The 144,179-nt window shown below is 36.0% G+C and overlaps 1 protein-coding gene across 2 annotated transcripts; it reads right to left on the minus strand.

Moving 5' to 3' along the window:
• Positions 1–5,811: 5,811 nt before the first annotated feature.
• On the minus strand, positions 5,812–111,253 carry TRIM24 (tripartite motif containing 24). Of its 2 annotated transcripts, none has more exons than XM_073238389.1 (19): positions 110,749–111,253; positions 60,854–60,972; positions 54,610–54,757; positions 51,028–51,160; positions 45,935–46,051; positions 43,036–43,150; positions 40,388–40,534; positions 32,191–32,308; positions 29,500–29,666; positions 24,586–24,759; positions 21,003–21,176; positions 18,725–18,860; positions 17,317–17,389; positions 16,085–16,253; positions 14,012–14,340; positions 13,083–13,215; positions 11,897–11,971; positions 10,331–10,480; positions 5,812–9,520 (listed from the first exon to the last, which is right to left on the minus strand). In XM_073238389.1, exons 1-19 carry the CDS (start codon positions 111,110–111,112, stop codon positions 9,311–9,313), a joined length of 3,051 nt encoding a protein of 1,016 aa, XP_073094490.1. In that variant the 5' UTR covers positions 111,113–111,253; the 3' UTR covers positions 5,812–9,310. The 2 variants fall into 2 exon arrangements, with proteins under 2 accessions (XP_073094490.1, XP_073094488.1); XM_073238387.1 differs by having other exon boundaries at positions 29,398–29,666.
• Positions 111,254–144,179: the final 32,926 nt, after the last annotated feature.

Here is a 144,179-nt window from a genome sequence, read left to right on the forward strand (position 1 = left end):
TAAATGTAAGTCCTGAAACCATAAAACTACTAAAAGAAAGCACACGCAGTAAACTCCTGAACATCTGCCTTACCAATATTTTTCTGGATCTGTTTCCCTAGGCAAGGGAGACTAAAGCAAAAAAACAAAACAAAACAAGAAACAACTGGGCCTGTATCGAACTAAAAAGATTTTGCACAGCAATGGGAACCATCAACATAAGGCAAGGCAACCTACTGAATGGGAGAAGACATTTGCAAACAATGTAACTAATATAGGGGTAATATCCAAAACACAAAAAGAACCCATACACCTCAACATAAACAAAAATAATCCAATTAAAAAATGGGTAGAGGACCTTAATAGGCATTTTCTCAAAGAGGACATACAGTTGGCCAACAGGCACATGAAAAGATGTTCCATCAGTAATCATCAGGGAAATGTAAATCAAAACCACACTGAGGTATCACCTCACACCAGTCAGAATGGCTAGCGTCAAACACAAATTCAACAAATGTTGGTGAGGACATGGAGAAAAAGGAATTGTGTGCTGTTGGTAGAAATGCAAATTTGGTGTGGCACTGTGGAAAATCTTACAAAGGTTTCTCAAAAAATGAAAAATAGAAATATCACACAGTCTAGTAATTCTACTTCTGGGTATTTACCCATAGAAAATGAAAACACCAAATTGAAAAGATATATGCATCCATATGTTTGTTGCAGCATTTACAATAGCCAAGATATGGAAGCAAGCTAAGTGTCCATCAAAAGATGAATAGATAAAAAAGATGTGGTATATATACACAATGAAATATTACTAAGCCACAAAATAGAATGAAATCTGGCCATTTGCAACAACATGGATAGACCTGGAGGATATTATGCTAACTGAAATGCCAGAAAAAGACAAACACTATAAGATCTCACTTGTACCTGGAATCTAATAACAAAACAAAAGAACAAACAAAACCCAGAAAGATACTTATAAAATACAGAGTACAAACTGGTGGTTGCTAAAGGGCCAAAGATGGGGATATAGGTGAACTAGGTGAAAGCAATTTATTTAGAGGTCCAAACTTCCAATCATAAAATAAACAAGTCATGATATGAAAAGTACAGCACAGGGAATATAATCGATGACCTAACAACATTGGTGACAAAGGCTAACTACACTTATTGGGATGAGCATTTTGTGACATATATAATTGTTGAATCACTATGTTGCATATCTGAAACCAATACAATAGTTTGTCAACTATACTTGAATTTTAAAAAAAGTAAATCAATGTGCAGAAGTTGGCCAAATTCCAAGCTTTGAATTCAGAGCCTGCTGGTCACTTTTTAGTCTTCTACCTTTAAGCTGACATGAACTGTGTACCCAGAGTGGGGCAGGGAACTTTCCAAGTCAAACAGCTTTACATCTAGGACACAGGAATCTTGATTTCTATCTTAGTTAAAGCCTTCTTGATATCAAGAATAAAACTGAATATAGTTGGATGGGTGGGTCACCCCTTGATATCAGGATTGTAAACCAATTCTTTGAGAATTATGAACTGTCCTTTTCTTATAAATGGGTCTTTACAGGACACAAAAGGCTCACCCATCCTTTTAACCAAACCCCAAACCTCCCCTATTCATATTAAAAGGCTTTTAGGTACTGTACAAATTCTGGATTTAAGAAACAATCTTCTCTGGAGGAACTTGGCATTCTTTCTACCATTGAGATACAAATGTTCTTATGTCTTTTCTAAGAATAAAGGGTCATCTCTTTGGAATGCAAACTTCAGGGAGGTAATTCTTAAATTAAAGAAAAGGGGTGAGGGAATAGTTACTGGAAACTAGGCAAATGGAAAATCTGAAGTCTCTACAAGTATTAGTAAGAGCAGGTAACCATCGACGACATTCTTGTTTCATCTGCCAGATACACAATTTTGGTCCACCTATTCTTTTGGAAAGAAATGAGTTTTGCATTCATACGCAACTCATAGTTAAAATGTTAAACAGTATCTCTGTCTTCATCTATGTCATTTATGTCTGTGTATGTATATGTGACTTTTTTCTACCTTCAGAGGGTATTGCCACTTAACTTGCCAAAAGCTCTATATCATTGGCTTAAAGACAAAGGTTTATAATAAACCAAGTGTACCCCCAGAAATATAGAAAGTAACTCAAACATCCTCAAATTCGTGTTATCTAGGATAAACTTTGTATAAAAAATCTAGTTTAAATTTGTTTAAAACAGGCGTGTCTTTAGTTATCAGCTTCAATACAATGGAGATATATAACCTTTTTTCTACCTTGGTTTTAGTAAAAGTCAAATAATCTCATTATCTCTACTACAGAATTTATCAGCAAGAAAGGTCAACTTAAGGTTAGCTGTTTAATGTCTCATGAAATTTTCATTATTAGGAATCTAAACATAATTGTCAAGAAAAGTAAATAGATATGAAAGCTTATGAACTTTCCACAATAATTCTGCTTGATGCTATGTTTACTTAAATGGTTTCCAAAATCTTTTTGGTAACTTGAAACCTTAAAGTTAGATGAACTAAAATTATGGTTAGTCATCAACTAGCTAGATCATTTTCAAGATAAAATACTGTAACACTCACTATTGAACATAGGTTTATCCACATTTGGCTTCCTTTTATAGAGGAATTAAAGCTATATGTGTCTATTAATGAATGTTTTGTGCCACATTGAAAAATTTATTGTGAATATACTAGAAATTACAAAATGTGTTTATAAATTTGCCAATGCACAGAACTTCAGTGACAGTCCACAACTGCTTACTTCTTAGAATTCTTCATCCCTCAGAATCCTTAGAATTGCTAAATATATAAAATAAGGGAAATATCTTTAGGCAATGCAAGTAGAATGTGTTTAAGGAAGGTATGAGAATATGGAGATGTGTTTTTGTTAAGGGAAAAAGTTGTCAAGTAAAACAACCAACTGTTCCAGAATAAGTAAGGTAAATTAAAAAAAAGGAAAAAACATAGGGCAAAGACTGGATGGGTATTTAATAAGCTGTATAATGCTTATGGTAAAGGAATTTTATGTGTGGTCAACTGAGCTAAGATTGGAATGGACTTATATAAGTTTTTAAGAAATTACTTTTAATATCAAAAGCACACTGGTGCAAAATTGGAATTTTGGGAGTTATTTGATATGTTAAAATACATAGGAAGCAATGTTAAGTAAATTATGTTTAACCTTCTTAGGTTATATTTGTATATGTTATTAATGCAAGTGTCCCAGAAATTGTATTAATAAAAATCTGATATGTCCTGGTATGTTATCAGTCATAATTGCAATTATCTTAACATGTTATATATCACAGAACTGACCACATTTCCTTGTCAATTCCATTATAATGAACTCTCATCAGATCTTAGACCACAGGCATTTTCAAGTCTTGATATTTATAGACAGTTACTATTTTACTCTGATTCTTTTGCAAAAAATGAGATTCACAGAAAGGACCTTACAAAGTACTCCTAACCACTGACACTGCTGCCAAATTTCAAGGTGTTGAACTTTACATGCTTATTTCACAACTGAAGAAGGATCTACCTGACATCTGGTCCTATGTAAACACGAGACTCAAAATCAAAAACTAGGAAGAGAAATAGCTGACATTAAGGTGGACTGCTTCCTCCCAGGATACCAGATCCACTCTTCCTTTCCCCTCTGATCATCCTTTTCCTAATTCTTATACCATGAAGATCTTTTTCTTTTGTCCATCTTTTGCACTGCCTGGGCCTGGAAAGAGAATGCTGTTGTTCACACATCTCAGGCCCCTACAATCTCCAATGAACTGTTAGTTCCTGTGATGCTGGTGATCCTGTTGTTTTATTCCATTCATCACAAACTTTTCCTTGATTTCCAAAATCTCAGTTTCTATGGAACAAGCTCACTGGATAAACACTTCTGGTGAACTAGAGACACAGTCACACAAAATACATTAACAGGCCAACTGGCTTAAAGAAGTATCCCTCCAATTTGGGATCATTGTTTGACTTACTTGATTCTAGTTGGTTTGGGACATGAGACACTGGCTCAGGAGTGCTCTCCAAACCCTGGGCATTGTTTTCCATGCTAACTGCCTCGCTAACACACTGTTCTCTCAGAAGCCCGAAGCGCATGTGGGCAGCCACTGATCAGCTAACACCATCTGACTGGAATGACAGGAGAACAGGAGTGTAACCAGATCCAAGAATGAGTCAAGTATCTTTTCTGAATACTACACAGACCCAAAGAGGCAAAGTAAACACGAGTATCACTAAGACCAGTATTTCTGATCAAACCTCTTAAATGGTCCAGAGGATGATCAAAAGGGGGACTGGTGAAATCGATTTCTAGGCCTCAGATGGAGCCACTCCTGCCCAGTGTATCCCATCAGCAAACCTCAAGTTAACTTTCATGTTCCTGTAACTGGTCTGCTTGACCAGAAATGCAGTATATCCAGTCAGCCATCTCCAAATACCATACTAACTCTGGGCTCTATACATACTTCCTTGTTTCCTATTATTTATCTTATGAAAGGTTCCTGCCTTCCATCCATTTTGCAGTTCTCTGAACTCTTGGGAATGAAGACTGCCTGATTCGTGAAGTGTCAAATCTGTTCAGACAGATCACCTAAATTGTGTTCTTAATCATTGTTAGGATTGCAGACCCATCGTAGTCTAGTTATTAAGAAAATTTTAGGCCAGAATATTTTTGGTGTGAAGATGTCTTGGTCACACACATAGGGTTAGCCAAACAACCCACCACAAATCATAATGGCAAATCCTGAAGCTGACATTAGTAGCAAATTACACTTAAAACCAAAGGATAGCAGTAATTAAAAACCAGTCAGCCAATGATGCAGCCGATTCTTAAGCATCTTCCCGAGGATTTCAGCAACCCACTACCTGTGGAGGGATCTAGACATAAGCAACTTCACAACGCTGCCCAGCACTGTCTAGTACAAGGCTTCCTAGATGATACTACATGACTCTACAGCAAACTTTACTTACATGATTTAATTGAATACTAAATCTAAGAAACGCTTTATGAACTCGTATGTATTGCTTACCTTGTGTACTAGTAGTAGTCACTAGCAGAAGTGGAAGCCAACAAATTTCAAATCACTTACCTGAACGTTTTAGATTGTTTTCACAGCCCACTGGAAGACTAAATGACTGTACTAGCTGAGGTATTAAAAACAGTAATCAACTGAAATCTATGTACAAGCATATTTTGCTTTAATTAACAGGATAGAGGCTGATTTTGTTTGAACCTCAGAGTTTTATACATAGGGAATTTTGATTTCTTAGGTCTCTTTAAAGCACCACCTATAATAGCAAAAAAGAATCCTCCTGTAATATGAAGGCCAAAACCTTTATTTTGGACTTCCTGTAATGTTGGGCTTTCTTAATGTACAGCCTTACTAACAATCAGGTTAGAGAACTAAGAGAACCAACGTCATTGCCAAAGCTTGTCCCACTCTTTGTCGAACAGGTTTCAAACAAGGAGAATTTTTCATGGTTTCTTTGGTTCTATTTTCATGGGGGTGGGAGTCACTGATTAAAGGTATTTATCACCCTCTTCCTTCCTATTTGCCAAATTACTTCTTTGCTTATCTTCTAAGGCTGGTGGAATACACATTAGAATTTTTAAAAGTTTTCTTAGTATTCACGGACTGGTACCTCATCCCTATATGTATCAGTTTTATAGAGGAACACATAAAGGTAGCAATAAAAATAGACTCAAACAACTTAAAATTTACTGAATAACATACAGTTGGTTCTTCCATTAAAAATTCCTTGTGGTAAAATATTCACAGCAAAATCCATCAAAGCTGATTTTTATTAAAAATCAAAGCACCAGTTGGCCCTCAAAATTAAAACAAATAAAACGCAAAACAACAAAGACTACTGCCTCAGATGTCCTTTACAATAAGCAAAACCTTCACGGGGAAAGAAATCCATGATCTGATTGGCTACCATTATTCTTATTCAGGAACATGAGCCACTACCATGTGAATTACGACTTAGTAAATTCACATCCAAGAGGAAGATGTAAGATGACTAATAATTTACATGAGGTTATAAAATACTTTAAAACATATGTACATGGTTATTTAAAAGGAGGGCCTCTATTTCAGTAAGAAATTAGATGGTTGAACTCATGAAAATGTCCACAATTTTAATGGCTAATCAGATCACTCAATTTCTTTCATCTGTAACAGATACAGGTAAAGAGAAAATAAGTACATCTTCTATTAAAACCTAAAAGCCTTTGCACACATGCAACAACTTACTTTAGGGATTCACATTAATTTGTGGACCAGGCCTCAGCAAGAGCTGGTGATTTCTCCTTTCATTGTCTAACTCATTTCTCCATGGGACCCAGATCTAAAAACTTAGCATAGTAGTATCATAGGAATTTGAAATGCAAATTAAAAAATGGAGCAGTTGGCTGTATATTCACCCTTTTGACTGTGAATTTTTAAAAGCAGTTCAAAGTTATATTACATCTATACTGTGTGGTAGTAAAATGGCGAGTGTATTCTTTAGCTTGGAAAAGAAAGTGTAACTACCAAAAGAGGACATTTTCCTTTTTGCACCCTCCAATTTTCTACCTATTCATTCAGGAAAGAGAAGCAGGGCCTGTTAATTCAAAGCAGAAAAGGACTGCATTGCCAGATGCTGATACACAAATACGTATTTTGAACTTAATGTGGTATTTATCTTAGTCCATTTATACTTCTGCTCTAGTCATAGATGTCACTGTGTACTTGGATTTCCTTATTACTGAAAAGTTCAGATGCTTGGTACCTGGAAAAGCTTTCGTGAGATGGAATTAAGTAAATCTTAACTCCCACATGGTCTGCTGATTCATAAGCCCTGGTCAAAGGTGTGATGTGATCACATTCAACACTGGGGGTGGGGGGTCTTGCAGCTATGACACTGGGCTTTTGGTTCCAAATCCAGAGGGAAATCTGGAGTTTTTGATTAGAGGCAAATTTGGAGTTTTTAAACTTTAGATCAGAGTTGCTTGAATTACACTGAACTTTTGGGAAGATGCTCTCTAAATGAGCACAGGGTATACTTAGGTCCATTTTGTAGCTTACCTCTATTAGACTTTAAGGACTATGTTGCTTGTATCCACTTGGGCATGTAGGTGTTTGTTAATAAGGTTGCAGAACTTTAATGTTAAATACTGCATGAAGAGACTATTTGGAGAGAAAAACAGTTATTTTCAATTTATATTATGTAAGATTATAGGAAATATAGTTCTCGACTCCCTTTCACTCAGCAAAAAATAGTAAAGGTGAAACAAATACTGTTTTAAAAGATTAATATGGCACTGAATGTAACAATGAGAAGTTCTGGTTACATTAGAAATTCTGGCTCAGATTTATTTAGGCAATTTTTTCTCTTGTGTGTGCTACTTCCCCTTGTGATCCTCCTCAAAATTTATCTGCGTTGCCATAGTTTAGCTCAGGAGACAGGTATGGAAGAACAAACTGTCAGAAGAACAGTATACTAAGATACCAACAATAAACTTATTAGCAAAAGCTCCAGCACTGCTGTGCTAAAAATGCTGGAGCAAAGGGACAATTAAATGGTATAGGCAGTTATCAAAATTTGTTCAGTCTTTGAAGAATACATCTCAAATGCATATTCAAAATAATACAACAGTTACCCTGGAACACACATTTGGAAAAGTGATTAAGGCTTTTTAACCATTAGTACATAATTGACAGATTATGGACAAGACCTAAGTCTCCAGTGAGAAACTACTGCCAGTAAGTTATTTTCTCATATTTTATCTTTAGCAGTATCTCAGAGTCCAATGAATTAGCCACAGAATGTTTTCAAATTGTTCATTTTAAGAAGTAATGCCATGTGGATAAAAGCAAGTTTAATTCATGAGATTGATTAGCAGCCAAAAAATAACAGTCTTTCAGCTATATTTTTCTTCTGCGGGACTAAAGAGAAAACTTCCCCAGCTAATTAATGTTTTATAAATAAAAGTTTACTTTGGAAAACTAAAAATATTCATGTGTAAATATTTTGTCGAATGTTAGATTAGGAAATGGCACCGCAATTTTATTCTATCTTAATCTAGTTTTCTTCTGACACTGAACAACCGGTATAAGGAATAAATGACTGTCAGGTCTGACTCATTAAGAATATACTTGCCCTTGGAAGATAGATCTTTGGTGTATCTATCAGGAAAGTGAAAATGAAATTCAGAATTAAGTCAGACCAAAGATTCAACTTAAAGTGCCTGACTTTTTAAAATAGAAAACAGATGCTTTAGAAGAAATTAAATTTTCACTGTAATTACTTCCAACTGTCTTCTCCCAAATTTCACATTTCTTTTCATTCCAAATTATAAAGACAGATGAAAACCACAAAAACTAGCCCCTATGTGGTTAGTTGAAGAATCCTCACATCAATTATGGCATACGCTGGTGTACTTCCTATTTTGGGTAGTTCTACTAAAAGCCATACTGAAACAGTGAGTCTTATTATAAGGATCACCTGCACAGTTAGAACACAAACAAGAAACCACACACAGACACACAGCACACCAAACGTGTACACTCACTTCTTCCATGGAAGAAGTTAGATTTAGAAATGTATGAAAAACGGCTTTAAAAACCTGCTATACCAAACACCTCTATAGACAAAAAGCAAAACAAAACAAAAATCAAACATTTGTTTTCCTGCTTTTCCTTTAATACAGTTGCCATCTTACATGATATACTATTAGGTGCCTTCTTAATAGCATCTAATCTACTTTTTCGTTGCACTGTTCGGCATCCTTGGATGAACTCTTCTTACCACTCATGTTTACGGGTACTGCTTTTAAGTACAGTACACCTACCTCATGGTTGGGAAGCAATAAGTGAGCAGTGGTATTTTCTGAAAGTAGATTAATGCACACATTCAAACCACATCAAATTTTCAACTTAGGAGTTCATACAGAGTCTATTTCCTTTCTCTAACAGCTACTGCTCCAACCTGCAGTTTTGAAATCCAACAAGTGGGAAGAATGTCTTTTTTCAGTGTTGTTGCTTCTTTCTTTCTTCCTTCCTTTCTTTCTCCTTCCTTCCTAACTCCCTTCCTTCTTTCTCTTCCTTTCCTTACTTCCTTTCTCTTAGTAAGAAGGTTAAAAGAAACGAGTTACTAAAGAAATCAGTCTATAAACATCAAAAATGTATTTAGATCAGAGTGGTCACAAACTCTTCTTTGTAATGATGTTAAATTACTCACAAAATGTTTATTAAAAACAAAACAGAAATCTAAAAACCAGCACATGCCAATGGTGCTGCTTATTTAAGCAACTGGCGTTCCTCTATGCTTTTGAGGCGTTTCTTCCGGGGCTGTACAAAGTCATCATCTGAATCATCACTAAATTTATTATCTTCTGATTCATTCCTGAATTCTAGTTTAGGAAACCTTTTTTCTGGATAAAGGTTCTTTAGGAGTTCTTCAAAATAGTTTTCAAGTTTTATGCCAGCGTTGGCTACTTCTGAATCAGGCTGTTGGATAAAAATAAAAATAAGAATTAAAACACAAACATCATTTCAGATGGTTGATAAAAATAGTAAATTTCTCACATTTTGCTCCTTTTTAACTCAATTATCAATTTGAGTGGATTATTCTGGAGAAAGGTTTCACGCATAGTCGTTGATATAAATAACAGTCTGAGGCTAGACAAAATCTAGAGAAGGTCAGGCAAAAAGCAAATAAAAGGCTTTGACTCATCTGGATTATTCTAAGTGGGTGGTAGTGGTAAGACTGGATTATCAAAAAGAAATCAAAGAGATGCTATAATCATAGAATCATGTAACAGGTATTTTTAGAGAAAATTAAATGCAATGTGGAATTCTGGAATGAGTAACCAATACATAGAATAAACCAACAAATGGCTGTCTGACAGATGTTTCGATAAACTGACAGGTAAGAAAATTCTGGAGACAATTTTAATATCAGAGCTATTTAGAACACATCCTTGATATTTCAAGATCAACAGCAAAAAGAGTGAAGTCTGTAAGTGCTGTATTTCAAGAAATAAAGGTGGGAATGACAAAGAATCTTCTAGGTTAGATAAAAATATTTTCTATATTGTTTTCAAGTTATCAGCTGTGATTTGCATTTCCACTCACCATGTACTAAACCTCTTGAGTATAAATGTGGATCAAAGTCTTCCTATCTATCTCTTTCATTCCCTGACAGACTTGAACATTTTGGAAATTTATGCTAGTATAGATGCCTTGATCTCATTTGTTGATAAGGTATTTGGTTTAATATTACTTTCACATTGCTATTGGTATTTTTTTCCCTCTCACCTCATTGAATTCAGCACAATTTTGAAAGATCAATCTAAAGTCAGCTACAAAATCTTCAGGCTTTGTGTACATAGAATAATCTTCTTGTAGTCTTTTCTTGATGGTTGACAAGTCCATTGGATTTTTAATTATTTTGTAATAATCAGGCACCTTTCAAAAGAAATGAGATGTTATAATACAAATAACTAGATTCTACCTGGTCCTAAATAAATTCTGTAAGCAGTATAAAAATCATATTGGTCTTGTTGCTTTCTCTGTACTATTTTGTCATTGATCAGGAACCTACTCAACAACATTCATAAGAGCCTATAGCCTGCCTTTCACACATTGGCAAATACTTTACATCACTTTTTTCAAAATTTTCACCAATTATGTTTAATGAAAAAAGTTACATTTTCCCTTTTAAATCTTCTATTCTCCTTCTTTATTAAACAAAAAACAATCACTAGAAAAATAATTAGTCTAATAGGATTTGACATGTTTTTGCTGCATTATAGCAAGTGGGCTTTGAATCTGGGTTTGAACCCCATATCTCTGCTACTGAACAGAGTGCCCCTGCTTAGTTAATTCACCTCAGTGACCTTAGTTTCTTCAAATTTCAAAACCAGGGATAATCCCTACTAACCTCACAGGATTCTGTAAAGACTGAATGAGATGAGCGATATATGTTAAAAAGGAGGCTATTATGTTGCTCCTGCTGTTATTAACCCCAAATGTAACTGTAAGCCAAGATCATAAAAGCAACCAAATTCTAGGTTAAATTTTTAAGTGGATAAAAGTTTTTATTGCTGTTAAAAGCCTCTTTGACTTTTCTGCCCTGCTTCTTTTGAGTACAAAGGCTCTTCCCCCTAAAAACACGTATTTCCTTTTCCTATCTCAACTTCTTAAAACCTGTTCTCAAGAAAGACGTTCACTGTTCACTAGCTGAATATATTTACTAAGATAGTTTTCTTTTCTAACCTTGCATTAAATTTTTAAAATTTATCAAACTGTAGAACAAATCTATTACATTTTTAAAGGAATTTTGGTCATCAGAAAATAGAAGAACATATTTTAAGCAGTAAGCCCTGTCCAGCATTCTAAAATTATGCATTAAAGTTGTATTAAACTTTGGATATGAACATTTTTAAAGCCAATGGTTCTCCCACACACACACACACACACACACACTATTACAGTCTATCTATTACTTGAAATCTGGACCTATAAATCAAAATATGTACAGAGAATTTTGGGGTCTTTATTTCAAATGGAAAATTTTTTTCTCCTAGCTTAGGATAAAGGACTAAACCTCCTGAGAGGTCATCCTATAAATCATCCCAGGGAACTGTAGATAAAATATATGAGAAGAGAAGAGAGAATATATGAGAAATGAGTTTTGGACTAATTTGTTAACATTAAAATATTTTTAAGATCAAAGCATTTGGTGTATATTACTACACTATGATTTCAATAGTTAGTATTGAAATCATATTGAAAAATGGTACAGAAACTAGATTCTTATGAATCAAATTTTAGAAAACTCATCCCACTATGTAAAATACACAAAATTACATTAATACCTACAGTTAGAGGAACTGGATCTTGAAAAGCCAGGCTCATTTCATGGCAGTAAAGAAATAAAAGTAGGCGCTCACACTTCTATGGAAAATAAATAAATAAAAATAAAAAAATATAATGAAATCATAGCTTATATTTAGTTAACAATGTCATAATTCTCAAAATACCAGACTAAAAATTAGCACCAGATAAATATAAGAAAAATACCGATACTTAGACTTTTGATCTCCTTCCTTATTATTTATTGAACTGTACTGCTGTTTGACAATTTTGGGTGTATGTGATATAAGAAAGCAGTCTTTGTAATTATAGGGACAAAAGCAGTATCACTAGAAAAACATTTGAAGCTCTTTTAAAAAAAATTTCCAGTCATCTCTCAAATCTGTATGTTGACTTATTGAATAGTCAATAAAGGAAGAGAGAGAGCCAGAGCTGGAGCCCTCTCCATGTTGTGTCCAGTCCTAAGGCCGCTCCTTGAATGCAGATGGTCCTACCACGCAGTTCTCTGCTTATGAGTTTGCCCCAGAGAACACTGTACAGAACCAATACTGCATGTCTGGGTCCCCTCATACATGACAACTTTCACACTGATTGTTCTATTTAATAATTTAGCAAAGGAACTTCTTTAGTAATAAAGAAATGTTGGCAGTTTTAAGTGTCAATTACAGTTAAATATATTAGCTGGCTTTGAGGTATAAACCTAGTACCACTTGATGAAAGAATAGATATTTCCAGGAAGAGTAAAGGGAAAAACCCATTTCTTTGGTGCCAATTCTGAACAAATTCTGAGGAAGAAAACTTATCTGTAGTAGAAACAGAACAAAGAAGAAATTTAATAAAGGTAGACTAAATGTAAAAGTCCAGACCACATAAAGGATATAAATTCTAAATTATTTAAGTATAATACTTTAAGTTTCTAGACTATATATAATACTGTCATTTTTTAGAATTAAAAATATTATACTCTGCCTTTAAATATATTAAGAAAATATATTTAAAGGCTATTAATTATTAAGACAATAATATAAATAAATTATATTATCCTATGTTTTCATGTGGGGAAAAACAGAGAAAAAAGTCAGTATAAAATTCGACTGAATAAACACCTCTCTGATGAAAGGTACACCAGCATTACAATAATGCAACTAACCAAAAAAACAATAGTCTAGGTTGGAAATGCTCAAAAACTTACCCTTTTATCTATTGGTGTTAATTTAACAAGGACTTCTGGTTTCTTTTTTTCTGAGTTGTGACTGGGAGCATCACAATCATATTCAACTTCTGGTTTAGATAAGTCTCGGCAGAAAGTGCAGATCCATTCTCCACTGGTGGGGAATAAAGTATTTCTGAGTTCCTAATGCATTATTTTCCACTTCACCACCTCCCTTCTCTACCTCCTCCGTGCCATCTACGATATAGAATTATTTGCTTGGTATGAATTTTAATTACTGAGGATTTACCAAATATCTGTTATACACAGCACCATGCTAAGAGAACTAAGAAAGAAAAACACAATGCAAGGGTCTAATTAAGGAGGCATAAGATACATATACAAAATAAATACCTGAACACATATATTAATCTAGGGCTAATGTGAGGCACAACTGGCATTTTCCCCTAAATGATTCAAGAAAAGGAAATGTTCTTGGTACTATTCTTGCAGTTTGAAATTAATATTAAATTTGAAATAAAAATTTAAGAAGTACAGCCTTTGAAGAACTAAGAGATCAACCCAATAGCTCCTCTTCATAGGACTCTCATAGGGTTTGTTTGACAATTTACTTGAAATATTAAAAATGGTACAGGTCAATGCCCGGCAAATAAGATGTAATACATTATGGCAGTTGCTGTGCATCAGGGTCATCTCTCTTTATGATAGCCCCTTGAAATTTAAAGGGTTGGTTATTTTTTTTTCCTCAAAGCAGACTAGGTTTTTCAGAGAAGCACAAGAAATGGGAGGCAGGGTGTGGGAAACCCTATGTTGAAGGTTTTGGAGTATGTATTTGTGCCAAGCAGACTTTTAAGATTTACAAAGGTTTTATGTTACAGTGTTACCAATACAAGTTAATTGTTACTGTGATAGTGAAGGAATGTTAGAAAGGGAAGCAAGTATTATCTTACCTTGGAAAACTTGCCAATGTGGGTACATGACAAGAAAGATGGAATACTTTGGGACACTTATCACAGCACAGGAGCTCCCCTCCATTCTGACAAACTGCACACCAGTCCTCATTGGGGTCGTCTTCCTTCCTTGTCTCTCCAACATGAAGCGGTGACTTCTGGGAGGCATCCAGCCACTCAGACTTTCCATTTGAGGAATTTTCCTGGTGAAGTCCAGGTTGATCTCCTGTGCTATCAGGGGCATCTGATCTTGGCACAGACTCCTCAGAAGCAGAGCTCTGACTGCTATTTAATAGCAGGGAGGTAAGTATGCTTCTTGGATAGTTGGTCTACAGTGGAAAGAGGTAACAGTATAAGTATTTCTTAAAATAGGCATTCTTTATTATCACTATTCCAGTCTACAGCACTACTGCTCTCTCATGGGCATTGGTTACTTCAGGGACCTCTACTGAGAAATATCAAAGTAGAAGGTCAGCAGAAAGGGGTGTGGGTAATATAAGAAAAATCTTTAAATTTGCTGATGGCTAAATGGGAGAATAGGTGGGTAGTTAGACATCAACCACATTAATTATAAATGCATTCTTTGTTAATTCAAATTATACCTAGACACAAAACAGGCCTAGTGTAGATTTCTTATCATTCATAGAAAGGTATACTACTTTAATTCTTAAGAGGAATTTCACACCTCCAAGAGCCTTAATTAATTTAAGATGAGTCTAAATTTTATGTTGGAGCCTGGGATGATGAAAATTTCAAATCATTTCAAATCTCCTTTAAACATTAAAAAATGATTCAAAGTAATAAACATAGGCTTAGTTAAAAGCATGGGTATATAATCTCATGCTATGGAGGGGATTATTTTCAAAGTACTTAGCTTTTTCTTCTGCTATTTACTATACAAATACTATGCTTATACTGTCATTTCTCTGATTTTCAATTTTAAACCTATTTTCAGTTTTAAATATATATATATTTTCCCCACTATTACGGAACATTATTTTTCCTTCCTGACTGCAATGTATACTTGTTATATCCTAATTATATCTAGTTTTTAGTTAAATTTGTATTTAGTGTTTGTCTACATCATTATGACTATATAAATATTATTCACTGCTTAACTATTCAATGTACTATGACTATACTTTTTGTCTGTTTGTTTTTATTATGAGTCAATGTTTGTTTATTCATTCATTTATTTTTCTAGGTACCTATCTCTAAGTCATTCTCACAATCTCCAAAAGGGTTATAAACTGCTTCCAATACTATCAAGACATTTTGCTTCCCTTAAATACATCCCTATGGAATCTTCTGTTCTCCTACAGGGTGGACTGGAGGAGCTGCTATACTGGGGACTACCCTGTTCTTTGCCTCTTCTGTGTTAGATCCCATCTCTAGGATTTTTTATCTTCTTTTTTGGTTTATTCATTTTTGATGAAGCATATTCTCAACTACCTTCCTGAAAATGAGTGCATGGGAATTACACTTTTTGGGACTTTACATGCATGTCTAAAAATGTTTATTTAATCTTTATGCATGATTAATGATTTGTCTGTGTATAAATTTCTGGCTATGAAATATTTTCCTTTTGGTATTTTTGGTATTTGTGTATTTTTCTATTGTATTTCAGCTTCAAGTGTTCATGTTGAGCACTTGGTGCCATTATGATATCTGACCCTTTATAAAAGGTTTTTATTCCTCTGGAAGCTTTTGGAATCTTTAGAATCCTGGTATTCTGAATTGTTCTGGTACTTGGTGAGCCCTTTCAATTTAGATGCACACATCTTTCAGTTACAGGAAATCTCCTGGTATTATTCCTCTGGCAATTACCTTCCACATGTTATTCTGTTCTTTCTTTCAAATGCCCATCCTACTCAATTGAACCTCTGATTTTTCAAACTCTTCTCCCTGTATTTCACTATCTTTTTAATTTACTGAGAAATTAACTCAAAAATTTCAACCTTTAAGTTGGTATTTCCCTGCTTTAATATAGCATTTTTTAAAGCTTCTATGAGCTATTTAAAAGTTTCTCTATCACCCAAAAAAGAATAGTACTGCAACCATTGATACAATTACATTTTGAGGCCTAGATTCTTCATCTGATTCTTGTTTCACTATAACAACAGGAAAATCATAATTTTCAGGTGGTCCACTGTTTTCTTGTTTTATTCGGATTGGCTCCAACATGACCACTGGGACTTTGTGTGTAGAATCAGCTCCCGTTGGTTTGCTGGAAGAGCCAGAGCTACAAATGTAAGAAAGAAAAGAAAAAACAACCATCTAAGAAAGGTACCTTAAGTGTCTCAAAACGAAGTATAACAATGGCATATTTTAGCTATACTTTCATAGCAATTGTAACTATGTTACATCAGCAATAAATTATATATAACTGAAAATGCAACTGCTATATGGAAAATACTTTCATTTATGTACAAAAATGTTCTGCATATGAATCTATCTAAACAGACATATTATATGGAAAGATATTTAAATAAATTTAAAGAAAACCTGAATTAAAAGAAAACTTACTTCAATGTTTTGAGGCTCTAAAGTTGGGCAGCCAGATTTAGTGCTTAGAACTAGCATCTTGCTTAGGCTTTCCCATTTTCTTCTCTAGTCAGTAAAGGAGAACTCTAAGCTCTCATTTATTGCTACAATGTGTGAAGACATTTAACCAAATACATAATTTACTGGTGTTCTGCTACTTAAAACACACAGTGGGACAACACACCTTTCACAGATAACCACCACGCTCTCACGGGATTAAAGGCAAACTTGCCCCTCATGGAATGCTTCTTCCATGTGATTGGAAAAGGAATGGGTTCATTACTGCGAGCATGACGAGTGGATGAGCAGAGCAGAAAGTTAAAATAGAATTTCTCAACAACTGTAAATTAATTTGTTTTAAAGCAGAATTAATGTTTGGTCATTAGAAAAGTCAGAGAATACTGAAGTTAGTATGAAATTGTTGTTTCTTTCCTGTAACTCCGGACTTCTTTGTGTTCCTGTACAGTGCAGTATATTATACTTCACTTTATTTTCTTCTCGCTAGTATGCTGGTCAAATATATTTTCTTATTTTCAACATATACACAAATATTTTGTATCAATTTAAAGAAAAAAACTACTACATTTACTTAACCCATTAATTAATGTATTAACATACAGTATGTAAATATTAAAATTTTAATTTAAAAGTTAAAAATAAGGGAACTTGTTATGTATTGAGTGCCAAAGCATGTGGAGTACTGGCAAGATAATTTTAATAACAGATTTTACATATTAAAGAATCAGGTTAAGTCAGTTTACCTTCCTCTGCTCCCCACACTGGAGGCACTAGGTGAACGTATTGGTGGGTGTACACTAGTCATAGTAACAGGTCCTGAAAAGGAGGAAATAATACACATTCATGCATGAATTAATACTTATGTATTTAATTCCTATTGAATGTGCTCACTTAATACTACATTGAAACTGGGAACATAACGAAATTATGTAAAATAAAAAGTAGCTGTAGAACTGCCAGCACAGTCTAAGTCCCCTTAGACTAGTAGGGCTGTTCAGCTTCAGAAATACTGCCATTTTGGGCCACATAATTCTTCATTGTGCGGGGCTGGCCATGCACTGTAGAGGTTTAGCAGCATTCCTGGCCTCTACCAGGAACTACTAGATGCCTGGAGCATCCCTCCACACTTTCCACCCAGACATCTGACAATCAATTGTCAAATGTCTCATGTTATAAGGACACTAGTGCCAGTGAAAGCTACAGAAGATGAAAAGAGTGGTAGGGGTTGATATAAAAGTAGTCTGAGAAAGAAAGCCACACAGACACCAACTCATGAAAGACACTGCAACAAATATTCTATGGGGTAGTACATATAAGGTTCTCTGTCCAGTGCTCAGCACAGAGTCAGTACTTAAGTGAATGTTAGTTTTGGTAATATTGCCAAAATGGTTTCCAGAAGGTTTTGTTAAGTCATGTCTATCAGCGTACTTCTCTTATCATATTCTCATAAGTGAGTATTTTCACTGTTAAAATCTTTATTAATTCATTAGTTAGAAATTATATCTTGTTTTAATTTTTTTTAATGACTACAGGGAGATTGAACACACCTGACACACACACTTTACTGGCTATTTGTATTTCCTCTTTAGGGAATTATCTGCTCATGACCTTTGGCAACACTGAGTACTTTCCTTACTTATTTTTATGAACTTGTTACATAATTATGAACAGTTTCTCTGCCACATTTTGTCGACAATTTCCTTCCAGTTTGTGTTTTATGTTTCAATTAAGTGCTTCTCTCAGAGGAAATGAATAGCTGTGTTAAAAACTCTTAAACACAGCTAAACACCAAACAAACCACCAAAAGAGTGATTGTCCTGATTCATTTTGGCCCTAGGCAAATTACTTCCCGGGGCCACATCTCAGGCAACTTATCAAAGACAGAATGTGTAATAATAATTTCCTTCTGGCAAATGCTATTAATGTTTATAAGTTCTTTTGAAATTGAAAAGGTAGAGAGAGATTTAACCTTTGCTTCCCATGGTGAGGATATACTAATTTTTAATAATTTTAATAGACTCATTTTAATCATGCAACAAAACATGGGGCCTGTGCCAGGGGGCTGTGGGGGTTGTTTTTATTATTATTATAAGTAAAGTTAAAAACTGGGAAGATACTCATAAAAAGCAAAGGATGCCCACTCTACCTTACCTGCAAGGCCTGGAGATGGTACTGATGAATTTGGTGACTGGACAGTTCTGTTTGAGGGTGGTCTTGGCTGGCCATGATCTATACTAGGATCTTTCCTCACAATATTGTCCAGCATAATAGTACTTGAACAGTCAATCTTATAACAAAAGAAATTATTTAACAGCATTCTGATTTTGCAAGTTAAAAACTACTTTAAGTTTATAAGAAAACCAATAATTTAATTATTAGCAAATAATAAAACATGTAAATATCATATCTAGTAAGTTCTTATGCATATTTTCCCAAAAAACAATATTGAGGAAAGCTTTTACTCTTTAATGTTCCATTTAGTAAACATACTGAGCACAGACTATTTCAGAAGTCATGAGCCAAGAGAAAGGAGTGTTGTGTGTCATTCATATACCCTTAAAAATTAAAATGAAAAAAAAATGTATTTTCAAAATACATATTTAAAAATAACAAAAGGTAGCTGATTAAAAAACAAAACACTTTGGTGAAAAGGGTAGCACAATTTCACATTTTTGTAGACCTCTTTAGTGTCTGGCTTAATAACAGCCAACTGGATTTTTGTATCTGCTTTCATATTCAATCTGTTGTGATGTGTGATTTTGGTTGAGGAATATAAAGAAAATCTGGCTTCATGCAGGGAGGACTCTGGAGCCTCTGAAAGAGTTGTAGGGACTGTGCCTACACTTTGAGAACTGATTCTCTGTATGCACTACATAGGTAAAACAAGTGCATACATTTACACATTTCCTGAGCACTAACTTCATCTAAGTCCACTATTACATGTGGTAGAAAAAAACTGATCTCTAAAGATTCTTGCTTTAATGTAAAAGGCATGTAAATAACATTTCTTTCTTATTTGATTGCCAGGCTAAACTACTGATAAATTTCTAATGAATAAGAATTTCATGCTTTAGATGCAAATCTCTTCATGCTGAAATACATTATTTATTTCCCAAGAACATTACTAAACTCCAGTTCAATTCTCTAACTTAATTCCAGTTTTTCTCAACCAGATTCTACGAGATGATCCTAGGGCAAAAACTGCATACAATGAATTTACTTCTCGCCTTTGCATCTAGAATAGTGCTTGTTACGAACTACCCTTGGGAAGATTGAGAAAATGGTTATTCAGATCAGTTTCTTTATTCTCTGGGTCAGATGAGAAATTTCAGTTGAGAAAGGCTGGTGGACAATGGGTTGCCTCTATCTTAGGACTTCAGAGGAAAGAGCAGAAGGACGATTTTACTTTCTGTGTTTCTTCTTTCATGTGGCGGCAGGGAAGGGAGTGTGTACACAGGGTCATTTACATTTCATGTTCTCTTGGCAGTACCTTGGCTAATACTTTTCAGAGAGTGCTGGAATGACTGGATCTTAATCTAAGGAAAGCTATTTACATTGTGGAGTAATCCTAAAAGCTAAAATAAAATTTTAGGAATGAGACAAAAGAGGTTTTCCTATGTATTAACTATGCATAAAAAATACATTAACTCTAACCATTCAAAGTATATACAATTATTTAAAAAATGAAATAACTTTGGAAGGTTAATGATAAAACTATTAGGAAAAATATTAGTTGATCATAGAAACTGGGAGGACAAACTAATGAAAATTTAAAAATTCACAATCTTACAAGATATGTTCTAAAAGTTATTAATGTTTGTGTACATGATTACCTAACCTTAAAGGGTAAGAAAAGGTAAAGCAAGTATCAACTTATGCATGGAGATCTTCTATTTTCTGCCTTTGGAAAAGATTATTTTAAAAGTATACTGACAAAGAGTTTAGAGACTAAATATAGTTAATTTAAATATTTAAAAAATCAGAGTAATTCTGTATCTGACAGTATGAATTAGTAGAAAATGTTTTCATTTTTATTATTAAACTTGTCTCCATCTCTTCTCATGTCTTAAATTCTAGCCTCCCTCTCTAACCTTATACTCATATATCACATTCAGCAATTCAACTTTCCAGTGCCTCCTCCCATGTCCTTACTTCCCTCCTTTCCCAGTTTAAATTCCATATTCCATCATTATTCATCATGCATTTACAAACACTGTTAACTCCAGTGTCCTGAAAGACATTCTGCAATATGTTCAAGTGTTTATAATCTTTTTATTTTTCCTGCTGTTATAATCTTTCTAAAAGATAAAACTTTGAAGAACAAATACACAAACAGCCTATAATCCTACAAACCCACGCCTTTTACTAGATCCAAGTTTACTTAAAATTTTTGGAACAGATTCTTAGTGTAACTTTTGTGTATACTTACATCTGGAAGAGAAGGAAGATTGTAAGAACCTCCCACTGGTGAGCTCAAATCAATCATAGGTGAACCAAATCCTTTGCCATCGTGTCCTGCTGCACTAGTAATGGTGGGACTGGAAGGAGTAGAGGATGTGCTGCTGGCAGTTGATGGGGCAGCCTGCCCACTGCTGATCTGCCACTAGAACAGCAAGAAGGGAAGAAGAAAGGTTGTATATCAGCAGGCCTATAACATAAAATGCCCACCTGATCCATTGCCAGACATAAAACAAAGCAGAAGATGTATTGTTATTTGAATTCAACTGTAATTTGAATGGGGGCTGGGGGTGCCGCAGTTACATAAAATTTTCATTAATCTTGTCCAGAAATAAAAAATAAAAAGCATGGCTTTTTACCAGAAGACAATAGTTAGTATACACCAGACAACCATAGTACCCAATTTCAGAAAGCATATACTACTGGAAAAGAAACACAAACTCATATGCTTCAAGGTGAAGATGGAGGGCTGAAAAAGCACATTTTCTTCTGTACCAACCTGACATACCTTCAACTTAAAATAACAGTTAAGGATTACTTTTTTTAAAAAGAGGAACTGACTTATAAAGGCAAAACAGGAGAGACGACAGAAATCACATTATGGAAGCTGGAAAGCAGATGGACAAATAGCAAATCACTTAAGTCAATTTGATAAGGCTAAAATCTAAGCTGTCAGGAGGGAAAACAGATAAGAAAATCAACATATATTGCAGAATCCTTAAAACACTGGGAATTAGAAGCATTACAGGTAGAGTTGGGGCTAAAACAGAATGATCTGTTGAATGTCTGTTTAAGAAGTATTTAATCTCATGGTCCTTTGCTACTCTACTTGTAGCTACCCCAAGATAATAAAGACTTCCTCCACTTCCACAAAAAAAGGCTGGAAGTTTATTCTCCAGAACAGGCAAAACAGTGTCTGCATTGAAGGGTCTCAGGTTCAGATGAAGGCAGAAGTACTGCACTGAAAATTAAGACAAAGAAACCACACACCTAAACACTGAGCTTCCACCTACACTGCTCTACCAGTTTTCTTCCCCCAACAGACAGGGCCTACATTTTTGGCAGAGGACAGAAAAATCCTTTGGGAATTGCACCAGACTAAATGGTAAGACCTAAAGAATAGTGACACACTATTCCCCCAAAAACATGCCGAGTACGCCTAAAACTAGAGTGAAACCTTAATCATCAAACATTTGCCCCAGACCTAGGTTTTCAAATTTTTTTGTCTTTTTCACTCACTTCTTATCTATGAACCGGTAATCAAGAATCAACAAACATCTGAGGACACTGTCATTTATGTTTAGAGGCTGAGATATACACATTAAAATAACACTAGGAATGCTGAAGTATGGAGATGAACTACATTGCTGCCTATAATTTATTTTGAAATCTATTAAAAAATAAGGGTGACTGATAGGTGGATGGATAAGTGGGTTTATGGATAGTAAGTTAGAAGACAAATAGAGCAATTTGTCCCCTGTACAACTCTCTCAACTTGTTATGTTTGAAATTTTTCATAATAAAATTGTGCGGAAAGGAACATCAACCAAGACTAAAAAATTCCCACATATAAGGATCACACTATATGCAGTGATAATGTCTGAAACATTCTGATTTTGAAAAATCTAATTTATATGCTCCACTTACAAAGTATGTAAGAAACCTGTGAATGTTATCTTTAACACTTACCCACCCCTCACATTCCACCCCTTCCCTCTCTCTCCTTCCTCCCTGCCTTTGTCCTTCCATTCTCAGAAAAATCAGTTATAGTTGATCATATCTGCAAATTTTTCCTATGTATATGAGATTTAAAAACAAACAAAAAACACTATAGGTTAAATGGAAGTTCCTATGGCCAGGATCCTCACCTGACCCTAATCTACTTGATGATGTAATTGGCCTACTGCGTAGGCAACATGCTTACACACTGATAGGCAATGAGGCATTATTGTCTGTGTTACTATATAAAACTTCTGCCCAGTGCTCTCCCTGGCTACTGGAGGCAGAGACTAGACAGAATGTGAACTTGCCAGAAGCAGACAAGATTCTAGCACTCAATCTGCCACCCTAACAATAAAGGTTGGTATAAACCCTTTTATCTCCAGTGTTCTGTTGTTGTTCTTTGGTCTCACCGAATCCAGTGACTTGCCTGGAGCTGAAACCCACCGGCAAGACAAATACCCACAAACATGTGATAATACCTCACAAAAATTCAATAACATATTTTTCCCATATAATAATATACTTAGGAGATCATATAAAGATTACTACACTTTTTTGACAGCTGAAAAATATTCCCACCATACCAGTACACTATACTTTGTTAAATTAATCTATCAATTGAAATCAATCCCTCATGTATTTTCTCCGAGTTTGTTCATTTATACATTTATGTTTAGCTCTTTTTTTTGACCTGGACACATTTTTTAAAACATTCCTAAGAGTGTTTGTTCATTAAAAATAATGGAGAAGAGGGAGTGTAAACATCTGTACAAAGAATGTGCTAGGGGCTTTTATATATGTTAGCACTAAACCTCAGCACAACTCTGCAAGGTACCCATTTTATGGTTGGGGCAAATGAGATTTAAATGACTAAACTTGTACAAAGCCACAAAATTATTAGAAAAATTAGCATAACTTAAGGCCAAGCTATAGCTTGAGTTCTTTTCACTTCACCTCCAATGATGAAATGGAGAAAGATGTGCCTTTTATTTAAAATAATTAAAATGTTATTTAAGAAAATTTGGTGAAGCCAAATTTTAGCAATTATAGCAAAGCCAAACTAATTATAAATACACATACACACACACACAAAATGTATGTAGTTGTAGAATAAAATTTTCAAATCATCTGATTAAAATGAATGTCGCAGAATTACGGAAAATAACATCATTTTCTTTACTTTGGTTTTGGCAAAAATTAAGCTGAAATCAATCTACAAGCCTTCAGCTGAAAAGACTTGACACAAGCGCTTCAATAAGACAAAGCCCCAAGAGAACTTTTACTTTTTAAAAAACAATGTAGTATCTAGAAAGTATTTGGACCTGAAGGCATTAATATAAATATTAAACCATATCAGATTTAATATATAACTTTAAATATTAAACTTTATCACATGTATATGTATTCCATATTAAAACTATATCATACTAAATTTGTTTCTGAGATGTCTCCTTGAAACACTCTAAAGATTCCTTTATTATTCTCTTTTCCAGAATATAACCTGTATTTGTTAGAATATTTCTTCTGTTTTAGGAAATTTAATATACTCACATAAAAGCTACACACATCAGTATTGCAAATATTAACACCCACGACTTACTGACTATTCTGGACTTCCACTCCTATATAAGTGGCTTGATTTCTCTTGTTAATTACAAAGTATCAAGACCCTTCTTTTAGCTTTGTCTCTATAGGTCTGTAACAAACTTTGTAATTCACATTTATTAAAAAAAAAAGCTCGCTCTTGTTCTGTGTAACTCTTGCTTTATCTATAAAGTCAATGTGATTTGGAAGTAGTACAACGACTGAGGAGAGAAAGTAAATATACATGCCTGTTTTATGGCTTGTTGAGCCAAGAAAGCCATCTGCAGAGGGTTGGGCTTTATTGCTTGTCGTGGCACATTCTGGTTTGGTGGATATCTCAGCTGTTGAGGATGAGGAGGAAGAACTGGTCCATTAGGTTTGGGGCTGTGATTTTGAAAATTTATCAGACGTGGAGGGGTTTGCTAGAAAAAAGAAATTAAACCAATTTAGTGACAATCAACTCCTGAAAGACAAATTATGGAGAACTCTGTTTTATAACTTTAGAGAAAGACAGAGACTCTTATCACAGATGCATCATTATTAGTATTATAACAAGGGTATAGGGGAAGGGGGTCACCTTCCGGAATGTGTACAAGCAATTTAAAGAAAAGGAATTTTAGTAGGAAAGAGCCTTCGGAGTGGGTTTCCAACTGTAAGTAGGTTATACCAGAATTGGGCCTAGACCATGTTGTTAAGTAGGTAAAATTTATCTTTGGTATCCTTCTAAGTCCTTGATGACTGTCATTTGCAAAGAACTGCCCTCTTCAAACCTCCTAAAATAACACTGTTGTAGATTAGTAATCGCTAACATTTATTGAACAGTTATTACATGCCAGGTATTGCTTTAAGTGGTTTATGTGTATTAACTCTTCTTCACAACAATTCTAGGTAGGGATTAACTCTACTTTATAGAAAATGAAACTAATGTATAGACAGTTTAAGTAACTTGTCCATGATTAACAAAGAAAGTAAGGGAAGGAGTGGGATTTAAACTCAGGTACTCTGGCACCAAGGTCTGCAATCACATTAATGAAAACAGTTGATATTAATAATATTTAGAAATTAATGCATTTTATATCTTATTGAGATCAAATTGTATGCCAGACATTGTGATCAGAATTTTACATGTGTTATCTCATTACCTTCCCGTCATTTTTACAAACTAGGACACTAAGCATTAGAAAGTTTAGATAACTTAAAAAAAAGTCACACAGCCAGTAAAAGGTAGCACTGAGGTGTTAACCCAAATTTAGATCTGCCATGTCATGACCAAAACATGTTCTGATGTTTAGCTGGGGGTTGAAGAAGGACTAATTACAGCTTAAAGAATGAGTTTTCCTAAAAGAATGTAGATTTTGAAAGGAAACCTTTCAAAGAAAATCAGGCAACATTGGCCAATGATTACAGAATAGGGCAAGGGCTGGCAAGGCAAACCTACTTCGCTCATAAATGTTAGCCCTGGAAACTGAGACCAGTGTTCTAGAGAAAGGTAACCTTATATGCCAATTTCAGCTTGACTATCCAATTCTCTATGGTTGGCAACTTACTGCAGAACGAATACTTATTTTTAGGCTACCTCAACTATACATTACTAGAACTCCTCAGAGAGGAAGCTATTATTTCCCATATTCACAAGGGGATAAATAAATGTGGAATATGTAAGGGTGAAATAGCAATGCCTTAAACTTTATAGTTGTGTATCTTCACAGTATTAAAGTATAGCCATGACCTTTTGTTTCTTTTCCTCCCATTTTTGGAATTTCCTCTCCTGGGTAAACTGCTTCTCTTTCCCCTATCTCACAAACTAGTTGGCTCTGGATTCACTCTCAGTGACTTTAAAGAGTGGCCACGAATGACACACTCAATACAAAATACTGTTTCAAGACAAGGAAAATTCTGTGGGTTAAGAACAGAAAAATATTAAAGAAAAACAGAAAAAAATGTCAAAACTTTATACAGAAGTCTAAGCCTGCAGCCACAGCTATTCTTTCTGATTCTTTACAGTTTTATGACTTACAGGGTTTATACCATAGGAACACGAACACAAAGTTGGAGAATTATAGTGGAAATACTGGAAAACTTCTAAGTTTATCAAAGAGATAATTTTTTTTAAAGTGGAGAAGCACCTACAATGATCCTGAAGGGAGAATAAAGGTAGTTACATAAGTCTTTTGCTATCCTACATGCACACTACCACCCACACTGAAGTTTACATAGTGATTTAGTCAAGAAATGAGACTTAACAGCACAGTGACATACTCTGCGAGAAATCAGAGCCCGAATGGATGTCAACTGTGCCACCAAGGAGTTCACAGTCTGATACAAGTGTGAGGTGATTTTTCTTTCCCTCTTATAAACTGTTGTAGTTGATTGAGTTAATTCAAAGAATCTAGTTATAAGCATAAAAGACAGCAAATCCAGTGCTAATTAACTAATTTGATAGACACATAAGGAAAAAAGGGAGAAAAGAAATAATTTAAAGTTAAACTGACATATAATCGTCACTGTCTTCATCCTCACTTTAAACACCTTCATTATTATAGATTTTGATTTTATTCTAGGTCAGTAGTTTCCAACTGTGTATAAAGGATAACTGATGCCCTTCTAACATCCATCCACTGTTCAGGAAAATTAATGTATACATATAAATGAGAGCATCTCCGCAGCAGTAAACCTGTCTCAGGAGCGAGGAGCATTGCTGTGATTATGTGTAATATAACGTGTGTGACAGTGTTCTCTAGCAAACTCACACTTGTCCATTAGAGTATAATACACTGCTAAATAAACAGTGTCTAACAAGTTGGTGCTACTCAGTCATACAACCATGTATTCTACTCTGGGTCATCCAATTCTTTAATCATGTAGATAACATGGTTAATCTTCAGATGAAGATGAAATAGAGATCTGTCATATAAGTGATTTTTAGAAGGAGTCCTTTAAATTTACCTGAATTCTATGGACAGATGTAGAGTATGATTTGAACACACCCACATATATACCTGCTTACAGACAGACATCTTCCCACACATATATGCAAATAAACTGGTAGAAAACTAAAGACACAGGTGGCCAGAGCAGCGTAAAAGTTTATGGAAGAGGACAAATGGGTAAGTGAAAAATGTGTAAGTGGGTATTAGGCAGATAGCAGATAAAAATGAGATGAGTGTGAAATAAGGTTCAGGAGTCACTGAGAGTAGGCAGAAAAAGAAAAGCATGTGGGGTAATGACCAAAAGATGTGAAAACTGCTTTATTTCTACATGAGAAAATTAGGTTGTAATAGAGGTTAGGTTGTATGTTATATCGATTATACAGCAGTAAATCCTAGAGAGGAAAAATAAGACCAAAGGCAAATTTGAGATAAATAGGATAAAGGTTCAGAGGTCACTTCCGTTTTGTCACTGCTTATATAAATAGCTATGATAATGTGGCCAAGTACATAGTATCTTATTGTTTCTGTTTCTCACTTATTAGTGAAAAGGCAATTAAACGATGGATTTATCCTTTATCGGGTTAATAAATCTATTAAATAAAAATCACTTTACCACCTTTCAGACACTTAATCATGCAAATGCTTAGCACTAGGTACTCAATAAGTAATTATTTTCTCTCCTCTTCACATTTATCTTCAGAAATATTTTGGTACTCTTGCAATCTCTATCTGAAATATGCCACTCTATGGTCTGCAGAGGTAATAACAAAATCATTCCTCAGTTTCCTTAACAGAATTTCAAATCTATCAGTTGTATTTCTGGTATCTAAAGTGTATGAATCTTTTCCCATGGAACACTCACCAAAGACCTCTTAAATTGCTTGTTATTTACCTCCTGTAAAAACCTGGGTTAAAACAAAGTTCAAGAGGAATGATCAATTGGGCATACTAGTAGTATTCCCCTGGATTTGCCATGCCTCCTTAATTACACTAGAAAGCCATAAACCTCAAATACTTCACCTCAATTACCTCAAGACTTCACAGAAGCAACTTAACAAAATCAGGATCTACGTATGCCCTCAATTTTATTCAGGGTTGAAGTAACAGTCTTATGAAGACGATTTCTGTTTTGTCAACCTGCCACAAAAACTGGAATGATGTCATTTAATTACTTTTTATAATGAACCACATTATATATTCCTGTTAGTGCTAGTGAAATGTTAGTAAGAAGTTTCTCCCCTAGCTAACAGGCATGTTTCCTTTTTACCAAATAATAGAGGTATTATTCCTGCTTCTTGTTTGCTTTGACAAAAAATTCTGAGCTAAGTCTTGTTCTCAAGTATAAGAATTCTTGAGCCTAGTTCTGAACTTTGACTCTTACTAAACCTCATTCCATTTCATTTGTGTCATTTACTGTAAATCACTTCAAATTCTTATCAAAAATAGGGAGTATAAATTACTAAATAAATGTAACTGGAAGTAATAAACAACTAATTAGATTTTATACCGCTTACTAAACTTTTATTAAATCTAAATATGCCCACATCTCATCTGAGCAGGATGGTCAACTATTTAACAAAGTATATACAACTTTAAGCTTCAAAAACTGGGTAAGTAAATAGAGTACTTCATATCTAGTAAAAACAAGAATGGTTCAAGAAATATTTGCTCAGAAAAAGGCTGAAAAGGGTAGATTTCTTATGAACCACTACCTGCCCTTTTCTATTTCATTTGCCCTAGTTTCTAAGATGCAATGTAGTTTTCTAAACACGGCATCCCCAGAGAACAGATAACTAAAGTATTATTCATTCTGAAGCACTAATATAGGAATTATGAGTTACAGGTACACAATTTTTCCCATCAATCGGGTTATTTAAGAATGCAATCATTTATTCTCTGTTACAATTTGAAGACAACAAAGAGTAGATGAAAATAGCTGTACCAGCTAAATAAACCATTTAATTCCTTTTTGAAAAGGGCTAACAACTAGGAGTTAAATCAGGGATTCTTATGTGATAAATTTTTATAAATTCATATATTTAAACCATGGATGACAAATGTGTTGGTTATTTTAAGAGCTGATGAATACAATTGTACTGTAAGTTAGGACAGGCCTGCTTCCAAATTTACCTGATGAGAGATGGAAGGTTGCTGGATGGGCCCCTGCATTCTAGGGTTTGGTAAACCCACAGGTGCTGGCCTCCGTTGCACCTGTTGCCTCTGAGCCATTACCTGTTGCTGCATATGCTGGAGTCGTAACTGAGCTAGGCTGATCTGTGTTGGAAACTTGGATAACTGGTTTGAAGATAAACCACCTGGTGGCTGTGAATTCTGTTCCACGACAGGGTTCTGCTTAGGCATTTGTAGCTGACTCTCTTTATCTTCGATTACTAAAGAACCTAATTAAAGAAAAAAGGTTAAGTTCTGAAGTTTTTCTGATAATGAAATACCACTTTTTGTAAGGCTATTTTTGCTGAACTTCTGAAGTGCCAAGGAACTTTTTGGTCTCAGAAACCATTTACACTCTTAAAATAAGGCCCAAAAGAGCTTCAGCTTTTGTTTATATAGGTCCAATCTATCAAAATTTACCATATCACAAACCAAAAATGAGAATTAAAGTATTTTTATTCACTAATTCATTTAAATATACCAATAAACCCATAATATAACATGTTTTTACAAAAAACTATCCTTTTTTAAATTTACTGAAGGGTGGCATTGTTTTACATTTCTGAAAATCTCTTTAAATGTCTGGCTTAATGGCTGAAATCTCATATCTGTTTCTGTATTATCTGTCATATGAAGAAATTCCAGCCACACATGGATATGTAGTTGGAGAAAAGGTAGGCCTTTATGGTCCCCTGAAGGAGCCTTACATATTATACTTGGAGAACTGCTGTTATATATCAAAACGAAACAAGCAAAACTGACACTGGTTCCAAAACAATCCCACCAAATATCTGATTCTCTAATATTAACAATTTGTAATCTCTTAAATTCCTTACGACCTCACAGCACATACAATGTCAATTCTCTCATACATAATAGTTTGACAGGCTTACAACTAGACTTTTAGGGTTTAAAATACCTTTAATAAGTTTGATCCAAGCGTAAGACTAAGCTTGGTTTCTTCAAAAGTAGAGACTCCAAAGTTATCTTATTTATTAAACATATACCTCCTTAAAAATTATGGTTATCACTCATTAAATGCTACATGTTAAGCACTGTGATAGTAGGTCTAGGCATATTCTTGTTACAGTCCTTTTTACTGGTAAGAGATCTAAGGTTCAGAGAGATTGAACAACTTACCCAAGTCACTAAGGCATTAAGTAAATATTCATGTAGATTAATATTTTTCCCTTGCACTCTTACATAAGATGTTTCTCAGAAGCTATGGGTAAACAAGTTTAGAGAACTTGTCTCTTTGGAAGATTTAAAATGTAAATCTCATTGTAAATGACAATTCACAAAGTTGTAAATGACAGCTCTGAGATATCCCAAAGGATATTGACTAGATTTTTTTATGAGAGTTTCACAAACTGCACAAAAATGAGAGGAGATGCTGTTCTTATTTTGTTTTTGCTGATGTCTAAAACTCTATTATGTGTGTACAGTTATATACATATTCTTAATCTCATCTATGTCTACATCTTGTGGTCTATGCTGTGAGATATGCTTATAAGCATATATATATATATGATGGTAGGGTGGGGTAGGGTTAAGAGATAGTTACTTATACATACACTTTGTATCAATATGCATCTTTTCAGTAACCTAAGTGAGAGTGTGCATGCTTCCAGTTGTCTACTAGGTATCAGTAAATATATATAAATATATGGCTGTGTGCTTATACTTCTAAACGGAGCGGCAGGGGTCACCTCATTGCCATTTATTTTCTTCCTTTGTATGGATAAGATTTGTGTAAGCCTGTTTCTTCCTTTCCCATTGTTATGACAGCACTGGCTCTTTTTCCAGCATTTTCCTTCTTTCCTACCTGGAATCTAGTCTATGCAACGAGAGAGCAGCCATCTTTGATGATTTTGAAACAAAGTTAATGAGCCCAAAAACTGTCAGCAAAGGGAATATTTTTGGTTGATGAATATATAGAGAATTCTTAAATTTGTTTTTGTAGTTTCCCTGTGAGAAATTAAGAAAGCGGGCAAAAGGTGAAAGTTTTTCTACTAGAAAATATGTAACAAGAAAGAATGTAATAACTTCCTGCTGAACTGCCTGCAAGGATATTGGAGCTCCTAATGTTACCAAAATGATAGTCTCCCTTTGTGATAATTCAATGGGCTCTGATACTTAAAATTGGGACACTTTTTTGTATGCATCTTATACTTTAATTAGGAAGCTAAAATACATAGTTAGTATGTAAAAGGCAAAAGAAAAAAATGAAAAGTGTTCCCTACCAAGATAAAGCAAACAAAGCATTAGGCACCCAATGACTGGGTCTAAAAAGTAAGTAAGCCAATGACAGTATGAGAAATACTGTTTTAAAAGAAAACATTCTACTATCAAAAATCCTTTATCAATGGCAATCATGAGTCAAAGCTTTATCAACCCTTTCAGATAAATCTACAGGTAACAGTACAAGCAAGATTCTGTTGAAAAAGAAATTCCAAATTCCGAAGTCTAGATATCCTATGAGTCAATATAATGTTTCATATCATCTATATATTTACATGTGTTTATTATATTCATGCATGTGTCACACATATACACATTATATGTGTGTGTAAATGGCAGTAATATACTGCCATATAATATACATTAATGAAATGCAAGTAAAAATTCCATGTCTTTAAAACAAGGTAATGAAAACACTTTGGGGGTGGAAGGGAATACATTTTCAATAACATCATAATCATTAAGAGATCCAGAAACAAATGGCACTGGGAGACAATGTGCATAACAGCCTACCTAAATTGATAATATTTTGAGCCCAGAAACTAGGATCACAGTGAAACTGGATGGTATTGTTGGTCACCGGGGAAGCATCACACCTTGCTCGAAGGAGGTGCCGTAGTCGGTATGTAATCTACAAGAAAGGAAAGCGACAATTAAACATCAACATCTTTATCATGCAGATCATTTATGACATTCCCAGTATGTACACAAGGAACAATCTCTGGTATGTCTGCCAACATGAAATAAGTAAATATGCTTATATGTTATAAAAAGTGGACATACAACCACAGTTTTCTTTTCCAAACATCTTATAAGTTTTGAGGTATAACTCAGTTAGTTACACTGTTTAATACAAAACTGAAAAGTATCCTAAAGTGATAGGTTAAAGTCAGTTTTTGAATTATTAAAATTTCACAGAAGCACCAAGTATTTGTAAAATAACAAAATTTTAATATATTTTGTTTATTTTACTTTTTAAGAAGGATTCCAAATTTAGATTTGGGGGGCTGAGTTACAGAAAACAGACAATAATCTCTGCTCAGAATTGTTAAGTAAACCCGTAACTAGGCCTGTCAGTGGGGTGCTCTCCTTGTTCTTATGCACTGGCTCTCATGCCATCACACCACGAGTCCTCTTCACACTGCAGTCCTCAGTAAATACTCAGCCATTTTCCCCCACTCCTTGAAGAGTTTAGCTCCTGACTCATTATCACCAACTCCAACATTTCTCCTTTCATAATTCTTGATGATTTTAATATCCAATTAGATGATCCTTCTTTCCAGCTTACTTCCTTTAGTGCCCAGATACCAACAACGGTGTAAGACCCTAAGGATCCTATAAGCCTTTGTTCCTATAATTTTTCCATATCCTTCAATCTCACTTTACCATATTTTTACCCTCTAACCCTCAATTCTTCCTTAGGGTCAGTAAGCATAATCATTTCCCTGCATATTCGCTCAACATCTCTTTCTCTCAAATAACCAACTACACACACCCTCTTCCCTCTCATCCTTTTCCCCACATAAAACAAACAACCCTGGTTAAATCCAACTTTTGCCTGAATATAACTGATCTCTTAAGCACATGGTTACTTACTTCAGGTAGGCCTCTAAGGTTGACAGGCTACCAAAGACATTTCTCTGGTATTTTATTTCTCTACTCTCCTAAATGACTATTTCAAACCTTTTCACTTTTTCAAATCTCCAGCATCTCCTTCCCCATTCTTTATTAGCTAATGGTTTTGCTTGCTTATTATATTCCACTAAGAACACAGGAACAATCAGGGACCTTCTACAAACTTCCATCACCTATTATTAGTATTCGTGTTCCATCCTATTACAATGGATTAAAGGACCACGCTAGATTCTAGCTAATTCCAATTCATCCACTTATGCAATTAATGCCAACATTTCTTGCCTACTCAAAGTCATTGCTCAGCAATTTTCTTCCCTCTATCACCAAGCTTCCGTTTAACAGGATCACTCCCACCAACATAACCTTGCCATAAACATGTCTTGAACTTTCCCAGCTACAAACAAAACTCTTGGCTCCTTTTCTCCTCACATCAACTACTCCATTTTTCTGTTCTTTAACAGCACAATTCTTCACAAGACTCATCTATTTTTATTGTCCTCTATTTCCCTCCTCCCATTCTTTTCTGAAACCACTCTATTCAGGCTTTTAACAGCTTTTCACACAAGTGGTCACTTGTCCATCAAGGAAACATTTTCTTTATTTGGCTCCTAGCACACTATAATCTCATCGTTTCCCCTTATTTCACCAGCTGCTACTTTCTGGGACCACTGAGAATAGGTTTGGGTTCCGATGCACCATCTTCTCTCCGTTCTTGGTTCTTTCTTCTCTCCCACACCTCTGTATGCTGGAATGCCCCTGGGGCTGAGCCTTTCAACTGCTCTTTCTTCTACAACCACAGACTTTTAAGTGATCTTATCTAGTCTCAAAGTTTAAATGACTCCTTAATTTTTATCTCAAGTCTGGATCTCTCTTAAACTTGCACTTCCAACTGCTTATTCAACATCTCCATCTGGTTGTCTAATAGGCATCTCAAATTTCTTAAGTCTAAAAGGGGACTCCTGGTCTTTTTCCTTACGTCTACTCATTCTATAATCTTCCCATCTCAATTACTGGCAATACTATTTTTCCCATTGATTAGTTAGTCCTTAGTTACTTTTTTTTTTTTCATGCCCTACATTTTTACTCTATTGTCTCCACACTTAATGCGATGAATAATCCTACGATTTTACCCATGAACTCTACTGCTACCACCCTGGAAAAGCCACCTTATTGCAGTAAGTTTCTAACTGGTCTTCCTACTTCCCTCTTGTCCTCAACTACCTATATGGTGTATTCTTAACCAGAGTGATCATATTAAAATATAGTCATATTCTGTGATTCCTCTCCTTTAGCCCTGCAAAAGTTTCTCAGCTCACTCAGATTAAAAACTAAAGTCCTAATAATGAACTACAAGGCTTGTACTATTTGGCTTTCCATTACTTCCCTGACCTTACTCATATTAGTCTGCTCATTCACTACATTCCAGACTCTCAGGCCTCCTGGTTTTCTACATCATAAAAACTCCCACCTCAGTCTCTGCACTTGCTGTGTGTTCTCCGAGAATACTCTCGCGAGATCTGCATGGCTTGCTTCCTCACTTCCTTCAGGTATTTGCTCAGATATCACCCTCTTCGGACAGACTTCCTTACCTAAAATTACAACTCCATCCCAATGCTCCCAGATCTTCCCTTAATTAATTTTTTTCTAGAGCACTTAATACCAAGTAACAGTCTAATTTTGCTTATCTGGGTACTGTCCAATCTTTCTTCAATAAAATGCAACTTGTTAAGGACAGAGATTTTGTTTGATTTTGTTTTCTGTCACCTTAGTACTTAGAATGCTGCCTGATACAATAGCAGGTATTCAATAAATAATTATGGAATAAATAAATTTACTTCAGTTGCTAAATTATTTCAAACAAAATAAAATAGTCTGAGTAAAAAAATGAACTTATTTTGGAACTATGCAGAATATATTACAATGTGCAGCAAAAATACTCAATACAGTGTTTTTCTCCACTAAGTTTTCTTCCTTAATTTTTTGACTAACCATTCTTATTCTAAAAACATGCTCACAATGTGCTAACCAAAAGAATTATTCCAATAACTTTTCTTTGCAAATATTCTGAAGTAATTTTAAAATTGTTAAACAGTGAACAGAACCCTTTACCCAGATATCCCAACTGTTAATGTATTAGCTTATTTGTTCCAGTGCCCACCCAACTGCTATGAATACAACTATCATTACTAGTCTTTTTCTCAACCTTTTGATAGCAAGCTGCAGACATGAGGTTCTGTCTCCCCTAAACATTCCAGTGAATATATCCTAAAACAAGGATCCTCTAACATAAGCAGCAGATTCCAAATTCCGAAAGCAAGTTTGTCACAACACTACCATCCAATCCAAAGACCTCATTCAAATGCCAATGGTTCAAACTGTATCTTTCCAGGATGCTATCAAGGAATGCAGGCTGCATTTAGTTGTCATGCTTCTTCAGTTCTTTAATATTTCCCTGTCATTCATGTTTTTGATGGCTTTAAAGATTTCAGGTCTTACATTCTACAGCATAACCTTCAACCTGAGTCTGAGTGTATTTCCTCCTGATCAGACTTAGTAGAGCATTCTTGTCAGGAATAGCATACAAATAATGATGTGCATTTCTTAGTGTATCATTTCAGGAAGCTCAGGATGTCAACTTGTCCCACCACTGCTGATACTAATCTTCATCACCTGGCAATTTTGTTGCCCAGTTTTTCTCCCTTAAATACACCACCTTCCTCCTTTGTAACCGATTAATGTTTTACAAAGAGGTATTCTACGATTATACTAAAATCCTGTTCCTCATCAATCCTCTACCCACCATATTAGTGTCCACTAGTAACTCCTGAATTACCTCTAGGATAGTATCCAAATATGCTTCATTATGTCCCTGCTTCTTTCTACATTTATGAATGCACATTGCGACATACATTTTCCCCTTCTTTATCATTTATTTATTTACATATCATCATAGACTCATGTATGCCTACTTAATTCAATGTGTTGTAATCCATTATGTTTATTTAGTTTGAGCCTTAAATCTCTTGACTTGCCCAGGGGGATCCTGGTCCCTTTGACATTTCCCAATTATTTCTCTGGTACAAGATGTCTGGATGGATCTTGCACTTCCCCTCACTCTGGTGTTTAGAAACTGAGATCAGGAAGGACAGTGGGCTCACTGCTTTGGGGTGTAACACATGAACATATATACACATATAGATACATTTATAACTATATCTAGATCCATGTATATCTATAAAACTCTGAATTCATTCTTATACCTCCGATTCTAATCCAATATACCGTAGGGCTCTTTCTAGTCTTAGATCTTTCTTTTGATCTTTTCTAATAGCAAAAAAATCTTGGTGGACATTACCCTCAATATATTTACTATTTGCCCAATCCATTTACTTACTTGCTTAATATAATCAAAATCCAAGTGACAATGCCTCTGCTTACTACCTCTGTGTTTCCAACTCACCATTTCATATCTCTAGGTGTTAACTTCATGCTTTTGTGTGCTTCCCTAACCCCCTTCACTACATTGCATTTTTAAGACACCATGTTGATGCCTCCATGTCGGGAAGGGAAGATGGTTCATCATTTTTACTTTAAAAAACAAAACACTTTTTCCCTCTCTTTTAGGCACATTACACTGACTTAGCACCTTGGAAATCTTGTGACTTTTAGTGTGTAAACTGAATATAAGTTTTCCTGCTCCCCCCATGATTAAATCAGAAATGTGCATACTTCCTTAAAAGGAAATAAGCTTTAATTAAAGTGAACTATGAGGTAAATCACTTGGGCATATATACTTTTATTTTTTTTCCTTCAGGTACTATGCTATAAATCCCTTCTTTCTGCTGATGAGAAACAAAAAGACACAATTTACTTACAACTAGATAGCCAGTATCTGTTTCTAATTAAGTTGTGCCAAGTCTAAAAATGATACCAAACTTGACTAAACTCTGCTCACTATCTTAAGCAACAACTTTTTCTTCTGTATTTTACTGTCATTCCATCAATGTAAAGATGTAAGAGCTCTCTTGTTGTCAAAGTATCCTATTACCCATCTAAAATGTAAACCACCCACCATACTTGTCAAAACTCCTGATGCATGTTTTAGATATTTCTGAGAAGTCATAGGGCCTGGCTAGCATAGAAAATAAAGAATGGCTTGTTAAATATACTTGGTAATCCCTTCAGATGTATATGAATTTAAATGAACTCAGTTTTCATACTGAAAACTACTCTGCAAAAAGCAAATGCCAAAAAAAATTTTTAGTATGAAAATGTCAAAACACATTTTGAGTTCGTAATGCTCTATTATCTCCTTTGTATTGAAGTTAATATGACAAAAAAGAAATTTAGTACTTCTGAGCTTCAAATCCTATAAAAATTAATAAAAAATTTTGCTATACTTATAGCTTTTGAGAGGAGATGTTATCTATCATTTTATTTTTTCATCATCAATCTTTCATTGAGCACTGGATAACACAAAATTCCTACCCTTAAGAAGTACAAAGTCTTTGAAATTCATAGAAAAAGATGCAAATATAATAATAATAGATAAAAATCGTTAAAGTATGATGGACATATGCACAAAGGCTTTGTAAATACAGAGAGAAGGGAAATCCAACCCAGTCTTGGTCATGGAAGGCTGCCAAGAGGAAAGGAAAATGAAACTTAACTGAACCTGGTAGTCTCTAAAAAGATGAGCATTAGTTATTCATGAGAAAGAAAGGCATTTCTAAGAAAGGGCACTATTACTCAGGCAAGAAAGCATGATATATTCTGAGTCCCAAGGATTAAAAGTAAGGAATTGGCTATGAGACATTCAGGAAACATAAAGAAGGTCTTTGAAGATTAATTATATGGGAAAATGAGGAAAAGGCAGTAAGACTACAGAATTTCTTTTGACTACTTATACTGTAATAGTTTCCTAATTACTAGTGCAAGATATTTCTGTATCTGCTAGTGAAAAGAATGACTGTATTTTACTCTCCTGGTCTCTGTCAATATTTCTTGCCTCCTTCTAAATAACATAAGGATAAACTCAATGTTGACAGAAGAATCCTAAGGAAATTCTGTGAAAATATTTCAAAATATATTTAAAAATAGACTTCTGAAAGAATTCTGCTATTCCAATGAGTTTGATCTTTTACTGATCATAATTGCTGTAGCAAAAAGATGAACTAAGAATTGGAAGCCAACCTTCAAGTTTCAGGCCTGCAGGACATTTAAAATTTTTTACACATATAAAGCCATCATTTATAGGATAACCTGAGTAAATATGGCAATATTTACAAAACATAAGAATTCTGAAGAACAGAGTTGTGTAATATAATAATTTTCAAATATTCTGAAGTTGGAAATCCTACATTAAAAAAATAATCAGAAGTCTCAGCTCTGCATGCATTGCAGGCAAATTATTTTATTAACTACATCGGCTACTAGTGATGACTCAGAGCCCACTTGAGTTCATCGGCTTTAGAAAATTTGAAAATTAAAAAAACATAACACACAAGATTTGGTCAATCAGGAATTGGGTAATACTGGTTGCTTATGATTTGCTGTGACTATTTTCTCCCATATTACAGAGGACAATCTCCATCTCCTCTACTTTAAGAGATCATTCTGCAAATTAATCTTCTGCTATTTTTATTGTTTTCTCCATATTAGAGGCAAAAACAAAATCACAGAATAATATTAGAGAAACAAATTTTTAAACATATTGAGATTAACTGAATATCTAATTGTGTGGATGCTCTCTTACACACATACAAATAAAAATATTCACTATGGGTTTAACTGAAAAAAATTCTCACTTTCTCCTTTCATCCCTTCTATGTTTGACTTTCAAGAAAATATAAGTAACACAGAAGGTATGCACTATATAGAAGCTGTTTTTCATTAGATAGTGAAGCAATAAAAAAGAAAAAAAATCACTCAAAATTGAGATGGCATCACTGATAATTATGAAAGAAAAAAAATCCTGAGTTGAATATAATTCATGATTAGGAATAGTTACAGAAATAGTTCAAATCAGTTTTCTAACAAGTCACTCAATATTTGAACCTAGTTTATGCAAGTTTATCCATAAGTGCATTTCCTTATTTCAAAATGGTCATAAGGTATCTCTCCCATTTGATTCTAAAAATGGAGTGGGTGAACAGAAAATTGATATTGGTGTCATAATTTGATTTCTAAGTATAAATCTCTGTGGAACCTTATATAAAATCTTAATAAAAAATCTTTAATCTTTAATTAAAGCAGAAATTTTTAAGAATGTTTATATGGTTTGACTTCTAGTGGCTAAATAATTGTTTTCTAGACTGCTACTAAAGGCATGGTCTACAGATCAACAGCCATCAACATCACAGGGGAACTTGTTAGAAATACAGAATCTGGCTCCTCCCTAGATCTACTGAACCAGAATCCAATGTGATTAGTATGCAGTGACTACATTTTCAGTAGCAGTGTTCTAGACTATCAAAATAGTTCACCAAAGAGCCACTTTTCTATAGCAAATGGGGTTGAAATATCCAGCATTATATACTGCTGACAGAGTAAGCCATGTAGTGCCGACATGAGGAACACACCCTTGGGATCAGGTGTCCAAGTTGGAATTCTGGCTACACCTCTTACTTTGTAGCCTTAGGCATATTACCTAATTCTGTGCCTTGGCTTCATCACACATACAATGGGGGTGGATACATGTCTTCTACAAATGATGCAGAAGTGTAAATGAAATATTATATGGAAAACACTTGGATTAAGTGCCCGGTTCACTATAGTTGATTGGGAAATCTTTATTGTCATCATTACTGTTGGTTAAGTTCGGTAGCCACTGAGAGAAAACTTGGAAAAAAACAAAACAGGAGTGACAAAGGAAGATTAAAACTGAGGAGACACCTAAATCACAGCAGTTAAAAATATTTTTTAAAAACGAAAATATTTTGATTAAAATTAGAAAACGGTAAAAGGCATTTAAGCACAAACAGATTAGTGAACATTTCTGTATTTTAAGTATTACAGTAACTCCACTGTTTCTATTTTGATGCATGTAAAATAAACCATACTTAGTCCATATTACCAGTCGCTTGCTGTACAGTAAAGCTGTACTACTGCCGCTGGAAACGGCCCATTTGGAAAAATGCATTACATGTTCCAGCTGTTTAGAGAGCCCAGCCACTTCCTGTTGCTGTTGCATGAGTTTCATGCGATGGTCCTTTGCAAGGCTCTGAGGAGGAGAAAATAATTTCAAAATTAGTACCACATATAACATACATTTTAATTGTCATTTTCAGAATATCAAATTAAAACAGTCACCACCTCGAGTGATAAAAATTGAAAACACTGTTTTTTCACCTTAGTACAAAGGATCACTTTCACTGAAACAAAAAACTGTGCCCCAAAGGCCATTGCCACCACCACTGCCTCTGCTGCCTGCCACCTTCCAGGACCTTGATCTGATTCTATATATTCTGGCATTTAGGACTCTGTTCATACATCTTCCAATATCCAAAAGGGGACAAAACCTGGGGGTCAGTTATAACACAGTAAATGCTGGTTAAATTCAGTCCTAAAAAATAAAACAGATGTACCATCCACCAATCCAGTAAAGTTACCAGATCACATGCTTTAGTCAATCACATGATTTCACCTTTTAGGCAGTCTAGTCCTGACTGCAACCAATTTGTGCCTAATCATGCCATGTGGTAGACAACACTTACACTTTGCATGTGGTAAAAAAGGGATTAGATTATTTTTTTCTGTTGAGAATTACCATGTGACCCAATTAATACACTGACAAACAGGGCCAAAGCACTCTTAGAAAAGCTATGTAAAAGCAGAATATACAGAATTTCTCTACAAGAAGTACACAGGCAAGAACACATGTTCATCAAAAGTGGAGAACACTAAACCTGGGTTATTTTATTTAAAGGTCTTTATCCCCAAATCTCCTTTACTTGGCAAGGAAAGGGGAAAAGAATAGGGCTTTATACTGGTTCCGAAGAAAAGTTTAAAAATAAAATTGTTCCACCCTAACATGGACTTATATCCTCAACAAAAAAATGAACTTATACCCTGGCCTGGTTTCCAAATTTGGAAAATACTCATATGCTAAACTGACTTAATTAACCACAGTGTCTATGGCTCTTTCACGTCTAATTTGAGTTCAGAGATAACTTACTTTTTAGGCTATTTCTAACCTCTGTAAACGCTAAGTATTTCTTTGGAGACATTCTAGAAAGAATAGAAATTCCACTGACTTTCGAGAAGGTTGCAAACTGAGAATCAGAGACCATAGTTTCTTGGTCTTCTATGGTAACAACAATTCGGGCTGTGAGTCTTAGATAAAACTGACTACCTTTACTTGCCTTTAAAGGAGAATTCTGTGAATCAGGAGAAGGGTATGAGGAATACAGGCATATTTAAAAGGTGCTATAAAAAATGTAAGTCAATAAAGTTGATTAAAAATAATACTGATGACCAGGTTCATTCCTAGAAATTTGGTCATCTTTTTTCTGGTCATCTTTTGTTCTTTATCTTCATTTAAAAAAACACTTTGCAAGTGATTTTTACTTACAGTAAAGTTTGGAAACAGCCACAACAATGCATGTATGCACTGCTAATCTCTGAAAAAGCAAATCTAAGTGACATCTGATTTTAAGCAGAGCTGGAAAAACTTTTAAAATTGTTTAAATACTTCTTAAAATTGTCTATAAATACTTCTATTAAAAAATTATAGAATCTTTAAAAAATTATTACTATAAATGGGGTCTGATTCTTCCTGGCCAAAATACTTCTTCACTAAGTACATTATTTGTTTACAAAAGAACAGGGAATTCTTTTAGTCTTTGTTTCCTGTATGGTTGATTAACTATAGGAATGACTATGCTTTCCCAGGAGAGAGAGAGCTTTCTGACAAAGCCTTATAATTTTGTCAACTATAAAATAAAGTGGTTGAACTAATTTATTTCTAGGAGTCTTTTTAATCTTTGCACATCAGGATTCCTTTATTCTCTTCCCATTCTAAATTGCTTCTTTACTGTGAATTCTTTCTGTATCAATATACTAAAAGAATACTAAAGTATCATGCAATTAATAGTATGTTAATGTGTCCATGTAGAAGTTGTAACCTGAGATTATCTGAACTCAGACACTGACTTTGGACCTTTATGAGTGTAAAAAGCTGATGAAAATAGTAATACTTTTCTTATCTGCAGTGGAAAACAACTGTCCTAAGTGCCTTGAGCATCTCTCCCTAAATACTGCTTTCACAATTAAGGTTATAACATGTTGACAGCAGGAGGCACATTGTTTTACCTCATTTCTCATAAGGTTAAACGTATAGTTGAGAATTAAATTTAACATAGTGCATCTTTCTTAAAAATTCTCCTCATTTGTACTCCTTTGTTGATGCAAAGTTGTCACTTCAATCTCTAAAATGATTCATCTGTTCAATATTTACAAAGCTCCTCCTTCAAGCATGGCATTATATTATGCTTTGCACTATGAAGTAAGAATTAAGACATTCCTAGTGCATTATATAAAGCCATAAATTGTAGGCTAGGATATAGAACCTGGTAAAGGAAAACTTGGGAATGGAGAGAAAATATTACTGAATCGTAAATGGAAACAATCATATGAAAAAGGATGTTATTTCAAATTCACTAATACATTAGAAAATACTATGTTAAATCACTACAACATACTGTTTCATTAACAGTAACTTACCTCAAGCTGATGTAACAGAGCTTTTCCTTTTTTATTTATTTCTACCATCAATGTAAATATAGCAACTTTAATATCCTGTTCCACCTGCTTTTGATTTTGATTTACTTCAATTATCCTGAAAGATGAAATGAAATGGGAGAAAAAATCTCAACTTTAAAGCAAAAAATTTGTTTTATAGTATTTAAAATTGATTTTTTAAAATGTCTAAATTAGGCCAAAACGTTTACAGCTCTAAAAGCTCAGCTATTTCTAGTGGTCCTTCAGTTTAAATTGACTTTCTTAAAGATGAGACAGCAGAAATACAATTCTTTTGAAAGTTAGTCAGTTAATTCAATCTTAAAACAAAACATATAAAATTGCAAGAGAATGAACACGTTTTAAGAAAATACAGTTTGGAAAAACTACAATGACACCCAGGAAAATCAATACTTGGCCTAAAAGGATGGACCAAAAAAAAAAAGATTTATAAATAAGGTAAAGAAAACCATGACTCTGCGTGAGTTCTATTGCATTCACTGCAACTAAGAAGTAGAAGTGTAAATGTGTCAATCTTATCTTAGCATTTGAACTGCTACAGTATTACTTTTACCGGCACAGAAGCAAAAAGACAGTAGTTTCCTACTTTCAATAACATATTTTTCTTGAAATAAGCAAATAACTACTTTATGTTTCATTCATCACATGTTTTTTTCTTTTATTAGAGGAAGTAGGAATGCTGTTTTCATGGAGATCGAAATGGATAGAAAGAAAATACATAGTGTCACATGAGAATATCTTATAGAAACAGAAAAGAATAATGGGGAATGCACCAAACATTATGAGATAAATAAAGCTTCATTTCTTCTGTTCCTCCCATTGCTACCCCTCCAAAACTTAAGATCAAAGGGCGGAGATTTTATCCTCTGTAGCAAATTCTTTGAGATAATTATTTGACATCAATATTGACTATAGGATCTAGGAAATCAGATAGGTCTGGGGAACAACCTCAAAACAAGCAAGCAAACAAACAACTAATTTAAATTTTCATGATGGTAGAACAGGATGGAAAAGGGACAAGCAGTGTCCTGTGTGCATATGCAAAAAAAAAAAAGAATTTAACACCAAAGTCAGTCAGTCCAGTAAATTCAATCTTTCTATGATCAGTAGGCTATAAAGATATGAGCAATTAATACCTAATACAACAATTCTTTCATTCTTACCACAATTCAAAACCAAAATCCACCCAAATAGTAATTTAGAACTTTGTAAAAACAGCATAAACCACTAACAAAAAGTAAAAAACAAAAAACAACAAAAAACCAAATTTGGAGAATTCACACTATCTAATTTGAAGATTTACAGTAAAAAGCTACAGTCATGATGAAAGTGAGGTATACTGAGAAAAAAGAACACAGTGGAACAGAATAGAAAGTCCAGAAATAACCTCAAATACACATGGTCAACTGACTTTCTACAAAGGTACTAAGTCAGTTCAGTAGCAATACAATAGTCTTTTCAACAAATGGTGTTAAAACAAATGTATATCCATATTAAAAAAAAAAAGAACTTTGGCCCATAGCTCATACATTAAAGGGTAGATCTTACACCTACATTAAGTTATTTTACAATTGTTACCATTTGCCACTAGATGGTAGAAATGCTTAATTCTCTTTCCTCATCAACCATAAATATTCATTAAAATTTTCAATTACTCAGATATAAAAATTTTTAAAGCCACAATTACTCTATTTGGCAAAATAGAGTATTATGATTAGAATAAGGAAAAGGAAATAGTATTTAGTTAAACACAGTTGTTATATGAAAGAGAAAGAAAAAATGAAATGAGAGCTGATAAAGAATAATAAAAACTGTAAGACCCACAACAGAACTGTTACTACCAAAATGTAAAATAATGAATAGATAAAACAATAGCAATACCAGGACATCAAGAAAAGTATAAATTATATTTAAGAATCTTTTAAGGAAATTAGGTAAACCAGGGAATTCCTTAGAAAAAATTCCCAATGTTCCACCCTAGCCATATTCTAACATTGTAGAATAACAGATTGTGATGACTGCTCTTAAGGAAGATGATCCACAAAAGGCTGACACGATTTTCCCCATGAACAACATGTGAGGTCTCTCTTGTTAAGGCTCCTTCTAATAAGCATTTCTTGATCTAGTTAAGCAGTGACATGTTAATTTTGTATGCAAAACAACAAAAGAAAGGATACGGAATTTCGTATGTGTTGTAAAGGTTGTAAAATGTCAGTGCCCCAAATGGAATAATAAAAGGGCTAGACAAACTCCCTCTTCCACATGGAGGTTATATTGCTCCCCCATCACTGAATTGTAAGACATAAGCCTCTGGACAGTTGATGATTTCCTACTTTTGAGGACAGTATATGTACAGGTAATTATGTATAAAAAACTATTTAAGTATTTTATCAGACAAGGAATAAAAAAAGGGGTGAAATAATTCAATGATCCCTGGTCTCTGAGATATGCACCTTACTCAGGCTGAAAGATCAAAGCCCAGAGGAGGCATCTCAGAGTTTAGGAAAGTTTTAATCAAGCATTAAAATATCTTACAATACTGGCAAAAATAGCTGGTTTTAAATCCTGGCATTTCTTTAAATTTGGAAAGCACTAGATAACTATAAATTATCAATACCTGCCAGATAAAATGAGCCATTATTAATTTATTACCATAACAGTTTTGAAATTCCATTGCTGAAATGAATACTTTCCAACCTGAAGTTTCCAGAAATTCAAAGTTTCTGGAAAAGTGTTATCGACTATGAGTAGAACAGCCATCTGACAGCTGGAAACACCATGAACTTGGTAAAATGTCTGTTCTAAAAGTGAATATACTCACACATTATATAAAGGTGATTTTAATACTATAAACGTAATTTACCTGCTTTGGATCTGATTTCCTGTGAATTTTATGTATTTTGTTTTTTCCATCAGTTTGGTGATTAGTGTATCTATGATCACTTTCTGATTCTGAAAAGCTTCTTCTATAAATTGATATCTGAAGAAAGAAGTAAATAAACCAATTATTTCACACAAATATATCGGTCAAAAATGAGGAAAAGCCCCAAATGAGTAAAAAGTGTAAATAATAATCTTTTAAAAATACCAAACATATCCCTAGAAGGCGTATTTTCCCCTACTCTCAGAATTATCCCTTAAGAATCTCTTTTTTTTTACAGATATTGCTCATGGACCTTCTTTATTTTGAAAATTTGGGTGGGAGGACCCCATACACACCATCCCTGCACTCTCCAGCCTTTCTAACCCTAGGGTCTTCCTGCCCACCATTTATAGTTGCAGAAGCTGTCCTTTGTTTCTTTCTGTTTTTTTGGCCTGTGTTTAGACTTTATTATTCCATTTCCCCCCTTCTGTTATCTTTATAATTACATATTCTTATTATTCTTTTAGTGACTATTCTAGATATTACAAACACACTTATCATCTAATTTTAATTTGTACTAAACTCTTTCGAAACCATGCACGAGCCTTAGAATATGAACTCCATATCCTGGCATCTGCTGTGTTATATACAACACATAAACATGACATACCAACAACACATTTTTATTAATAAGTCAACATTTTTTATACTTAGTAATACATATCATTTTAACTGCTCTTTATTCCATCATGCATTTTTCTTCTGCCTAAGTGTACTGTCATGAGAATTTACTGGATATACTGTCCCAGTTTATTTTGTCAGAAAATATCTTTCATTAACCTTCATTTTGAAGAGTATATTCACTGGATATAGAATTTTAGTCTTCTACTTATTTTCTTTTTGCACTTCAAAATCTTACTTTCTTATTAGCTTGTTGTGCGTTCATGCTGCTTCTTAAATATGGGCTAGATGTCTGTCTCACTATTACAAAGTTCTAAGCTATTATAGTCTGCCCTCAAATGTTGCTTCCTTCCCATTGCCCCAATTATACCCTCTTCTATTTTCCATCCTTCTGTTGATCGTGCTTCATTCTGGATACTTTCTTTTCTTCTAGTTCATTAATTCTTTTTTTTAAAAATTTATTTATTTATTTTGTTGTCATTAATCTACAATTACATGAAGAATATTATGTTTACTAGGGTCTCCCCTTCACCAAATCCCCCCACAAACCCCATTACAGTACTGTCCATCAGCATAGTAAGATGCTGTAGAATCACTACTTGTCTTCTCTGTGTTGCACAGCCCTCCCCATGCCCCCCCCCCCACATTATACATGCTAATAGTAATGTCCCCTTTTCTTTTTCCCCATCCTTATCCCTTCCTTCCCTCCCTTTCTCCCCAGTCTCTTTCCCTTTGGTAACTGTTAGTCCATTCTTACGTTCTATGATTCTGCTGCTGTTCTGTTCCTTCAGTCTTTCTTTGTTCCTATAGTCTTTGGGTTTGAGGTGAGTTTCTTATAAGCAGCATAGAGATGGGTCTTGCTTTTTCATCCATTCTATTATTCTGTGTCTTTTGATTGGTGCATTCAGTCCATTTACATTTAGGGTGATTACTGAAAGATATGTACTTATTGCCATTGCAGGCTTTAGATTCATGGTTGCCAAAGGTTCAAGGTTAGCTTCTTTAGTATCTTACTGTCTAACTTAACTCACTTATTGAGCTATTTTAAACACTGTCTGGTCATTCTTTATTTCTCTCCCTTATTCCTCCTCCTCCATTCTTTATATGTTGGTTGTTTTATTCTGTGCTCTTTTGTGCTTCCGTGCTTCCTTTAACTGCTTTTGTGGGTAGTTGATTTTATTTTTTGCCTTTAGTTAGTATTTGGTTGGTCTGCTTTCTTTGCTGTGATTTTATTTTCTATTTAGTCTTAGGAGTGCTCCCATCTAGAGCAGTCCCTCTAAAATACCCTGTAGAAGTGGTTTGTGGGAGGCAAATTCCCTCAACTTTTGCTTGTCTGGGAATTGTTTAATCCCTCCTTCATATTTAAATGATAGTCGTGCTGGATACAGTATTCTTGGTTCAAGGCCCTTCTTTTTCATTGCATTAAATGTATCATGCCATTCTCTTCTGGCCTGTAAGGTTTCTGTTGAGAAGTCTGATGATAGCCTGATGGGTTTTCCTTTGTAGGTGACCTTTTTCCTCTCTCTAGCTGCCTTTAAAACTCTGTCCTTGTTCTTGATCTTTGCCATTTTAATTATTACGTGTCTTGGTGTTGTCCTCCTTGGATCCTTTCTGTTGGGAGTTCTGTACACTTCCATGGTCTGATCAATTATTTCCTCCCCCAGTTTGGGGAAGTTTTCAGCAATTATTTCTTCAAATACTCTTTCTATTCCTTTTTCTCTCTTCTGGTACCCCTATAATGTGGATATTGTTCCTTTTGGATTGGTCACACAGTTCTCTTAATATTGTTTCATTCCTGGAGATCCTTTTCTCTTTCTCTGCGTCAGCTTCTATGTGTTTCTGTTCTCTGGTTTCTATTCCATCAATGGCCTCTTGCATCTTATCCATTCTGTTTATAAATCCTTCCAGAGATTGTTTCATTTCTGTAATCTCCCTCTGGACATCTATAATCTCTCTCCAGACTTCATCCCTTAGCTCTTGCATATTTCTCTGCAGCTCCATCATCATGGTTATGAGCTTTATTTTTAATTCTTTTTCAGGAAGACTGGTTAGGTCTATCTCCTTCTCAGGGTTTGCCTCTGTGATCTTGGTCTGTATCAATTTCTTCTGCATTTTCAGGGCGATAGATATATTTGTGGGAAGCTGGCGTGTGTGTTGGGTAAGAGAAAGTCCCTTCTTGCCAGTTTATGGCCTTCCTCTCCTGGGAGAACAGCAGCCTCTAGCGGCTTGTGCTAGGCAGCTGCGTGCAGACAGGGCTTCTGATCTTGCCCAGCCACTATGGAGTTATTTAGCTCTGCATTTGCTGTGGGTGTGGCCGGCCTCAGGCTGCTGCTCCAATAATGGCGGAGCTGCGTTGGAGGAGGAACAGGCAGGAGGCTGTTAATCGCGGTGAGGGGCCTCCGAGCTGCACTGAGAGGGTTTGGGCACCCAGAGTTCCCTGAGGTTCGCAGCTGCTGGGCTAAGTGTCCCAGGGCACTTCCGTCCAGCTGTGGTTTCCCTGTCCTTTTAACACTTTCAAAAAGCACTTGCTTTTCTTTGTCCTGGGTGCGCTGACTGCAGGGACCCACTCACAGGTCTTACTGTCCTGTTTCCCTAGTTTCCAGCACCCCACGCATGCCGTGTCTGCGCTCTGGTGTGGATGGCTAGGGCTGGGTGATTAGCAGTCCTGGGCTCCCTCTCCCTCTCCGCCCCGACTCCTCTCCTCCCGCCAGGAGCTGGGGTGAGGGGCGCTTGGGTCCCGCTGGGCCGCAGCTTGTATCTTACCTCCTTCGCGAGGCGCTGGGTTCTTGTGGGTGTGGATGTAGTCTGGCTATTGTCCTGTGTCTTCTGGTCTCTCTTTTAGGATTAGTTGTATTTGTTGTATTTTCAAAAATATATTTGGTTTTGGGAGGAGATTTCTGCTGCTCTACTCACACCATCTTGGTTCTCTCTGTTCAGTTCATTAATTCTTAATTTCTTGCTATGTCAAATCTGCTCTTAAACCTTCTTTTGAGTTAATTCCACTTATTGCAATTTTCAGTTCTACACTTTCCATTTCATTTAAAAAAAAATAGTTTTCAGCTTTCCACCCAAGTTTTCCATTTTGTTCCCTCACCATCTTCTATATAATAAGATGTAGCACTAAGGGTTTTTTATATTGTTTGTTCTTTCTTCTAGGTTTTGTTCACATTGTCCTATCTCTTACCATACTTGTTTATTTATAATTGCATGCTAGACCCATATTTTGCAAAACTCATTACTGAATTAATTTGAGGCCTAGGATGATGTTTTCTTTCTCCTGGGAGGATTTACATTTGATTTTATCAAGTACCTTGGGCACCAGCAAAATTATTTTAATTTAGAAGATTTGATGCTGAGCTTTAGTCCCTGTGATGAACTATTCACCAGCTAGTTCAACTTCACTATAATAAGTGTGGGCTTTCATAGGGTACCAACTCAAGGCAGGGAGCAGTCTTTAATCCCTGTGACCTCTGAACTACAATCCCTGTCTTCCCAGCCTGTAATCTTTTTAAAGCTTTTTCCCTTCAATCTGTATGCACATCCCTTGAGGTGTGTGTGTGTGTCTTCCATTCTCTGTCCCCAAACCAACCTGATCCAGTAATTATTTACTACTGAGCTCTAAAATTTCTTATCAACGATTTCTGTATTTTGAACAGGTTTTCTAGATATCCTCACTGGTATGACTGGTCCAAATTGCCTAGACTGCCATTACTGGGAACCTAGATAATTTTAACCAATTATGTTTGTATTAATTAACCAGAATCTTATTGTCTAAAATCAGCAGTTGCTAACTCAAGTAACTATGGACGTCAGATTTAAACGTGAGTTTTTACAGGAAAAAATGTAAACTGGAAAAGGTATGCCTCATTCTAAAGAGCATTACAGTTCATTCCAGTCAAAGTCCAATGCTTACATAAAAGTGTATGGGCCCTAGGGCTACAACAACTTCCATTTTCTCAAAAACCAACAAACCAAAGATCTAGATTTTTTTAAATGTAAAATCTCCTCATTTTCTAATACTGATAACTGATTCTATATATTTTAAACAGTATATAGGCTAGTGGTTTTCAACTCAGGGTGATTTCACTGTGACCCTAGGGCATCTGGCAATGTCTGGAGGCATTTTTGTTTGTCACAAATGGGAAAATGCTACTGGAATCTAGTGAATAGATGTCAAAGACACTGCTAAACACCATATAATGGTATAATAAAATAAATACTGGATGGACAGCCCCCACTTCCCATGACAAAATGTCAATAGTGCCAAAGCTTAAAAATCCTAGAACAAGCGAACATACTGCTGGCTGAACAAAACATTATTTGCATATCGTCATTTGACTGGGGTGCCAGCAATCCTCTAGTCCTCACAGGGCTGTCTTCTCAACCTATGAATATAAAGAAAGATGCTGTACCTATGTTCTTTATGTTCTAATAACTGGCAGTCTCGACATGTCAGTTTGTCACATGTTTCACAGTAAAGCTTCAGCTGCTCCTTCTTATGAAAAGGACAGAACACTGGTCGCTGACTAGTCACACCAACTGCCTCTGTAGAAACAATGGGAGGCAAAAGAAAAATTAACAAAATTCAGTAGTAAAAATGATTAGATTGTCCATATAAATTCAAATCCATTCAGATATAAAAGAGCTACAAACAATTCATTGGCACCATTACTACTACTAGGTTTTACAGATACTAAAATGTTAAATATTTTCAGCATTTCAGAAGGAAATCATGAGTTTTTGATTTTGCAAAGTATAACTTAAATTAATTAAGAAGAAAAAGAAAGTTTGTAAGTTAAAAAGATGCTTTGTGGAATTAAAAAGACTTAAGGAAATAATCCAGGTAAGTGAGACAATAGTTATCCAGAGTGGGAAGAAATCTGGGTGATGCTTGTGTTTAATGTTAAATGGGAAAATTGGAGTATAATACAATGAACAACTGATTAAACAGTAAACATCAGTTATCTTACTAATAATTAAAGGTAAAATCCAAACAGTTTAGAAATAATCCCACTATTAAAAACCTGGTATATATTTCTCTGGTTGTTTATGTATGTAACTACATAAACTAGTGGGTATTTTGTGCTATAAAATATTTTAAGTGGTCCTATAGATATTGTCTTGTAAAATTTTTTAGCATGATACCTTTCTGTTAGTAAGTACATCCATTTACTTATTAATTGCACAGTATTCCATCAAATGTATATGCCACCTACCAGTGGACATTTGAATGTTTCTCATTTTTCAACATTGGAAAATAATGCTGAAATAAACATATGAAATTTATAAATTATTGAATGTTTCCATAAAATAAATTCCTAGTAGAACTGTTGGGTCAAAGGGTAATGTATACATAAGTAAATGTGTGCCAGCAAGTAGAATGAGTTAATAGACTCGTATTTTCTGATTACAATAAAATTAAAATGTGAAGTTGAAACCATAAACAAATAAAATATGAGCTCTGGGAAAATTTCCCTTTTGCTTTTAATGAATTCTTGGGTTCATAATAATCACACTGTTCAACAACTTGTTTTTTGCATGTAATATGCATCACAGCCCTCTTTCCATATCCTTATGTAGAAAATAATACAAAAACTCGTAAATCCCCAACAGCTTTGTAACCATAAATGCAGAATATCTAAAAAAGAAAAAAACAGCAGAAATCAAAGTCATAGATCATAAACCAAGTCTTAAACACTAATAATTCTAAGAAAAATTAAAGAAGGCAAAAATACATATAGTTCAGAATAAAAAAGGAAAATGATAAAAAAATTAGCAGTATCTTAAAAGAATATTAAAAGTACAGGACATCAAGACCACCAACGGGAATTAATTTCAGCAATTCACTATTAGTAATTTGAATATTCTTTCAGTTAACTCCCTGTACTCTTCTAGTTCATGTCATCTGGGTATCATAGTAGATAGGGTGACCATATAGATCTTTCTGGTTCATGCCTGCTATCCAGGAATATTTATAGAGCTTCTGACTTAGATAATTAGGACATCATGTCAGCCACTTAGAGAATTCCTTTATTTATCAAAGAATTTAGATCCTGACTCACAGTCCTCTCCTAGTGCTAAGTCTCATCATCTTTCTAGATGCCTGAGAAGTCTGCCCAGATTACCATATAAAGACAAGCCTCTCACACTTTCCCATCTCCAGAGATCTGTACTTCATTTTAGCACATTATTCCATTTAATATACATCATGGTCCCAACCTGATTTTTGACTGTCCATAACTGGTCCATATCTGTAATAAATTCAAACATCCCACTCTAGTACTTCTTTCTAACCTTTTCTTAAACTCTTGAATATCTCTAGTTCCTAAGCATTTCTTGCACCCTGTAAACTGATATTATTAACTTCACTTCCTTGATAGAGTTAAAATCCCCAAATCCTTCATTTCAATAAATGCCATTATCTATATCGCTTACTCTTTTGAACTTCTGCACACCTGTCCAGCTAAACTTCAACATTAAATAGGTTCAATTCTTCTCTGTACCTACACTCTGTCTGCTGAGGCCTGATGGAGGAAGTTTTAAGGCCTACATATAAAATATAACCACGATGTTACCAAGCAATCCGGTTTCTGAAGCTGGTCTCTCTTTCAACTGGAGTCATTTCAAATATCCTCCACATTCCCTACATTTTAATCCTATTTCCTCTGCTCTGTTTTTCAACAGACAGCTGACTTCACAAAAAGAACAGAAGTCTTTCTAGCATTAATCAGCCTACCTGACTGTATACCTGGCTTTGTGTCTTTTTGTCATCAGTGTCATCAGAAATTATATCCCCTTTTCCTGTGTCTCCAGAATCTTATCCTCATCTCTTTTGCATACTCCTCCTTTTGCATCTTAGTCTCCAGCTGGACTCAACCTTTCAGCTCTGGAAATTTGGACATGGACTTTAGTTTTCCCCACCCCTCTCCTTCACATGATGAACTTCCATTCATTCCTGAAATCACAGATTTGGCCTCCAACCTAAATCCCCAAATCTGAGTTTGGTATTCGTTTCATGTGCTCCCATAGAACTTCTGAGGCCAAACTATGATGGCTAATTTGTTCACAGTCTCCACCGTGTTAATGATTCCTACACGATAGGAAGTCTCTGTCTTATTCTGCTTTTCATCTCTAGTACCTAGCAAAGTTCTTGGAACATAATAGGCATAAAAATATTGGTTGGCTCAATGAATAAAAGGCAGCAAAATAATTTTTAAACAAAAATATATTAGTGAGTCATAAAAATGAAGTTCTGATAAATGCTATAACATGGATGAATCCTGAGAACATTGTGGTAAGACAATCCATATATCAAAAAAGAAACAGTATATGATTCCTCTTTTTATGAGCAGGGGCTGGGGGTAGAGGGGAATGGGCAGTTAGTACTTTCTGGGTACAGTTTCTTTTGGGGGTAATGAAAAAGTTTTAGATAGAAATGGAGAGTGGTGATGGTTGCATAATATTATAAAGGCAATTAATGCCACTGAATTACATTTTTAAAGTGGCAAATTTTAAGTTACATATATTTTACTACTATAAGGAAATGTATTGAACTTTATACCATAAGCTATGCAATAAAAATCCAGAAACCATAACTGCATAAAAAGCAGTTTCTTTGGTAATCTGTATATCAAATATGAAACAGGGTTACTACTAGAGTATCAGAGGGGAAAAACTCTTCAATCTCAACTCTTGTCATCTTAGAAATAAGAGATAAGAAGTTTAAAAAACAACCTTTTTGTTCCATTTGCTATACATTTACACCAAATTAAGGCTTTCATTGGAGAAGGATTGAAAGTATGGGTATACGCAGAAGGATTCTATATTGATACTTTCCAACATATGTAAACATTCAAATTTCAACTATAATATAGATTTCCTTGTATTAAAAAGCAAGAGTATATTTAATTTCTAACTAGTGTCAGTGTAGAAAGGAAGAAAAGACAGTGGGCGGAGGGAGAGAGAAAAAAAGATTAAAAGAACTAACTTATTACCTGGAGATACTTCCTCTTTCTGTCTCACAGTGTGGTCTTTTGTGAACTTCACCCTTTGGTGAGCTCGGATGCATGTCTTGCAGAGCCATTCAACACACTCGACACAAAACCCATTAGCTTCTGCATTGTCCTCACAGCTTGTACACACCTAATAAAAGAAACATATCACATCAGTTTTTGAGAAAAATGAAAAGGTGATCACACTACTTAGTCATACATAAATAACATACCAACTATACTTGACTTCTATTAGTTATCTTCTTAATGGTGTTCATAAATTTAAACTGATAGTGTATTTTCAATTATAAACACATGAAATGGAAATATAAGGATATTATCCTTATTTCAAAATAGCAAATATTCCAGGCACTATGCTAAGTGTTGAGAATACAACAATCAGGAAAAGCAAACATGGTCCCTGCCCTTATGATACTTAGTCTCATAGATGGGAGTGTGGGTTCAAACCCCAGTTCACCCACTTACTAGCTGAGTAGTCTTGGGCAGGTTACTTAGAATGTTCATCTTTAAATGAAGGCAATAACACAGATTTTACTGAGTAGTTATGAAGATTTAATGTGAGACAGACAAAAGTTGTTGGAACAGTCACATTAATACATAACTACAAATGGAGAAGTGCCATAAAGGAAAAGTATGAGAGGATATAAGAACATATGATGGGGGAAACTGATCTCATTTTAACTTGGGATTGGAGGGTTGGAGAAAGTAAGAGGAGAAATTACCTAGGTAAGGCTTTCTCTAAAGAGATTATATTAGTGCCAAGCTATGAAGGTTGAGTCAACAATTAATGATGAAAAGCCTTCTAGGCAGAGAACAGCATGTACAAAAACCTCCAGGAAGAAGAGAACAACAGGTTCAAAGAACTGACAGAAAGCCAGTCCAACCTAAGTGGAGAGATTCAGAGGAAGACTGGCAAGAGAAGCTCATGGCAAAGCAGGCAGAGGCCCAATCAAGCAGGATCACAACTTGGGTTCTTGTCTTAAAAAGTCTTCTAAATGCTTTTAAGCAACTAAGTGTCATGGCCAGATTTGCATTTTTAAAATCACTACCAATGCAATGTCAAGAAAATATTAGAAACGGGGCTCTTCTGCATAGAGACAAGTAGGAGGCTTTTTCAGTGGTTTAGGTAAGAGTAGGTAGAAGTAGAGAGGAATGAAGAGATTTAGGAAGTAAAATGAGTGGTTTGGAAGATGCACTGGATATGGGAGGTGAAGAACAGATAGTTTCCATGTTTCTAGCTTGTATTAACAGTGTAGATGGTGACACGATTCTCTGAGAATGGATGTTAAAGTTATATAACATATGAACAGTCATGATTATAATTTGTGGCTAGAAAAAAATTTCCCCCTCACTCACTGATTTACATTTGCCAAATTCAAAATACTTAGATGACATTTCCATAACCAAAAGCTGCCTTTTCTCAATTCTTATCATCTTCAACCTTCCTAACATCATTTAATACCACTGACTCCCTTCCTACTTTCGTAGAAATCACTCGGATTCTTTGATACCTCTAGATCTTATCTCCCTGATTGTACCTCTGGATTCCACCACAACTCTTCTTCTGCTGATTCTGCAGATTTTTTTTAGATCTGGGGATTGGTCTCATCCATTCCCTTAGCTTCAGTGATCACCTCTATAGGGATGTCACTTAAAATTTAATCTCTACACTGTTATAAAAAGGACTGTGAGATCTTTTTAACACTGCCAGGGAGGACCTCCAGTATATAAGGTAAAATTTAAAGAGCAAAGTGGAAAAGCATCATGCAACTGCTTTTCTAAGAAAAACTGAGATGGGGTGGGAGGACTCATTTGCTTATATTTTTAAAAAGCATAAAATTACTTATGATTATATATAAAATACTGTTAAAAATGGAAGGATAAACCATTAAATAAATTAAAAGGTCACCTATAAGGTAGTTGGGTAGATGAGACAGCAGAAAGAAGAAGTTTAAGTTCTCTGAATACACCATGTTTTACAGATTTTAATTTGGAAATACAAGTTTTATATATAGTCATACAAATTAAAAAAATTAAATCCCTAAACAATAAAAGAAAAATGAAACCAATGAACCTGACTTCCAAGTATGTGGCTTAACCAGAGAAGAATTATTTATTTCAAGTAACTATAAAACATGATGATTTGATTGAACAGCTCCAGTGGATACATGTAGTAATTGCTATCTTCCTTGCTTTCTGTTTTGAAAGAAACAACTCTATTATAATTCCTACTTTCAGCACTAACTCTATTCTTCTACATCTTACTCCGCAAGCCATGGCTATTTATGAGTGGTTCCACATTAGATTCCAACCGCAGGTGGTGCTGGAGGGAGCCGGCCAAGGTCAGAGGAAGATAAGACTAATCATTTTGGCTGACTTCCTGTCTGCTTGTCTTTTCTGTGAACATCATGCCAGTCAATGTTCTTCACCTCAACAGCAGCAGTTCCTTCCCACAGCGGCAGTTGGCTTTAGTTTGCAGTGTTTCCAGTACTTGTAGAACAAGCGTTAGAGATACCAAAACCACAGATCTATGCGTGCTCCTCCAAGGTCTAACATTCCAAGAAAAAAAGTCTCAGCCACTCGCATGAGACAAGCAACACCTCCTCTTCAGATGTCTGTACTGACCTCCACAAGGCCTGCCTCTAAGTAATTCCAACTTTTTCCCTTTGTTTTCCGAGCTGCATCCTCATAGTTGCTATCTTTAAGAATTTTTAATTTATCCTTTTAGTAAATAAGTTAAATCTAGTTAATTTTAATTTTAAGAATTCCAATGGTTCCTGACTGTACCAAAACTGGTACAGTAGACCCTTATAATATATAAACATGTGTGTGTGTGTGTATGGTTTTTTTATAGGATAAAATAAATAATTATGTCAATGTAATTAAGAACCAAGATTTACAATATTGGAGAAGTGAGATAAATACAGAATCAAAACAGTAAAGCCCTACAATTCTAAATGGTACTTGGTACTTACAAATATCAATATATGCTTATGATGTATCTTCTCTTTCTCTTTTTAAAATATTTGTTAAATTATTCTCCTGGAAGGCCTAGAAAAATGACCAACCCAATGATGATGAGTACCCCTTGCTCCCATACTGTGGTCTCCAAATACCATTTCTGACTAAAAGAAACCAAGGCTTCTAAGAGAAATGGCTGGTTCCAGGTCTAGAACAGAAAATGAACACCTTGTCAAAACAGAAAGCAAGGGAGAGAGAACGACGACTCCTGGAATTGTATCAGGACTCAGGAATCAATGTTAGACTGCCATCGTCAAGATGCTGACATAATTTCAGCCCCAATAAGAATAGTAACTATAACACATTTTATATAAAATATCCATGAGCTTATAATGATAAATATCCACCACTCATTAGTCACCTCAGAGAATGCTAAGAAACTACTAAGTCACTCTGAAAATTAGCAATTAAAGGGAAAAGAATCAAGCATTTAACCTACCTTTCTGGTATAACCAAATAATAGATGAAGCTTTCTTTTTCTACTCAAGTTAATAAAAAAAGGGGAATGAGAATGAGAACGTTGCTATTTTTCAAAGCCCTAATGAAAAATGGGACCGTGGTATCATCATTAATGCTAAGAAACATCAGAAAAAAGAAAGACAACCAAACTAATACTTCCTGATTGAAATACATAACAACATAGGGATGAAAGTATTCTTATGCTCCCTTACTCAGTGGAACCTGAATCAAAACCAGTTTTTACCCTTTTATTACCATTTACACAAAATACAGGAGACAGATGCAGCACACTTAATGAGACTTCATGGAGATGGTCAGCAAAATTCAGAATAAAGCTAACAGCTAACTCTACTGGCCTAACAACTCAGTTATTCCAACAAATATGTTAAAAGGGAGAAAAAGAAAGCCAATGAGGAAAAGGGATAATTTGAGATTAATTAAAAGATATGCTTCAGACATTATCAACCAAATGAACTATGTAGGCCTTATTGGATCCTTATAGAAAGAAGCCACTATTAAAAAAAAAAGAATAATATATAATTAATTTGATCACTGCCTAGATCTTTGAATATTAAGGAATTACTGTATGTTTATCAAAAAATGCTTTGTTCATAGAAATAACAGCAAATATTTATAGATAAGATGATATAATGCCTGGGATTAACTTCAACATAATCTAGTGGTGGGAGAGAAAGCATCAGGTTATTCATAAAACAAAGACGACAGCTATTGATCTAAGTAATGGGTATGTGGGAGTTTTTTATGCTAAACTGTACCATTTTTAAAGTAATACTTGAAATTATCCATAACAAAAAGCTTCTATAATTTTATTTCCAGCTCTGAACTCTCTTCAGAGCTTTAGTTCAGAGCTCCAGTTTGACCAAAATGACATCACCATTGTGGTCATAGGCAAATTCAATCACATTCAAAACCAATTTTCTACCTTTATTTTTACTTCCCTGCCTGCTTTAACTCTGTGAAACCATCATCCTGGCAGGGAAGCCTCTCTGACATTCCACATCCAATCAAGTACATCAAGTACTATATGAATTGTAATTTACCCTTTCTGTCCTTATTGCTACAGGGCCAGTTCAGCTCTCATTACTTCTGACCTAGTGCTTCCTAACTCCAATCTACCCTACCTTACCACCTCTCCAGTCTTCCTTCACAAAATACCCCTATGAGCACCCTAGTCTAAACCAGATTTACTGACCTCCATGTCCCCACTTATCTAGGTTCAAAATGTATATTGGATTCTATCTCTAGATTGATTATAATTTCTTCTTATTATGTTTCTGTGTCAGAAGCATAGTAAATAAACATACTACTGGAAACTAATTAATTATATAGAGGCATAAAGCAGCCTCTTAAACTTGTCCTTTGTCTAGAATCTCTTCAATTCTCATCTCTTTTCACCATTTCATGTTGTATCATTACTCCATGTTGATTATGCATGCTGTTGCTTTTGAATTTTCTGGATTCAGCATTCATATGTACTAAAGCTCACCTGATGAAGTATAACTAGTGAGTGATATGACTAAAAAAGTATGTCTAATATCAATGAAATCACATATGAAGCAAAGTGTCATTACACTAGAAGACAAACAAAATCATTAATATTCAGAAGAGAGCTTTTAGAGGGGTTAAGTACTTGACACTATAGCCCACACAATTACATTTCCATTTTCGAAAGGTGGTTTCACAACAATTAAAAAGCTTATACCCTGCACTAAGCCCTGTTTTGACCTTGATGAAAGTTCACATTAGGAAGAATTGTGGATATTTTGGGGGAGGAAAAAAAAAAGGTACTGCTGGGAACCTCAGTAGTGTCTTTCATAAAAAAATTATCTGTTAGTGATGGCTATGTTCATTTAAAGCAAACCCGAAATTCTTCAAGTTTCCCCCCAAAACAAAAAGCTGAAAACAAAAAAAGGGACAGAACCTCAGCTGTGTGATTAACAAAGAGTCCTAAACATTAAGATTTTTACCTTTTAGATCAATAATCCTATTTTTCATAATCAGATTCAGTTCCTTCACAGATCTATTCTAAATTAAAGGAACTGCTTAGAGAAATCATCAATGAATCATGATCCGAAAGAAGACTAATACACTATGCTAATACTTAGCACATACTACTGAATCAGTCATAGCTCACCTCCACTACAGTATTACAGTTCATCCACCAGACCTGACATTTAGATTTAAGGGGCCAACAGAAATGTTCTACATTTGGATTATGGAAGAAGGGAGAAGAAGGAAAAAATTGGATCTCTAAATGCAACACCTTAGACAATGCTACCAAATGAGGCTTTCAAAGAAATTATCATGTAGAAAAGAAGCCTTTCTTAAAAATGCAGTAACCATGCTGGTCAAAAACATGGAATTTTTCATATATATCATTACAGTTTATTGTTAAAATAGAAAATATGAAAAATGGGGGCTTGAAATAAGAAAACCTGTCAATATGTAGGAAAATTACAAAGAAATGAAATAAAATAAGGTCAAGTATAGAATAACGGTTTCCTCTGAGGGGGAAAAAGAAGGTGAGACTGCAATTAGGGCTTCTGTATTGGCACTGTTGTATTCCTTATGATGAATTACTTATTATTCTTATAATCTTCTAAAATATTACATAATTTCAAGGATATAATGTTCTAATGTTTGACATCTTTTATTTTAGAGTCCTCTAGCATTTTAGGCTGCCTTATTAGGAGAAGGTAAAAGTTTCAAGAGTTAATACACTTACCTGATTAGACTTTTCAACTGTACTGCTGGGAACCTCAGTAGTGTCTTTCACAAAAAAATTATCTATGATGTGTCTCTCTGCACATTCTTGGCTGCAAACTGGACATCGAATGACTCCAACTGAGAAAGAAAATTGCATTCTAAGTTTTTTTGTTTGTATAGCATGTATCTTGTATGCATAGTGTATATACTGCAAAATGATCACCTTAAGTCAGTTAACATGTCACCATACACAGTCACAAAATTTTTTTCTTGTGGTAAGAACTGTCAATAACAATATTATTAACTAAAGTCAACATGGTATACATTACACCCCCATTATTTATTCATTTTGTAACTGGAAATCTGTATCTTTCACTCTCTTCACCCGTTTTGTGCACCCTCTAAACATATCTATAGATTCAATGCAGTTTTAATAACAATCCCAACAGGGATATATCAATAATATTTTGATAAGCTTTGAGGACATGCCTACCAAATAACAAGACTTACAATAAAGCTATAGTAATTAAGATGGTGTACTAGTTATGTAAGGATAGAAGAATGTGGAACAGAATAAACACCAGAAATAGGCACACATATATGCACATTTTATATATGACAGATGTGGTATTAGAAATTAGTGGGAAAGGAAATGAACTTTTCATGGAGCTATTTAGTTCTCCACAGTGGGAGGGGAATGAAATTAGATCTCCACTCAATTAAAAAAATAATTGTTTTGGGTAGATTGAGAACTTCAAAACTTTCAAATAAAAATATAGAGTATCTGTGTAACCTTTGATCAGGAATAAATTTCTTAAGCAAGAAACAAAAAACAAGAGCATAAGTTATAGATTAATGAATTCAACTCCACTGATATTAAGAACTACACCTGGTCAAAAGATTACCATTAAGAAAGTGAGAAGACAAACCCCAAATTAGAAGAAAAAAAAAAACCCAAACACAGTACTAACAAAGAATTGAAGTTGTAAATATGTAACTATGCATTTCACAAAAGAGAAGGATTCAGTAAACAAATTTTTCCTTATTCCTCCAGACAAGAAGAGCGAAAAGCTATAGATATTCTATGTGAAACAATCATAAGAAGAATGTGAGAGGTAGTGAGAAGGTAGCAAGACTAGCTTGAGACTTTGGGATTCCTGGAATGACAGTGGTAAGTTCACTGGTTTTCTTTTATCCTCATATATGTCAAAGTGCTCATGAAACCACAATCTCAGAACACCAACAAGTATAAACAAACAAAAAAGCCCAGTAAAGCCTAGTCTTTCTATCCAAAGGATCAGAAAAGGCAAATCCTCACAAGATAGAAATTTTTTATAGCATCTGCTTTATTCCAGCTAGACATCACAAAAAAAACCATGCTCCCTTCCCCACCAGCAAAGGCCCAGTGGGAAGCACAGACTTCAACCCTGGTCAAGAAGAAACCAGGTGCCCCAATCACCCCTGGCTGGGAATGTCAGAGAAGCCAGGTAGGAAACTGGGGCTTTGGTCCCCACTGGATGGTAATGAGATCCCCTGCAGTATCAGTAGAGATCATGTGAGGAGCTTGACTACCTCCAGGGCAGTAATGAGGTACCTCTCTGCTTCAAGGCTAAGCTGGTGGCAGGAGGCATACTGGACATTCAGGACTTTTAATGCTCCCTGCCAGTAAACTCTTGTACCTTGATGACACCATTTCTTAGGTGTGCCAAACAAGAACATATGGGAAGTAGTAAACAGGCACCCATGCCCCTACCAGCCAGGAAAGTATCAACAGAGGCATAAACCCAGAACTTCAATTCCAGTAAACTTCAATTTCCAGTAAAACTGCAATTCCCTTCTCCTCCAAATGTCAAGGGAGGTGGCACGGAATCAGTGACTTCAATTTCTATCTCACAGGAGGCAGGACATAATAAATTAAAGAGCTGAAATCAATGGAATTGAAAACTAAAAAGTCAATGAAATTAAAGCTTGTTACACCAAAGATCAGTAAAATTAACAAATCTCTGCCCAGACTCACAAAAACTAAGATGACAAACGGCCAAACATAAGGAATGGAAAAATGAGTATCACTACAGACCATGTAGATATAAAAAGGATAATAGGGGAATATTAAGAACACTACTCACATAAATTTGACAATATAAGGAAAGTGAACCAACTCCCCCAAAAGCACAAACATGAAATCCTTTGATCCTATAACTACATGGAAATTAGATCTACAGAAAATGAGATACTTAGGAGTAAAACTAACAAAACATGTATAGATTTTATTCAACATAGTATTGGAGGTCCTAGCCATGCCAATCAGACAACACAAAGAAATAAAAGGCATCCAGATTGGTAAGGAAGAAGTCAAACTGTCCCTGTTTACAGATGACATGATATTGTACATCAAAAATCTGAAAGAATCCACCCCCAAACTACTAGAACTAATATCTGAATTCAGCAAAGTTGCAGGATACAAAATTAACACACAGAAATCTGTTGCATTCCTATACACTAACGATGAACTAGCAGAAAGAGAAATCAGGAAAACAATTCCATTCACAATTGCATCAAAAAGAATAAAATACCTAGGAATAAACCTAACCAAGGAAGTAAAAGACCTATATACCCTGAAAACTACTATACACTCCTAAGAGAAATTAAAGAGGACACTAACAAATGGAAAGTCATCCCATGTTCCTGGCTAGGAAAAATTAATATCGTCAAAATGGACATCTGGCCCAAAGCAATATACAGATTTGATGCAATCCCTATCAAATTACGAATAGCATTCTTCAAAGAACTGGAACAAATGGTTCAAAAATTCATATGGAACCACCAAAGACCCCGAATAGCCAAAGCAATCCTGAGAAGGAAGAATAAAGTTGGGGAGATCTTGCTCCCCAACTTCAACCTCTACTACAAAGCCGCAGTAATCAAGACAATTTGGTACTGACACAAGAACAGAGCCACACACCAGTGGAACAGAATAGAGACTCCAGACATTAACCCAAGCATATATGGTCAATTAATATATGATAAAGGAGCCATGGACATACAATGGGGAAATGACAGCCTCTTCAACAGCTGGTGTTGGCAAAACTGGACAGCTACATGTAAGAGAATGAAACTGGATTACTGTCTAACTCCATACACAAAAGTAAACTCAAAATGGATCAAAGACCTGAATGTAATTCATGAAACCATAAAACTTTTAGAAGAAAATATAGGCAAAACTCTCTTGAATATAAACATGAACAACTTCTTCATGAACATATTCCCCCAGGCAAGGGAAACAAAAGCAAAAATGAACAAGTGGGACTATATCAAACTAAAAATAAAAAGCTTCTGTGCAGCAAAGGACACCATCAGTAGAACAAAAAGGCATCCTACAGAAAGAATGGGAGAATATATTCATAAACGACATATCCGATAAGGGGTTGAAATCTAAAATATACAAAGAGCTCATACACCTCAACAAACAAAAAGCAAATAACCCAATTAAAACATGGGCAACAGATCTGAACAGACACTTCTCCAAAGAAGAAATTCAGATGGCAACAGGCACATGAAAAGATGCTCTACATTGCTAATCATCAGATTAGCAAATGCAGATTAAAACCACAATGAATATCACCTCACACCAGTTAGGATGGCCAACACCCAAAAGACAAACAACAACAAATGTTGGCGAGGTTGTGGAGAAAGGGGAACCCTCCTACACTGCTGGTGGGAATGTAAATTAGTTCAACCTTTGTGGAAAGCAGTATGGAGGTTCCTCAAAAAGCTCAAAATAGAAATACCATTTGACCCAGGAATTCCACTTCTAGGAATTTACCCTAAGAATGCAGCAGCCCAGTTTGAAAAAGACAGATGCACTCCTATGTTTATTGCAGCACTATTTACAATAGCCAAGAAATGGAAGCAACCTAAGTGTCCATCACTAGATGAACGGATAAAGAAGATGTGGTACATATACACAATGGAATATTATTCAGCCATAAGAAGAAAACAAATCCTACCATTTGCAACAACATGGATGTAGCTAGAGGGTATTATGCTCAGTGAAATAAGCCAGGCAAAGAAAGACAAGCACCAAATGATTTCACTCATATGTGGAGTATAAAACAAAGAAAAACTGAAGGAACAAAACAGCAGCAGAAACACAGAACCCAAGAATGGACTAACGGTTACCAAAGGGAAAGGGACTGGGCAGGAGGGGTGGGAAGGGTGGGATAAGGGCAGGAAAAAAGAAAGGGGGCCTTACAGTTAGCATGCATAATGTGGGGGTGGGGCACGGGGAGGGCTGCACAACACAGAGAAGACAAGTAGTGAGTCTACAGCATCTTACTATGCTGATGGACAGTGATTGTAATGGGGTTTGAAGGGGGGGACTTCGTGAAGGGGGGAGTCTAGTAACCATAATGTTCTTCATGTAATTGTAGATTAATGATAATAAAATGAATTTTAAAAAAAAACAGGAGAAAATCTTAAGGACCCAGGACTTGTTGAAAAGTTCTTAGACATAAATCAAAAAGACAATCCATAAATGAAAAATATGGATTAATTTGATTTCATCAAAACTAAAAACTTCTGCTCTGGCTGGATGAAGATGTTGGAATAGGAGATCACTGTGATATCCTCTTCCCTCACATACCGAGGAAGCAACTACATTGGATACAACTAACTAAGAACAACTTGAAGACTGCAGAACAGACTGTCTACAAAAGAACAGACTGTCAAGCAAAGAAGACCACATTGAGAAGGATAAATGGGCAGAGCCTAAATCAATCTAATTCCAAGCCCTTCCCCCATCCCAGAAGCGGGAGGGAGAGGAACAGAGTAGGGAGGGGATAAACACTCAGAAACTTGTCACACTCTGGTCTTGGGGATCTGCTTCAGAAAGACCCCACTGCCTTGGGCTTTGAAGATTAATAGGACTGAACACTAGAGAGTTGGAGTGCTGTGGTGGGCTGAGTCTCCAGTCACTTTTGGAGGACTGTCATGCTCTGTTGATCCCTCTGAGACCCAACACAGAGGTAGCAGAAACACAGGCCAGAGGTAGGTAGTTTGAAAGATTTGTGGGCCTTGGGAATGTGCAGAGGGGCAGGGATTTGAAGGTCTCTCTGGAGGAGAAAGGGCAGGTGTAGAACACTTTTCCAGCCCTCCCTAGCCCCACTGGCCAGACACTTGCAGGAGCCATCTATGAAACTCTCCAACTAACCTGCTGACTCAGCCCCAGCATTCCCTCAAAGACCCACCCCACCTAACATGCTCAGCTCAGAAGTAGTTGGCCACTGATGACAGACAAGCACAGGGTATCCCTGCCCATTATGCATCCCAGCAAAAATGCCAGACATCGCACAAAGGGCACAGAGGCTAGCAGTAGGTATCCACCACTCCTGGCAGACAGACAGAAATATGGGCCCTACCCATAGCCAAACAAAAGCAGCCATGGCTTAGCCAAATCAGAGAACTGGGCTCCACAGAGCAGGGGGGTTTGTGCTTCTGGGCACCTGGGATGCCTACTACATAAAGCCACTACTTGTAAGACCAGAAGGCATACCTGATCTATCTAATACAAAGGAAGAAACACAGAACCAAGACAAAATGGGGAGTCAGAGGAGAATGTTCCAAACAAAAGAAAGTTCAAACAAGATTTAGCACTAGAAAAAGTACTAAATGAAGTGGAGATAAGCAATCTTCCTGATAAAGAATTCAAAGTAATGGTCTTAAATATGCTCACTGAACTGGGAAAAATAATTGATAGTCTCAGGAAGAACTTCAACAAAGACATACAAAATGTAAAAAAGCCATTCAGAGCTGAAGAACAAATTAACTGAAAAATGCAGTAGAGGGAATGAACAGTAGGCTATAGGAGACAGAGGAATGGATCAGTGATCTGGAAGACAGGATAGTAGAAAATAAGTAGCTGAGGAAAAGACAGAAAAAAATTTTCTAAAAATGAGAAGATGCTAAGAGAGCTATGCAACAACTTCAAATGAAACAATATTCTCACAACTGGGGCCCCAGAAGGAGAAGAAAGAGACAAAGTGGTAGAAAGTTTATGTGAAGAACTAATAGCTGAAAACTTCCTCAATCTGAGGAAGGAAATACACACCTAGGTCCTGGAAGCACAGAGAGCTCCTAACAAGATGAACCCAGGGAGGTCCACATCAAGACACACAATACTTATTTAGTATGTACACACATAGTAATTAAAATGGCAATCATTAAAGATAAAGAGAGAGTCTTAAAAGCAGTGACAAAGAGAAAGACAGTTACCTATAAGGGAAACTCCATAAGGCTATCAGCAGATTTCTCAGCAGAAACTTTATAAACCAGAAGGGAGGGAAATGTTCAAAGTGCTGAAAGGGAAAAAAAAAAAAACTACAACCAAGAATACTCTACCCAGCAAGGTTATCATTCAGAACTGAAGGAGAGATCTGGAGTTTTCCAAATAAACAAAGATTAAAAGAATTAATCACCATTAAACCAGCCTTACAGGGTATGTTAAAGGAACTTCTTTATATGGAAATATTCTTAAACCTAAGTATTTTTTACTAGTGAAAATAAATCTATAGTAAATATAGTAGACCAACCACAAATCAAGTATGAACTTCAAAAAACAAAACCAGTAAAATCAACTATACACAAAATTAGCCAAGGGATACACAAAATAAAAAGATGTAGATTATGATGACATCATATACATAAAATGTAGAGGAATAAGAATTAAAAAGTAGTACTTTTAGAATGTATTTGAAATTAAGCAACCATCAACTTTATAGACTGTTTATGGCAACCACAAACCTAAAGCCTATAACAGATAAACAACAAACAGAAAGGAATCCAAACATAACACTAAATAATCACAAGGGAAGACAGCAAGAGAGGAAGAAAGAACAGAGAAGAACTACATAAACAACCACATAACAATGAACAAAATGGCAGTAAATACAATAATTACTTTAAATGTACTAAATGCACCAATCAAAAGATATAGGGTGGCTGAATGGATAAAGAAACACAACCCATCTATATGCTGCCTACAAAAGACTCATTTCAGACCTAGAGACACATATAGACTGAAGTGAAGGAATGGAAAAAGATATTCCACACAAATAGGAGAAAAAAGAAGGAGTGGAATACTTATATCAGACAAAACAGATTTCAAAACAAAGAAAGTAACAAGAGACAAAAGACATTACATACTGACAAAGGGATCATCCAACAAGAGGATATAGGAATTATAAATATATATGAACCCAACATAGGAGCACCTAAATACATAAAGCAAATACTAACAGACATAAAGGGAGAAACTGACAGAAACACAATAATACTTTTATACTTCACTTACATCAATGCATAGATCATATAGACAGAAAACAAATAAGGCGACAGTGGTGCAGAAGGACACATTAGACCAGATGGGCTTCACAGATATATATAGACCGTTCCACCCAGAGGAAAGAGAATACACATTCTTCAAGTGCACATAGAACATTCTCTAGAACAGATCACATATTAGGACACAAAATAAGTCTCAATAAATTTAAAAAGACTGAAATTATATCAAGTATCTTTTCAGACCACAGTGATAATGAAACTAGAAATCAATTACAAGAAAAAACTGGAAAAAAACCAAACATGTAGAGGCTAAGCCACATGCTTCTAAATAATCAATGGATCAGTGAATAAATAGATTAAAGAAGAAATCTAACAATACATGGAGACAAAACAAACACAATGGTTCAAAATATGTGGGATGTAGCAAAAGTAGTTCTAAGAGGGAAGTTTATAGCAATACAGGCCTACCTCAAGAAACAAGAACAATCAATCTCAAATAAATAATTTAACCTTACAATTAAAGGAGCTAGAAAAATAACAAAGCCCAAAGTTAGTAGTAGGAGAGACATAATAAAGATCAGAAATAAAACAATAAAGAGCAGAAATAAAACAAACAGAAACTAGGAAAACAATAGGAAAAAAAAGCATCAATAAAGATAAAAAAAATAGAAAAACCCTTAGCCACATTTATCAAGAAAAAAAGACAGGAAACAAACAAAATTAGAAATAAAAAAGAAGTTACAACAAATGCCATATAATTTTAAAGAATTATAACAGACTTCTACAAAAAATTATATACCAAAAAATAGGACGACCTAGAAGAAATGGATAAAGTCCTAGAAACATACAATCTTAGAAGACTGACCCAAAAAGAAATGGAATCTGAACAGACCAATCATTAGTAATGAAATAGAACTGGTAATCAAATAACCCAAAAACTGAAGAAACTAAAGGCCATGTCCAGATGGCTTCATGAATGAACTGTACCAAACACTTAAAGAAGACTTAATATCTAGACTTCTTAAAGTATTCCAAAAAATCGAGAGGAGGGAATACTACACACTCATTCTATGAGGCCAGCACACTCTTAAAACTAAAACAAAAGACAATACAAAAAAAAGGAAGAAAAAGAAAAATTACAGACCAGTATTCCCAACGAACATAGATGCAAAAATTCTCAACAAAATATTAGCAAACTCAATTCAACAAATATGTATCAAAGGATTGTTCGTCACAACTACGTGGGATTTATTCCAGGCATGAAAATATGATGTAATATCCATGAATCAATCAATGTGATACACCACATTAACTAAAGGAAGGGTAAAAACCATATTATCATCTCAATAGATGCCAAAAAAGCATTTGACAAAATTCAACATCCATTCATGCCAAAAATTCTCAAAGTTGAGTCATAAAAGGGTACATATCTCAACATAATAAAGGCAATATACAACAAACCCACAGCTCACATCATTCTCCACAGTGAAAAGTTGAAAGCTTTTCCTCTAAGATCAGGAACAAGACAAGGATGTCCACTCTCACCACTTTTATTCAACATAGTACTGGAAGTCCTAGCCACAAAAATCAGACAAGAAGGGAAAAAAACCAGGAAGCATACAGATAGGTGAGGATGAAGTAAAACTCACTATTTACAGATGATATGATACTATATACAGAAAACCCTAAAGACTTCACCAACAAAACTACTAGAATAAATGGATTCAGTGAAGTTTCAGGACACAAAATCATATACAGAAATCCATTCCATTTCTATACACTAATAATGCACTAGCAGAAAGACAAATCAAGGAAAAAGTTCCATCTGCAATTGCATCAAAAAGAGTAAAATACTTAGGAATAAACCAAACCAAGGAAGTGAAAGACCAGTAATCTGAAAACTATTAAGACATTGAAGAAAGAAATTTAAGACACAAATAAATGGAAATCTATCCCATGCTCATGGATAGGAAGACTAAATATTGCCAAAATAGCCATTCTGCCCAAAGTAATTTGCAACTTCATTGTAATCCCCATAAGATAATAATGTCATTTTTCATAGAACTAGAGCAAATAATTCTAAAATTTATGTGGAATCACCAAAGACCCTGAATAACCAAAGCAATCTTGAGAAAAAAGAACAAAGCTAGGGGTATCATGTTCCCAGATTTCAAGTCACAGTAATTAAACAGTATGTCACTGGCACAAGGATACATGGATCAGTAGAATAGAATGAGAGCCCAGAAATAAACCCATGCCTATGTGGTCAATTAATATATTACAAAGGAGGCAAGAATACACAATGGGGAAAAGACAGTCTCTTCAATAAATGGTATTGTGAAGTTACACACAAGAGAATGAAACTGGATCATTGTCTAACACCATACAGAAAAGTAAACTCGAAATGGATTAAAGACCTAAATGTAATAAGACATGAAATCATAAAACTCTTAGAAGGAAACATAGAATCTCTTGAATATCACTATGAGTATTCTTTTTCCATCTATGTCTTGTTGGGCAAGGGAAACAAAAGCAACAATAAACAAGTGAGACTACATCAAACAAAAAAGCTTCTGTACATCAACAAAACCAGAAGGCAACCTACTAGATGGGAGAATATATTTACAAATGAAATACCCAATAACTGGTGAATATCCTAAATATATATATAAAGAATTCATACAACTCAACATCATAAAACAAAACAAGTAACCCAATTAAAAAATGGGCAGAAGACCTGAATAGATTATTTTTTCAAGGACATACAGATGGCCAACAGGCACATGAAAAGTTGCTCAGCACCACTAATTATCAGGGAAATGCAAATCAAAACCACAATGAGATATCACCCTACACCAGTCAGAATGGCCACTATCCAAAGACAAGAAATAACAAGTGTTGACGTGGATATGGAGAAAAGGAAAACCATCCTACTCTGCTGGTGGGAATATAAATTTGTTTAGCCACTGTGGAAAGCGGCATGAAGGTCCTCAAAAAACTAAAAATAGAAATACTATACAAGCCAGTAATTCCACTTCTGGGAATATACCCAAAGAAAACAACACTTCTGATTCAAAAAGTTAAATGCACTCCTATGTTTATTGCTACATTATTTACAATAGTCAAGATGAGGAAGCAACCAAAGTGTCCATCAATTAATAAATGGATAATGAAGATGTGGTACACATACACATGGAATTTTATTCAGCCATAAGAAAGAAAGAAATATTGTCATTTGTGACAACATGGATAGACCTAGAGGGTATTATGCTAAGTGAAGTAAGTCAGGCAGAGAAAGGAAAATATCATATAATTTTACTTATATACATGGGATCTAACAAAACAAATGAACACAGCAGGAATACTCATGGACATAGGTAAGAGTCTGGTAGTTACGATGGAAGAGGTTGGGGGTAGGTGGGTAAAATAGGTAAAGGGAATAAAGAGGCACAAAAATCTCAATTATAATATAAATTAGTCATGGGGATGAAAATATAGTATAGAGAATAAAGTAAAGAGAATAATACTGTAATATATTTCTATGTTGACAGATAATAGCTATGCTAGTTGGGGTGAGCATTTAATAATATAGATAACTGTCATATCACTATGCTGTGTACTTGAAACAAGTATTATATATAAAATATACTTCAATTAAAAAAAGAAAAACCTTTTGCCCTCCAAAAGATCTACGAAGAGAATGAAAAAACAAGCTACAAATTGGGAGCAAGTACTTGCAGACCACAGATCTGACAAAGAATTCATATGTATCTATAAAAAGAACTCTCAAAACTCAGTAAAAAAAAAAAACAAAAAACAAAAAATGGGTGAAGACATGAAGACATTTCACTGATGAGGATATATACCCATGGCAAGTAAGCATACAATAAGATGTTCCACATTGATAGCCATCAGGTAGATGAAAATTAAGATCATGATGAGACACACGTATATAGCTATAAAAACAGCTAAAATAAAAAGTAGCAACAATACAAATTATGGTGAATTTGGAGAAATTGGATGTCTCATATGTTCCCAGTAGGATGCACAATGGTAGAGCCACTCTGTAACAGTCTAGCAATTTCTTAAAAATTAAACATTTATCAGAGATATCAGTAATCTCAATCCTACGCATCCCAGAGAAATAAACTTTAGTCTGCACAAAAGTCTGAACACAAATGTCTTAATTCAGTGTTATTAATAATAGCCCAAACTTAAAAAAAACCCAAATCTCCTTAAATAAATTAATGGCTAAATAAACTGTGATAGATTCATACCATGAAATAGTCAGCAACAGATGAACTACTGACATGTACAACAAATTGATGGACCTTATGGGTGTCATTCTGAGTGGGGGAAAAAAGCAATTCTAAAAGGTCACTTAAGAATGAGTCCATTTACCCAACATTTTCAAAATGACAAGATTATAGAGACAGGAAACAGATTAGTGCTTTGCCTGAAATTAAGAATGATAAGGGTAGATATGACTATAAAGGGATAAATGAGGCAGAGTTTTGGTAGGGATGGAACAGTTTTCTATATCTTGATTGCGATGGTGGTTATATGAATCTATACATGTGATAAAGTGGCACAGAACTATATGCACTATGTACTAATGTTAATTTCCTGGTTTTGATACTGTATTCTAGTTATGTTAAGATGGAATCATTGGGAAAAATTGGGTACATTGGATCTCTATGTAACTTCCCATGATTCCATTATTACTTCAAAATAAAAAGTTGGAAAAAAAAAGACCTAAATGAACTAACATTTAGTGCTCTCCTTATATGCACTGCTTTATCTTCATACCAACACAAAACTATGGACAGCGGCTATATCAAGAAAGGAGGAAAGCAGTAGCAACTGCCTTCCAATGCTAACCTCAAGCCATCTATCATTCCTGAACCAAACAACTTTCCAGGCCTAAAAGCACGTGGAGATGGATGGGTGCAAATGACACCTCAGGCCCAAAGACCTAATGGCTTTTGTCAGAGGTCTCTTCTAGGGTTAGAAGAGAACCTGAAGACTAGTAAACCTCACAGCATCTCTGTTCTGGTGAATTAAGTATTATCTCCAGTTTACAAATCAGTAAACTGAGCACCATGCTACTAAATGAAAAATCTGGGATCTGAATCCTGTTTAATGACACATCTTATATACACTCTACATGGAAAGTACTTAAATAAAAAGATACAACTAGGGCCTATCAAATAGACCTAGATCATTCCTCTCTAGTGACTGTTCTATAACCCCTAACCAATCTTTCTGAGGCCCTATTTCTTCTTCTGTTTAACAATAGTACATTATGATCATGATGATACACAAAATGGAGGTTACCATGTTGCGAATTTGATGTATTCCAGTTACTGTGCTAAATATTTCATGCTCCATTAGGACAAATGTGAGGCAAGATTGTTATAAGGGTTTTATGAATAAATGCATGAAATGGATCTAAGACACTGCACTAGCTGGTACCTGGTAAACTTGTACATTAAAATCTGTATCAACCAATTAAAATAAGGTAACAGTTGACTCCTGAAAGAACAAGCATGACCTTACCTACATGATTTCTCAAAGTATAATCTAATAAAGTTACAAGTGAATTCTGAGTCACAGATATCTTTGCCTAACAAGGAACAATGGGAGTAAATGTAGGTGAATCTCAAATTTGTGTCTCTCCCAAACTTCATTCTCAAGATCAAGATCTACCTTATCTATACAAGAAAAACAAGGCACTGCATATTACATAGTAAATACCTGAATGCCTGTATGAAGAAAGTGATTTTTCTGCATTTTAAATGAAAAGGGATGTTGAAGTTCTATGTTCATTATATATCTAAATGTAAGTTTCTGGGTTTGCAAAATGAAATCATGAAACAGATAATTATAAGATTATAAAACAAGACTGATGTTGATTAATGAGAAATCATAAATCATATTTAAAAAAGTAACTCCCAACAGACACATGAAAAGATGCTCTACATCACTTGTCATCAGAGAAATGCAAATTAAAATCACAATGAGATATCACCTCACACCAGTAAGGATTGCCACCATCCAAAAGACAAACAACAACAAATGTTGGCGAGGTTGTGGAGAAAGGGGAACCCTCCTACACTGCTGGTGGGAATGTAAATTAGTTCAACCACTGTGGAAAGCAGTACGGAGGTTCCTCAAAAAGCTCAAAATAGAAATACCATTTGACCCAGGAATTCCACTTCTAGGAATTTACCCTAAGAATGCAGCACTCCAGTTTGAAAAAGACATATGCACCCCTATGTTTATCACAGCACTATTTACAATAGCCAAGAAATGGAAGCAACCTAAGTGTCTATCAGTAGATGAATGTATAAGGAAGATGTGGTACATATACACAATGGAATATTATTCAGCCATAAGAAGAAAACAAATCCTGCCATTTGCAACAACATGGATGGAGCTAGAGGGTGAAATAAGCCAGGCAGAGAAAGACAAATACCAAATGATTTCACTCATATGTGGAGTATAAGAACAAAGAAAAACTGAAGGAACAAAACAGCAGCAGAATCACAGAACCCAAGAATGGACTAACAGTTACCAAAGGGAAAGGGACTGGGGAGGATGGGTGGGAAGGGAGGGATAAGGGCAAGGAAAAGAAAGGGGGCATTACGATTAGCATGTATAATGTTGGGGGGGGGCATGGGGAGGGCTGTGCAACACAGAGAAGACAAGTAGTGATTCTACAGCATCTTATAATGCTGATGGACAGTGACTGTAATGGGGTGTGTGGGGGGGACTTTGTGAAGGGGGGAGCCTAGTAAACATAATGTTCTTTATATAATTGTAGATTAATAACAAAATAACAATATAAAAAAATAAAAAGTAACTGGACTTAAAATGAACTCACTGGGATCTCATTTTATTCTGTTTTCTATAAATTAAATGTTTACAGCTTTTAGGTTTTGAGACATGAATATCATTTGTTATCTTGTTTTTGTGAAGTTTTACTTTCTAACCCTAAGCATAATGCAGGCTTATGCTTTGACATCAAGTACCAGGAATGGTGAGCAATTTTTTGGCTGCCCATTTCCACAAAAGAGACTAATGTGGATTTAAAGCCTCTTATTATGCACTGTGGATTACAGACACATGTGAGCTGAATGACAAGATCATGAGATGGATCACCACCAGTCAGGCAACTATTCTCTCAACATCTGTGGGAGGAAAAGGAGAGGATCTATATAATGCAAAATAGTACTCTGTCCATACCACTTGATGGCTTGCTACTTAAATATAAATACATGTGTATATAACGAAAGAACCAATAGAATGCAATCTACAAGAAATCCAATTTTAATACATACAAAGGTTAAAAAAATAAAAGGATGCATATAGATCACCTTCAAACAACAAGCATATGAAACCAGGACTTTTTAGTAACAGAGACAGACTAGACTATAGAATAAGAACTATTATCAAATATGAAGTGGGAACAATATATAATGATAAAAGGATTGATTCCTCACAAAGACATATATCCTAAATGTACATACATTAATTAACAGAGCTTCAAAACATGTAATAGAAAAACTGATACAGCTGAAAAGATAAACAGACTAATCTACATACCTGAAGTTTCAATTCTCAGTAATCAAAAGCAGTAGACAGAAAATCAGTAAGGATATAAAACTTAACAAAAGAATCAAATAACTTGATCCAATTGATGTTTAAAGAAACTGAGTGTTAACAGAATACTTATCTCTAAATGTGAATGGAATATTTTCCAAGATATAACATATGCTGAGCAATAAAACAAGTATGAATAAATTAAAAGAGCTAAAAGCACACAAAATATGTGACATGACCGCAAGAGATAAATTTAGAAATCAGTAACAGACAAAACTAGAAAATCCTCAACTATTTGGAGATTGAACAATTTACTTCAAAATAACCTGGGTGTTAAAGAAGAAAAACCAATGATATAAGCTTCCATGTCAAAAAGCTAGGAAAAGAAGAGCAAATTAATCCCCCCCAAAACAGAAGGAAGGAATTAACAAGGACCAGAAAGGAATAAAAAAGGAATAAAGAAAAAAAATCAATGCAACCAAAGCCATTTAGGGGTGGGGATGGGAGTGTAAAGTTAATAAACCTCTAGGCTAGACTGATAAAGAAAAAAATATGGCCAAAAGATAAAATAAAAAGCCATTTCTACAGATTCTATAGATCTTAAAAAGGTATGGGAATATTATGATAAGCTTGACTAAATATATTGATTCTTTGAAAGACAAATTATCAAAATCTCAGGAAGAAATAGAAAACCTGAATAGCTCTATATCAATTGAAGATACTGAATTTGTGCTTAAAAAGCTTCGACAAAGAAAAATCTAGACCTAGTAGGCTCTACTGGTGTGAATTCCCTTAAAAATTTAAAGAAGGTGGTATCAATTGTAAACAACTCTTTTAGGAAACAGAGGGAAGAAACATTTCCCATCTCATTTTCTAAGGTCATACTAATGCTCTGAAACCAAAATTAGAGGCAGTCATTACAAAGAAAGAAAGGTATGGAACAATACTGCTCATGAACTAAGATTAACAAAAATCATTAATAAATATAAAAATCAAATACAGAAACACATAAAAAGAATAATATGCCATGATTAAGTAGGGTTTATTACGGAAATGCAAGATTGGTTGAGCACTCAAGTCAAAGTAATGCACTATATTAACAAATTAAAGGAGAAAGGCCAAATGACCTTTGAAATATTCATCACCCATTCAAGATTTATAAAATGTTATCTTTCAATGTTACTTTAACAAGTTTATTAAAACTTGAAAAACTTTATCAGCAATCAGGGAATACTTCCTTGACTTGACAAAGGCTATGTATGAAAAACCTACACCTAACATTTAATGATGAAATACTGAATGCCTTCTGATGTGACTAAGAAGGTAAGGATGTTCATTCTCACAACTTCTATTCTAAGCTGTTTTATTAGCTATTACAAAAAGGCAACATAAAGAAATAAAGGGCAAACAGGTTGGAAAGGAAAAACTAAACTGTTTATATTTAGTAACATAATCATGTACACAAAAACTCATAAGGTATCTGCCCCCACCCCCAAAGAGCTATATGAAATACTCAGGTATACTTTTAACAAAATGTGTGCATGACCTGTATAGTGAAATAAATCAACAACAAAAAAAATTAAAGACCACTAAATAAAGAAGACTTTAAACATATTCTTGGATTGGAACACCGAATATGGTTAGGATGTTCCTTCTCAGACTGACCTTGAGATTTAGTGCAGTCCCAATTAAAATCCCAGCAGGCTTTTTTGTAGAAACTGATAAAACCTAAAACTTGCATAAAAATGCAAAGGATCAAGAATAGCAAAAATAATCTGAAAAATAACAAATTTGGAGGATAAGACTTACTTTAGAGCTACAGCAATTAATACAGGATGGCATTCATGTAAAGACAGAAATACAAACAATGGAAAAAATAGTCCAAAAATGGACATATACATATATAAACACAGAATATATAACAAGCATTTAATCATGGTCTCAGAAAGATGGACTGACAGCATATATAATGGGTAGGCATTTTATAGAAGTGAAGGGCTAAATCCTGCAAATTTTCCAGAATTAATGAACCCCAAGTAGAATAAAAAAATACTACATCTAGGTCCTTGGTTCCCAACAGGGGCGGCACTGCCCACCAGTGGGTGCCGAAATCTGAGGGGGTGTTTTTGGTCCAAGACATATTAAGGGGGCATTGGGGACCAGGCGCTGCCCCCTTGGGCAATGCTCACATGAATGCGATGAAAGGTTTGATTAATAATCTACAGTGAATTTGATCAAAGCGAAGGCAACTATTTCTGCATTCGTGTCAAAACCTGACTTGTACAAACTAAATCTGAGTCGAAGACAATTTTATCAGTTTCCAAATCTTTCTTCAGTGGAAACAAATGATGATGAGATTCTGGTTTATAGCCAGCATTTTGAAGCATTTAAAGAAGATTTTACAAGTAGATTTCAGGATTTCCCCAACATGATTATTCCAAACCAAGTCCTAGAACCTTCCATGAACCTACAAATAGCAGAAGTATCACTGCAGGAGGAGTTGATAGAATTGTCAACAAATAAAGAGTTGAAATTGAAATGAAAAAATGGGTATCAAGAATTTTGGCTTCAAAGGAAAATTCCAGTATTATATCCAGACTTATGGGCTGTAGCAAAGAAGTTTTTTATTGCATTTTCATCATCATATTTAGCCAAAAAAGGATTTAGCATGGCCAGCAATCTATTAACAAAGAAACAAATTGTCAACAGTGAAACGTGGCAATTTAAGATCGCCAATGACAAAAATGACACCAAACATCTCACTAAACTCAACCCTCTCACTAATAAAGATTTCAGTAATTTTTAAGAATAATATATACTTTAAAAATTTTAATTTTAATTATACTTTGAGCAATACATTGATATTGTTAATTTCTTCTAATAAAATAATTTGAAAAAAATCTGTCCTTGTTTTATATATAGTATAGTATAATTTACCTAAGGGGGCTTTATCAAATCACTCTTTGAAAAAGTGGGCACTGAGCCAAAAAAGGTTGGGAACCTATGATACAGATCCAACACACTAAAACTGCAGAAACCAAAGACAAAGAGAAAACTCTTTAAAGCAAAGAAAAAACGGTGGATTATCATCAAAAAAGACAAAAGATTGACAGCTACCTCTCATCAACAATGGAAACTAGAAGACAGCACAAAGACTTACTCAGAGCAGTAAAAGACAGTAACTGCCTACCCAGAACTCAAAACCCAGCAGAAACAAGTGTCAATTAAGATGCACTAGTTGAAACACAAACTGTAATACTAGATAATAAAATACAACAACATGCTCTTATGCCAATTTGATGTATTCTCTTTAGGTTCACTAGTTCATTTTAGTTTTAGAGTTTATATTTTTATTTTGGTATAGACTTATTTTTGAACATGTGAAACATTCCATGCTTAAAAAGTCAAAACCTTTGTAAAAAGTATCAGATTTTACTTCTGTCCTTATCCCTCTACCATTTAACTCCTTTTACCCCTAGGTAACCACTTTTATTAAACCAGGTCTCTGGTTTATTCTTACAGTAACTTATTTTTTCTTTTTCTTTCCCCAGAAATTCTTTCTGGAAAAATATTAGTGTTTTTTTATACACAAAATGTAACTAACTACTACATACACTGTAGTTATATAGTTATAGCTTCCTTTTGTTCACTTATCCATATTCATATCCAGTCAACCACTGTATCAGTAAATATAGATCTTCATTCTTTTCACATTATACGGATGTACCCCATTAGACAGCCAATCATCTGACAACAACTTCCAGTATTTTGCTATTATAAACAATGACATAATAAATAACTTTGTCTACATATCACATTATACACATGGCAGGTCTATGTATCCTTAAAATAAATTCCTAGAAGTAGGTTTCTCTGAGTTGAAAGAGAAAAGGAGCTGCAATTTTGTTACAAATTGCCAAAAGTACTCTCATTAGAAATGTATGACAATACTTAGTTCCTCAATGCTTCATAAATAAAGTATGTTACACTTTAAGATTTTTGCCTAGTAGTTATCTCAGTAGTTTTAATATGTACACTCCTCAAAAAGTTTAATATCTTTTCATGACTAATTATATCTGTATTTAGCATACTATCAAGTTTTATCTTTTTTTAAATAAAAACTACAAATCAATTTTAATCTACATTCAGTAGAATTTATTGTTAATAATATTGGTAGTATTTGGACGTGGTAAATTCTCTGCAGACAAAGGAAACAAAATTGTGTTAATGTCATTAGAGCAAGGATTATCAGTAGAATCGAGAAAAAAACTAACGTAAAATCAAAAAAGTAAAAACCTTGAGGTATAACTTGGAAACATCAACATGTGCATACGAATTTTTAAAATACATTTCTAGATTTCAGGTTGGTGAACACGTGGAGATGCAAGGAGAAAGATGCACTCCGAGAGGGCAGGGAAGCTTTACACTCTCTCCTCATTCATTGCCCTATGCATCTCCTCCATATAGCTATTCTTGAGTTCTATCCCTTTGCAATAAACTGGCGAACTAGTTTAAAACATATATGTATTTCCTAAATCTGTCCAGCCTAGAAGTGATCACATCCCAGGAGTATTCCTGGTCATCTGGTTTCTAAATACCATTCTCCCACTAAAGGGAAATAATTATTGCTTCCAAGTCTGTGGCAAACTTGTGGTCCATGGTGAGACTGGGATATCTTGTTGTGCTAGAAAGCAAGGAACAGTCAAAGAGAAAGGGGGTTGCACCAAGTTGAGACAATTTGAAGGGCAAAAGGACTATAGGCAGACTTCAGAGATATTGCAGGTTCAGTCCCAGACTGCTGCAATAAAGCAGATATCAAAATAAAGCAAATCAAATAAACTTTTTATTTCTCAGAGCACATAAAAGTTTACAATATACCATAGTCTTTCAAATGTGCTATTGCTTAACAAAACCTTAATTTAGAAATACTTTACTATTAAAAAATGCTAAGCATCATGCTAAACTTTTGGCAAATTGTAAGCACTAATCATGGATCACTGTAACAAATATAATAGTAATGAAAAGGTTTGAAATATTGCAAGGATTACTAAAATGTGACACAGAGACACAACGTGAGCAAATGCTGTTGAAAAAATGGCACCGATAGACTTGCTTGACACAGGGTTGCCACAAAACTCAGTATGTAAAAATGCAGTAACATGAAGTACATGAAGATAAAGTATGCCTGCAATAACTGACAAAAATGCATTCAGAATTTTTTTAAATCTACGAGTTCATTACATTAACAAACAAATCATTTGTCACCAAAGGCAGTGACAATCATCCTAACTCTTCATCCTGAAAATTAAAGAAATGTACATTCAACTTGCAATCATAGTAGGTCCTAGGCAGTGCAGTTAATGAGGAAGAATGTTATCATACGGAAGAAGGCAGCTGTGAAGTCAGAAAGATAACCATTTTGCAGCCCTTATGAAAAAACTGATTCATTGATTTAGCAACGATAATGTTAAAACCATTAGGGAGGATATGGTGGGCAACTGACTTTGTAGTTCACAAAGGGGAAAAGAACTGTAACATGAGCTGGTTAGCCAACCTCAATACCATTCTACTAGCAAATTCAACATTTTGCTTTCTGGTGTGATGCAATATGAAGAATATAGCATCTTCTACGGAGTATTCTTACTTAACAAGGTTTAATCTGAATTTAATCAGCTAAACTACCTGAGAGGAATGACTTACAGAGCATCTGAGGAAACATCACAGAAATCCAGAACACAGAATATTTTACAATTCAACTGAATGGTTCTCTCCACCAAGTCCAAATAATATAAATAGAGATAGGAGAGAGAACTATTCTAAATTAAGAAAGTCTTTAGAAACATAATAATCAAATGTGACAATTAATCCTTGACTGGATGCTGGTTTGAACAAAGCAGCTGTAAAGGACATTTTGGGGGCACGTGGGTAAATATGAGGATGGACTTGTAGTGGAACGTTAGGAAATAATAGTTATTTTAGTTAGGTTTGATAATGATACTGAAATTATCAAGGCGATTGTTCTTATTTTTTGGAGATACAAATTAATGTATTTCAGTATGAAGTTCCAAATCTGATTTGCTTTAAAATAGCAAAAATGGCAGCAAAGGATGTCATAAAAATAGCAGCTTTAGGGGTTGGTTCCTCCACCAAAACAGTCAATAAGCTGGGGGGGAAAAACTATCAGAATCAACAATTTCAGAACTCTGGAACTCACTCAGCATTTACAGCAACCAAGAAGTGCTTAATAAAGGGTGAGGCTGCTGAACTTGGTAAGAAAGCTGCTTACGTGAAAAAGCCACCATGCTCCATTTCTAATCCTCTGATGTGTGGGGCCAGCAGCCCACACTCTTAAAGTGTCTGGCTGGTGCCAGGATGGACAGTTAAGGACCCTTGTACGTTCAATTGGGGTTGGGCAATTTGGCTAGTATAGGGGTTCCCTGAAGACCAGATGAGATGCTTGGCTTTAATCAGCTCCTCCAGGCTGCAGCAGATTCTCTGGTGTGATCAGAACATTTAGTCAAAAACAAAAGCAAAAAAAAAAAAAGAAACCCCAAAACTACACATTTAAAGAAACCTCTGAGATGTCACAGATTGAGTGCCAAGATAACAGGTCAGAGTAACATACACAAGGGAGGCTTTGCAAAAACAGTTTGGAAAAGCTGCTACATAAATACGCATATGAATACCTCAACAAATAACAAAATCAATCCCTGAGGAAGGGGAGAATAGGATTTCTAGAGTTACCACCATACTCAAAATTACAAAGTTCAAAACTACAAAGCACACAAAGAAATCAGAACATACAGCACATTCATAAATAAAAAAGAATTTGAAAGAAATGACAGATTTGAACATGCTGAATAATCAGCAAACATGAAAAAAGGCAATTGAAATGATCTATCTAAGGAGTAGGTGTTAGGCTGGAGGAAGGAAAAACAAGGACATGCAAAGAGAACAGATACCATAAAAGGAGAACAGACCAGACCCCAAGGTCCATGCCTTATATGGAAAGGAGACAGCTCTTCCTGAATTCCATCCTTCTGATGTGCCAACTAAGACCCAGATGTCAGCCCCCTCCCTCTTGGAAAGAAAAAAAGTTTCTAGTTGTCTATTATGTCACATTTAGCCAATCATACCTCTCCACGCCCCTTAAGATAGCTTGCCCACTTCTCCCCCTCCTAACCCCATATAAGCCCCCACCTCCCTGACCGGGTATGACTTCCCCCACCTGTGATAGCCAGACTGCGGAACATCACCCAGGAGTTGCACTCAAATAAACTACCTGGCCCTTTGTTGCCTCTCTTCACCTGCTTATTCCGGTTGGAATTTATTGGAATTTATCTTACAGTAGGATGAAAAAAAGAATGAAGAAAAATGAACAGAACTCAAGGAAGCTATGGGATGCCATCAAAATACAAACATACACATCAAGGGAATCCAGGAGAAGAGGGAAATAAAGAGGCAGAAAAAATATCTGAAGAAACAATGGCTGAAATTCCTAAATTTAATGAAAGATCTGAATCTACACAGCTGAAAAGCTCAACAAACTCTAAACAAGATAAACTCAAAGTTACATTATTATGGTTACTCTAGAAGTCTAATTTTCCACTCTTCAGGGATTACTAATTTTTGCTTGTTGATGTCTGGAGCAGTCCATTTGTGTCTTTTCCAAACTATTTTCCTAAGTGCATATGTATTGCTTGTTGAGTGTTATCACTAAAGTTTTTATTTCATGCTATCTGGTAGACCGTCAATAGTATGATAGATTTCCTTATCTGCCTGGCTCCAAAAGCAGGAGGAGGTGCTGTCTCACTAAATCTCAAACTTCGATGTCCAGCCCTCAGGAATCTGTCACAATTACAAAAACACGCAACCCCAAACTTTAGGAGCCCTTTTACCAAACAACAGCAACCTCTCCCTTCATCAAGCATTCCCCTGGTTCTTTTAGTGTTTTTGATTAAGGTCCAGAGCTTGGAATAGTTGATTCTGGTAATTTTTTCCACTTTATTATTTCATTAAACGAACCAACCCTAGAGTCCTACTTCACCATTTTGCATTACATCACATTTACTTTATCAAAATTTACAAGTATTAACATCAAAGGGAACTATCAAGAGGTGAAAAGACAATCCACACAAAGAAAATATTTGCAAATCATATATTCATTTAGTGTTTAATACCTATAATACATAAAGAAACCCTACAACTCAACAACAACAAAAATCCCAATGGGAAAAGGACTTGAATCAACATTTCTTTAAAGAGGATATATACAAACAACCAATAAGCATAATGATCCTCATAATCAGTCAGTGCAAATAAATCAAAACCAAAATAAGATACCACTTCACATCCACATAGATGACTATTGTCAAATATAAAAAACAAAAAGGAAAACAAGTATTGCTGAGGATGTGGAGAAATCAGACCCCCATGCACTGCTAGTGGCATTCAAAATGGTAGAACTGATGTGGAAAACAGTTTAGTAGTTCCTCAGAGTTAAAGAGTAACTACATGATCTGACAATTCTATTCCTAGGTATATACCCAAAAGACCTGCAACAGGGACTCAAACAGATACATTCTAATGTTCATAACAGCATTATTCACAAAAGCCAAAAGGTGGAAACAACCCAAGTGTCCAATATTATCTATTATAGATAAATGAATAAATAAAATGTCTGATTATCTGTAAAATGGAAGATTATTCATCAGCCATAAAAAGGAATGAAAGTCTGGTATATGCTAAAATACTGATATACCTTAAAATTATACTAAATACAATAAGCCAGATGAAAAAAGAATAACTGTTCTAACATTCCACTTCTGTGAGGTACCTAGAGCAGGCAAATTTATAAAATCAGAAAGTGGAATAGAGGTTACCAAGGTTGGGGAAAGGAAAATGATAAGTCATTGCTTGATGGGTACAGAGTTTCTGTTTAAGATGATGAAAAAGTTCTGGATATAGTGGTGATGGTTACACAACATTGTGAATGTACTTAAATGCCATGGAATTGTACACTTAAAAATGGGTTAAAATGGTATATTTTACATTACATATATTTCATCACAATAAAAAAAGTACTCAAAAAATTGGTAAGGCACAGTAATATAAACTCAAAGATATTAGAAGAAAATCAACAAAATGGAGTAGAAGCCATATTATTTCTTCAAAGAAACTAATAAAACTGAAAACCTCTGGGGAAGATGGAGTTGGAAGAAAGATAGGAGAGGTGGGGACAAAAAGAACATGGGAGCACTCACATGAGCACACCTATAAAACCACTACCAGAAATGAAAGAGGGTATCTTAGCTTTAGATGATACAGATAATGAGGAATTAGCAAGATGTTATTATAAACTACTTGCATTAATACAATTGAAATTTTATATAAAATGTACAAATTCCTAGAAAAAAAATCAAACAAATCACAGGTCATATAACTCATAAACACAGAAGTAAAAATCATAACATATTGGCAAACCAAATTCTGCAACATGTAAAAAGGATCATATAAACATAACTAAGTAGTCTCTCAAACAGAAACACTGCAGTCTTCACTGATAAACATTTAAGAAAATTGAACTGACTCAAAAATCTTCCCACAAAGAAAAGCCCAAGCCCTAATTGCTACCTATAATCAAGAAATACTTTAATTCCAATCTTATGCAAATTCTTTTAGAGAACTGAAAAAGGTAGCACTCTGAAATTCATTTGATGAAGTTCACATAACTCTAAAGAAAAGCTCATAAGTGTAATATAAAAAGGAAAATCACAGGTCATATAACTCAAACACAGAAGCAAAAATCATAAAACCAAATTCTGCCATGTGTAAAAAGGATCAAATAACCATAATTAAGTAGATTTCTGCCTAGGAATGCCAGATTATTTTATTATTAGAAAATTCTTAGAATTACTGCGTAACAAATTAAAGGAAAATGATATCCTCTCGCTAGATGAAGGGGTTGGTTTTTTTTTTTTTAAAATACATTTATGATTTTTAAAAACCAAAAACCTTTTGTGGCTATTAGGAATAAACAGGGTAGTGCTAGCCTAAAATAAAGCCTTAATATTATATGCTGCCTGGATTTGGGTTAAAATTGGGAGCGCTTTGAATAGCCTAACCACAGTTCCCCTCCCCACTCTACTCCCACAGATAAAATTCCCCTAAAAAAACAACCCTTCTGAACCAAAGAGATCAGGCAGTTTCTGCTTATCCCTGAATAGTGGGTTTCAGTTTCCTGCCAGCTTTATAGAATTATTCAAACAAGCCAACCACGTCCTGTGGGAAACAGGGGACACTCCACTTTCATAATAGTATAAACAAAGTTGGCCCTCCCATGGTACCTGGTTGTTCACTCTGCCCCAGGTGCAACTCCCATGTATTCTTGTATGTCATGCAATACCCTCCTCCCCTGGGCGATGAGTATATGTGACTAATAAACTTCTGTCAATCACATCTGCCCAGTGTCTGGCCATTCTTATGACCCTAAGAAAGGAATCTGTCCCTTACCAAAGTGGTGAATAGTAGACTATTAAAAAATATATTACTACATTATATGTTAATATATTAAAACAACATCCATAATCTTATAAAAGATAATCTATAAAAACCCTCCAACAAACATCATATTTAATGATATAATGCTAAAAGCTTTCTCTCTGAGATCAGGAACAAGACAAAGATGTCCACTGGTAACCTTTCTTTTTTGATTTTGGTATCATTAATGTATAATTTACATGAGCAACATTATGGTTACTAGACTCCCCCTATTATCAAGTCCCCACCACATACCCCATTAAAGTCACTGTCTATCAGTGTAGTAAGATGCTATAGAATCACTACCTGTCTTCTGTGTTATACTGCCTTCCCCGTTTCTCCACCACACACACATTATGTGTGCTAATCATAATGCCCATTTTCCACCTTCTCCCACCCTTCCCACCCATTCTTCCCAATCCCTTTCCCTTTGGTAACTGTTAGTCCATTCCTGGGTTCTGTGAGTCTGCTGCTGTTTTGTTCCTTCAGTTTTTGCTTTGTTCTTATACTCCACAGATGAGTGAAGTCATTTGGTACTTGTCTTTCTCTACCTGGCTTATTTCACTGAGCATAATACCCTCTAGGCTCCATCAATGTTGCTGCAAATGGTAGAATTTGTTTTCTTCTTATGGCTAAATAATGTACCACATCTTCTTTATCCATTCATCTACTGATGGACACTTAGGTTGCTTCCATTTCTTGGCTATTGTAAATAGTGCTGTGATAAACATATGGGTGCATATGTCTTTCTGAAACTGGACTCCTGTATTCTTAGGTTAAATTCCTAGGAGTAGAATTCCTGAGTCAAATGGTATTTCTATTTTGAGCTTTTTGAGGAACCTTGATACTGTTTTCCACAATGGTTGAACTAGTTTACATTCCCACCAGCAGTGTAGGAGGGTTCCCCTTTCTCCACACCCTAGCCAACATTTGTTGTTGTTTGTCTTTTGGATGTAGGGCCATCCTAACTGGTGTGAGGTGATAGCTCTTTGTGGTTTTAATTTGCATTTCTCTGATGAATAGGGACGTGGAGCATCTTTTCATCTGCCTGTTGCCATCTGAATCATTCTTCTTTAGAGAAGTGTCTGTTCAGCTCCTCTGCCAATTTTTTAATTGGATTATTTGTTTGTTGAGGTGCATGACCTCTTTATATAATTTGTATGTCAACCCCTTGTCAGATATGTTATTTATGAATATATTCTCCCATACTGTAAGATGTCTTTTTGTTTTATTGATGGTGCCCTTTGCTGTACAGAAGATTTTTAGTTTGATATAGTTCCACTTGTTCATTTATGCTTTTGTTTCCCTTGCCAGGGAGATACGTTCATGAAGAAGTTGCTCATGTTTATGTCCAAGAGATTTTTGTCTATGTTTTTTTCTAAGAGTTTTATGGTTTCATGACTTACATTCAGGTCTTTGATCCACTTTGAGTTTACTTTTCTATATGGGGTTAGACAATAATCTAGTTTCATTCTCTTACATGTAGCTGTCCAGTTTTGCCAACACCAGCTGTTGAAGAGGCTGTCATTTCTCCATTGTATATCCATGGCTCCTTTATTGTATATTAATTGACCATATATGTTTGGGTTTATATCTGGGCTCTCTAGTCTGTTTCATTGGTCTATGGGTCTGTTCTTGTACCAGTACCAAATTGTCTTGATTACCGTGGCTTTGTAGTAGAGCTTGAAGTTGGGGAGCAAGATTGATTCTGCTTAATATTTTACTTAAGTTTTTTAAAACCAATATTCATTACTGACATTGACCTGTAGTTTTGTACATTTGTGAAATATCTGCCAGGCTTTTAGTACTGATGTTATAAATGCTTCATAAAAAGGATTTAGAAATTTAGAAGTTTTCCTTCCTTTCCTGAATCTTGGAACAACTGAAGTAGCCCTGAGATTATCTGACTTTTTTGGACCTCCATTGTGAATCCATCTGGGCTTGGAACTTTTGTGCTGATGAGCCATTCTGCAGTATTCTCTATTTCTTCTAAGGAACTTAGTCTTCTCAAATTGCCTCTCTGCTAGGGTTGTGATAAATTGTTTTTCTATAAAATGATCCTTCTCATCATCAATTTTCAAATTTCTTTGCATACATTTTCACTGAGTTATCTTTGCAAACAACTAAATTATTGTTTTGATGCTTACTTTCCCATTGTATTTATGGTTTCTTCTCTTTTAAAAAAATTTAGTTAGTTAATGGATTATCAGTTTGACCAACAAAATAAATTTCAAAGAACCAAAACTTTGATGTAATAGTATATTTTTGTTACCTGAAATGCATTACTTTTTAAAAATATAGGATAAAGTTTTAATTTATAAATTAGGCACAGTAGGAGATTAACAACAATAACTAGTATACTAATGAAATAAAACAATTATAGTATACTCTAATAAAGTTATGTGAATACGGTCTCTCCCAAAATATCATACTGTATTCACCCATCTTCTTGTGATGATGTGAGATGATAAATGCCTACATGAGCAGATAAAATGAGGTAAATGATAGAGGCATTAGGTTACTATTGACTTTCATCTGCTTTTGGACTGTGGTTGATCATAGATAACTGAATCCACAGAAGGCAAAATCAGATAAGGGGGAACTACTATAATCGCTGTTCATCAATGTTCCATGTGCATTTGCAAAAAAGGTACATTCTCTCATATGCAATATACAACCATGAGTTCGACCTTTTGGTTGTGTTATTTAGGCCTTTAATAAGTCTTATTTGTCCACCTGATCTATCTTCAACTGAGAGATTTTAAATCTCCTATTAATATGTTTCTAATTCTTAATGACTGTCCTGAAACTTTTTAAAAATCAAAGTTGTCATTAATATCCATGTATCTAATAACACATCTCCATTGAGACTAGCTCCTTATAGCATTATAATGTGTCCTACCTCTTTATGGTCTGAGTTCTAGCTTGTACAATCAAAACAATGACCTCTATTTTCCTTTTTGTCTGGCAGATCTTTGCCTAACCTCTTATTCTTAATCTTGCTGAGTCTTTCAGTTTTCTGGTTATATGCACAGAGCACAGAGTTGAATTTTACTATGTTAACTGACTTGAAAATATTATTTTCTCTTAATATGCCTGTTAAGACCATTTGCTGAGATGACAGATATGGTCTCAATCCTGTCATGGGATAATATAATAAGTTATTTCATTGTGTTTGCTTCATCTTTTGGTGTCTAGAGAGTTTTAAGTTTATGCCCTAATGGTTATCTTTATGCTAATAGCTTTATATAACCTTAGTCCTGTTTTCATCTGATACCATCTATTGATTCCTTAGTATGAGCAACACAGAAATTAACAACTTTTGTCCCTTCACACCATCCCTGCATCACACACCCCAGCCATCTATTTAAAGTAAAAATATCCTTTGATGCTTGGTGAATCTCTGTAAGGTACTCAATAAGCCTATTAAATCATTTTTTGGTTGTCTGAAATTAATTCTATAATAGCATCCACAGGAAAGATTCACGTAAACTCTATTCCTTAAGTTCTTGAATAGTGGTACTCTATTAAGTAATATGTACTATATATTATATATGTACATAATACACAAAATATGTAACAAGTACATATTACTTTGTTGTCCCTCATCCTTATTATTAAATTCAGTTCTATAGTTACATATAATTCCCTGTAGAATATCTTCCCTGCTGTTTTCCTGGAATAAGATCTTTTGGCATTAATAAACAGACTCAACAGCGTAGTTTTAGCATAAAGACAGGCAAACAGATCAATAGAACAGAACAGAGAGCCCAGAACTGTAAACTCAAATATACATGGACAACTGATATTTTACAAACGCAATGCAGTAGAGAACAAATAGCCTTTTCAATAGCAGTGGTGGAAAAATTAAATATCCATATGTGAAATGAACTTGGATTTATACCTCATACCATAAATAAAAATTAACTCAAAATGAACCCAGACTGAGGGAGGATTAAAGATGGCAGTGTGAGAGGTGAGACAGAGGCTTCCTCCTAAAACTGTATATAATAAGAAAATATAATTAATACAACTAATCATGAAAGAGCGACAGGAAAGAGGTCTGTGCCAGACTGCATACACCTGGAGAAAAGCATAAACCTCAAGGAACAGGGTAACATACCAAAGCTGTGGCCCAGTGGGATGCATGCCCTTCCTGCACCCCAGTTCACCAGCAGGAAGAAGAGAAATGGAGAGGCAGGGAGTAGAGGCCTGGGACTGCAGAATATCAAACTCCGGAGATCTGCTCTGGGAGCACAAATCAAAATTTCATGGTGCTTGCATGGTACTCTCGTGATTAGGGGGTTGGAAAGCTAAGACAGTGAGTATTCCTGGAGAGACTGAGATTCCAGCTGCTTGTGGAAAGCAGGGATCCATATCTGGCTGCTCTGGGACAAAAGAAAGGCAGGCAGTCTGAGAGACTTCATAACAGCAAGAGGGCTGCTAAAGGGGCAAGGATTGCACAGAGCTTACTGCTCAGGAAAAAGGACAGGTAGACAAAACTGTCCAGGTGCACTCTGCTCAGCAGGTTGGGAGCTTTCATGATCTTCAGGAGATCCAGCTCCCTGACTGGCTACACAACTCCAAGAATCCCCTCTGTGATACACAGCCTAATGCACCTTTCTCCCTGCCAGCTCCACCTGGCTCGCAAACCAGCAAACCCTACCCTGGCATTAGCCAGTCAGAGGAAAGACCTGTCTACGGCCACTACAAATGCAAAGCATAGAGGCTTATACCTGTGTGCTTGGCCCACTGGTTCAGGGAGTGGAGACAGGCATAGCAGCCAGGAAGCAGGAAACAACTTTTTCCTCTATCCAGGCACCAATACCGCTCTCCTGCAACCCCCAACACTGCGTCAGGGACTAAACAGCTCCAGAGAGCAGAGCTTCTGGGCACCAAAGGCGCCATATACAAATATGAAATGCCAAAGGAACCTGGCTTCAAAGTAAAATTATGAATACACCTCCTGAGACAGATTTAAATGACATCAATCTCTTGAATCTTCCTGAAAGGGAGTTCAAAATAAAAAACCATTAACATGCTCATTGAAGTACAGAAAAATATTCAAGAACTCAGGAATGAATTCCAGTTGGAGATCCAATCATTGAAGAGCACAATGGAGGGTATTAAAGGCAGATTAGATATCATAGAGGAGACGATAAATGAAATAAAAACTAGAGAAGAGGAACACAAAGAAGCTGAAGCACAGAGAGAAAAAAGGATCTCTAAGAATTAAAGAATATAGAGAGAAATATGTGACCAATCCAAGCAGAACAATATTCACATTATAGGGGTACCAGAAGAAGAAGAGAGAGGAAAAGGGATAGAAAGTGTCTTTCAGGAGGTAATGGCCGAAAACTTCCCCAATCTGGTGAAGGAGATAGTCTCTCAGGCCATGTAGGTGCACAGACCTCCCAACATAGGGACCCAAGGAAGACAACACCAAGACATATAGTAATTAAAATGGCAACGATCAAGGATAAGGACAGACTATTAAAAGCAGCCAGAGAGAGAAATAAGATCACATACAAAGGAAAGAAAGCCCATCAGGCTATCATCAGACTTCTCCACAGAAACCTTCCTTACAGGTGAGAAGGTAGGGGAATGATGTATTTAATGCAATGAAGCAGAAGAACCTCAAACAAAGATTACTTTACCTGGCAAGATTATCATTTAAATTTGAAGGCGAGATTAGACAATTTCCAGATAAGCAAAAGCTGAGAGCATTTACCTCCCACAAACCATCTCTACAGTATATTTTGGAGGGACTACTATAGATGGAAGTGTTCCTAAGGTTTATTAGTTGTAACCAGAGGTAATATAACCACACTAAAGAAAGTAGAACAGCTAATTACTAAGCAACTGCAAGACTAAATTAACTATCCCCAGAGTCAATCAAGGGATAGACAAAGAGCACTGAATATGATACCTAATGTATAAAGAATCGAGGAGAAAGAAAAAGGAGAAAAAAGAAGAACCTTTAGATCATGTTAGCAATAGCATATTAAGTGCATTAAGTTAGACTCTAAGATAGTAAAGAAGTTAACCTTGAAAGTTTGGTAACCATAAATCTAAAGAGTGCAATGGCAATAAGTACATACCTATCGATAATCACCCTAAATGTAAATGGACTGAATGCACCAATCAAAAGACACAGTCACTGAATTGATAAAAAAAAAAAAAACAAGACCCATCTATATGCTGCCAACAACAGACTCACTTTAAACCCAAAGACATACACAGACTCAAAGTGACGGTATGGAAAAAGATACTTCATGCAACTAATAGGGAGAAAAAAGCAGGAGTTGCAGTACTAGTATCAGACAAAATAGACTTCAAAATAAAGAAAGTCACAAGAGACAAAGAAGGACATTACATAATGATAAAAGTCCAACAAGAAGATATAACCATTATAAATATCTATGCGCCCAACAGAGGAGTACCTATATATGGAAAACAAATACTAAAAGAATTAGAGGGGGAAATAGAATTCAATGCATTTATTCTAGAACACTTCAACACTTCACTCACTCCGAAGGACAGATCAACAAGACAGAAAATAAGTAAGGACAAAGAGGCACTGAACAACACATTAGAATAGATGGACCTAACAGACTTCTACAGAACTCTACACCCAAAAACAGCAGAATACACATTCTTCTCAATTGCACATGAAACATCTTCAAGAATAGATCATATACCAGGCCACAAAAAGAGCCTTGGTAAATTCAAAGATTGAAATTGTACCAACGATCTCAGACCACAAAGGTATGAAACTAGAAATAAATTACGCAAAGAAAATGAAAAAGCCTGCAAACACATGGAGGCTTCACAACATGCTCCTAAATAACCAATGGATCAGTGATCAAATAAAAACAGAGATCAAGCAATATATGGAGACAAATGACAATAATTCAACACTGCAAAATCAGTGGGATGCAGCAAAGGCCATGCTAAGAGGAAAGTATATTGCAATACAGGCTTACCTCAGGAAAGAGGAATAATCCCATATGAGCAATCTAAACTCACAATTAATGAAACTACATAAAGAACAAATGAGGCCCAAAGTCAGTAGGAGGGACATAATAAAGATTAGAGCAGAAATAAATAAAATCTAGAAGAATAAAACAATAGAAAGAATCAACGAAAGCAACAGCTGGTTCTTTGAGAAAATAAACAAAATAGATAAACCCATAGGCAGACTTATCAAGACAAAAAGAGAGTCTATACACATAAACAGAATCAGAAATGAGAAAGGAAAAATCACTACAGACACCACAGAAATACAAAGAATTATGAGAGAATACTATGAAAAATAATATGCTAACAAACTGGATAACCTAGAAGGAATGGACAACTTTCTAGAAAAATACAACCTTCCAAGGCTGACCCAGAAAGAAACAAAATCTGAACAGACTGATTACCACAACAAAATTGAACTGGTAATCAAAACCCTACCTAAGAACAAAATTCCTGGACCAGATGGCTTCACCGCTGAATTTTATCAAGCACTTAGTGAAGATCTAATACCCATCCTCTTTAACATTTTCCAAAGAGTAGAAGAGGGACTACTTCCAAACTTATTCTGTGAGGCCAGCACACTCTAATACCAAAACCAGACAAAGACACCACAAAAAAAAGAAAATTACAGACCAATATCCCTGATGAACATAGATGCAAAAATACTCAACAAAATATTAGCAAACTGAATTCAAAAATACATCAGAAAGATCATCCATCATGATCAAGTAGGATTTATTTCAGGGATGTAAGGATGTTACAACATTCAAAAATCCATCAACATCATCCACCACATCAACAAAAAGAAGGACAAAAACCACGTGATCATCTCCATAGATGCTGAAAAAGCATTTGACAAAATTCAACATCCATTCACGATAAAAACTCTCAACAAAAGGGGTATAGAGGGCATGTATCTCAACATAATAAAGGCCATATATGACAAACCAACAGCCAACATTATACTTAACAGCGAGAAGCTGAAAGCTTTTCCTTTAAGATCAGGATCAAGACAAGGATGCCCACTCTCTACACTTCTATTCAACATAGTTCTGGAGGTCCTAGCCACGGCAATCAGACAACACAAAGAAATCACAGGCATCCAGATTGGCAAGGAAGAAGTTAAACTGTCCATGTTTGCAGATGACATGATATTGTACATAAAAAACCCTAAAGAATCCACTCCAAAACTACTAGAACTGATATCGGAATACAGCAAAGTTGCAGGATACAAAATAAACACACAGAAATCTGTGGCTTTCCTATACACTAACAATGAACCAACAGAAAGAGAAATGAGGAAAACAGTTTCATTCACAGTTGCATTAAAAAGAATAAAATACCTAGGAATAAACCTAACCAAGGAAGTGAAAGACCTACACTCTGAAAACTACAAGACACTCATGAGACAAATTAAAGAAGATACCAATAAATGGAAACACATCCCGTGCTCATGAATAGGAAGAATTAATATTGTCAAAATGGTCATCCTGCCTAAAGCAATCCACATATTCAATGCAATTTCTATCAAAATAGCAACAGCATTCTTCAATGAACTAGAAAAAATCATTCTAAAATTCATATGGAACCAACAAAGACCCCGAAGAGCCAAAGCAATCCTGAGAAGGAAGAATAAAGCTGGGGGAATTATGCTCCCCAACTTCAAGCTCTACTACAAAGCCACAGAAAACAAGACAATTTGGTACTGGCATAAGAACAGACTCTTAGACCTAGAGAGCCCTGATATAAATCCAACCATATATGGTCAATTAATATATGATAAAGGAGCCATGGACATACAGTGGGGAAAGGACAGCCTCTTCAACAGCTGGTGTTGGCAAAACTGGACAGCTACATGCAAGAGAATGACACGGGATTGCTGTTTAACCTCATACACAAAAGTAAACTTGAAATGGATCAAAGACCTGAATGTAAGTCATGAAACCATAAAACTCTTAGAAGACAACAGAGGCAAAAATCTCCTGATTATAAGCATCAGCAACTTCTTCCTGAATGCATCTCCTTGAGCAAGGGAAATGAAAGCAAAAATGAACAAATGGGACTATATCAAACTAAAAAGTTTCTGTACGGCAAAGGACACCATCAACAGAACAAAAAGGCATCCTATGGAATGGGAGAATATATTTGTAAATGACATATCTGACAAGAGGTTAACAACGAAAACATTTAAAGAACTCACATGCCTCAACACCCAAAAAGCAAATAACCCGATTAACAAATGGACAGAGGATATGAAGTGACAGTTCTCCAAAGAAGAAAAAGATGCTCCACATCACTAATCATCTTGGAAATGCAAAATAAAACCACGATGAGATATCACCTCACACCAGTAAGGACAGCCAGCATCGAAAAGTCTAAGAACAACAAATACTAGGAGGATGCAGAGAAAGGGGAACCCTCCTATAGTGCTGGTGGAAATGTCAGCTAGTTCAACCATTGTGGAAAGCAATATGGAGGTTCCTCAAAAAACTAAAAATAGAAATACCATTTGACCCCGGAAAACACTCCTTGGAATATACCCAAAGAATACAACTTCTCAGATTCAAAAAGATATATACACCCCTATATTTATCGCAGCACTTTTTACAATAGCCAAGATATAGAAGTAACCTAAGTGTCCATCTGTAGATGAATGGATAAAGAAGATGTGATAAATATATACAACGGAATACTACTCAGCCATAAGAAAGAAACAAACCCTACCATTTGCAACAACATGGATGGAGCTGGAGGATATTATGCTCAGTTAAATAAGCCAGGGGAGAAGAGAAAAACAAGTGCCAAATGATTTCCCTCATTTGTGGAGTATAACAACAAAGCAAAACTGAAGGAACAAAATAGCAGCAGAATCAAAGACTCCAAGAAGGGATTGGTGGTTACCAAAGGGGAGGGGTGTGGGAAGGCAGGTGGGGAGGGAGGGAGAAGGGGACTGAGGGGAATTATGTTTAGTACATATGGTGTGGGGGATCACGGGGAAAACAGTGTAGCACAGAGAAGGCAAATACTGAATCTGTGGCATCTTACTACACTGACGGACAGTGACTGCATTGAGGTATGGATGGGAACTTGATAATATGGGTAAATGTAGTAACCATGTTGTTTTTTCATGTGAAACCTTCATAAGAGTATATATCAATAATACCTTAATAAAAATTTTTTAAAAAATGAACCAAGATCTTAACGTAACAAAACTATGAATTCAAGGAGAAAACGTGTGTTAAAGTTTCTTAGATAAAAAATAAATTGGATTTCTTCAAAATAAGGAATTAGGGTTCCTTGGAGAATTGACCAAGACTAGTACAGAAAAAGTGTAAGATGAACCTAGAAACTCTTTGTTTTGCCACAAAGTAAGAAGTGCTCAAAAATCAACAGGGGCATGACAACAGACAAGATACCAATTTGAAGGGGTTTCTACTGCCCAAATGGAACAACTTGGTTATCAAAATAAACAATGAAAAGAATGGCTTATAACATATTAAATAACATTTCATAAGCCCATAATGAAATGGAGAAGGAGAATGTCATCCATACAGTAGACTATGAATTAATAAATACATGATAGAAAAATAGAAATGATAGAATGATAGAAATGATAGAATGATAGAAAAGTCATCCTTTTGCAACAGCACAGTAATAACTGATTTAGGCAAGAATCAGAGGATGCCAATCTAAGATTTTTGAGAACAGAATATTCACACAGACCTCAAAGTGTCTCCCAAGAGGTTACTTAATAATTACAAAGGGGGAAAAAGATACCTTTAGTGTGGAGAAATCTGGCAGTTCACCACCTTATACAAGTGATCAAATCCAACATTAACAGTAATGGGACAGAATGAGATCACAGTTTCCCAATGTAAAGCAGTGAAAGGGACACATCACTTTTGCCAAGAATGATACATTAGTCTGGATATAATAAGGAGAGAAAAACCACACATTGTTTGAAAAGTGACAGTTTACCATAAATAACTACATTTAATATTATTAACTATTATTAACTACATCAAGGAATTCGAGTAACAAGAACTAGCCAATAAGAAGTTGGGAAAATCCTAAAGAATATAGGTGTAATAGCAGATATGACACAATATTATGATATCCACTACTTCTACAGCTAAGACAGAGTGCCCAAGAACTTTCCCTGTAGGGCTGGTATCAGACCTTGTTGGAGAAGACACAGCCAGGTCTAACACTTAGGTGTTGCACCAGTGGAATTTACTGGAAATTGACCCTCCAGAACTTGCTAAATATACTCTATGGAACATGCTGGCAATCTGTGCCCTGAATCCCCACATTGCCCCACCCCTGTATTGCTCAAAATGAGATTTGAGGATCCCATCAGACAGAAATAAAACCACATACAAGAATATTGTCAAAATTTTGAGTTTTATTATAAAATCCTAAGGCAAGAAAGCAGATAAGCAAGAAAAAGAAAGAGTAAAAACTTCACCAAACCAAGTAGGCAGCATCCGAGTTGCACCAACTGGGAAGCCCTGGTAACAGCCACCCCAGAGCCTCGGTGGGACAATGATCCGGGGCAGTGTGTCCACTCCACAGGTGAGGCTTTGGGGCGTTGCCCTAGAGCTCCTGCTTTATGTCCTTGCACAAACATCTTATGTAACTATTGTTACATAAGCCTCATTTATTATGATTTCATGCAACCTTGCAAGATAATTGGCTGTTCCAATGTTCCCAGAACTGCCAGGATCTGAGTACATTATGAAGAGTTAAACTCTCCTAACAGTCTGTTAATGGTCTGTTTTTTGGCAGAGCTTGTTCCCTTGGTCAGTGACTTGAGAGGCTCCCCCAGTAAAGACCTAACCAATCTTCCTTTTCCCTACAACCTCCTCGAAAAAGAAAACTCCTGTGATGAACATTACCTGGACAACTGACAAAATCTGAATATGGATTATGTATTAGAAAACAGTGGTCTATCAATGTCAAATTCCCTCAATTTGGTAATTACACTGTGGTTATATACGACACTACCTTTGCATTAAAACTCATCAACTTGTATGTTTTAAAGACATGTTAATCTTCTCTCAATAAAGCTTAAGAAACTTTCTAAAAATCTCTATTTTTCAGAGACACACTGACATAGAGGGCAGAAGGGCCACAATGTTTACTACTTACTCTCATATGGGTCAGGGGGAAAAAAAAACAAAGTATAGGAAAGTGAGAAATAAATAAAAAGTACCAAATCTAATATTCTTAGGAAGGGCTCATAGGAATAATGCTCTTCAGGTTCTTACATGTGGTCTTTATTCTAGAAGATCAGTTGGCTGGATATGTCTCAATTCACAATTTCTTTCTTCAAATCTTTACTCCATGGTCTGCACTCAAGTGCTGGTGCTGGAAAATCTAATGATAATCTGACAATGATGTAGTCTTTTTATAGAGAAGCCCAAAGTATTGTACATTTTTTTCTTAAAAACCCTGGAACATATTTTGGTGATGGCTGTTCTGTTTTGATTTTCAAAGGTACATGGTGAACCCTATTAATACAGACGTTTATTTTCCTTTTAACATTTTCCTAGATTGTAATTTTTATTTTTTAGTTTTCTGATCTCTTGTTTTGGTATTCTTCAGGTACTATTATAAATGTTCATGTACTTATGTGTATGTCTATATAAGAACTTCTTGTCACTGTATTATTTTCTTTTCTATCTTGTTTGCTTCCACATGTCTTTTTCCACCTTTTGTTTCTCTTATGGTACTTTCTACAGAGTCCATTCAAGCATTTTGTTTCGTTTTCACTTCTGAAATACTTCTAATTCATTCCTTAACTTCACCAGTTTTTCTTTTCATGACCTCCTATAGCACAAGAGCTCATTTCTACACTTGTGTAATTCTGTTTTGTTTTTCATAACATACTGCTATTTTCCCAGTTCATTTTCTAAAAATAGATTTCATTATATTTCTACTTTAAGAACTAAGTATGCTGTTACCTTCATTTCTTTAGACCTATCATTCACAAAGCTGTTGTCCTCTTTTTTCTTACAACAAACATCTTTGAATAGTATAAAACTACACTACTTTCTGAAACTCACATTACAGTGGAATGGGTTTTCCTGTAATTATAAGAGGTTTCCTATGTAGGAGTTGTAAACAAGCTAGGATTACTTTCCTAGACTCAGAATTCCAGTGTTTGCTATTATGTCATTACCACAAAGTATTCAAACCAACGGTACCTTGGTATAACCACTTTTCTAATACTTTCTGAGATCTACCTCTGCCAGCGCCCTCTCAGATATATCTGAACCTTTTCCTTTCTTACCCCTGAATTCCTTACTTGTGTTTATTTGCAGCAGTTTCATCTCAGTGTGTGGCTTCGTTCTTTCACTGAATACTTCCAAGAACCTCAGGGACCAGGCTGTCCCAGCTCCCTCTGACTTGCCTGTGGCAAACTCCTTGTCTCAATTCAGATCTCTATTAACAGTTGGTGGACCACACTTTTGAGTAGCCGTGCCCTAAAATACTCTGCTTCTTGGGGAAGGTGCTGGGTAGCATTATAAGAAGGCTGACAGATACCAACTATACATTTATGATATCTAGCCGCAAACAGGCAGGCCTCAATATGATCTGCAATCATATTACATTTTAATGGGAAATGCCACCCACTGTAGGATACACAAACCTTCTATACTTATACTGACTCTTACTTTCTCTGTTCATAATTTAAAAAATTATCCTCCTATCCAAAGTCACCAATCTCTCCATCTATTCTCTGGATTGTTACCGCTGGAGGAGTTACTATTCTTCCCTGGATCATGTCTCAGAGGCGACAGAGTACAGAGGAACCAGCAAAGCTTTTAATAAGGAGCATAAAGGAAGGACAAGACTCTTGCTAATCAGGAGGGGCTCCAAGGGAGGATGCCTTAGGGCTGCAGTGTCTAGGGTTTATAAGCACAAAAACAAATAAATTTATGATTATCGGGGGCTTGTTGCTAAAGCAATCTGGGTTCAGAAAGAAAAAACTCCCTTATTTTTCAGGTGTTCAGGGTGTGGCTTGTTTACTGAGAAGCTTTCACCCTAAGTTCCTCTTGACTACAACTTACCAGGGCCTTGAGCTCTATGTGCCTGCATCCCAGTAACACCTGGCCCAGTGTGAGTCCTCTTCTGCCTTCTTAGAAGCCTCACAAACTCACAAATTGCTTCTTTTGTATATGCAATAAATAGCTCAATTGAGGGGTTCCATTTCACTTTCATTTAAACATGCTTAAGCCTTTTTTATTTATAAAAAAGAAATCTTCCTCAATTCTGTATTTTTTTGCTCCCCAGGTATTTCCTTATCCATTTCCTCCCCTTCAAAAGTAAACTTGTCTACAGAGTTTCCATCAACATTTCTTTACCTCCCACTCACTGTTCAACCCACTCCAATATAGTTTCCCCTTCTACCTCTCAAGATATGCTTTTGCATGACTGCTACGTTGCTAACCAGAAATGTTTCTGGCCTCTCTTATTTGACCTTGCAGGAACATATCACTATGAAAAACTGCTGCCTTTCTTTGTTAATAGTTTTCTTTCCTTGACTTCCATGACATTACCATTTTCCTGATTTTCTCCTACCTCTTCTTCTCAGTCTCCTTTGCAGGTTCAACCTATATAGTAGCCATTACATATCAGAATTTCTGAAGCTTGTCCTTGGTGATCTCCTCAGTCTATTCTCCAGAATAGAAGGGAAGGGAACAAAGGGAAGACAACAAAAGACCAAAATGGAGGTGTGAGAGAAGTAGAACTTTGTATCTAAAGATGAGTGGGAAAGCTGAGAAGATTAGTAAAAACAAGTTATAGCACATAACAAATCAAATCTAGAAGACTGTTGAAGATAAGAAAAATAAGTCACCATTCACCAATAAAAAGAGACATACAGTAGAACCTCATGTGCTGTGTTTTTTTGTTTTGTTTTGTTTTGGTATCATTAATCTACAATTACATGAAGAACATTATGTTTACTAGGCTCCCCCCTTTCACTAAGATCCCCCCACATACCCCTTCACAGTCACTGTTCATCAGCGTAGTAAGACGCTGTAAAATCACTACTTGTCTTCTCTGTGTTGTACAGCCCTCCCCGTACCCCCCTACACACTATACGTGCTAATCGTAATGCCCCCTTTCTTTTTCCCCGCCCTTGTCCCTCCCTTCCCACCCATCCTCCCCAGTCCCTTTCCCTTTGGTAATTATTAATCCATTCTTGGGTTCTGTGATTCTGCTGCTGTTTTGTTCCTTCAGTTTTCCTTTGTTCTTATACTCCACATATGAGTGAAATCATTTGGTACTTGTCTTTCTCCGCCTGGCTTATTTCACTAAGCATAATACCCTCTAGCTCCATCCATGTTGTTGCGAATGGTAGATCTGTTTTTTTCTTATGGCTGAATAATATTCCATTGGCTATTGTAAATAGTGCAGCGATAAACACAGGGGTGCATCTTAGGGTAAATTCCCAGAAGTGGAATTCCTGGGTCAAATGGTATTTCTATTTTGAACATTTTTAGGAACCTCCATACGCTATGTGCTGTGTTTTAAACACAAATACTTGAACATGCACCCTACATATATATTATGTATATATACTACAGTACTAGTGTATCTTTTAATAAATTACTAAGAGACATTTTTAAAGAATGAAATCAATATGAAATAAATGTTTTTAAATGTCTTCTTCATCACAATAGCTTCATTCTATTATCAACTAATGGCCCAAGATCTATTATACACTTGAAGAACAGTTCATTAACATAAAGGACTGCTGATTATTTTCAAAGAGTCTTCTTATTAATCTTGAAACTTTGAGCCTCACTTATTGCTAGATCTGGTTAGATAAGCATTGATGTTAACTTCAGAATTAAGACTGAAAAAAGCCTGTAGAGTGTCAGTTCTGCCACTCTAAAGTTATTATGCTTGCAAATGAGTATTATAATTATCATAGCTGAAAATGAGACTTCGAAGATTCAAATAATTTAAGACTGGCAGAAAAGAATCACAACACTACCAACTCCATACACTTGATGAAATGAAACACAAAATGGGGCAGCAACAGTTATAGCCTTCTATAGAACATGGATCCCCTTGCCAGTTAAGCCACCACTGATTCATATTCAGGTATCAGGAATGACAAATATCTATCCCTCTACACAAAACTAAACAACTCATCAAATATGAGCAGCCCTGATTACTCAGGCTCAGACTTCTGTATTTTCCTAACTGAGGAAGAGCCAAGCCATCAGTATTCAATCTTGATCATAGATTACTCTACGCTACTCACTGGAACTGGGGATCACTTTCTACAGCTACTGCATATGTGCCCTACATCCTACAATTAGGGACTTTCCAGACTGTTGAAACTGAAGGGCTTTTATGAGTGGCCTCCATATGGGACTTCCCTAGAAACTGAGATTAGAAGATTTTATATTAGCATCCTGGTAATGGCCTACAATGATCATCAACATTTTGAAAGTCATTTTAGTTAAAAATGGATGTTGAAATCCATAAGCCTACTTATCCAAGCACAGGTAAATTATGTTACAATTTAGACGGGGCGGGTACAAAATAGGGTCTGCTGTGTAAAAATCCCATTACCTCTAGGGCAGCTGTGTACAGTTTGATAGGTTGTACCGCATAAGGTACTGCCTAGTTTAAGAGGACAAGTGGGAATTAATAAGCATTCTACTTTGTAAAGCACGTATCCCTCCATGCTATCTATGCTAACAGGGCACTTAGAATTTCTAACTCACACAAAGATACCTTTTGGACTTGCAGCAGCCCTTACCCCTCCCCCTCATGATAATTTGCATATCACATATGAAATGTGCCATTTGTCATACTTATTCATGTGACTCTGACAATCTATATATCCAGTACTTTAAAGCTTATTTTTTGCAAAGCAGTTCTAATGTTTTCACTCACCTAAATGGACATATTCTACCTCACAGTGTGGCATACAAAGCCATTTTAAAGACTATTGGTCTAGTGTATAACTGAAAATGCTGAAGTAATATTTGAAAAAGGGGGTCAAAGTTACAGGAAGAAATGAGAGATGTGTGCATCCAGGTGATAGTTTAACTTTGTGAGATAGCTAAGAAAAATTAAAAACAGAAATCTAGAGATACAAGAACCAAAATTTAAAATTATCCATACTTGTATATTTTAAAAAGGTACAATGCAATTTTAAAATGGTCTTCTGATAACAACTTCCCACCAAGACAGAGTAGTAACTAGTACCGAGACAAGTTTGCCTGCTATGAACAATTCAATGTAACTGGGAAGAATACATGAGGCAACTGTGTTCAGACATGGTACAAGAGACAGTGCAAGACACCGATGCCTTAAGAAAGGGGAACTCAGGAGGTGAGTCCCTAAAATGTCTTGATTTTCCACCTGGGGATTATGTCCTGACCTTGATACATGGAGCTAGAGCCTAAGCAGAACATAGCTAAGGAGCCAGAGGAGAATCTGTGGCTGTGAAACAGATAAGCACTGAAAAGAATGGAGCTAGCTGCACAGAGTGAGGGTGCCAGTAGTCTATGTTGAGTTTCTCCAAGTCCTTGGCTGAAGGTTACCACACATGTGCACAGTGAGATTTTAGGAAGCTTACTGAAGAGCAGCTGCTAAGGGATTGAGAAAGGAGCAATGACACTAACGGCCCAACAGGAACAAGAGAAAACAAATAAAAAGATGGTTGTCTTAAACTCTACCATACTAATAATTAGTTAAAATGCAAATGGTTAAACAATTAAAAGCAAAAATTTACAGCTTGCATAAAAAAACAATACACAACTACACACCGCCTACAAGAGACGCACTTAATACAAAGGTTAAAAGTAAAAGAATGGAAAAACATATTCTCCAAACACAAAGATAAGAAAACTGGTATTGCTAATATTAAAATAAGACTTCATAAAAAAAGTGGCATGAGAAATAAAGGACATTTCATAGTGTTAAAAGGGTAGGCAATTCATCTGTAAAGCAAAGCTTTAAAATACCTGCAGTAAAAACAAACCAAATTAAAAGAATAAAGAAGAAAATCAATAATCCTGGTTGAAGATTTTAACATTCTTCCCTCCTAACTGATAGAACAAATAGCAGTAAGGATATAGATTTTTATATACTATCAGCCAACTCGACCGAATTGACATTAACAGAACACTACACCCAACTTCTAGAAGTCAAATTCTTTTCAAATGCATATAGAACATTCACCAAAATGGATGATATACTAAATCATAAAATGTTTCAATAAACTTCAAAAGATCTAAATCTTAGAGTGTTTTTTATTACAATGGAATAAGCTATCTAGAAAAATATCACATATACCTACAAGTTAACATACTTATAAGCAACCCATCAGTCAATAGAAATCACAAAAATTTTTAAGTATTTTTGGTGGAATGTTCATAAAAACACAACACAAAATTTGTTTGAGGTGGCCTACCCATGCTTAGAGAGAATTCTAATTGTACCATTAAAACAGAGACAAATAATAAATAAAATTAACAATGCCAAGTTGATAAGCCCTAACTAATAACCAAGAAAGAGAGTACACATGAATTACACATAGCAGAAACAAAAGAGGGGACATCCCTCACTCATGAAAACCTTAAAAGGAAAAAATCAATACTGTGAGCAAACTTATGCCAATAAATGTATCAATTAGATGAGATAATTTTCTTCAAACAATTTATCGAAATGGATTCAAGAAGAAATAGAAAATCTGAATAGACCTATATCTATTAAAGACACTGAATTCCTAATCAAAAACTTTCCCATAAAAAAAACTTCAAGTGCAGAAGGATTCATTGGTGAATTCTGTCAAATGTTTAAGGAAATTAACAATAATTTTACAAAAACTCTTTCAGAAAATAGAGTGGAGGGAATGCCTTACACATTTTGAGTCCAGTATTGCCTTGATACCAACATCAGATAAAGATACAAGACAACTCTTACCACCAATATTTCTCATTAACATAAAAAGAAAAAATCCTTAAGGTACTAGCAAATCAAATCCAGAAGTATACAGAAATGACAGTACCTCATGACCAAATGGGGTATATCCCAAGAATGAAAAATTGGTTTAACGTCAAAAATCAATGTAATTCACCAAAATAACAGAAAAAAAATGATTTTAATAGATATGAAAAACGCTTATACCAAATTAATCATCCACTCATGATAACTCTGAGCACACTAGCAGTAGAAGGGAACTTAATTTTGATAATGGCCATCTTTAGAAAACTAACAGAGCTAACATAGTAATGGTGAACAACCAAATGTTTTCCTCTTACCATCAGGAATAAGGTAAGTACATCATCTCTCACTTAATATTGAAATTAAACTTCTATTCAGTATCATACTGGAGGTTCTAGCTAATGCAGTAAAAGAAAATGACTTAAAAGAAAATAAATTATAAAGAATGGAAAGAAAGAAGCAAAACTATCTACCTGTAGGCAACATGACAGTCTATGTAGAAAATTCTAAGGTAGCTACCAAAAATTACTAGATTAATTAAATTAACCAAATAAAGGGATACTATCATATATAAAAGTCAACTGTTTATTTCAGTATTCTAGCAATAACTGGAAATGAATTTTTTAGAAACACCACTTACAGTATCATCAAATATTATCACAAAATATTTTAGAATAAACTTCACAAAAATTGCACAAGACCACAATAAAAGAATGCTGAGAGAAATTAAAGATCTAAGTAAGTGGGAGATAAAACATTTTCGTGGATAGGAACAGTCAATATTGTATTGTTAATATTCTCCCCAAATTGGTATCTAGAGTCAATGAAATTCCAATCAAAATTATAGCAGGCTTTTGTGAAGGAATTGACAAGCTGATTCTAAATTTATAAAGAAATGCAAATGACTTTAAAGAGCCAAAACAATTTTGAAAAGAACAAAATTGTCCAATTTGCTTAAAAAACTACAGAAATAAAAACATCATTTAGTATTAAATGGTTAGATCAATAGAACAGAACAGAGTTTAGAAATACAACTACATATGTACTCAATTGACTTTCAACAAAATTCCAAAGTAATATAATGGAGAAAGTATTCTTTCCAATAAATAATGCTTTAGCATATGGTTAAAAACATGTACCTCAACCCTTACCCTACACAAAAATGGCTCAAAGTGGATTACAGATCTAAATATATAAGGAAAAACTATAAAAATTCTGAAAAGAAAAGACAGGAGAAAATCTTAGCAAACATAGGGTAGGCACAGAATTGTTAGATAGAACACAAAAATCATTAACCATAAAACAAAAAAACCTGAAACCTGATAAACCAGACTCAACCAAATCTTAAAACCAGCTCTTCAAAAGACAAGAAAATGAACAGGCAAGCTACAGGAGTGAGCAAAAATACATGCAACACATGTATCTAACAAGGACCAGGATACAGTATATAGAGAATTTTACTTTACAGTAATAAGACAAACTACCTAATTTTAAAAATATACAACAGACTTAAACCAGAATTTTATCAAAAAAGAGATAAGAATGGCCAGTAAGCACAGAAAAAGATGCTCATCATTAGTCATCAGGGAAATGAAAATTAAAACCTTGAGCTACACCTTCACGTATACTAGAATGGCTAAAATTAAAGACTAACAATAACCAAAATTGGCAAGGATGTGAACCAACTGTAACTCTCATACATTGATGGAGGAATGCAAAAGGTTACAACCAATGTAAATATGCATTTATGATACAAAGAAATTCCAATTCTAAGTATTTACCCTAGGAAATGAAAGCATATCCACATAAAAACTTGTTGAAAAATATTCATGATCCAAGTTGAAAATAGTAATCTATTAACAGGTGAATACTGTATATATAACTTGAAATACAATTGATGTAGACAATATGGAACTTAAATACCACTAATCTTTTATCATTGTATCCTGTACTCTTCAGATGATTTACAGTTTTCACCAAGAACCAAAATAAATCAGCTCCCAGAATTGGCAGTTACATGTCTTATAGATTCCCAGTTAGTGAAGACGTCTCTAAAAATCAATGGATTCTTATATTTTACTCTCTGGACAAATAATGTGACCTCTTAGAAAAGTATGATCTCAGTATTTTTTAGGGTTTGCTACTCTTTGGCTAAATATATGATACCACAAAATACTGCACAATGTTGTAACATTTCTCCAAGATCAATTTGTCTTCTGACCTCATGTAACTAAAGAATCTGTTTTTCTAAGCTCTTCTCTCTTTCCTGGATATAACTGCATACACTAAGAAAATGACAGTAAAAACTGAGGCAGTCATCCAACTTTAGCTTGTGGTCACTCACCCTCACACCTTCTAACTGGTAGCCTTAGAAAAGGACAATTTTAGACCGGTGTTCTCAATGGGGCTTGGTGGCTAGTGTAATTGTGTCTGAGAGTTTATGAATCATAATACTTTTTTGTATAAGTTAGCTTTATTTGCCTTTAAAACCAAGCACTATCTTGGTTTGTTAAATATGTTAGAGAGGATTTGTTTTTTCTATAAATATCATTTAGAATAACAAAGGGAGCACCAAAAAGTGTTTAATAGAAAGGGAAACTATGTATTGAGAACTACTACTCTATACCTTGAATTCTGGTTATAATTTTCCAAAGAATTCTCTTATGATTACCTGTACTTTGGAATATAATACTGCTTGAGCTAAAGAAACATTTTAATATTATACTCTAGAATTCTAAAATAATGCCAAAGTGGGCTCTCTGGGGGATGGGCCTACATATTTAAATTTTTTAACAAGTATACCAGGTGATTCAAGTAGTTAAAATTTGGAAACCTGTATCTAAATCTAAAAGGGAAGAGTGTAACTGCAACATGATATATGGCCTCAACAGAAATCGTTTTGTTTGGCTACAGAATGGGCCTATATATGTGTGTGTGTGCCAATATACATGTATGCGTGTGTATGTGTATGTATGTACATATGCACACATATTTTGAAAATTATTGCCACTATTTAATACTAGAGAAATTTTACACAAAAATCCAGACTTCAGATTTACCTTAAAAGAAAACATAAAAGATCCTTCAACACTGGTCCTGCACTCTCACATGACAGTTTGATCCCTCTCCCTTTCACTTACCACCATTCTGTTATTTTACCCTCAGGTGCATAGTGCTCCATCTCAGTTACCTGCTTAGCTCCTGTAGTTATTGTAGATTGACCCACGATGGCTGTACCCACAAGTTCAGTATGAGAATAAAGAACAGAAATTATTAAATGAGCCCTATTTATTTAGTTCTGAAATGTACTGTCTAAACTTTTGCTTCAGCTACTATTAGAATAAGTTTGCAAGGAGAGAGGAAGGGAGAAAACAGTCAAGTCAATTAAGATAGCAGTATTTTTAATTACTGAAGTCAACCACCTTTTTTTTAAGAGGTATATATTAAAGTATGGACTTTGTTAAAGCTTTTATCTTAGTATAAAAACACAAACTTTATCATCAAATTTAAATGCTTTCCTTGAACTCTTACTTACAATATAAAGATAAAAGATATATTTGAAGACTGGAATTATAAAGAATATTTTGAGAAATCTGGAATTGCAAACTTGTCTCAGGATTAAGGATCAGAGCTTTTACCACCCATGTTCTCATTCACTCAGGTCTAAATGTCATGGCGAGGCACACAATAAATCTTAATTCTAGATGCAAAATTCAGGTCCTAATTGACTGCTGGCCTGTTTAACCATTTAAAATATAAAAAAGCCTTAAATGTGTCTAAAAATTAACAACTGAGACTTAGGTTTCACTTGCACTAGCTTTCCAACAGGTGAGCCACATCAGAGCAGACTAGTGAAGGATCTGAGATTTTATCCTACTGGCAAGCTAGCTTACCAGGGATGCTGGTAAAAGACATGAGACTCAGGAGTCAGAGACAAAAGGGCAGTTTACTGCTTATAGTAATAATATAAGCCAAAGCATCAACATTTTTGCACTGGTTCCCAGAGCCCCAGGTCCCACCAGGCAAGGAGCAGAGAGCCAGTTGACACCTGCACAGGCAATGGGTTGTCTTACAAGAGAAGAAACCTAAACTTGGGGAACCCTCATATTTTATGGTGGGCAATAAGCATGCCTGCCTTTTTCTCCAGGAGACATTTATCTTCATTATACTGGGCCACATGGCACATCTGCTCTTTGCTCTGGTGGAAGACACTCTATGTTCCAACTGTTCCCTATACAAACATCCTTTAAAAATAGAAACAAAGGGCAGTCAGTACCTGGGCTGGCAAGACCTGCAAAAATGTAGAGACCCATGGAAAATTGTCTCCCTCAACTAGATACTGCTGCTAACACATAATTAAATGAGGAGGCTAAGACTACAGTGTATTTAGAGCACCAATTTCACATACCTCTTGACATAGCTCAATTATTTAATTAGCATTTATCTCAATTTAAGTCTTACAGTCCCTCTAAAAAGAAAGTATACACTTAAAATGAATTATTTCTTCTTTTTCGCAGTTACTTCGTATTTTTTTAAAAAGGTGCTCAAGTATTTGTAACACTAAAATTAAAAAAACTTCAAGTATTCTACCAGAAACAAATAAGTACTGTACTCGAACTTCAAATGTTCCAAACCTGTTAACGTTAGCAATGGGACTACCTGTCAAAAGTCTCATTATATAGTAACAAACACCACAAAGAGAACAGTAACTTCAACATTTCCAGCTGTTGTCTACAAAATACAAGAAAACCCTGCAACCAAAATCACTTTGTTCTATTTCCCTTAACCGCCTTAAAATAAAAACTTCGGAAGAGAAAGACAACAAAACACCGGCTCTTAGTTCCTTTGTCCCCACCAGAGGGGAAAGAAGAGAATTGGGGACTCATTAAGGTAAAAAATCCAAAAGATGCAAGATAGGAAATAGACGGCCTCCGATCTGTCATCATTCATCAAAGAAAGTCACCATCCCTTCATCTTCATTCGTCCCTTCCCCCCTCCAGCTCAAATAACGTGGGGTATATAAGATGATTAGGATCGTATGGACCTGGACAAAGCTTTGGAGAGGCAGAGGGTAGCAGCAGTTAATTAGATGCAGTCGGCAAAGAACCGGAGATGCAGACTACAGCAGACTCCGAAAGAGGTTTTAAAAAGTGCTGGTCGATGAGCCACCCACCCTGGAGGGGAATGCCGAGGGGCAGCAGACGCGCTGCCAAGTCCGCAGAGCCCGTGGAAGTTGCTCGCGGGGCGCGCGGCACGCTGCAGAGCTCGCGGGCCCTCCATGTCACCGCCGCCAACGCAGACCCTCCTCCCCGCCCCTCCCCCGCCGCGCACCCCGGGCGGCGGCGACATGACAGCGGGTCGCGCCGCACAAGGGTGCCCGCCGCCCCGAGCCCCTCCTCAGGCTCCCCCGCGCCGGCGGCCGGCTCTCACCTTGGGTGGCGAACGGCGAGGAGCCGCTGACCAGCGAGCCGGGGGCGGGGACGGGCGGCGGGGTCTCGGCCGAGCCCAGCATGGGCGCCGGCAGCATGAGGTAGCGCTGGGGCGCGGGCAGGCAGCGCTGGCAGAAGGAGTGCAGACAGGGCAGCAGCTTGGGCGCCCGGCTCTGGATATTCTGGTGGCACACGGCGCAAGTGTCCAACAGGTTGAGCCGGGCCGCCTCGCCTCCGCCCTCCGAGTCCGGGCCCTGCCGACTCTCGGCCTCGTTCTCCCCGCTCGGCGCTGCCGGGGGCCCCGCGGCGGCCGCCGCTGAAGCGGCGGCGGCCGCCGTCGCCGCCTTCTCCACAGCCACCTCCATTGTCCTGTCCCGGCCGCCGCTGCCGCCGGGGAAGGGGGAGCGAGGTCCCCGCCTGCCGCCGCCTGCTGCCGCCCCCGCCCCCGACGACCTCCTCCTCCTCCTCCTCCTCCCAGGCAGCTCGGGTGACCCGAGGGAGGAGGGGGGAGGCAGCGCCGGGCCGAGGAAGCCTTCTCAGGCCCCGGCGATCCGCCTCCCGGGTGGCGCGGCCGGAAGAACGGTATCTGTCAGCGGCGACCGGCTGCGCCTCGTGAGCTTCGCCAACCGCCGTGGCGCTCGTCGAATCCACACAGCCCGCCCTAACCTCCCAGCCTTCCTCCGGGGGTCCCCCCGCCCGGCTCAGGCCCCGCCCCCACCCTCCCACTCCCAACAACTGAAGCTACGCAGAGGAGGGCGCTGCCCAATAGCCGCCGCGCCTGGCCTGAGGGCGGGGCCTGCCGCAGCCCGCGAGGCTCCGACGGCAGCGGCGGGAGGCTGAGAGGTGGGAGGGCGCTTGTCTAGCCCCGCCCCTCAGAAGTCTAGAACCGCGGCCTCTGATTGGGCCTTTGTGTGTGTTTGGCTCCTCTGAAAAGATTAAGGGTTCATTTGTTAACTACCCCCTGCCTAATTCGGTCCGCTTCTGTTAGCTCCTCCTACGGGGTGGAGCTCCACCGTGCCTAATCCACGCGGATAATTAAGTAGCTGCTTCGAAACTCGTTCCAGTACTGAAGATGGGGGGTCCTGTAGCGGGAGTAAATATGGTGGGAGTTTCAGAGAATGACAAAGTAGACAGTGAAGAGCAAACAAGAAAACAATTTTTTATATGGAAAAATGTATAAAAAATGTGGCGGCAGCGTGGATTTTGCCACCTGAATTCGCTCATCTCGGGGGTGAGTGATGGAGCATGAAAAAATGTGGGGGAAGGTTCTCTTGCAAGTCGAAAATTTTTACAGGATTTCCCCAGTGAAATACGGTGAAATTAAAGTCAGTGACTTGCTGCTTAGTGAATAGAAATGTTTCATTCGTTCTCCAGGGAATTAATATATAGAAAATATTTGAAAATTGTTATTACATTAATAGAGCATCATTACAAGAAATAAAGATAAATCTCAATACTAATGTCCAAGTGATTCATAAATTGAATTATTTTTCGATTCTCCCTCCACCCCGTACACACACACACGCACACGCACACACACACACACGTCAGAAGTTACACAAAAAATGGCCAAACTTTTAAGGAGCTTGAACCTTAGAAACAGGGTGGGGAATAGAAAATTTTTGTGCACACGTGACTTTAAAATGTCCCAAGTGTCATTTTTGAGTATAAGTGAAGTGATACTGGACTTAGGAGGAGAGTGCATCAGAAAAGGCTTTGTTGAAATAGAAACCATCCTGGGAGAAGAAATGCAGTGGGGGAGGGCAGCCTCTAGGCATTTTAGCCCTCTCTCAGGAGTTTAACTTTCCCCAGTTATTACTCTCCTACCAGCCTCTTTCCCAAACAGGCCCTAAGAGCCACTCTCGGTAGGCCTCCACAGTGAAGCTCTCCTTCTTAATGACTTACAAAGGCTATTGATTTTGTATAGTACTCGTTTCTTAAACCTTAGTTTACATAAGAATCACCTGGCAAGCTTACCTTAAAAGCTCATTATTAGCCCATTCCCTTATTCACTTTTAGCGGCATCTCACAGACTATGACCTGGGTGGTCCAGGATGACCCTTAAATAAAAACAGAGACCTATGGCAAGTTATTTAATCCACTTATCATCCTTCTATGATTTCATCCCTATACATGTCTCAAGATGAAGCTCCCTCTACTCTCATACTTTGTGCTCCAGTAATTCTAACACGTCCCTGCTTTGCACATGCTGTTCCCTTTGTTTCAGAATTCCTTTTGCTCAAAATTCAGGCTTATCTATCATCCCCTAAACCACCCCAGACAAAATCATCACTTCCTCTCCAGCACTCATTCTGTACCCTATTTTATTGTACTTGTACCTTGAAAAATCTTCATATATAGGGAAGCAAGTTCTGTATTATAATACTAGTGATTTTTATATGCTAATAATTCATTATAGTCATGGCATACAGGATTCAAAGACACAAAGTACAAATGTCTTTTATTCCCTCAGAATATGGTGATGGAGAAGGAAAGAGTAAGAGGTAAACTGGGGAGGCTTGGCTGAGAGAATTCCATGCAAATCGATACAACTCACTACTTTAGTTTCTCAAATCATCATGGGTAATCAGTTTTAGAGAAAATTATTTTCCATATTCTTAGACTTACTAGTCTCATGTAATTAATACAATCGTTAAGTTTTATTTTGTTCCAATATATATGGCTTCTGGGTTTATTTTTAAGTCCAGTGAAAATCAATTTATTGTTTTAGTTTTTCCTTATCTAGATATTTTCGTCCTCCCAAGTGTGTTACAAAAATATTTCACAGAGATCCAAACTACCTAAGAGATTATTCTTCCTTAATTACAACTCTCAATCTATCCCCCTCTCTTGTTATATGCTTTCTTTGGCTCCCCTCTGCATCCAAGGCTTACCATAATTTCATCCCTATCTGATCTTCCTGCCTGATCATCACTGCTTTTCCACATCCATTCTAAGCTGCAGCCTAATCGGATGGCTGGTCATTTTCTAAACTACACCACCACCAGTTCTACTATCACCTCTGAGAGAGAAGGTATAGAGATGTCTATGCTGGCAAGGACAAGACAGAAGACTATTAGATGTTAATGAGTAGTTATCATTACCCCTCAAAAGGTAGTAATGAATGGAAAGTCCAGAACTTCCAGCAAAGTTTAACAAAATCATTTTTTAGTAGAACTCTTACAGGTTTTGATACATGTTTCGGCAAGGAGGGTTTGAAATAACCCCTTCGTCCAATCTCTATAGCTTTAAAGGAACAGTGGAAAGATTCCTGTACCGTTAGTAGTAGCTGAGATGCCTGGATGACTTGTTTCATTGTTTGGACAAGGAGGGTGCAGTTTGCAGGCACCAAATGCCAGCATGCAAGAACCACGGGAGGCAAGGCACACTCTGTGTATGTCATCATGAACCAAGGATGCCCAGAGACTCAGTGTTTCTCCCACATATGCAATGGCCCTGTTAGGACCTTGTATCTTCAAATTGGCCCTGGATAGAAGAGAGAATGAATACTGTATTGACTGATTTAAAACCTGAAATGATGATGAAAACTAAAATGCAAACAAAACCTAAAGTAAATGAGAAATGACTGAATTAAGTTTTTTGCCATGAAGAAGATAAAAAGTTAACTTATTAAAAAAAGTGTTTATACTCCACATTCTATTTGGAGGTGTGGTGAAGGGTTAACTCAGTGGGCTTGGGTTACACAAGCCCTGCACATTCCAAAGAAAGAACTGGCCCTTGACTGGCTCCTGGAAGATGACCTCCGAATGTTTATTCTGCCTGATAAGAGGTTCCCATATGCTTCAGGCTTTGGGCCACACTCTACCAGTTTGACCAGATAGTCTGTGCTAGTAATATGATCTATGTCTAATACCAGTTTTTTGTATATCTGAGGACCTGGACCACACTGTGTCAGTTTGGCCTCTGGATGGCTGGAGATTGAGTAAAGTCAGTCCCCAAGTGCTGCATGCCCAGGTGATTGACCCGCAGTAAAAATCCTGGACACCAGGACTTAGGTAAATGTCCCTGGTTGGCTACATGCTGCATGCCAAGTGCTGCATGCCCAGGTGATTGACCCGCAGTAAAAATCCTGGACACCAGGACTTAGGTAAATGTCCCTGGTTGGCTACATTTTACATGTGTTGTTGTTATTGAGGTAATTATGGCTGTTTGTGAGACTGCTCTGAGAGGACAACTGGAAACTTGTCCCTGGTTTCTTCTGTACTTTGCCTATGCGTCTTTTCCCTTTGCTGATGCAAATATGCATCCTTTGCTGTAATAAACTGTAACTGGGAGTATAGACGTTTTCTTTGAATCTTGTGAGTCCTTACAAATGATTGAAACTGAGGGTGATCTTGGGGACACTCAATATGAAGGGTGTGTTATTTCTCCTACTAGACTGTAATTCCTTGAGGCTAAGAACTGTCTCTTCTCTTCTGTATTCCTTTAACATCTCACAAGTTTCACGAAAGCCAAAAATCTAGAGCTTGTTTCTTCCTGCTTTAGTGCTCTTGCCCTCTGCTTCATTCCAAGTATTTGCCTCAACTGCAGCTCCTTCCCTCAGATATTTTGCAATTGTGAGCCCTCTGTTGAGGAGGAAGATGTTTTCTAAAGAAGACAGGTAATTGCAGGTGATTTCTTTTTCCCTCACCACCTCCCCAGTCCTGTCATTTTTTCTTCTAGGTAAACAATGTTTTTAGAATATTAGGTGCAGAGGAGTATACATCACAAAAGGTCTGGAAAGTGATAGGAGAAGGGGTGCATTTATTTCCTTGCCTGAAGGGTAGGAGTAATGAAGTAGACTGCAAACCGAGTATTGATTCAAAGGGCTCTGGTCAGCTTACCACCTTTATGAACAGTTGGCACGAGTCAACTTAAGAGCTGAGAGTATTCCTGTGCTGACTTCTCTGGGAATCCCCATATTTTCATATTCTGTCTGCCCTGTAGAAGCACTTCCATTGAGTTTTATGATGAGGTTAGCAATTTGCAGAGGGAAAAAAGAAGAAGAAAGCAATGAAAAAAAAAACTCAGCAGATCCCAGAGGAAGTAAAAAACATGATCAAGAAAAAGAAAAAAGAGTGAGAACAAGGAAGATAGAATGGGAACAAATGGAGGAAAACAAATGAAATTAAAGTAGGGAAATTCTGAGCTAGAAGGAGAATGAGGAGATGGCAACTCACTCTGAGGAAGGAGCAAAGAAGTGAGAGATGAGTAAGCGGATCAAAGCAGGAATTTGAAGGGGCTCTGAAAATGATGACATGGTTTATTCCTGATAAATAATTTCTAGAAATTTGTACTGGCACAATTCAACTTAAACCATAACAAAGGAGAAACAGTTTCTCCTTTTCAAGAAATATTTCACTTGACAGTAGAATTCATGGTTCATGTTTGTATTTTTGACAAGTATCATTCTTTTATTTTTTAACATTTAACTTTATATGAAACAAATCTTCATTTGTTTACATAGCTTCTGTTTGCTTTTATGGTGGTGCTATGCACCAACCACTACTTTTAGTTATGTCTCCTTTTCTGTTCTATAACTTGTTCTTAATATAGTCCCAATATACCTGTCATTGTCTGCCTAAGTCCCATCTGCAGGGCTCATTGCTACATGAAAGGGGCATCTTTGCAGAATCTATCCATATGAACACACTCTATACATACATAATTTGACATAATTAGAATCACAAAATACATGATTTTAGTAATTTTTTGAAACTCAATGTTATAGACAGACTGCAATCCTGCCTCCAAATAAAGTCACATCTGGGTTAGGGATTCAACACGTGAATATGAGGGCCAATGAGCCCTGCAGATGGGACTTAGGGAGACAATGACAGTATTACTTGAATTCTTAGAACAAGGGTTGCACTATTAGTATCTTTATATTTATTGCCACATTGCTCTTCAGAAATAACTCATATTACACTCCTACCAATGCTGCAGGTGAATACTAATTACCCTGCATCTTTGCCATTATTCTAGTTAATCTTTGCCATTCTGAATGTCTAAAAAGGGTAACTCATTATTGATTTTATTTTCATTATTTTGATTAATGCTGAGACAAAACATATCTTCATATATCTTCATATATTTAGGGGCATTTGCATCATTTTCATTTGTGATTGTCTAATTATCACCTTGGCCTATTTTTCTTATTGGGTACTTACCTTTTTTCTTATTGACTTGAAAATCAGTTGTTTTTTAATCTTGCTTACTCTTTTTCCTGCTAGACAAAACTATTAACTTTTTATGAGGCCAAATTTATCACTATTTTTCTTTATGGCTTTTGATTTTGTGACATATTCAGAAATGCCTTCCTTCCTCCAGAGATTATACAAGTATTCACTCATATTCTCTTCTAAGGTATATCTATTCTAATAGGTAACACACTTGTATGGTATAAAAGTAAAAATAACATAATAAAACTACAGAGTAAAAAATCTTGCTATTACCCTTTCTCTACTATCTCATTAATGTCATGACCCTCCACTTTCTCTGGAAAATCCTCTGTAAACTCATGAGAGAATAAGAGCACGAAAGGCAAATACCATATTAGTATTCTTTTAAAAATAGTTTTTATCTCAAGGATTCCCCCAAAAGGACATCAGAGACTTTTCATAAAAGCTAGCTGAACAGTTTGATTTATTAAGTAACAATATACTTATTTAGTGATTTATAATTTTTATAACCATTTCCATTTGATTATTTCATAGTATTATTTGATTTTAAATTAAGCAATTATGGAAGTTTGGAATACAGATTACTGGATCCCAGAAAGGGGAACCTGCCTACACTGCTGGTGGGAATGTAAATTAGTTCAACCAGTGTGGAAAGCAATATGGAGGTTCCTCAAAAAACTAAAAATAGAAATACCATTTGACCCAGGAATCCCACTCTTTGGAATTTACCCAAAGAATACAAGTTCTCAGATTCAAAAAGACATCTGCACCCCTGTTTATTGCAGTGCTATTTACAATAGCCAAGATATGGAAGCAACCTAAGTGTCCATCAGTAGATGGATGGATAAAGAAGAGGTGGTACATATACACAATGGAATACTACTCAGCCATAAAAAGAAACAAATCCTACCATTTGCAACAACATGGATGGAGCTAGAGGGTATTATGCTCAGTGAAATAAGCCAGGCAGAAAAAGGCAAATACCAAATGATTTCCCTCTTTTATGGAGTATGACAATGGAACAAAACTGAAGGAACAAAACTATTTACAATAGCCAAGAAATGGAAGCAACCTAAGTGTCCATCAGTAGATGAATGGATAAAGAAGATGTCGTACATATACACAATGGAATATTATTCAGCCATAAGAAGAAAACAAATCCTACCATTTGCAACAACATGGATGGAGCTAGAGGGTATTATGCTCAGTGAAATAAGCCAGGCAGAAAAAGACAAGTATGAAATGATCTCACTCATTTGTGGAGTATAAGAACAAAGAAAAAAACTGAAGGAACAAAGCAGCAGCAGACTCGCAGACTCCAAGAAGGGAATAGTGGTTACCAAAGGGGAGGAGTAGGAGAAGGTGGGGGGGGAGGGAGAAGGGGATTGAGGGGTATTATGATTGACACACATGGTGTGGGGGGATCAGTGGGAAGACAGTGTAGCACAGAGAAGGCAAATAGTTACTCTGTGGCATCTTACTACACTGATGGGCAGTGACTGCAATGGGGTATTAGGGGACTCAATAATATGGGTGAATGTAGTAACCACATTGTTTTTCATATGAAACCTTCATAAGAGTGTATATCAATGATACCTTAATAAAAAATAAAGAAAGAATATTGGCTCCCATAGATGCTCTACCCAGTTCTAATGCCTCACCTCATGGTAACCACAATAGCAGTTTGTTGTGTATACTTCCAGACCCTTTTTCTGTACATATGCATTCATATACACATGTGTATTTGGGGTTTCAAATTTGTCCTTCCCACCAGTACACCAAACACTCATATTGTTGTACTGTATAGATTTTTTTCTGCAACTTGTTTTTACTTTATAGTCTGAAGATCTTTTCATATTTTTACACATAAATGTACTTCATTTTTTTTAACAACCACATAATATAGTAATAACTCTGTGACACAGACATTTCGTTATTTTAAGGGAAGAGGGGAGAGAAAACCAAGTGGATTCTTGTTTCCATATGGATTATCAGTGGTACCAACCACATGCATTAAATGGTTCATCCATTTTCTCCTAATTTGAAATGTCACCTATAATAGCATGTCTTCTTCAGATATGATTTCATTGATTGAGTTGTCTATTCCTGAGTACTATTTTGATTTCTGTTTCTTTACAGTATTGCTATCTATGAGGGGAAGTCCACCCTCCCTTTTACTCCTTTTCAAATTTGACATTGCTTGAAGTATTCTTATAAGTTTACTATTCCATATACACTTTCTTCAGCAAGAGAATGAAGTATCTTTGTTATCTTCCATAATGTTTTTAAAGGGTTTTGCTTCTCAGAAGCAATTTGAATAAGAATACAAATACTTTTTTTGCACAGTCATATATATACACACATACACACACACACACACACACAACAAAGACGCAGCTTTCAAAAGGTATCAGTTCTATAAAATACCTAATTGTCATTTTTTAAAATGAAATCATGTGTTTTTGAACAGGAAATCCAAGGATCTGATGCAAATTGAAGTATATAAAAGTGTATATGTGCATATTAGAAAACAGTCATAGCAGATGGCATGTAGATACTAATGGCTAGTAGAAAACTAATTTATGACCATTATGTCCTTAGTTTGTGTCATGACTGTTAACTCTGTCTTTGGTTTGCGCCTCTATTTTTTTTCAGTGTTATTTTTATTGTAGTTAATTTTACATATAATTATATCTCTCTCCCTAACAGAAATGTGGGCTCCCCAGGGACAGCATTTGTGTTCACTTCTTTTTGTAGTCTACTGCCAAGAATACAGCCCAGAGCCTTAGGATGGAGTTAAGGAGAAAGAAAAAGAATTGGTTTTGATGCGTAAAAAGGTGAGCTATATTAAGGTAGCTCCAGCATGAGTAGATGCTGAAAACTGAAAACAATTGTCACTTATATTATGTAAACAATCATCTGCCACATGAAAGAAGAGACTTGATTTAAATCAAGGCCAACCAAACTTGAGTTCCAAGAAAACCGTTTTATTTTTGCTTTAATTGTACAAACACAAAATAAAGAGCTTTTTGGAATGGAACTGTGGTCTAGGAGCTAAAGTGCTCATCATAATTCCATAATATTTGTCTTAATGCTGGGCAGAACTGTTTATCTGAATATTATGTTCCTTTTAGATCCTCATTAAGAGAACTATCTCCTAGATCCTAACTGTCCCAAGCAATTACTTCTGCATATTCTTGGGTCATATCTGTAGTTATATCATGTATGCTATTAGTTGCCCAAAGGAAATCGCAAAGACTCTGAAGACTGCTGAAACAATGTACAAGCCTGGTCATCCCTTCATGCTGGAGAAATAACTGTCTAAGGAACTATACTGATCTTGGCACTGTTTGACACAGACTGGACTGTTGATAGCATATAGTTTTATTCAAGACTATATGTCCCAGACTTTGATAACACTATTGATATTGGATTACTGTATCCCTATATGTCACAATACAGCATATAGGAAGCACAGTATTTCTTGACTAGATTAAGTAAATTATGTTTGGAAGGATGAAAAATCAAGACCATGACTGAAAATGGGGATTCCTCTGAAGGTAACAGAACTTCTAGCCTGTAGGGAAGTTTGTCCAGGGAGGGGAAATAGGAAAATAGGATATGGATGAGGGAAAACTGAATTCTACTCTGAGTTTCAAAGAATTTGATGTCTGGACTCCATTAGTATGCTGGAGCTAGCTTGCACTAGTGGGCAAGAACCAATTGGTAAATTTTCAGGAATCTTGAGAGTTGGTTGTTAAATAGCAACTTAAATAAAAAACATCAACACCATGATAATTCAAATGTGAGAATTATCTAGCAACCATTTTAAAGCAGAGATTATAAAAATGCTTCAACAAGCAATTACAAACATGCTTGAAGTAAAAGAATATCTCAGGAAAAACACAGACTACTCATCAGAGAAATGCAAATTGAAACCACAATGAGTTATCACCTCACACCAGTTAGAATGGCCACTATCCAAGAGATAAGAAACAACAAATGCTGGTGAGGATGCAGAGAAATAGGAACCCTCCTACACTGTTTGTGGGACTGCAAATTGGTGCAACTGCTGTGGAAAGCAGAATGGAGGTTCCTCAAAAAACTAAAATTAGAAATACCATTTGATCCAGCAATTCCACTCCTAGGAATTACTGAAAAAAAACAAAATCCCTAATTCAAAACAATACGTGCACTTGATGTTTATCGCTGCACTATTTGCTATAGCAAGATATGGGAGCAACTTGTGTCCATCAGTAGCTGAATGGATAAAGAAGAGGTGGTGCATATACACAATGGAATATTATTCAGTCATAAAAAGAAAATAAATCTTGTCATTTGCCACAACATGGATGGATCTAGAGGGTATTATGCTCAACGAAATAAGCCAGGCAGAGAAAGACAAATACCATATGATTTCACTAGTTTGTGAGATACAAAAACAAACCAAAAGAGAAGGAAACAAACAGCATTAGACTCACAGACACTGAAAAGTGACTAGTGGTTACCATGGGTGGGGGCCAGTGCGGGGAGGAGGGGCACGATAATGATAAAAGGGCACAGGAATTCTCAACCACAATATAAGTTGATCATGGGAACTGTTGAACCACTGTGATGTACATTTGAAATCAACATAAGGTTATATATTAACAATACTTTAATAAAAATTTTAAAAAAAACAGAAGTTCTTAGAAAAAAATTAAATACATTTAAAAACAAAAACAAAACAGCTTAACATTGGCCATGGTCAGAACATTTACACCATGGAAATCAGCAAACCCCCAGAAAGTCAGTTGTTAAGGATGTATCAGCACATCATTGACTCCAGGTATTGACTCCAGGTAAAGAGACAGACTCAAAGTACAGTAACCAGACATCCCTCATCTGCCTGGGTCACTCTTATTGCACACCAGATTCTCCGGTATAATTATTAATAGCTCTCCTTTCACTGTTCAAAGTACCTAGCTTGGACAATAATTATTTGATTATTCTAGCCCAAGGGCACTCCTCGTAAGGAGAGTGAATGGGCCCTGCAGTCTGGCAAATGGCCAGGCTCAGGGACTCTAGTAAAGACTGCAGCTGGAGAGTTTGAGAAACACTATACAAGTATCCTTGTGTTTAACATCTTTATTTCATTCCCCCAAACACTGATGCTAATTAAAAATCAATTTTCAAGAATATTTTTCATTAATTTTAATGGGAAAAATTATAATGCCTTAAACTCCAGCACAAAATCCCTTGTCACTTTTGTGAGAAATATAATAACACATTTGTATATAATAAACAACAATTTGAAAATAAACATGGTTTGTATATAAAGTGTAATGTAGTGAAGGTTTATCATCCTTGCCAAAGGGTGAATTAAAGACCTGCTGCTGGGTGGTAGAGAGGAAGCAGGGGAATCTTTCTGAGAAAGGTAGTGGAGTGTGCACTAATGGACTTGCAGGCACATACTCAAGATCAGAATGACATGCACGTGATAATAATTTCTTCTTTCCTGAGACTGAAGCTAGAAGAAGCTCCTTTTGTGGATATGATCAATTTCCCAGAATATACAACTGATTCAGAATTTTATCTTCTCATAATCTGCAAAAATTCTGTACACACTCAGGTGACCTTGCCCTTAAAAACATTCCCTTTTCATTCTACTTATCATACCCATCTTTATTCAATGGCTAGTTCTCTTGTTCTTTTTTTCTTCTTTATGCACCATTTTTTCACCACCAATATTTAAACCCTTTGGAGGCTCATATTACTGTGCATTAGGTATTTTTATTTAAAAATAAAGTTATAACCCAAAAAACCCACTAGGACAAATGAAGGCCAAAAGAAAAGCACTTTCAGACACAACAGTCCCTCTCAATGCACATAATAACATGCATTACACAAGTCAAACAGCACACAATTTAGATTTTTTCCCACATGATATTCTTTAACTAGAACCTGTTGTGTAGAATGAATTGTCAGTGGGTCTTTGTCTGAAACTGTGATGTCAAAATATTGCTGCTTAGAAGTTTATTTAGAATGTTAAAATAATTTTTTTTAGTTTTTTATCTTTATTAAAATATTATTAATATGCAATCTTATGTTGGTTGCAAATGTACATCAGAGTGGTTCAACAGTTCCCATGATCAACTTCTATTGTGATTGAGAATTATTGTGCTCTTTTGTCCCCCTTTTCCCTCCCACCCTGGGCACTCACCCCCACCCTTCCCCTTGATAATCACTAGTCATTTCTCAGTGTCTGTGAGCCTAATGCTGTTTTGTTCCTTCTGTTTTGCTTTGTTTTTGTTTTTCACAAACTAGTGAAATCATATGGTATTTGTCTTTCTCCACTTGGCTTATTTTGCTGAACATAATACCCTCTAGATCCATCCATGTTGTTGCAAATGGAAGGACTTCTTTTTTTCATGGCTGAATAATATTCCATTGTGTATATGCACTACCTCTTTTTTATCCACTCATCTATTGATGGACACAAGTTGCTTCCATATCTTGGCTATAGCAAATAGTGTGGCAGTAGATACAGGGGTGCATATGTTGTTTTGAATCAGGGATTGTTTTCTTTGGGTAAATTCCTAGGGGTGGAATTGCTGACCAATCTCATAACTTTGAAAATCTTCCTAAAAACTTAGATTATTTCAGACTCTTCTTCCAACAGCACTTCTACCTCAAAGTAAAAAGAAGAAACATTCTTTCAAAACTATGATTTCCTACAATTTGCTGCATAGTGAAAAAATTCATGTTGAAGTCATGAGGTTCATTTTCACTTCATCCCCTGATAGTATTTTCCTTTCTTCATGTAAGCATCAATCATTAGGAGAAATAAGTATTTATTACACTCAATTCATTATTCATTGTTCATAAATATTTAAATTGAATCACTCGATGAGATTTTGAAATAAAACACAATTTGAAGTCCTGTTTTTTATTAGAATAGTTGATTTAAGAACTTTTTGGAGCCTCAAACGTTTTTTTTTTTTTCTTTCTAAATTATACAATGAATGAATCTATTGTCTCTTTCACTGTGAACATCCATTCCTTGGAAATGGTAAGCAATATCCATTTTGCTCCTTGACTACAAGATTGGTAGTTGCTGTATCCTATTTCTTTTTCTAAAAGTTAGTGCTCTGGTGGGAGTATAAATCAGTTCAATTTGAAATATGTAGCAAAAACCTATTTGTATAAAACCTAACACATAAAACAATTTATACATTTGACCCCAAAATTCTACTCAGACTTAATGTTATGGAAAAAAATCTATGCACGAATTTAAAAAATTGTACATATACAGTTTTTAATGATCAGTGTCACAGTTATAATAGCCAAAAAAATAGAAACAACCCATAACCTAGTTTGCTTAAATAAACTATGTTGTTAACTATGCAATGAAATGCTATGTAGCCATTAAAAATTCTTTTGTCAAGAAACAGCACAGGAAAATGTTCCATATAAATAGATGAAAAACTAAGTTAAAAAAGACCAAAAGAAAGAAAGAACAAGAGGAAGAAAGGAGGAAGGAAGGAAGGGTAGACCTAGAAGTCTATATAACAAAATGTTTCAATGGTCTTTCCTGAATGAAAGTATAGCTGATTTTTATTTTCTTTTATGTATTTTTATGCTTTTCCAAGATTTTAGACAATAACAAGGTGTTTTTTTTGTTTGGTTTTTGTTTTTTATCAGGTAACAAATTTTAATAAATAAAAATTGCAAGCAGCCAAGAGCAAATCCTAATGTAAATTATGAACTTTAGGTGACAATGATCTGTCAGTGTCTGCTCATCAATTGTTAACAAATGTGCTGCTCTGCTGGGGCATGTTGGTAATGGGAGAGGCTAAGCATATGTGGGGGTAGTTGACATATGAGAAGTCTCTCTACCTTTCACTCAGTTTTGCTGTGAACTTAAAATTGCTTTAAAAACTAAAATCTATTAAATAAAAAATAGAAAAGAAATGGGAGAAAAGTCAAAGTGTTAAAACTGATGTTAGACATTAACCCAAACATATATGGCCAATTAATATTTGATAAAGGAACCATGGACATACAATGGGGAAATGACAGTCTCTTCAACAGATGGTGCTGGCAAAACTGGACAGCTATATGTAAGAGAATGAAACTGGATCACTGTCTAACCCCATACACAAAAGTAAACTCCAAATGGATCAAAGACCTGAATGTAAGTCATGAAACCATAAAACTCTTAGAAAAAAACATAGGCAAAAATCTCATGGACATAAATATGAGTGACTTCTTCATAAACATATCTCCCCGGGCAAGGGAAAAAAAGGCAAAAATGAACAAGTGGGACTATATCAAACTAAAAAGCTTCTGTACAGCAAAGGACACCATCAATAGAACAAAAAGGTATCCTACAGTATGGGAGGACATATTCATAAATGACAGATCTGATAAAGGATTGACATCCAAAATATATAAAAAGCTCACATGCCTCAACAAACAAAAAGCAAATAATCCAATTAAAAAATGGGCAGAGGAGCTGAATAGACAGTTCTCTAAAGAAGAAATACAGATGGCCAACAGGCACATGAAAAGATGCTCCACATCACTAATCATCAGAGAAATGCAAATTAAAGCCACAATGAGATATCACCTCATACCAGTAAGGATCACCATCATTGAAAAGACAAACAACAACAAATGTTGGCGAGGTTGTGGAGAAAGGGGAACCCTCCTACACTGCTGGTGGGAATGTAAACTAGTTAAACCGCTGTGGAAAGCAGTATGGAGGTTCCTCAGAATGCTCAAAATAGAAATACCATTTGACCCAGGAATTCCGCTTCTAAGAATTTACCCTAAGAATGCAGCACTCCAGTTTGAAAAAGACAGATGCACCCCTATGTTTATCACTGCACTGTTTATAATAGCCAAGATATGGAAGCGACCTAAATGTCCATAAGTAGATGAATGGATAAAGAAGATGTGGTACATATACACAATGGAATATTACTTAGCCATAAGAAAAAAACAGATCCTACCATTCACAACAACATGGATGGAGCTAGAGGGTATTATGCTCAGTGAAATAAGCCAAGCAGAGAAGGACAAGTACCAAATGATTTCACTCATATGTGGAATATAAGAACAAAGGAAAACTGAAGGAACAAAACAGCAGCAGAATCACAGAACCCAAGAATGGACTAATAGTTACTAAAGGGAAAGGGACTGGGGATGATGGGTGGGAAGGGAGGCATAAGGGCGGGGAAAAAGAAAGAGGGCATTACGATTAGCATGTATAGTGCGTGGGGGACACGGGGAGGGCTGCGCAACACAGAGAAGACAAGTAGTGATTTTACAGCATCTTACTACACAGATGGACAGTGACTATGAAGGGGTATGTGGGGGGGACTTGGTGAAGGGGGGAACCTAGTAAACATAATGTTCTTTCTGTAATTGTAGATTAATGATACCATAATAAAAAATAAAATTAAAAAAAAGAACTGATGTTAGGCAAAGTATTGGATTCAGTAACTAATCCAGCAATTTTATTAATCACCTCTATCCTGCTTATCTCTTCTTACTCTTTCACTCTCTACACAGCTTCTTTAAAACATGTAACGATGCATGATTATAATAAGTTTATGTTTAACATAGCTCTTTAAATACTTTATGACACATTTTACAGTTAAAGAGAGGGTTGCCTCAAATTTGAGGAAAAGTGGTGAGACAGGGACCATGGGTGTAGTCAGAGTAGAGTGAGAGCCTCTGGAAAAAAGCAAAACAAGATAATCCATTGTGGGATTTGCTTTGGACTGCGGGGGGGCCCAGCTTATTTTTCTGACTTTAGCCACATGCTGCTTTCCTTCCTCCATCCCTAGTCAAGTGATTTGCCACCTGGGCAATTTAACAAGCAAGCCCAAACAACGTACTAAAAACAGGAAGGATTCCATCTTGAAAATAACATTGCATCTTAAAACCCAACTGGGGGGAGGTGCGCACGATAGCAGCGTGAGTAGGGCAGCTGAAATCTCCTCCCAAAACAATATATATTTTGAAAATATAGCAAATACAACTGTTCCTAAAAGAGAGACCAGAAGATACAGTACAACAGCCAGGGTACATCTACATCTGCAAGAACTCAGCATCTCACAAAAAGGGTAAGATACAAAGCCGTGAACTGGTGGGACCTGAGCACTCCCCCACCCCAGCTCACTGGTGGGAGGAAAAGAATTGGGGTGGGGAGGGGGTGGAAGCACAGGAATGCTAAATAACCAGCCCTAGTAATCTGCACTGGGAAACACATTGGATGGTGTACTGGCTATTAGAGAAACGAAAAAGTAAAATCCAAGGTGGAGACCACAAATGGGTCCCCACAGCTAGCTCTCCTGGGACAAAAGAAAAGAGGGCACTTTAAAAGTCTTAAAGGGACAAGGGCTTAACAGGTGGACAAAATCATCCTGGCAAACTCAGCCCAGCAGACGGGAAATCTTAAGGAGCTTCAGGTGCCCTAACTCCCTGAGTGGGAACACAGCTCTGAAGCCCCTCATGGTGATAAGCGGCCTGCCATTCATTCCCTGCCACAGACACTACAAGCAAACTAGCTGACCTGCCATTGTGGCAGACCAGCCAGGGAGCAGCCCCACCCACAGCAACCACACAGTCCTCCAAGCACGCAGCTAACAGGGCCAAACCCAAAGGCTGCCCCCTACACACAGCTGCCTGGTACACATAGAGGAAGCCAGCACAAAGTTTGGAAGGCACAAAGGGGTGCAGTTCTCACAGGAGAACACACACTGTGCACCTGTGACCCTGGCAGTGCCTTAGGTCATCCTGAGGGCTGCCCTGCCCGCAGAGGCTCAGGAAATTAATCTAGAGACTGCTCCCTGTGTGTGGGTAATCAGCACAGGCAGCGGAGAAGGGCAAAGTGACCAGCAAGCAGGAAGAGACTTTGATCTCCAAGCTGACACATACGCCACTTCCTGGCAATCACTTCTATCCCATGAAAAGGCAGAAGAACCTGGTCCAGACCAAAATCACTCAAACAATGCCAGAGAGAGGGCCTGGTGAGATAGATATAACCAATCTTCCTGAAAAAGAATTCAAAATAAAAGCTATAACCATGATGATGGAGCTGCAGAGAAATATGCAAGAGCTAAGGGATGAAGTCTGGAGGGAGATAACAGAAATTAAACAATCAATGGAAGGACTTAGGAGTAGGCTGGAAGAGGGGCAAGAGACTGTAAATGAAATAGAAATCAGAGAACAGGAATACAGAGAAGTTGAGGCAGAGAGAGATAAAAGGATCTCCAGGAATGAAAGAATATTAAGAGAACTGTGTGACCATCCAAATGAAACAATATTCACATAACAGGGATACCAGAAGAAGAAGAAGAGAGAAAAAGGGTTACAAAGTGTCTTTGAAGAAATAATTGCTGAAAACTTCCCCAAACTGGGGGAGGAAATAGTCTCTCAGACCATGGAAGCCCACAGACCTCCCAACACAAGGGACCCAAGGAGGACAAAACCAAGACATATAATAATTAAAATGCCAAAGATCAAAGACAAGAAGAGGGTATTAAAGGCAGCCAAAGAGAGAAAAAAGGTCACCTACAAAGGAAAACCCATCAGGCTATCATCAGACTTCTCAACAGAAACCTTACAGGCCAGAAGAAAATGGCATGATATATTTAATGCAATGAAACAGAAGAGCCTTGAACCAAGAATACTGTATCCAGCACAACTATCATTTAAATATGAAGGAGGGATTAAACAATTTCCAGATAAGCAAAAGTGGAATTTGCGAGGGAATTTGCCTTGCACAAACCACCTCTACAGGGTACTTTAAAGAATGGAAATACCATGCTCTAGATGGAAGTACTCCTAAGGCTAAATAGATGTCACCAGAGAAAATAAAATCACAGCAAAGAAAGCAGACCAACCAAATACTAACTAAAGGCAAAAAATAAAATCAGGTATGCACAAAAGCAGTCAAGGGAAACACAAAAGAGTAAAGAATAAAGCAACTAACATATGAAAAGTGGAGGCGGAAGAAAAAGAAGGGAGAGAAATAAAAATTATCAGATTGTGTTTATAATAGTGTAATAAGTGAGTTAAAGTTAGATGGTTAGATAGTAAAGAAGCTACCTTTGAAACTTTGGTAACCACCAATCCAAAGCCTATAATGGCAATAATTACATATCTATCGATAATCACTCTAAATCCAAATGGACTGAATGCACCAATCAAAAGACACAGAGTAATAGAATGTATAAAAAGGCAAGACCCATCTATACACTGCTTACAAGAGACTCACCTCAAACCCAACGACATACACAGACTAAAAGTGAAGGGATGGAAAAAGATATTTCATGCAAACAACAAGGAGAAAAAAGCAGGGGTTGCAGTACTAGTATCAGACAAAATAGTCAAAACAAAGAAAGCAACAAGAGATAAAGAAGGATATTACATAATGATAAAAGGCTCAGTCCAACAAGAGCAGATAACCATAATAAATATATATGCACCCAACACAGGAGCACCAGCATATGTGAAAAAATTACTAACAGAATTAAAGGTGGAAATTGAATGCAATGCATTCATTTTAGGAAACTTCAACACACCACTCACTCCAAAGCACAGATCAACCAGACAGAAAATAAATAAGGACACAGAGGCACTGAATAACACTCTAGAACAGATGGACCTAAAAGACATCTACAGAACTCTACACCCAAAAGCAAAAGGATGCACATTCTTCTCAAGTGCACATGGAACATTCTCCATAATAGACCACATACTAGGCCACAAAAAGAGCCTCAGTAAATTCCAAAAGATTGAAATCCTACCAAACAACTTCTCAGATCACAAAGGTATAAAACTACAAATAAATTATACAATGAAAACAAAAAGGCTCACAAATACATGGAGGCTTAACAACATGCTCCTAAATAATCAATGGATCAATGACCAAATAAAACCAGAGATCAAGCAATATATGGAGACAAATGAAAACAACAGCACAATGCCCCAACTTCTGTGGGACACAGAGATGGCACTCCTAAGAGGAAAGTATATTGCAATACAGGCCTATTTAAAGAAGGAAAAACAATCCCAAATGAATAGTCTAAAGTCACAATTATTGAAAGCGGAACAAGAAGACCAAATGAGGCCCAAATTCAGCAGAGGAGGGACATGATAAAGATCAGAGAAGAAATAAATATAATTGAGAAGAATAAAACAATAGAAAAAATCAATGAAACCAAGGACTGGTTCTTTGAGAAAATAAACAAAATAGATAAATCCCTAGACAGACTTATTAAGAGAAAGAGAGAATCTACACACATAAACAGATTCAGAAATGAGAAAGGGAAAATCATGACAGACCCCACAGAAATACAAAGAATTATTCGAGAACACAATGAAAATCTATATGCTAACAAGCTGGATAACCTAGAAGAAATGGACAACTTTCTAGAAAAATACAGCCTTCCAAGACTGACCAAAGAAGAAACAGAAAACCTAAACAGTCCAATTACCAGCAACAAAATTGAATCGGTAATCAAAAAACTACCCAAGAACAAAATCCCCATTCCTGATGGAATCACTGCTGAATTTTATCAGACATTTAGAGAAGACGTAATAGCCATTCTCCTTAAAGTTTTCCAAAAAATAGAACAGGAGGGAATACTTCCAAACTCATTCTATGAAGCCAGCATCACTCTAATACCAAAACCAGGCAAAGACCCCCCATAAAAAGAAAATTACAGACAAATATCCCTGACGAACATCGATGCAAAAATAATCAACAAAATATTAGCAAACTGAATTAAAAAATACATCAAGAGGATCATACACCATAACCAAGTGGGATTCATCTCAGGGATGCAAGGATGGTACAACATTCAAAAATCCATCAACATCATCCACCACATCAACAAAAAGGACAAAAACCACATGATCGTCTCCATAGATGCTGAAAAAGCATTTGACAAAATTCAACATCCATTCATGATAAAAACTCTCAACACAATGGGTATAGAGGGCAAGTACCTCAGAATAATAAAGGCCATATATGACAAACCCACAGCCGACATCATATCTAACAGCGAGAAGCTGAAAGCTTTTTCTTTAAGAGTGGGAACAAGACAGGATGCCCACTTTCCCCACTTCTGTTCAACAGTACTGGAGGTCCTAACCATGGCAATCAGACAACACAAAGAAATAAAAGGCATCCAGATTGGCAAGCAAGAAGTTAAACTGTCCCTGTTTGCAGATGGCATGATATTGTACATAAAAAACCCTAAAGAATCCACTCCAAAAGTACTAGATCTAATTTCTAAATTCAGCAAAGTTGCAGGATACAAAATTAATACACAGTAATCTGTGGCATTCCTATACACTAACAATGAACCAGCAGAGAGAGAAAACAGGAAAACAATTCCATTCACAGTTGCATCATAAAGAATAAAATACCTAGGAATAAACCTAACCAAGGAAGTGAAAGACCTATACCCTGAAAACTACAAGACCCTCTTAAGAGAAATTAAAGAAGATACCAATAAATGGAAACTCATCCCATGCTCATGGATAGGAAGAATTAATATTGTCAAAATGGCCATCCTGCCTAAAGCAATCTATAGATTCAATGCAATTCCTATCAAAATACCAACAGCATTCTTCAACGAACTAGAGAAAATCGTTCTAAAATTCATGTGGAACCACAAAAGACCTCGAACAGCCAAAGCAATTCTGAGAAGGAAGAATAAAGCTGAGGGGACTATGCTCCCCAACTTCAAGCTCTACTACAAAGCCACAGTAATTGAGACAACTTGGTACTGGCACAAGAACAGACCCATAGACCAATGGAACAGACTAAAGAGCCCTGATATAAACCCAACCATATATGGTCAATTAATATACAATAAAGGACCCATGGGTATACAATGGGGAAAGGACAGCCTCTTCAACAGCTGGTGTTGGCAAAACTGGACAGCTACATGCAAGAGAATGAAACTGGATTATAGTTTAACCCCATACACAAAAGTAAACTCGAAATGGATTAAAGACCTGAATGTGAGTCACAAAACCATAAAACTCTTAGAAGACAACATAGGCAAACATAAGCATGAGCAACTTCTTCCTGAACGCATCTCCTTGAGCAAGGAAAACAAAAGCAAAAATGAACTCATGGGACTACATCAAAATAAAAAGTTTCTGTACAGCAACGGACACCATCAACAGAACAAAAAGGCATCCTGCAGTATGGGAGAATATGTTTGTAAATGACATATCTGACAAGGGATTAACATAGAAAATATATAAAGAACATACACACTTCAACACCCAAAAAGCAAATAACCCGATTAACAAATGGGCAGAGGATATGAAGAGACAGTTCTGCAAAGAAGAAATTCAGATGGCCAACAGACACATGAAAAGATGCTCCACATCACTAATCATCAGGGAAATGCAAATTAAAACCACAATGAGATATCACCTCACCCCAGTAAGGATGGCCAGCATCGAAAAGACTAAGAACAACAAATGCTGGCAAGGATGAAGGGAGAGGAGAACCCTCCTACACTGTTGGTGGGAATGTAAGCTAGTTCAACCATTGTGGAAAGCAATATGGAGGTTCCTCAAAAAACTAAAAATGGAAATACCATTTGACCTGGGAATCCCACTCATTGTATTTTACCCAAAGAATACAACTTCTCAGATTAAAAAAGACATATGCACCCGTATGTTTATTGCAGCACTTTTTACAATAGGTAAGATGTGGAAGCAACCTAAGTCTCCATCAGTAGATGAATAGATAAAGAAGAAGTGGTACATATACACAATGGAATACTATTCGGCCATAAGAAAGAAACAAATACTACCATTGGCAACAACATGGATGGAGCTGGATGACCTTATGCTCATTGAAATAAGCCAGGTAGAGAAAGACAAATGCCAAATGATTTCCCTCATTTATGGAGTATAACTATGAAGCAAAACTGAAGGAACAGGGTAGCAGCAGACTCAGAGACTCCAAGAATGAACTAGTGGTTACCAAAAGGCAGTGCAGGTGGGGAAGGAGGGAGAAGGGGATTGAGGGGTATAAAATTTAGTACACATGGTGTGGGGGATCACAGGGAGAACAGTGCAGCACAGAGAAGGGACATAATGGATCTGTGGCATCTTGCTGCACTGATGGACAGTGACTGCATTGGGGTATGGGTGGGGACTTGATAATGTGGGTAAATGTAGTAGCCACATTATTTTTTCCTGTGAAACCTTCATAAGAGTGTATGTCAATCATACCTTAATAATAAAAAAAAGAAAGCAAAGAAACTATGAAAGATTACTGGGGTCACATCAAAAGGATGCAGCAACCAACTGGAAATTCGAATTAACCATTAATCAAAATGATAACTCAAACACCAAAAAAAAGAATGGCAAGCACAATGAATTAAACATATCATATAACAAAATTCAAGAATTCATATACAGTTAACACAAAACCACATTGATTGTCTCTGGAGGATGCCAGAGAACTAATTTATTTTCTCACTAACGAGAAGTTATCCTACCTCTCTTATAAGAACTGTACTTCAGGAAAATCACATGGGAAAATTCTTCTTTATAGAAGAATTTTAGATTACAAATATACAAGAATTGATGAATTACAATGTCAAAGTACATCCCTTGATGAAATAATGAATCTAAGAAATGATCATCAATGGTTGCTAAAACCATTAGGTGAAAATTTGATGGGAAACTTTTTAATGGATAGATTAGACCAATAGTACCAGAAACCAAGGATCAATCTTAACATCAAAAAAGTGAGTACAGTAATTATTACATGCCTTGTGATGTGATGTAATAGAAGTGTATGTCATAGAAAGTATTTCTTGGGGGGGAAGAAAAAGTCAGATTTGCATTTGATCAAGTCTCTAGATCTAACTACCCTTTTACAGGCAATTTAGAGAACTGAAAAACATGTGAGAGGAAAAAAACATGGAGATGCAGTTGGCAAAATCCGGAACATGGGATATTCTATACAATACAAATAACCTGGGTTCTTCAACGTCAACATCCAAATTAGGGAGAGAGAGAGAAGGAAAGAGAAAGGGTGAATATAAGTAGGCCTATAGGCTAAAGGAGATTTAAGAAATAGATCAAGCAAACGGAATGGGAAGACCTTTTTTTGTACCCTGTAGGACAAATAATTGTAAAACAAAATGCTTATGAGATAATAGAGGAAGTTTGAACATTGGCTGGATATTATATTATTTAATGCTATTGATATTTAAGGAAGTACTGTTAATGTTAGTTATGTTAAAGGGGAAAAAGAGAGAGCGAAAGAGAAATAGACAGGGAGAAGATGTAAAAGTACAAACTCAAGTTTCTTAGGGGAGGAAAAATTTCCTGTCTTGTTTTAGGTTCTCCAGCTGGATCTGCAAAATAAACTGGCAATAACAGATTATCAGGAGAAAAGGCATACACATTTACTCAATGTTTGTGATATAATGAGATGCAAAAATATTTATTTGGTCATTCAGGTGGCCAAATAAAAATTTCTCAGTATATATTTGGTCTTCATTCACAGTCCCTGAAAACATTTCAGAGCTTTAAAGGTGAAATGGGTGTCTTGTCATTTCAATGAGAGACTTTTGGACCCCACCCAGGGGCAGGGGCTGGAGGATCAGCCAATGGCCAATGATTCAGTCAATCATGACCGTGCCATGAAGCCCTCACAAACACGCCTGAGAAGAGCATCTCTCTCTTTTGCATCCTGCTGCCTGTCGGAGAAGAGAAAACACTCAAAGAAACAACTTGGCTTGGATGAATTATATCTTTCTGACAAAAGAGGATAAATTCAAGAAGTGGCAAGACAAAGGGAAAGTCTTTGAGCTGCAAGAGGTGGCATGTTCTAGAAAGGCAAATCTGTGGAGAAAATAGTGGTAAATAAGGACTTAAAGGCAGTGAGGTTTGTTTGTGTGTAGACTCTTTCTTGGTGCCATCCCCTCTGGGTGACATGGTTGTTTTTCTCTACATGGTATGGGAAGGGGAGTGTACATCCTTAGAAGAGGAATTTATGATGTTTTCAGGAAGATTGAGAGACAACATCCTATGTCTGATTTTTCTCAGTTGCTTTCAACTCAACATAATCCTTATGCTAGAGTGGTATATTTTGGATCGCATATTCTGATCTATTACGTATGTATAGGTGAAATCTGGAAATTGCTTTAAAATAATCCAATTTGTGAGTGGGAGCAGACAGGAGTGTTCATGAATAGGATTGCTTATGTGTTGATACACTTTGAAGCAAGGTGATAGGTACTGGATCATTATGCTAGTCTAAGTTGTATGTATTTCAACCACAATAAAATGTTTTAAAATAAAGAGACCTTATAAATATTATATTTCCCCACACAATTTTGTCAAGAGTAAGTTGCACAGGAGATGCCTAATAACCTGTAACCAGATATTTCTCCTTACACTTAGTATAAAAATGTTATCTAGCTACCTATTCTTGTTTGAAAAGTATCTATGAAAGAAAACTATGAATAGACTTTATATTGCCTTGAACAAGATTGAAGGTAACTTTGATGTGCCTGCAATAAATTGTTGTCTTGACAATTATTTGAACAATGCTGAGAGACAGGTAGAATGCTAGTATGCCCATTTTTTAGACAGGAAACAGATTCAGGAAAGTTGACTTCCCCAAAGACAGAGAGCTCTACTTGAATAATTGAAAGAACAATTAGCAGAATCCAGATCATGTAATGCTTAATTGAGTGTTATTTCTTCTGTGCCAACTGTTGCTCCACTATGCCCACTACTTTGCAAAGTGGAGAGAGATGCCAATGATTTCAATCTCACAGAAACAGAAATTAAGAGCTCTGTGCTGTCCTTTATTAGGCACTCTCTTTCTTACCTTGAGGCTGCTCAGAGACTTAAGATGTGTGCAGTGAAAGAACAATCTTTCTCCTACTCCTTGTGGGTCATTCTGGTAAGTTACTATTATATTATAATATCACATTACTAGAGCTTTGCTATAGGCAGGATCACTTCATGTATGAGAGGCTATTTTAAGGCCACTTAATGCTGTTCATTTAGGGGGAAATAAATCTTTCAGAATGGACGTAAAAGGGATATTAAATCCTGGCTTGCAAAAATAGGACATCTTGTCAGCCAGACCGCTGATAGTCCTTGTACTCTGTGTATTTCCATTCTGTAAGTCATTTAAAAAATCTCAATCTATTTCAACTTTATCTAGGGGGAACGAGAAAAGGTTCTTGTCCATACTTGTTGCAGAAAGTTAACATGGAAGCAGGGTAGCCCTGTGGTTCAGGATGATAGTAGTTATAACTAAAGTCATATGTAAAGTTATAATCCAAAGGGAAGCTAACACACCTTTTAATTTGGTGGCATCAAATTTATTAAGTAGTGCAAAGGAGAATGAGATGACATATGGATTGTGGGTAGGCTTTCTCAGAGAGCTTTGTTCTAACTTGGTAAGACTAAAACATTCCATTACTATAAAAACAACAATAAAAGAGCTTTCAATCCATCAACAAAGGTTTACTGTTTTTTTATTGAAGTGTAATTGACATACAATATCCTATTAGCCTCAGGTGTATGTAATAGTGATTTGATATTTTTTTTACATTACAAAATGATCCCCACAATAAGTCTAGTTACCATCGGTCACCATACAAAATTATTACAATATTATTGGCTATATTCCCTATGCAACAAATTTTTATTGTTGACAGTATCAGTTAGATTAGCACTCTGAAACTAGACCTCTACAAATGGAGGGAAACATATTAGAATAGAAGATGGTAGTAATCTAGTGGCAGCAAGAAACTAAAAGCCACATCTCTACAATCAAGACAACCAGATTCTCTCCAAGTTTTAGTGCAGTGATTCTGACAAGAGTGTGTTAGATACTGGTGAATTTGAAGCTGAAGCAATGGGAGAATTAGAATTTGGAAGAACTTCAAACTGAGTTAATCGGCGGTTGAATCGGTGGTTGAAAAGATTAAGCAATTGAGAGGATGAGAGAGGGGAGAGGGATGCTATGAGAGCTCTAAATCCTCATTTATTCCTGCTAAAGTCAATAAATAATGTCAAAAATTGATAAATGACAAAACAACAGTTTAATGAAAATGCTAATAGCCAACCTTTATTAAGTATTAATATGCCAAGCATCGTTCTAAATTCCTGACATGTAATAATTCATTTACTCCTCTCAATAACCCTATGAGGAAGATATTATTGTATCTCCTAAAGTATGGTATTTAAATCAACAAGGGCAAGTATTAAGAGAAAGAGCTTAGAGTTAAAAAGTGGCTCCCTCTGGAAATGGGACTAAGAGGTAGAGAAGGGTGTGGCAGGTGTCCACTGTTTTGCATTACAAATTTTTGGTGCTATTTGATATTTTTTAATTATTCCAATAATACATTTTCTTGTGAAAACCTGAACAGTGCAGATAAGGCTAAAAGATAAAATCCACTATAAACACTCACCACCAGCGGCAGCAATTAGTGTAATGTCTATTTTTCTAAATGTTTTCATCTGTGTTTACATATATACATATGAACTCTTGAAACTGTATGGTAGTATTCTTTGTGTGTGTGTGTCCATATATGATATACTGTTTTTTATGGGTTGAATTGCCTACCCCCAAAATACATGTTGAAGCCCAAGCCTCCAGTACTTCAAATGTGACCTTATTTGGAAATGGGAGTCTTTACAGGTAGTCATGGTTGTTAGGATGCATCCAAACCCAATATGACTGTAGTCCTCATATAAAGGGAAATTTGGACATGGAGACACATTCAGAGGGAAGGCCAAATGAAGGCAGGGAGAGCACCAGGTGAAGGCGGATTGGAGTTCTGCCTAAGCCAAAGAACACCTGGGGCCACCAAAAATGGGGCAGAGTGTTGCCCCAGGAGGAGAAAGGATTTCCCTACAGCCTCCAGAAGCAGCATTGCCTTGCTGACACCATGACTGTGAACTTCCAACCTCCAGAACTATAAGACAATTAGCTTCTGTTATTTGAAGCCAACCAGTTTGTGGTACCTTGTTGCGGCAGCCCTGAAGCTGATACTTTAGTCAATGTGTCTTTAGGCTTTCTGCCTTTTTTTCCTTCTTACTCAAAAATAGTGGGCTATCCAATGGGAGCTCTTCTGAGTGTGAATAGGGGAACAAATATAAACTGGGGCTGTCCTGGGTAAACTGGGATGTACTTTGCCCAGTGTGTATAAAACTGTCTCCTGTTAAGTGCTACATAATATTGCATAATATAGCTACAGTTTATTTAGCCATTCCTCTTCTGGTGGACATGTTAGTTGCTGCTAATGTTTCATTATAAAAATGATGCAATTGATGCCCTTTTATGAGCTTCCCTGCAAATTAGTGTTAGTGCTTCTCTAGCATAGATACAAAGAAGTGGAACTGCTAGGTCATAAGGTATATGAATTTCCCAATTACCCTCAAAGTTGGTTTACCAATTACACTTTCACCAGCAATGTAGAACACCCATTTTCCTATAATCTCACCAAACCTGGTACAAGAAACTTTGTCATTTTTACCGATATGCTGGTTGAAAAGTGGTATCTCATTCTTGTTTCGCCATTCATTTCCCTACCAATGAAGTTTAGTATCTTACATGTTTATTGACTATTTGTATTTTGTCTCCTATGAATTGCTGGTTCATATCAACTGCTTACTTTTCCATTGAGTTTTCTTTTTCTTATTGATGTAAAGGAGATATATACATATACACAAACATTCATACATACATATATATATGAATATATACATTCTGGCTTATAGAACTTTGTTATATGCAGTGCAATTTTTTATCAGTCTGTCCATTTAATTTTTAAATTTTTTGTCATAGAGAAATTAAAATTTTTTAATGTAGTCAAATTTATCAGTGTGTCACCTTTTTGTCCTTTGCTTTTGGTATCTTATTTAGGAAGATCATCCTTACTTTAAAGCTATCAATAAATTGTTCTGTGTTTTTCCTCCATTATTTTTATCATTTTGTTTTCTATTTGATTTTTCAACTATGTGCAAATAATATACAATATTATTCAGTTTGTATGTAAACTTTATATACATACAAATTTTTTAAAAGGATCACAAATTTATATACTCACAAATTTTGAGTCACTCAGAAAGACGTGATTTAGAACCCAGTTCTGCCACTTCCCAGTACCATGACCTTTGACAGATGATCAGTTGTGACCTCACAGGACTTTTGAAAAATGAATGAAATAAATATACATTGAAGGAGCTTAACAAATGGTATAACTATTTTATTAAAAATTAATCAGTGATGACTGTACATCATGGACATACTGTCACTGAATTGAATACTTACAAAATGAATAAAATGGCAAATTTTATTATTGTACCATGAATTTTTAGGGCAATTGAACAAGATTAGCTCAAAGTTTTAGGAAAGACTCTGAATTTAGGTTTGACTTCAAAAGAGATAACTACATGATTTAAAAAGAAAAAAATAACATATGATCTTAGTGTTTGGAAGATTATGATAATAAAGAGGTATTTGGAAAGAGAAAGGAAGGAAAAATGTATAAATATTTAATATGAACAAATTGAGACAAATTTTTAACTGGTATAAAAATGTCTATGGCTGGTAAATGGCTTTGGAGGAAAGGAGTTTATAAATGAAACAGATATAAAATATAATTATAAAATCCCATAGCTTACTTTAGGGCCATTTTAATAAGATTTTGATCTAAGGACTACAGATAAAATGCTAATGGAAGATGACTCGATCCTTATCTTATACCATACACAAAAATCAACTCAAATGGATTAAAGGTATATGAAATATCACCAATCATCAGGGAAATGTAATTAAAAACCACAGTGTGATATCATCTTATACCCTTTTGAATGGCTATTACCAAAAAACAATGATAAAAAGTATTGTCCAGGACTACAGATAAGGAAACCCCAGTACACTGTTAACAGGAATGCAAATTGGTACAGCTACTATGAAAAACAGTATAGAGGTCCCTCAAAAAAAAACAATTACTGCTAAGGTGGAAGACACACAACTGTACCTTTTAATGGTGATGTTAACACATGGTAGTATTTGAAAGTATGAAAAGCAGAATCCTTAGGAAAAAGTTTGCACATGAAAGTGGCAACAAAATTTGGTAGTTGCCAACACTGAAGAGCAGAGACATTCCACCATAAGAGTTCTTTCTACATAAAAGAGTTTATCTGTAAAAGATTCCACAGAAGGATTTGTGATCCTAAAAAAGATTGAGGTATCCAGGGCACTTAACAAGAATAATGGAAAGAGGAAAATGTAATAAAATGTAGCCAGAGGGCCTTTTCTAAGTATTTCAGGCTCATGAACATTCCAGAAACACCCTATGTAGAGACATTGTAATTATAAGTATTTAAACTCATTCACTGTGGAGTTTTTTTCAGTAACCTCTAGGAAGACTTTGAAAAAACCATCAGGGGTTTGTTAGCCCCATAATATGGTAAAATTTAAGTTTTAACTTATACTCAGTATGGAGTTTCAGCTTCCCATATTCTGACTTGAAAAATAGATTTGTCCCAAAGAAAAGCTATTTCATCTGGAATAGCAATACAAAATGAAATCTGAGAATAACTAAATGTGGTACATATTATGTCTACTGTAATGGAATATTATTCAGCTATAAAAAAGAAGAAAATCTTGTCATTTGTGACAATGTGGGTGGACCTTGATGGCATTATGTTAAGTCAGAGAAAAACAAATACCACATGATCTCAAAAAACAAAACCTAGGTCTTGGATACAGAGAATAGATTAGTGGTTGCCAGAAGTTGGGGGTGGGGGGTGAAATGGGTGAAGGAGGGCCAGGCCAAGTACAAGTTCCAGTTATATAAGTCATGGGAGGTAATATGCAGCATGTTGACTGTAGTTTAAAATATTGTATTTCATATTTGAAAAATACTAAAAGAGTTAATCTTAAGTGTTCTCACAAGAAAAAATATCTGTGACTATGATGATAGATGTTAACTAGAATTATTGTGGTGATCATTTTGTAATATTTACAAATATGGAATAACACAAAAGAATTGATTAAAAAAGAAATGCCCATTGCTTAGGTGATGAGACACAAAAATCTGTCCAGATACTACATAACAAAATAAATTTAGAATCAACTCTTTTTGAGAATCAAAAATAGAAATGTCTGCAAGTTAGAGAAAGAGCATGGACTTAAATGTCTCAAAGACTCGTTTTAAGGCACTTCTATCTGGGCAGATCTTTTGGGACTATGATCTTGGGCAATCACTGACTCTCAGTTTTCTTATTTACCTTGAGAAAATTAAGTATTTTCCAACTCTAAATTTCAATGATTCTAGTTATTTTTAAAATATTGCATTTGATGTCTAATTTCAAGTATGAAAGAGGTGCTCCATCTTTGTTAAAGCAACTAGATGAGTAAACTACTAAAATTAGAATTAGTTTATGCACCCAAATGATTCAAATATTGAAATTATAAAGTTTTTATAGCTGATGAATAATTAGGAAGGGCTTTACTTCAATAAGAAATAAAAAATGGTTAAATCTTTTTATTTTAGTTCTGACAGAAGCCGCATACAGAGTATATAATTTATTGTACACAATAACTCATGGACAGCTGGGAAACACAGAACTCATCTGAAAGGGATTGTATTTTTATTCACGTACATGCAATTTACTCAAGAGTGGATTATTTTTTAATTGTATGTGTTTAAAGGAATTTAGTTATATCAAAAGAGATGAAACAATAACATATGCCTCGTTCTGCAAGCTTTTAAAAAATACAGCAGACAATAAGACACTGAATTGTAGGCTTAACAGTTCTCTTTTTTAATGCCCCAGAACCATCTGTCCCATATTTTCTAGGACAGACCTGGTTTTAATATCCTTTCCAATCATCTCTATAACTTATATAGTTCTCTAGAAATTCAAATATTTTAGATATTTTGGCAAGTAGGAAATGAATAAATCAAGTTTGTATCCATTAAAATAAAAACATGTATATATCAAAGAAAAGACAGGAAGGGACTCACAAGTGACAGAGAGTTATAGAAATATCTTGATTGTTTAAAGGAGCTCATGCATGTTGTAAAGTATCTACATATAGTATCATTATAGATCCAGGAGCTATGGGGAGCGAACACTAATTCTCTTCAGCCCCCCAAATCTCAAGACACACTTTTTCAAATAAACATGGCTCCACCGCTGTTAGTTGTCTGTTTCCGCCCATCTGTTCTTGTAATTGTTTTTCCTTCCTCATTATATTTTCCAGTGTCTGGACAGGCTTATCCTGTTTCCTCCGGATGGTGTTTTTATCCGGAGTCAGTTCCTGATTCCTCTTCCTGTTCCCTTTTATCCACTCTTGTTTGGTCTCTCATTTGCCCTCTACCTTACACGGTGCATTCTCTGCATGACTGCAACAACCATCCCAACATCTGGGTCTGATGGCTGGAATACCCTGGCACTTGATTTTAATTGCATGATTTTATACCATTACACACGCACACACACACGCACACACACGCACACACAAACTTCAGGAAATGGGAACACTGTGGATGGGGAGGGATGACTAAGTGCTTTAAACATATTGTGGCACCTAAGTTGTATAGCTATATACAGACAGTAATACTTGATAAAAATCTACTTGAAAAATCACAAAACAGGAGACAGCCTTTTGCTTTGTGTTGGTATTGGGGCAATAGGTTGGGTGGAGTATATTTCTCTGAAGTGCCAGCTATTAAGCTGTGAACTAGAAGAGAAGGAATCAAAGTTGGAAGGACCGCTTAGCAAAAATCCAACTTACCCATGGGGAAAGGGGGACTCATCTATAGCTATAGGGGTCGGAGGGTGAATCATTGTAGAAGACCAAGTCCATATAGGGGCTACAGAGACACAATTCTCAGAGTTCCTTGCATTTCTACACAACTTGCAACCAGGGCACTGATTGTCATTTGTTCTGAACTGTTTTCAAGGATGTTTATATAGCAAACTGCCTTGGAAGATAGAGATAGTGTTTCCCTTCAGAGCAAAGGACAAGTTTCCTTACTCGCCAGTCAAGTAGAAAAATAATGTTTCCTTCTAGAGAAAAGGGTACATGTGTTTACAGTGTTATTATACATTATAAAAAACATTCTTGTTTTCTAAACTCAAGGTACCTTTCCTATAAAGGAACCCACTGTATGTGCAGGTATAAACTGGCTCTCCTGTCAACTGGGGCTGGGGAAACCATAAAAAGCTGTTATTCTGGCTCCTGCTCTTGCTGTGAATAATAAACTGTCTTCCATTTCTGACACAGTAGTCCGGTGTCCTCCTGATACCAGTATCCATTCTGATAGTATCCATGAAACTATGGCTTGCTAACTAATCCCCCATGGAGAATACATGGATGTTGTTGTCCGACAGTGTCATTTTCTGACACAGTAGTCCGGTGTCCTCCTGATACCAGTATCCATTCTGATAGTATCCATGAAACTATGGCTTGCTAACTAATCCCCCATGGAGAATACATGGATGTTGTTGTCCGACAGTGTCATAGAAATTCTTGGCACTTCGGTCTGTGGATGTTTCTGATTTATAGCTCCAGGGCCCTACGTGGGCCTTACATGGTTGCTTAGGAGCAGAGCAGATCAAGCTGCAAATCGCTGAGTGCTCTTTTTATTTTATTTTATTAAGGTATCATTGATATACAATATTATGCTCAGGTTTCACATGTGAGTGCTCATTGTAAATAGTGAGTATGGGGTGAGAACTGACAGACCAGACATTAGAGCAGGAGCTGGAAAATTTCAAAGGGCCAGATAGTAAATATTTTAGTTTTTGTGGGCCATCTGATCTCTGTAGCGGGTATAGAACTCTGTTATTATGGAGCAAAAATAGCCATAGATGATACCAATAGGCATGGCCACATTCCAATACAACCTCACTTACAGAAATAGGAAGCAGCTGGATTTGGACTGTGGGTGGTAGTTTAAGGACTCTTGCTCTAGAGAATTGTTCTGTACAGGTGGCTTCATTTGTATGTGACATTATCTGTGGCTCAGGGCTTTGAGCTCAGGAGCGCCCTGTACCTGGTTTGATGCTTTGCTATCACTGTCTTGAAATTCTGAGTAATTTTTAAACAAGGGTCTCCACATTTGCATTTTGCACCGGGCCCCACATCCTGTGTAGGTGGTCCTGGTTATACAGTCTTTTTGCTATTGTATCACTGTAGGCCTGCACAAAACCAAAT

The sequence above is a fragment of the Manis javanica genome, chromosome 6, assembly GCF_040802235.1.
Source record: "Manis javanica isolate MJ-LG chromosome 6, MJ_LKY, whole genome shotgun sequence".
NCBI lineage: Eukaryota > Metazoa > Chordata > Mammalia > Pholidota > Manidae > Manis > Manis javanica.

Excerpts from the sequence above, each read along its gene's own strand:
- TRIM24 (XM_073238387.1), bottom strand. The coding sequence starts at position 111,112 with ATGGAGGTGGCTGTGGAGAAGGCGGCGACGGCGGCCGCCGCCGCTTCA. Across the intron at positions 32,309-40,387 it reads TACTGTACAGCAAGCGACTG|ATTACATACCGACTACGGCA; the intron begins GTAATATGGACT and ends CCTTTCTTGTAG. Across the intron at positions 14,341-16,084 it reads AAGAATCTAGGCCTCAAAAT|ACCAACTATCCAAGAAGCAT; the intron begins GTAATTGTATCA and ends TTTCCACTGTAG.